Genomic DNA, 144,179 nt, shown 5'->3' with positions numbered 1-144,179 from the left:
TGGGGCTCTTGCTCCATGTATTTCTTTGATACTAAAGCTGAGAAAAAAGACCCCAGATGCCAGAAACATTTATAGACAGAAGGCTGTCCCTAGTTTTCATTTGCATCTCTTTGTTCTCATCATCAAAGGCACTTGTGTAACCATCAAGAAAAGAGATCCTTCTACTTGCTCATTATATGCTTCTTCCTGGGGGTAGCAGCAAAGCTGACATTTCCCTTGCTAAATTGCAAAAACTCTGATTAAGGCACTGCCCTGGGCAAGTTGCTCATCCAGCCTCAGGTGAAACATGAGTTTCCACTTCTTAGAACTTTGTGAGCCATGCATAAAGGAGCCCGGAAGAGTCTGCTCTGTGCAGACTCCAGCAAGGAAGGGCATATGGAATAATAATCTCTACTTAATCAAGACTGGTGGGGGCTTTGATCACACCCACTTTCCCCAAATAAAAAAGCACCTTAGCTATGTTTGTTTGAAAACTGAAAAAAAGAGGGGGGCTGTTTCTTATTAAAACAGGTGATTGGTAATTTCAAATCTAGCATTACACTCTTTTGAATTGGTAGAATTAGAAACCTGTGACAAATTCAGAGGGCAGAATGAAAGCCGGAAATCGGAAATCAACTAAAGGAAGAAAATTGTTTCTAAAGATTTTTTGATGTGAACAATTTTTTAAAAGGCTTCATTGAATTTGTTAAAATTTTGCTTCTGTTTTATGTTTTGGTTTTTTGGCTCCAAAGCATGTGGGATCTTAGCTCAACCAGGGATTGAACTAGCCTGCTGAGCCTTCTAACGCCTTCAGCCTGCTGGCCTGAACTAACCTTCTAAGCCCCTGCCTTAGAAGGCTAACTTTTTACCACTGTTTCACCAGAGAAGACCCAAGAAAGAGAATTTCAATAGTTAAAATGCACAGAATAAGCCACTTGGGTGAGGCAGTGAAGTTGTTTGGTAAAGTTGTTACAAAGAGAATTCATGTGTGAATCATATTTCTACCATTTCTGAAATGACTGGATTCTTTATGTCAAATTTCCAACAAAAATAAATTAAAGGCATAAAGGAGGTGTAACAGGATTCTACATAGATTCTACTGGACTTTTGCAAGTCTTCTTTTCGTAAATTTCAAAGTATGTATGAAGCAATGAAATTATTAGAGACTGCCTTTCTTTTTATTTCTTCACATAAGTTAGACCAAGTTACATTTCTGCTAGAGAATTGTGAGGTTTGTTTCCCTACACTCTGGCAAACACAGAGTGTGTAATCAAACTTTTTGACCTTTTCCAATCTGAGAGGTAAATATGAAGGCTAGGAGAGTTTTAGTTTACATTTTTTTTTGATGTGTGAGGTTGAACAGGCTTTTATATGTTTAAGAGCCATTTGGATTTCTTTTTCTGTGAGCTGCTTATTCATTTCCTTTGCTCATTAGTTATTGAACTTGTAGACTATTTCTTATAGATTTATAGAGCTCACAGCCATTTCTCTGTGATGTGATTAACAAATGCTTCCCAGAGTTTCACATTTTCCCGTATTGTGGTTTTCTAGTAAATTTTTCAATAACATTTAGCAGACTTTATTTTATCCCCTTCACTTTTGGACTTTGTATAATACTAAGAAATTAGTATTTAAATATTTTTAAAATTATTCTCCATTTATTTAATATTTTTAGCAGTTTATATTTCAGTTTTAAATCTGGAGTTAATTAAGGAATAAACTATGAATCCAATTCTATTGTTTTACAGGTGACTATTCCAACATTTATTGAATCAGTCCCTCATCAAGATGCAATGTCACATTAACCATATACTTAAAATTTCATATCTATTTGGTACTATTTCTGGAATTTCTGTGATACCACATTGACTCATCCATATGCATAACAGTACTACACTATTTTAATTATTCTAGTTTTCTAATGTTTAATAGCTATTAGGACCATCCCTTCCTTCAAGCATTTAAACAATGTCATGGACACTATTTTTTTCATATGAATTTTAGCCAGTTAAGAAAATAATGGATGGGATTTGCATATTTAATTTATAGAATGAATAAATAAATGAGTCATTAGCATGATTATGTGAGTCCTTCCAAGAATACAGTATTTCATTTCATTTTCTTTGTATTTTGGGTTCCCTGGTCGTATTTTAAGTTTTTTATGTAGATTTTGCATAGTATTTGTCAAATTTATTCTTTCATGTTCTTTCTTATTTCATGTTTTTTCTGTCTTGAAAATACTGTATTTTCAATGTGGGAAGGAGATTTTAATTTTTAAAGGAGGACAGAGCTGATATGTCTATACTTAAAGGTGCATATAAGGAGTGACTGAAATCAGTACTGGAGAAGAACATCAAAATCAGATTTAAAAGGGTTTTGAGTGCTATGAATTTTGAATCTTATAATTTAAATGACAATTAATGCCTAGTAATTTTTAAAAGGTCATGTACTATTTTTGGAAGATGGGAGTTCTGGAAGCAGCATGGAGAACGGACTAAATCAGATCAGCTAGGTACTAGGTATCTAACCCAGGAAAACGCTGTGCTCTCCCTCATTCAGTAAGAATGAAGGTAGAACGCCAGCATTTACTTAAAACCTAGTATATGCCCAGACATTGTGTAGTACTTGCAGATTTCCCCTCAAAGTAGAGACTCATATTATACTCCTACCTCTGGCTCTTTAAAACAGGGCAGCACAATAATTTACTATCAGTAGCTGGTCTAAGTAAAAACTGATTCATTCTTTGTAATTTATCAACATTCTTCCCATGATTGCCCCCTCCTTCCAAGACAATTGGTCTCTGCCTTCTTGCTATTCATCTTGTTTCCCTACATCAGATCCTCATCTCTGTGACCCCCTATCATGAATCCATGTCTTTCGCAGCTTCAGGTTAAACCTCATCCTCACTTATGATAACCTCTGGGCCTCTATTCTTGCTTACTAATTCTGGCTTGGCCCTGTATATGGACCAGAATTTCTCATAGTTTTAGGTAATAATTGGACTTCCCTGGTGGCTCAGATGGTAAAGAATCTGCCTGCAATGTGGGAGACCTGGGTTTGATCCCTGGGTTGGGAAGATCCCCTGGAGAAGGGAATGGCTACCACTCTAGTATTCTGGCCTGGAAAATTCTATGGACTGTAGAGTCCATGGGGTCACAAAGAATCGGACACGACTGAGCTACTTTCACTTTTAGATAATAATTGTATTAATCAGTTCTGACTACACCCTCAGTCCAGTCAGTGAACCAACTCTTTAGACTTGAGAAGAGGGAAGTTGAAGATGGATTAAATTATCCCAGATTTCATAAATCAGTATGGAAATGAGGTCACATTTCATGTTCCCTGGCCTTCATCATCTTGTTATCTTCTTTCAGCAAAATACTGGCTTTCTGGAACAACCCTGTCCCTCAAAGATGATCTCTTTGAGGTCATCTTTCTCCTTTAAAATCTTGGAAGGTTCCCATTAGTATCACACTATATTTACAAATCCTTCTGGTTTATGTGATCCATCGGTCCCTGTTTGCCCAGGGCTTTCCCATTTCAGTGTGGAAAGTCCCCCTTTCTAAAACATTTCTCAGTCCCTAGGCAAAACATGATAGCTGGTCACCCTTCCTCCAGTGCTCAGTCCAGGCTCCTTCCTGTGTCTTTTCCTGGAGCATTGCTGTGTGCCTTCTTCTGGAATGAGATCTCACATTACCATGGACCTCACTCATGCAGTTACCCATTTCCAGGACACTAACATACCCTTTGGCCGCTACTGGCACCACTGATTCTGACCCCTCTCCTGCTCACTTCTCTCCAGTCTACCTGAATGCTCTTCCTTTTTTCCTGGATCTCATGGTTCTGCTCATTTACAGGGTTTCATAGTCAACTGAATGGAACAGCTAGATGATAAAACTATTTTTAATATTTGTAGATATAATACTTCTTTTCCTAAAATAGACACTTTTCCTAAGAATAGACACTACTCAGGTGGATGATTCTGGCTGGTTTCAAGTACAAAAGCAAAGCACTTATTCCGAGAGCTGCTTATCCCATGTGATCCTCAGGCTCTATATGGAGTCTGGCTCACTGAGGTAAATCTTCCTTTCTCGAGTTGAATGAATACTCTCCTAAGACTTATGTATTTGTATCCTCCTTTCATGATCCCCGTAGACCTCCAAACGTGTTCATACACTGCTTAACCCCAAGTATGAATCGTTGAATTTCACAAGTCCATTGCCAGAAGGCTCCAGACTCCCATGCAAATCGCTGAATCATTAGATAGAGGACTAGAGATAGGGATGAATAATATATCTTCAGTGCAGCTTTGATCTGTAACGAGTTGATGTATCCAGTCTAGACGCAGCAAATTTCTACTGAACTGTCTTGTTAAATGTGGCTCCTTTTCTTCTGAATTTTCTCAACTGATGTTTTCACAACACTTTTTTCAGACTCTTTCTCTACTAGAGTCCATATGACATAGACCAATACAGGGTGTGACTATTGGGAGACGAGAATATCTGGGGACTACCCTGGAGTCTGTATATTATACTGTTCTATACCTGTTTCTCTTTCTTATCGAATGTCAAATGCTACCTTCAAAGAAAACAGCCTTGGCAGTTAGACAGATCTGCTTCTTATGGCCTTCATTTTTGTCCTGCAGTGGAACACAGCCTTGCATATGCCCTCGTGTCCTAATGTGTAAAATTAGGGTAAATTTCTATATATTTATCGGTGGTGGTAAAAATCAATGAGGTAAACCCCAAAGTAGTGCAGTAGCATATAAAGCGATCCATGTACAGTGGGTGACAGTCTTGCTTTTCTACTTTCCTGTGTTCTCTCTTGGTTCCATTTTTCCTAATCCTCTCTGCTAGAGCTTAACATATCCTGCCTTCTATTATAGTTGTTTATGTACCTTTATCATCTTACCTAATCAGTTATAGAAACATTTTAGAAGTAGAAATTGTAATCATCTTTACAATCTCTTTAATTTAGCATATTGCAGGTACTTAATAAGTAGTCATCAATGAAATATTCACAACTTACTCTTTGTACTACTCACCTGACACTCTTTATTCATTACCTTGTCTCCCAGCTTCTTAGTAGAAGTGACTATGCCTTATAACTCTCCATCCCCAGCCTCAGGCCTTGGGCTGTGTTCCCTAATTGAAATCTATGAAACAGATTGAAATAGCCACTGTTTTCTTCACATATTCCCTTATGCCTTCCATTAGACCCTTCCTATCTCCTGATAGGAAACAGCAGAGCAAAGTAGAAGAAATCAGTAGAATGGAGAGGTTAGGTAATCATCCTCAGGAAATCTGGCTTTGAACCAGATTCGGCTGGTTACTACTCATAAACATTAGAAATTATTTAATCTCTCTAAGCCTCCTTTGTCATTTGGAAAATGGGAAAAGCAATCTTTCCTCATAAGGTACTTGTGAGAATAAAATGGGATAATATATGTATAGGACTTAACACATTGCATACACAAAGCCAATGCATAGTAAATTCTGACTTTTGTTAAATGTTACCTCTTCTAGGAAACCTTCTTAAATTGCACAAGCTGAAACTCTGCCCAGACTGCCTATGTAATTTTGTTTGATTCTTCCTTATGGAAAATGTCTTACTCAACCCTTTGTAACAGTGAGCTATGTGGTTCATTTTATTATCAACCATATTATATTTCAAATTCTTAATCTATAGCATCTGGACAAGATTTTGCAAGAAATCCTGAATATAGCATATGTAAAGGAATATTTTTGTTATCTTTCCCCACAATTCTACCTCTGTGTGTCCTCTTTGTAGTCATTACATAGATTAGAAGAACTTGCTAATATTATTGATTAAAATCTGGTATGGTCCCTTTTTTATTAGGCAGCACTTCTGATTAAGTCTGCACACTACCTTTTTTTTTTTTTTTTTGATAAGCAAACTCAGGATTCCACTGTAATCAGCATGTCTCTCTTTCTCATTGCTGTTCTGTCTTTGAAGCCACACTCAAGTATATCCTCCTCCCAATTTTTATTCTCCTTTCTCCCTCTTCTTGAAGATGAAGAAATGAAGAGTTCAGTTTACAAAAAGTTCCACAAGAGAGCCTTGCTTTGGGCATTATTAAGCGCTAACTCAATATTCTTTAATCTTCTTTGGTTCTAAGTACATATTTGTCTTAGTCCAAAATTTGGCTGGGAAACAAGGTAAATGGAGGGCAGGGTCTGACTCTACTTTTGTTCTTGGAAGTCATACCATTAAAACCCTATCCCCTGAATGTCTAGTGGCAAAATAACAGCAATACTCATAATAAAGATAGTGACTAATATCCACTGAGTTCCTTGTAAGCCCTTCTAAATATTTTCTATCTGCCAACTCATAAAATCCTCAAAACAGTCCAGTGAACTAAATATCGATGCACAAACACATCAACCACCTCTTCAGTGTCAACTGGCCGACAAGTAACAAAGATGAGATGCAAACACAGAACATTTATCGTTAGCAACATACGACTCTTATCCTTTGTAATGTACTTCCTCTCACTGGGTACTTACAAATAAGGGGTGAATATAAAAACTGAACTGCTTCAATCTACTCCACTATTATTTCTGAATTAGTAAGTTAAGAAAACCCTCCTACAAGTTAGATATGAATTAAATAAAAATCAATGATAAATCTGTGTACAGGCAGAAATAGAGGAAACTTAAAAACCTTTGAGGATATAACAGAAGATTAGCAGGACAAGTATCTGACATTAACAGTAGGAAAGCAAGATTATAAAAGCTGAGGTTTAGCCAGTAGAAATAGCTTCTTTCCTCAAGTGGGCTTGCGATTCTTACCTTTTATCTTGGGATTCCATCCACATTTCCACTAACTAATTTTCATAATAACTGAGGTCCAATCTGTCACTGATAAGGAGTTACACTTGTCCATACTTAGAACCTGTCACTCTCGCATTTTTTTTTTCTCTCTAGTAGTTGTTGTTCAGTCTCCAAGTTGTGTCCAGTTCTTTGTGACCCAATGTGTAGCACACCAGACTTCCCTCACTATCTCTTGGATGGATCTAAAGCCAATGAGCCTTCATATTGACAACAAGCAGTATGGTGTTCGTGGGCTTATTCAACTAAGTATCTTGGTAATTTACCTGCAAAGTTGTAGAGCCAAGAAAGCCAGATTCCACTGCCTTTTAAGATTTGTAACCTTGAAAAACAGACTAATCAACAACAGCTACATGGATGGGGCTACAATGATCCTGACCACTGATCAATGTTTATTTACTTAAAACACATAAACAGGAAGAAATGCATCAGCAAACCGATACATATTGTTTAAGCACGTATTGGAACCAAAGTCTGTCCAGCAGAACAGTAATGAATCATGTATGGATCCTGCCTTCAAGTAGTCTAAGGGTCTGCTTAGGGAGCTAAGACTTAAATAAATAAGATGGGGGTCAACCCAAGAGAGTATCAAAAGTATCAAGGAGATCAAAGACTGTAAGAGAGTAGTGATAATAGGGGGCAAATGAGGATATTTCTCAGCCAGCAATGAAAAGGCATATAGTTATATATTAGCTCCTGAACAATAGCATTGAACATATACACCATAATGCACTTAGTACTAGCATCTTCAATAAAGCTGAAAAATGCAGTTTTTCATGTTTTTCACACGTAGTTGGTATAAAACAGTAACTCAAACAACAGAATCCTAGCATGTATGTATGCTGGGAGATAGGAAAATGTTACTAATAAATTGTGACAGCTAAAAACCTCGAACAAAAGAAGTAACCCACATTCTTCCTCTGTGATACATATGGCTATTATATTTATTAAATCATTGATTTGATTATTTGCTTGTCAGTCTATTTCTTTAAAGAAAGACTTTTTTTTTTTTTTCTGCTTATCCCCAGGGTCCATTACAGCACCTGAGGAAACGTAGGTGCTCAATAAATAATCATTGGAAAAAAAAATGAATGAATGAACATTGGATGAAAAGTAATGGAACAATTAAGCACATGAGTCAATCTCATTCAAGTTACATGAAATTGAGACCTGTAGATCGACAATAATCAAGTTATACACAAATTTTTTTTAAGGAAAAATTCTGTGTGAGCAAAGAATTTGGAATGCAAGTTCCAAAACACACATACATACTCAACTGTGATTTACCTAACAGGTTAGAGAATGACATTTTCCTGGACTCCAGAAATACACTGAGGGAACTTATTAAACGGTATCTTGTACAAATGCCAAACACCCCAAATAGTCAGTCTTCCCCAGCCATCTCATAAACAAACTTCAACAGTCAATTGGTTTAATTGAACTGTCAAAGTAGGTCAGACTGAAAGGGCAGAGAGTATATAAAAATAGTCCAGTGTCTCTCAGTCACAAGCAGCTAGTCATTAGGCTCCAATCTTATCATAATTAATATATTATTAAAATCTTCACAAAATAAATTGGCTTAATTCCAATCAGAGAGTTAAAGTCACAGAAAAAACTGAGGAGAGAGAATATTCAGGATAATTTCCTGGAATTTCAAATTTGGGCAAATCTATATGGGCTACATTATTTTTCTTCTTGGTTGAAATAAGAGATCTTTTATTTTAGTGGTAATGTACTCATATTTTCAAGCTTTGAAAACTTAGAACAAACATCTCTAAATTTGTCCATATTAGGTCAGAATCATAATTCTCTTAATCCAATATTTTGTCTCCAACAAAACGAACAAGTGGAATGGTTTGCCCACCTGCCTATCAGTTTTAAGGCTGAGATATATCCACAAAATATACCTAGCACAGTACACAGAGCAATGCAGAAAAACAGGCACATAACAGGCATTTGTTGGAATAACTGAAATTCTAATTTCCGAGTATAACTAATTCCTGCATTTTCCCCAACATTTTTCTAATTTTAATCTATATTTCCTTACTGAATCTACTTTGGAATTATTCTGTATTATGTTCTGTTCAGTTCAGTCGCTCAGCATGTCCAACTCTGTGACTGGAGTGCAGCACGCCAGGCCTCCTTGTCCATCACCAATTCTTGGAGTTTACTCAAACTTATGTCCATTGAGCCAGTGATGCCATCCAACCATCTCGTCCTCTGTCATCCCCTTCTCCTCCTGCCTTCAATCTTTTATAGCACCAGGGTCTTTTCAAATGAGTCAGTTCTTTGCATCAGATAGCCAAAGTATGGAAGTTTCAGCTTCAGCATCAGTCATTCCAATGAATATTCAAGACTCATTTCCTTTAGGAAATGAGTGGTTGGATCTCTTTGCAGTCCAAGGGACTCTCAAGAGTATTCTCCAATACCACAGTTCAAAAGCTTCAATTTTCGGCACTCAGCTTTCTTCACAGTACAACGCACATCCATAACATGACCACTGGAAAAACCATAGCCTTAACTAGACGGACCTTTGTTGACAAAGTAATGTCTCTGCTGTTTAATATGGTGTCTAGGTTGGTCATAGCTTTTCTTCCAAGGAACAAGCATCTTTAATTTCATGGCTGCAATCACCATCTGCAGTGATTTTGAAGCCCCCCAAAATAAAGTCTGTCACTGCTTCCCCATCTATTTGCCATGAAGTGATGGGACCAGATGCCATGATCTTAGTTTTTTGGTCTTAGTTTTCTGTATTATGTAGGAAGTACAATATTTGGAAGAAATTTTAAGAAAAAATTTATCAAATGCTTGCTATATGCCTAGTATCCACCTCATTTTAAGCTCTCTGCAACCTTATGAAGGAGATTCTGTTAGTGTGCTCATTTTATAGGTAAGGAAATTGACAATTTGAGAGATTGATGAGATTGTCCAAGTTTATGCACCCAAACCATGAAAGAGCCAGGATCTAAGCCAAAGCCTTATGTCTTCCAAGCATCAACTTCCCTTAACTTCTGATTTCAAGTTAAACACAGTGAAAGAAGCAGCACAGCCCTTCTGCCCTTGGCATAGTCTTTCTCCACCTATGTTTTGGGATCTCCTATGTCAGAATGTTTGGGGCTAGGGTAGGACTAACAGAGAGATCTTGTGGAAATGCAAATTCATCAGCTTCACCCAGATTTTGTGAAGGAACATATCCAGACGTAAGAAGAAAGATGGAACCTGAAAAAATAAACACCTGCCACATTGGAAAAAAGATGTGAGAAGTGAAATGAAATTTTGATTAAATATGACTGGTATTTTTCAGAACTGGCTAATGAGAAAGGCAAATCTATTGTGTGTCTAAGGCAGCGAAAACTAAGTTCAAAACAGAATTTCTCATAGAGACATGGGAGCAATAGGTTAACAGAGGAAATTCAGTATTGCTGAAAGGATGTGAAGAATTCTAAAATGGAAGGAGATGATCAACATCCATACTATACTGGGTAACCCTAAACATATTAGTTAAACCTCTCTATGCCTCGGTTCACTCATGTGTAAAATGGGGGAAATAATATCTATGAAGGAACATCAACAAAAATAAGTAAAAATGTGTAGCTGAGTGTCCAGCATATAATAGGCATTTAGCTAGAGGCAGCTTCTTTTTTTCTTAAAATAGCTAGCTTCTCCTGTGTGGATAGTCCTACATTCTCTGTAGATTTGTACTTCCCTCTGTTTAATTCTGGCTACATGCTAAACCAGAAGTCTGTATCTATAGTCCAATAGCCATACTGCAAAACCAGCCTCCAGGGCCAAAAATGAAAAGAGAAGAAACATGACATTGTCTTGTAACTCCCTGGAATAGCAATGCATTCACTTTCTTACAAACCAACTGCCCTTTCCAAACACTGACCAAGGCCAAGGTTGTTCTCCTCCAGATATTCTAAAAATGGCAGGAAGACATTTTTGAGTTAACTATATAGGGTTAGACTCATGATCTTGGAGCTAAGATAGCAGGAGTGATCTGAGAGAAATTCAGTGACCAGTTTAGAGTCAGGTCTGCTGGGCAGACTTACTAATAAGAACCAGGTCATGGGTTCAATCCCTGTGTGGACTTGTTATACACACCTTTTTCTAGGACCTCTGGTCAGTACAACTGGGGCCACCCGCACGGCAATGTCCACAGGAAAGATGGAGCAGAGGGCAAAGCTTTGGCAGAAAACATCCAGGCACTAACTGGATGTGGGGCCTTTCTGTTACACTCCCTTAGGAGAGACACTGACCCTAGTTTTGATTTTCAAAGCATGTGAATTGTGTGCTGAATCTGCTTTCATTTCAAGAGAAACTTTAAGACTCACTGATTGGAGAGGTGGGTAGAGGAAAGATATGTGTGCACAATTTAAAGCTCAAGGACATGTGGGTATTGCAGTATTTGTATTTTCAAAGAGATGAACTTTTGGTGTTAGAATAAAGGAACAGGGGAAGGGTAGAAAAAGGAGGGAAGAGAAGTATTCACAGTTTTTAAGGGCTGTGAGAGCTCTACATAAACCCTTTATGTATCCACCATTAACTATTTCCAGTGACAGGCACTGTGCTGGGGATTAGCACTGAGAAACAGAGGAACAAGGCAGACAGTGTTCCTTGTTTTTATAGAATTTACTCTCTGGTAAAGGAAATAAATGTTGAAAAATCAATTACAATTGTCACATGTGTTATAAAGACTGGAGTGAAGGGCATTATGGAGGCATCTGATAAGGGATAGATTTTGTTAAGATTTCTGAATGTCAAACACAGAAACTATTTCTGAAAACCTGAAGTGGGTTTCTGAAATGAGTATCATGATAGTTCACAGAATCCAAGAAAGGAGACAGTATTCAGGCTTCTTAAAGGACAGATTACATTGTAATCTTGGAATCTCATAAACAAGACATCAAGAATCTACCTGGGGATCCTACCAAGGCATGACTCTGCAACAACAATTGCCAGTTTCTATGCTTCTCCATATAATAGTAGTGGAAGAAAGAAATATCTGATTGGTTTTATTTTAGGCCTTGAGCCAATCTTTGGGCAAGACTGAAGAACCTTTTCCCAAAAAGAAGATGATATGGGATTGAAGCAGTTTTTTTTGTTTGTTTGTTTTTTTGCAGACAAAATATCCTCAAAGATCTCACTGGGATGGTAGAATCAGGAAGTGGCACTTCAGATGAAACTTGAACCATAACACAGACATTACAACCATTTTACAGATAAGGAAAGAAAAGTCCAGGAAGGTTTAGTGACTTATCTAGGGTCATAAAATCATTAAATTAAGGGGACGGGAATAGAAATTCAAGACTTCCTGGTTATAAAACTCAAGGGTTTTCCATTATATCACATTTTCCCAATTTGTAAGTAATTTATATAATTAAACTTGGGCTCTTTAAGATGCCATGGGCCAGATTTTAAATAATCAATTTGACTCCACTGGCAATCCTCAAGAAAAGAAAGGGAAAATTTTTACTTGTCATCCTGATACATTTTGCACAAAGTGTGTAAAAGCTGTAGCAAAATCAATCTTATAAGACAATGGTTGCATTAAATGCATATTTAATAAAACAGCAAGTAAAGCAGACTTACAGGAACTGTTCAAGATAAAACTAGACTTCTGCTAATTACTGCCAGCATGGCCAAAATCAAGGGTGGAAGTTGGAAACAGAGTTAACAGATTGCAGAGGGTGGGGGAGGGTGTCTTTTTTCAGCTAATCTGCTTCTCAAGGTCTCAAAGTGTTGGTGAATTAATACTTTTCCAAACTTAGTGCAGCTAAATTGAGTTAGCAAAAACTAGAATACCAATTATTTTAATTTTTCACCACCTTAACCATGGCAGACATAATAGTTGATGGAATATTCTATGGGAAAATATAATAAATAAGATACAATATTAGTTTTAAACTATTCCTAGCACTGGCTATAACTTTATCACTGTTCTATCCACTCGAAAAAACATTCCAGAATACTCATGAGAATGAGAGTGAGTTGGAAGTGACTCCACTGTATGTAAAATTTAAATAACCCCATTCTTCAACTTATACAACACAGTCATGAGGAATCATGATACAAAATATATTCTGATGATTGTTGAGAAAATGAAGAACTACTTTAACACCCAGATCTGAATTCACCTGTTTCATGGGTTATCACCTTCTACTTTGATCTAAACTTCCACTTTAAAAAGACCTACTTAGCACTCTGAATCACAGAATTTTCACTATAGTTATACACCATCCCTTCAGAATGGGCACCACTCACAATTTTCTATCTCATGTATATCTCATACTGGATAATAAGTGTATTGAAGACACTAATCAGTTCATAATACACAGGTGGGCACAGCTATTATAAACACAGAGGTCTCTTGTCTGTAGTCTTGGGTCTTAAAACTATGGTAATAACCTCATAAAGAATATATAGAACCTAGAGAAATTGTCAGAGAAGGCAATGGCACCCCACTCCAATACTCTTGCCTGGAAAATCCCGTGGACAGAGGAGCTTGGTAGGCTGCCGTCCATGGGGTTGTTAAGAGTCGGAAACGACAGAGCAACTTCACTTTCACTTTTCACTTTCATGCACTGAAGAAGGAAATGGCAACCCACTCCACTTTTCTTGCCTGGAGAATCCCAGGGAGGGGGGAGCCTGGTGGGCTGCTGTCAATGGGGTCGCACAGAGTCGGACACGACTGAAGCAACTTAGCAGCAGCAGCAGAGAAATTGTATTATCCCATTGAAGTTAACAAGTACCCACAGGAGCAAACTACAACTTGCCTTAAGCCTGTTCTCAGGGAATAGATTTTTGACTAAGACTTAAAGTTAAGACTTAAGATAAATTTAATTGGGTTATGATATATTTATTTACCACTAAATTTAATTTGCTAATATTGTGTTAGTGATGTCTATGTTTATGTTCACTAGGGCCATTGACTTCCAATGCTTTTTATTGGAAAGCCTTTGTCTGCTATTGGAATCAGGATAATTCTTGCCTCAGAAAATGAGATGGGAAGTGTTCCCCTACCTTTGTTTTTGAAGGATTGGTATTACTGAATGTGCAACAGGATTAACCTGTGAAACCACCTGTCCTGGAACTTCCTTTGTGTTAAGTTTTTGATCATGGATTTCTATTTCTTCTGAAGTCAGTTTTAACAGTTGTGTTGTTCAAATATTGAGTTGGCCAAGAAGTTTGCTCAGGTGTTTGGCCAACCCAATACTTTGTTCATTTCATGTAACTTGTTGACTATATTAACATTAAGGTGCTCAGAATATTCCTTATTCTCTTTTTGATGTCATTAGGATCTGTAATGATGCTCTTTCTCTTATTCTTAGTATTGATGGTTTGTATCTTTTGGCCTTAATCAGCCCAACTAGAAATTTAGCACCTTAATCCCAAAGGTTAAGAACAAGTCCTGGATGCTCACTCTAACTACTTCTATTCAACACTGAATTGGCGTTCTGGGCCAATATCATATCTGGGTCAGTCATAAAGAATATAAATTGTACACATAGATCCCCAGGTATTTGGTCAATAGATTTCCAAAAGGTGCCAAGATGATTAAATGAGACAGTCTTCTCAACAAGTGGTGATGGAACAAGTAAATACACCAATGCGGGGGGAAAAAATATCAACCTTTGCCTCACATAATAAATGCATAATTAATTTAAAGGAAAATCAACATAAATATAAAATCTAAAGCTAAAACTATAAAACTTTTAAAAGAAAATGTCGAAGAAAATCTTCACACTGTTACTATAGACAAAGATTCCATAGGATGTGAAAACCGCAAACCGTAAGAAGAAAAAAAAACAAAACTTTCAAATTGGACTTCATAAAAGTTCAGTACTTATGCTCACTGAAAGATATTGTTGAAACCAAAAAGGGAAGTTTTGGACTGGGAGAAAATATATCATGATACATATATTTGACAAAGCTCTTTTAGTCAAAGTACATAAAGAAATCTTCTAATTCCATAAGCTGGAAAATAACCCAATAATAAATGGGCAAAAATTTTGAAAGGGAACCTCACATGAGATGATATATGATGCACTGATAAGTCTATGAAAAGAATGGTCGAAATCACTACTTATCAGACAAATACAAACTAAAATTATAATGAGATACCACTACACATGATCTTCCAAGTGGCCATAGTGGTAAAGAATTCGCCTGTAAATACATGAGATGTAAGAGACGCTGTTCAATCCCTGGGTCGGGAAGATCCCCTGGAGGAGGGCGTGGCAAACCACTCTAGTATCTCGCCTAGATACTCCCATGGACAGAGGAGCCTGGTCGGCCCTGGTCCATGGGTTCCAAAGAGTTGGACAGGACTGAAACTTAACATGCACGCACCACTATATACACATTAGAAAGGGTAGAATGAAAAACATTGACAATGCCAAGTGTTGATGAGAATGTGAAGAAAATGAATTTTTTATATTGCTGATAGGAATGTAAAGTATTACAATCACTTTTTTAATTAATTTTTTTAATTGAAGGATAATTGCTTTACAGAATTTTGCTGTTTTCTGTCAAACCTCAACATGAATCAGCCATAGGTATACATATATCCCCTCCCTTTTGAAACTCCCTCCCATCTCCCTCCCCCTCTCACCCCTCTAGGTTGATACAGAGCCCCTGTTTGAGTTTCCTGAGCCATACAGCAAATTCCCATTAGCTATCTATTTTACACATGGTAAAGTAAGTTTCCATGTTACTCTTTCCATACATCTCACCCTTGCCTCTCCTCTCCTCATGTTCATAAGTCTATTCTCTACATCTGTTTCTCCATTGTTGCCCTGTAAATAAATTCTTCAGTATCATTTTTCTAGATTCTGTATATATGTATAATCATTTTTTAAAATGGTTTCAGTTTCTTACAAAGTCAAATGTACAATTAATATACCTCCCAGGAATTTCACTCCCATGAATCTACAAAAGAGAAATTAAAACATATATTCATATGAACACTTGTATGTGAATGTTCACAGGAACCTTTAACTCAAAATTGGAAAGAATTCAAATGTTCATCAACTGATGGATAGATAAACACATTATGATATATTATATAATGAAATATTATTCAGCAATAAAAAAGAATAAACCACTGATACACACAATAACATGGACAAATCTCCAAAGCATTATACCAAGTGAAAGAAGTCAGATGTAAAAATATATAGAGATATACTATATGATTTCATTTATATGCAAAATTAAAGACACATCTCAGTCTAAAATGACAGAAACAGGGCAATGATTACCAGAGCCAGGTTGGAGGATAAACTGTGTTAGGGCACAAATGCATATTTTGGAGTAAGGTCTATATATGGATAGTAGTGTGGTTACACATCCCTTAAAACTTGTCAATCTCATAGAAATATACAATTGCAACAGTTGCATTTCATTATAGTTAATCTATATTTCAATGAAATTGATTTAAAATTAATTCAACTCACATTACAACATTTTCCATGCTCTCCCAATTTTCATTTATTTCCATGTGCCATTACACATGCTAGAAGATGGTTACAGTGGAGAAAACACACTGTCAAGAGACATCAGTGCTGCCAGTCTATCACTGGGATCTTCACGGTCCTTCCAATGGTCTCTTTTTTCCTGCTTGTTCTCTATTAGAACTGTGTGACCTTCAAAACCTGACAACAAACACATAAGCCTCCCAGCTTTAGTGAGTCTTTAATACTAAAACCTTTACTTGAATTAACTTCAGTCCATGCCAGAGAAATAACCAAAGTTTATAGATTATCTCTTATCAACTAGAGAAGAGATGAAAAGCATTGTAAGAAAACAAGGAAATGCTGCTTATTTCCCGTGTTCCTGTTTAATTGATATAGATAAAGGATGACAAAAGATTGCAACATTACATAATCCAGGAGAGCAGGGATGAAGAAATCTAAGGCAGACACGATTGAGCTCCACTGGTTAAGAAAAAGAGTCCAGAAAATTCAACAATTTCAATAAATTATCCATATTTTCATGTTTACCAGACCCAATTAACACTAATATATTTAAGAAAAATGTATCCTCTTATTTCATAGACAGGAGAAAACTTTTTGAAATGATGAAAGAAAGCAAAAAATCTGAATAGAGGGAAGGAAGATGGGCAGGTGACAAGAAGAGCATGAAATAAAGTATATAATTAGTCTTGCTTGCTTGTTTAACCCTTGAATTTGAACATCATTTGTTTTACAGAACCTGATAATTATGAACAAGAAAAGAAAAAACAAAAAAGTCAGAAAATCTCAATGAACTTGCAAAAAAAAAAAAAAAAGATGAACTTCAGAAAAGATTAAGGAGAGAAACCAAGACATCAGGATCCAAAATTAGCATCAATTTGGGGAGAGAGGGTGGAGAATGGAGGTCAATATCATTAAAAAAAAAAAAGTACGGAACACTTGAGAACCACTGCAGTATGTGAGAGAGACAGCATGGCATTATTGGGAAGGAAGTTCTTAAAAGTTTTGCTTAAATATGAATTAAGATACCACTTGATATACTTTGAAATTCTAATAATATCTGGATTGAAGTTTTAATTATTATAGGTTATAGACTGGTATAACTGGAATGTGATTTCTTGCAGATAGTATTTTCAAGGAATTTTGTGGTTTATATAGATTACAGAAGAAATTTTAAAAATCTCCCTAAAGAAGCTGGGAGAGAAAAAGAAGGGAGGCAATAATATCTCTTGGGTGCCATGTTGGATACTGAAATACTTTCAGTGAAAAGTCCAGGATTTTATTTAAACCAATTTTGGATTTCCATCATCTTAATTTCCTTCCTGTATGAAGCCCTCAAGGCCATAGGAAGCTGGGAGCCCTTCTCAGGAACTCAGTCATGGCTAAAATCAGGTTGTTTCCCCTTCAGTTCTCTTTATTTTGCAATCTTCTCAGAGATTTTGTTGCAGGGGGGTGGGTGGCAGGATGGCACAATTACTTTTTCACATTTTTTGAGATCCTGAGGATAGCACACAAAGAAACGTATTCTGACCACCAGAATAGTGAGAGGGGATAAAAGATTATATATTATTTTATGTATCCAAATATGTTTTATTTGAGTGCAAGTAAGCCATCAAGCCATCAAGTGAGGGACAGGAAGGCCTGGCATGCTGCTGTCCATGGGATCACAAGAATCAGACAAGACCTGGCAGCTAAACAACAAAGTCATCAAGCTCACAAGTATAATACTTTAAGTATACAGGTGGCACTAATGGTAAAGAACCTGGCTGTCAATGCAGGAGACGCAGGTTCAATCCCTGGGTCAGGGAGATCCCCTGGAGAAGGAAATAGCAATCCACTCCAGTATTCTTGCCTGGAGAATCCCATGGACAGAGCTGGCAAGCTACAGTACATAGTGTTACACAGAATCGGACATAATCGAAGAGACTTAGCATGAATGCATACATGGTTTCAGGATATGATACAGGGATATAACGAACCCACAAGAAGAGATGACTCAGCAACCAGATGAGTTTTTTTTTTTTTTTAATTTTTTATTTTGTATTGGAGTATGGCTGATTAACAAACAATGTTGTGATAGCTTCAGGTGAATAGCAAAGGGACTTAGCCATAAGTATACATGTATCCATTCTCCCCAACCCCCCTCCCATTCAGGCTACCAAATACTGAGCAGAGTTCCATGTTCTATACAGTGGGACCTTACTGATTATCCATTTTAAATACAGCAATGGGTCATGCCCATCCCAAACTCCCTGACTTTTCCTTCCTCGCATCTTCCCTGCCAGCAATCATAAGTCCATTCTCCAAGTCTGTGAGGCTTCCCTGATAGCTCAGTTGGTAAAGAACCCACTTACAATGAAGGAGACCCGGTTCAATTTCTGGGTGGGGAAGATCCACTGGAGAAGGGACAAGCTACCCACTCCAATATTCTTGGGCTTCCCTGGTGGCTCAGTTGGTAAAGAATCTGCCTGCAGTGTAGGAGACCTGGGTTCAATCCCTGGGTTGGAAAGATCCCCTCATGAAGGGAAAGGCTACCCACTCCAGTATTCTGGCCTGGTGAATTCCATGGACTGTATAGTCCAAGGGGTTACAAAGAGTCAGACACAACTGAGTGGCTTTCATATTCCAAGTCTGTGAGCATGTTTCCGTTTTGTAAGTTCATTTGTACCATTTCTTTTTTGATTTCACATTTAAGGGATGTCATATGATATTTCTCCTTCTCAACCAGAGTTTTTAGAGGCTTCATTCCATCTCCTGTGGGTAACTGAGAAGTCCATGTTTAAGATATTTTATATTTGTAAACACATGTGAGAGACAGCCTGGGATCTTTAACTGGAGAAGACATTACAGAAGGTTGGCTATTTGGCATTAAAATTAACAAGAATTAACTAAATTTGAATGGTCAGTGTTAATATGATTCCACTTTTAAACCTGGACTTGGTGTTGGGTGGCTCAGACAGTAAAGAATCTGCCTTTGATGCAGAAGACCTAGGTTCGATTCCTGGGTCAGGAAGATCCCCTGGAGAAGGAAATGTCAATCCACTCCAGTATTTTTACCTGGAGAATCCCATGGACAGAGGAGCTTGGTGGACTACAGTCCATGGGGTCACAAAGAGTCAGACACGACTGAGCAACTAACACTTTCACGCTACACTTCACTTTTCAGTCTGTGAAAACTCAGCCTATGTAAGATTCTAAGTTACCTCTAACATTTTGGCAAGTAGAAACAATATGTAAAAAAGAGTAATGCATCCTAGGTAAAATTGAAATGTTTCCTCTGTTACACCCCCTTAATCCAGATGGTCTCTTTCAAAAATTATGTAAACGCTTATGTATATCCAGAAAGTCTGGATAACTCAAAAGTTAACTTCACTGCTTCTAAAGAGGATTTCCAAACTTAATTTTTATTCTCTCTATAAAAAATTTAAGCTGAAATTTTCTTGAAAAATGGCAGAATTGCTTTTCTATTAGATTATAGATGATACCTTTTCTCACTCACTCATGTAAATGAGAATATTCAAGATTAAAAGAAATGAGAGCTGACTAAATCAGCAAAAGTCATTCACAGAACAACTGGCCCTGTGCTAACTCCCTTAGAGATGGATCATAAATCACATCAGGCCCTCTTTTCTCCCAATTTGCACACAATATTAAATAATGGAATAGAATTTGAGTGTTCTCCATCAAAGAAGCTATCAAGGTCATCTATAGACTTCTGTCCTGTCTTTCTAGCCATCCCCCTTCCAAAAATATCCAGCATTAAGAGCTAGAATTTAGTGTATATTTTTAACCATAGCATAAAGGCTTTGAATCAGCTATAACAAAATTATGTTTCTTAGAAATGTTCATTACTTATCATTTAGAATTAGAAATCATAACATCTATCCAGAACTGGTATATTATCCAATAATTTTTATAACTATTTATGCTTCATTTAATGTGTGTGGTTCATTTATCCTTATGATAAATGTTAGTTGAGAATCTATTATGTACCAGGTGCTGATTTTGGTATAGGGGATATATTAGTGAATAAAACAGAGGAAATCTCTACCCTACTTGTTTATAATTTTAGTTGTTGAGGACTCTCCCTCAAAAAAATATTTATTGAATATTCAAAAATGTTTGTGTAAACTCACTGCTGTTGAGGATGCAGAGATGAAGCTGAGTGTACCCAGAAAAATAAGTGGACAAAAGAGGATGTTCTCTTTAGACCCTAGAGAGATCATGATGGAGACACTTGGCATTTTAAAGTAAAGATGTTCTCTTCTTCACATTCAAAAACATTTTTAAAAAAAATAAGTTATTCTGTACATGCATTATTATACTAAGTTTGGGTATACAACATAGTGAAGTAATCACAGTAAGTCTGGTTACCATCTGTCATCATGCAAAATTGTTTTAATATTATTGACTATATTCCCCATATGTATATTACAAGTCTATGACGTGTATTTTTTAGCTGGAAGTTTGTACTTCTTACTCTCTTTCACCTGTTTCTTCAGCCTTCCCACTCTCTTCCCTCTGGCAACCACTAGTTTGTTTTCTGTATCTTCGACTATGTTTATTTTGTTGTTCTTTTGTTTTGTTTCTTTAGATTCCACATATAAGTGGAATTCCACATAAAAGTGAAATAAGAGGCTTCCCTCATAGCTCAGTTGGTAAAGAATCTGCCTGCCATGCAGGAGACCCCGATTCAATCCCTGGGTTGGGAAGGTCCCCTAGAGAAGGGTTAGGCTACCCACTCCTGTATTATTGGGCTTCCCCTGTGGCTCAGTTGGTGAAGAATCCACCTGCAATGGGCCAGACCTGGATTCACAATCCCTGGGTTGGGAAGATCCCCTGGAGAAGGGAAAGGCTACACACTCCAGTATTCTGGCCTGGAGAATTCCAAGGACTTTCAAGTCCAGGGAAGTCCATGGACTGTACATCCCATGGACTGTATAGTCCATGGGGTCACAAAAAGTCAGAAATGACTGAGGAACTTTCACTTCACTCTAAGTGAAATTATATGATATTTGTCTTTCTCTGGTTTATTTCACTTAGCATAATTCTCTCAGTGGTTAAAATTACAACTTACTCCATAATTTATTATTAACAGAATATTAAGGGGCTTATCATGGAACTAGAGACAGAGTGGATGTAATAACATGTCAGCAAATTCTTACATGTTAGAGCTTATTTTATGCCAAACTGTTTTCTAAGTACTTTTATATATCATTATTATTATTATTTACGTTATTTATTTAGTCATTATCAGAGGATATGGGATAGGAACTTATAAATTAAAAAAAAAAAATGAGGCACAGAGAGGTTAGTATGTTCTTAGGGTCAGAAGGCAAGAATATCATGGAGCCAGAGTTTTTCTATGGTCCTCACTCTTAAGTTCAGTGCTAGTGCTATAAGAACCCTCATCAAATGTGGGATGGACTCCATATGGCCACTTAATTTTCCAAAGATACCTTGAATATCATTGGACCCATCAGGTCAAAGCAGTCATAGGAGAGGTGCTTGCACTACAGACTGGATTAGCTGCAACATGGTATTGAACTACCCCCTAATGAGACATCTGCTATAGATGTTACATTCTCCATCCTTTTAAGGGCTTCTAGGTAGCACTAGTGGTAGAGAACCCACTTCCCAATACAGGAGATGTAAGAGATGCGGGTTCGACCTCCAGGTTGGAAAGATCCCCTGGAGGAGGCATGGCAACCCACTCCAGTATTCTTGTCTGGAGAATCCCGTGGACAGAGGAGCCTGGATCCTCTTTGTGTTCAAAGGATCACAAGAGTTGGACATGACTGAAGTGATTTAGCATGGAAAATTTTTAAGGGGGGGTAAGAAGGCAATGGCACCCCACTCCAGTACTCTTGCCTGGAAAATCCCATGGATGGAGGAGGCTGGTGGGCTGCAGTCCATGGGGTCGCTAAGAGTCGGGCACGACTGAGCGACTTCACTTTCACTTTTCACTTTTCACTTTCATGCATTGGAGAAGGAAATGGCAACCCACTCCAGTGTTCTTGCCTGGAGAATCCCAGGGACGGGGGAGCCTGGTGGGCTGCCGTCTATGGGGTCGCACAGAGTCAGACATGACTGAAGCGACTTAGTAGCAGTAGCAGCAGCAATAAGCATTTTATTTTGATTATAGAATAATTGCATTATATCAGGCAGAAAATGGATTGTACTTCTTGTTTGAAATTTAAATATCATCTAAGTGTGTAAATTGATATTGGGGGGAAAAAAGTGAATTGTAGATTTTTTTCTTAATTTGGGTACATTAAATCTTTGAACAATCTTCAAAGAGTGTCAAAAATTTATGGAATTAGTACTTTATGAGCTCTTGAGTCCCTTTTTAGAAGCCAGATATAGAAATTTCTATTCAAAATATATATCCATATTAAATTATTTTGAATCAAAAGCTAGTAATCCATGAAAATGTTAATGGACTTAATGCCACAGAATGGTACATTTTAAATGGCAATTTTTTCAATAATCGTTTCTGTTATTGCACTATTCTTTTCAAAATTTTTAATTGGAGGGTAACTGCTTTACAATGTTGTATTGGTTTCTGCTGTACAGAATTAGCTATAATTATATATCCCTGAGGTCAGGGGCAGCGACCGAGAGTGCCAGGCTGTAACGGTGCAGGAACAGCCTAGAGGAGCTACCCAAGTCTGAGGTCAGGGGCGGCGGCCCAGAGGAGCTACCCCACACACGAGGCCAGGAACGGGGGCTGGGAGGACCAATCCCACCTCCAAGGAGCCATGGCTGTGCGGGCGCAGGAGGGCTTAGAGGAGCTATCCCATGCTGAAGGTCAGGAAGGGCGGCGGTGAGGAGATACCCCTCATCCAAGGTAAGGAGCAGCGGCTGCACTTTGCTGGAGAAGCCATGAAGAGATACCCCATGCCCAAGGTAAGAGAAACCCAAGTAAGATGGTAGGTGTTGCAAGAGGGCATCAGAGGGCAGACACACTGAAACCATACTCACAGGAAACTAGACAATCTAATCACACTAGGACCACAGCCTTGTCTAACTCAATGAAACTAAGCCATGCCTGTGGGGCAACCCAAGATGGGCGGGTCATGGTGGAGAGATCTGACAGAATGTGGTCCACTGGAGAAGGGAATGGCAAACCACTTCAGTATTCTTGCCTTGAGAACCCCATGAACAGTATGAAAAGGCAAAATGATAGGATACTGAAAGAGGAACTCCCCAGGTCAGTAGGTGCCCAATATGCTACTGGAGATCAGTGGAGAAATAACTCCAGAAAGAATGAAGGGATGGAGCCAAAGCAAAAACAATACCCAGCTGTGGATGTGACTGGTGATAGAAGCAAGGTCTGATGCTGTAAAGAGCAATATTGCATAGGAACCTGGAATGTCAGGTCCGTGAATCAAGGCAAATTGGAAGTGGTCAAACAAGAGATGGCAAGAGTGAATGTCGACATTCTAGGAATCAGCGAACTGAAATGGACTGGAATGGGTGAATTTCACTCAGATGACCATTATATCTACTATTGCGGGCAGGAATCCCTTAGAAGAAATGGAATAGCCATTATGGTCAACAAAAGAGTCCAAAATACAGTAATTGGATGCAATCTCAAACACGACAGAATGATCTCTGTTCGTTTCCAAGGCAAACCATTCAATATCACAGTAATCCAAGTCTATGCCCCAACCAGTAATGCTGAAGAAGCTGAAGTTGAACAGTTCTATGAAGACCTACAAGACCTTTTAGAACTAACACCGAAAAAAGATGTCCTTTTCATTATAGGGGACTGGAATGCAAAAGTAGGAAGTCAAGAAACACCTGGAGTAACAGACAAATTTGGCCTTGGAGTACAGAATGAAGCAGGGCAAAGACTAATAGAGTTTTGCCAAGAAAATGCACTGGTCATAGCAAACACCCTCTTCCAACAACACAAGAGAAGACTCTACACATGGACATCACCAGATGGTCAACACGGAAATCAGACTGATTATATTCTTTGCAGCCAAAGATGGAGAAGCTCTAGACAGTCAGCAAAAAAAAGACCGGGAGCTGACTGTGGCTCAGACCATGAACTCCTTATTGCCAAATTCAGACTTAAATTGAATAAAGTAGGGAAAACCACTAGACCATATAAGTATGACCTAAATTGAATCCCTTATGATTATACAGTGGAAGTGAGAAATAGATTTAAGGGCCTAGATCTGATAGATAGAGTGCTTGATGAACTATGGAATGAGGTTTGTGACACTGTACAGGAGACAGGGATCAAGACCATCTCCATGGAAAAGAAATGCAAAAAACCAAAATGGCTGTCTGGGAAGGCCTTACAAATAACTGTGAAAAGAAGAGAAGTGAAAAGCAAAGGAGCAAAGGAAAGATATAAGCATCTGAATGCAGAGTTCCAAAGAATAGCAAGAAGAGATAAGAAAGCCTTCTTCAGAGATCAATGCAAAGAAATAGAGGAAGACAACAGAATGGGAAAGACTAGAGATCTCTTCAAGAAAATTAGAGATAACAAGGAAACATTTCATGCAAAGATGGGCTCAATAAAGAACAGAAATGGTATGGACCTAACAGAAGCAGAAGATATCAAGAAGAGGTGGCAAGAATACACAGAAGAACTGTACAGAAAAGATCTTCACAACCCAGATAATCACGATCACTCACCTAGAGTGATCACCTAGGTGATCACTCACCTAGAGCCAGACATCATGGAATGTGAAGTCAAGTGGACCTTAGAAAGCAGCACTATGAACAAAGCTAGTGGAGGTGATGGAATTCCAGTGGAGCTGTTTCAAATACTGAAAGATGATGCTGTTAAAGTGCTGCACTGAGTACGCCAGCAAATTTGGAAAACTCATCAGTGGCCACAGGACTGGAAAAGGTCAGTTTTCATTCCAATCCCAAAGAAAGGCAATGCCAAAGAATGCTCAAACTACCACACAACTGCACTCATCTCACATGCTAGTAAAGTAATACTCAATTCTGCAAGCCAGGCTTCAGCAATATGTGAACTGTGAACTTCCTTATGTTCAAGCTGGTTTTAGAAAAGGCAGAGGAACCAGAGATCAAATTGCCAACATCTGCTGGATCATGGAAAAAGCAAGAGAGTTCCAGAAAAACATCTATTTCTGCTTTATTGACTATGCCAAAGCCTTTGACTGTGTGCATCACAATCAACTGTGGGAAATTCTGAAAGAGATGGGAATACCAGACCACCTGACCTGCCTCTTGAGAAATCTGTATGCAGGTCAGGAAGTCACAGTTAGAACTGGACATGGAACAACAGACTGGTTCCAAATAGGAAAAGGAGTACATCAAGGCTGTATATTGTCATCCTGCTTATTTAACTTATATGCAGAGTACATCATGAGAAACGCTGGACTGGAAGAAACACAAGCTGGAATCAAGATTGCCGGGAGAAATAACAATAACCTCAGATATGCAGATGACACCACCCTTATGGCAGAAAGTGAAGAGGTGAAAAGCCTCTTGATGAAGGTGAAAGAGGAGAGTGAAAAAGTTGGCTTAAAGCTCAACATTCAGATAATGAAGATCATGGCATCCGATCCCATCACTTCATGGGAAGTAGATGGGGAAACAGTGTCAGACTTTATTTTTCTGGGCTCCAAAATCACTGCAGATGGTGACTGCATGAAATTAAAAGATGCTTACTCCTTGGAAGGAAAGTTATGTCCAACCTAGATAGCATATTGAAAAGCAGAGACATTACTTTGCCAACAAAGGTCGTCTAGTCAAGGCTATGGTTTTTCCTGTGGTCATGTATGGATATGAGAGTTGAACTGTGAAGAAGGCTGAGCGCCAAAGAATTGATGCTTTTGAACTGTGGTGTTGGAGAAGACTCTTGAGAGTCCCTTGGACTGCAAGGAGATCCAACCAGTCCATTCTGAAGGAGATCAGCCCTGGGATTTCTTTGGAAGGAATGATGCTAAAGCTGAAACTCCAGTACTTTGGCCACCTCATGCAAAGAGTTGACTCATTGGAAAAGACTCTGATGCTGGGAGGGATTGGGGGCAGGAGGAGAAGGGGACGACAGAGGATGAGATGGCTGGATGGCATCACTGACTCGATGGACGTGAGTCTGTGTGAGTTGGTGATGGACAGGGAGGCCTGGCGTGCTGTGATTCGTGGGGTCGCAAAGAGTCAGACACGACTGAGCGACTGAACTGAACTGAACTAATACATATATCCCCTCCCTCTCAAGCCTCCCTCTCACTCCTTCGCACCCCTCTAGGTCATTGCCGAGCACCGGACTGAGCCCTCTGTTGTACAGCAGCTTCCCACCAGCCATCTATTTACACGTGGCAGTGTATATATGTCAGTGCTACTCTCTCAATCCACGCCACAATCTCCTTTCCCCACTGTGTCCACAAGTCCATTCTGTATGTCTACATCTCTATTCCGACCCTGCATATAGGTTCGTCAGTACCATTTTTCTAGATTCTGTATAAATGCGTTAATATATGACATTTGTTTTTCTCTTTCTGACTTACTTCACTCTGTATAACAGGCTCCAGGTTCAGCCACCTAAATTTGTCTTTAAAAGCTAGTGATATGAAAAAGCAGTCCCTATGCAGAAACAGCTTTGTTAAGGGTGGTGCACATACTTCTATATCCTAGAGGAAACCATGCGGATGCCCTAGAAGTCGCCTCCAGAGCCCAGCAACCACAGAGTTAGTTGTGCAAATTTCAAGGTCAATCTCCAATGGTCGAGTTACCACTGCATCAGTTCTGGCACCTGATTTTGGACATTATTCCTACTAAATAGCCTGAAAACTTTAGTCCTTCTTCTAAGATAGATTTCCTCTTTGGGGCTCTAAAATCACTGTGGATGGTGACTGCAGCCTTGAAATTAGAAGACGATTGTTTCTTGGCACGAAAGCTATGACAAACCTAGACAGTGTGTTAAAATGCAAAGGTCCATGTAGTCAAGACTATGGTCTTCCCAGTAGTCACGTACAGTTGTGAGAGCTGGACCATAAAGGAGGCAGATTGCTGAAGAACTGATGCTTTCTAACTGTGGTGCTGGAGAAGACTCTCAAGAGTCGCTTGGAGCAAGGAGATCAAACCAGTCAATCTTAAAGGAAATCAACACTAAACACTCATTGGAAGGACTAATGCTGAAGCTGAAGCTTAATACTTTGGTCACCTGATGTGAGCAGTTGACTTGTTGGAAAAGACCCTGATGCTGGGAAAAATTGAAGCAGAAGGAGAAGAGGGTGACAGAGGATGAGATGGCTGGATTGCATTAACGATGTTATAGACAGGAATTTGGGCTGTTCCGAGGGATAGTGAGGGACACAGAGGCCCGGCAAGCTGCAGTCCACGAGGTCGCAAAGAGTCAGAAATGACTACATGACTTAACAACATTCTTCTAGGAATTCTTCTTCTTCTAGGAATTCAGTGAACTATAGAATATCTCTTAGTGATTTTTTTTTTTTTTTTTTTTTTTGCCTAAACAAGTTTGGATAGCTTTCTGATATTTGCAACAATGGTCATTGGTTGAAATCAATAATTTTGGCACAATTTATTCGTATTTAGTTTGTGCTAGGCACTGTATTATTTATCTTTATTCTCTCATTTTACAGTCAGAAAAATAAAAACAGATGCTGACTGAGTATCCGCATTACAGTTGAAGAAAATTAAGTTGACTGGGGTTAAGTAATTTGTCCAAGGCCACATAGCTAACAAACGGCAGACTCTAGAGTGGAACCCAGGTTTGCTTGATCACCATGCCTACGCTTTTAATCATTGTCTGATGAAAGTTGCTGACTGATAGAGTTACAGTGATATAGTACAGTAGTCCTGTACTTTAAAGACTTGACAGAAGTACTATAAGATTATAAACTGATTATAAATTGACACCCCAAATTTAAATTCTGAAGAGCTAATTTGCAGATCTGGCTTCTCTCTATCACATGAACTTAAGCAAGTGACCCATCTTTCTGAGCCCAATATTTCTCCTCTGTAAAATGAGGAGTTGGATCAACTAAGAGTCCAGGTCCTCTGCAGCTATGCCATTCCACAGTTCCAGCTCTATAATTTCTAATTAGAGAAAAAGGCCTCTCCTCTCCTCTCTTCCTCCTTATTAAGAAGGAAATGTGTAAAAAAGCTATTAACTATCCACAGAGCTTTGAAGCTGTCTTCACATCCTTCTCTTCTCTGTGTCTGGATACAGTCATGTTCTGATTAAAAGTCCAAGGAACTTTTTTATGTGCAACCCAGATAATTTAAGGTCAGTCTTCAGATGCTGTTGTGCAACTGCCGGTTGAAAATCAATAGTACATGTCATGTATTCAGGGACATACACAAATAAGCACACATCACTTAGGATGGCATCTGGTCCTTTGACTTCATAATAGAAATGCCAAAGGGTTATATTTTTCTCAATGTCATCTCATGAAGGCAAGGTATTCCCTGGGGTAGGCTTTGGACCCAAGTCTAAGAAAGGTCATTTTTGTTGAGTTCCAGAACTCTCCCTGGGACTCTGGGTGTCACTGTAGAAGCCATGCTTTCTTTGGCCTTGAACAACCAATATATTCCCATATAATAGTTCTTTATTTATTATGACTGCTTTATCAACTCTAATATTACTGATACTTTTATCACTCAAATTAGTTTTCAGGACCTACTACCAAACTAGGAACTCCAAGTTAGAAACTGTGTCATCTCACTGTAGTATTTGGAGATAGCTGACTACTGATAACTAGCTGACTACTGATTACTATTTTTACTTTCCAGTAAAGATAGTAATGCCTATACTATTTATATAATCTGTGCCAGATATTAAGAGATTTATACATACAACCACTCTGTAAGCATGGCAACCTTATATGATAGGCACTATTATTATTAGCTTTATTTTATATATGGAGATACTGAAGTTTAAAGGTGCTTCCTCAGTTCAGTTCAGTTCAGTCACTCAGTCGTGTCTGACTCTTTGCGACCCCATGAATCACAGCACGCCAGGCCTTCCTGTCCATCACCAACTCCGGGAGTTCACTCAGACTCACGTCTGTTGAGTCAGTGATGATGATGCCATCCAGCCATCTCATCCTCTGTTGTCCCCTTCTCTTCCTGCCCCCAATCCCTCCCAGCATCAGAGTCTTTTCCAATGAGTCAACTAGTCAAGCACCTAGAGGTGCTTCCTAGGTAGTGGTAAAGAACCCACCTGCCAATGCAGGAGATGTAAGAGAGGAAGAGTGATTTCCCCAGAGTCATGCAGATAACAATATAGACCTGCCTGCATTTAAGGTCTACACTCGTAGTTTTCTCATTAGGGAGATAATAATACCTATTAAGAATCAGCCTGCCAAAAATATGCATGAAATAAAATCTTGTTTAGAAATTCTAACAAAGTTGCCATGCTCATTCTCTAACCATTCTGGAAAGGGTTTCTTTTAATCTGAGAAGGCCATTCTCTTAGACTGAATCTTAATAGCTGGAGACACATGTGGATGTATCAGACTTGAATGGGTAATGGGAATGAGGCAAAACAAAAGAGAATATGAAGATAAATGCAGTGATTTAATTTCAAGTCCGTTCCCTGAGGCAAAGGCTGGACTGAAGACCAAAGGCAACCTTATTAGGTATCCAACTGAAACACATCAAGTAAAGAAAGAGCTGATGAAAACATCCAGAAGCAACATGTAGCTAGAAATTCATCCTTAATGAGGAATTACAAAGTGATTTAACATAAAATCAAAAGATACCCTTGTGAGTTAGGGACTTTCTTTTAAACTTTTTATTTTATATTGGAGTATAGTTGATTAATAATGGTTAGTTTCAGGTGTAAAACAAAGTGATTCAGTTATACATATATGTGTATCTGTTCTTTTTCAAATTCTTTTTTCATTTGGGTTGTTATGTAATATTGAGCAGAGTTCCCTGTGCTATACTGTAGGTCCTCATTGGTTATCTATTTTAAATATAGTGGTGTGTACACGTCAAATGAACTTATTTACAAAACAGAACCAGATTCACGGACTTAGAGAAGGAACTTACAGTTACCAGGAGGGGATGGTGGGAAGGAGGGATAGTTGGGGAGTTTGCAGTTGACATGTACACAAGGACTGTTTGAAGAGCTTGGGTCCTGCATACTCACTGAGATATGATTCTGCATCTGAAAAGGTGCGCTGGATCAGGGGTGGTATTGAAGACATGGACAGACCTCACAGTCAGATGAGGAAACATCTGTAAAGACTGCTACAATGTATGATAAAGAAAAATGAGATTCGTAGCACAACATTGTAGATCAACCATACTTCAACAAAATAAATTTTAAAAAACATTGGGATTCTAAATTGGCCAAGCCCAGACCTGGGTTCAAATAACTAGAAAAGTACAAATAATCAGGCTTATAAAACTTCATAAATACCACTATTAAATCCCATTATGCAAGGAAGCAACTGTCTGCTGGGAACTTCTGAGAGCTCCCTGCTGAACAAGCCCACCCAGGTTGGAAGTGAGGGAGTTGGGGAGCAAGGTACCACTTGCAGACACCAGGGTCTGATCAATGCAGATGTACAAGCCTATTCAGTGGTAAATATTTTTCACGTATTTTTTGTATTCTGGAAACATAATGGTAAACATGATAGGGAGGGGTCCTACCCTCACTAAACTTAGAATCAACTGGAAGAAACAAGAAAATGAACAGTCAATGACAGACAAATGGAATAAGTGCAGGGTGCAAGGGGACATAACCAGAACTACAGGGTGGTGATAGCTTCTCAGAAAAAAGTATGCTTCTCAGGGTACCAAGGGGTGAGTAGGAGTGGTTCTGGGGAACAGAAGCAGGGAGAAGAGCACTCTAAGATGAAGGAATATCATCTGGAAAGACCCAGAGTCTACTGAAAGTATGATAAATTCTGTAAAATGTCAAAAGTTTAATATGCTTAGAAGATCATTTACAAATGGAAAGGAGAAAGAGACGAGGGAGGTAAGATTCATAGAATGTAGCACAAGAGGGCCTTTTAGGCTTATATTATGTCTGAGCCTTTTCCTGAAACCGATGGAGAGCCATTGATGGGTGCCAAGGAAGCAAATGACATGATCATATTTGCATTTTAGAAGAGAGCTTTGGTTGACCTCTATGCCATGTTAGTTTCCACATGTTATTTCCCTGAGATAAGCTGATGAAAACCTTTAGTCACCCCGGAGTGAGCTAATGATATTGACTTTCTTACCCTATAAAGCTGAGGCAATTCCCTCAAGATGATACTATCACACAAGCAGCTGGGTGTTCTCACCCTTTATTACCAAAATATAATACGTGATGACAGTGACCTGGGAGGCCCTAGTGCTCTACTTAAAAAGCCAAACTCTTCATCTAGTTAATTCTGACTCTAAACTGACCAGTAACTCACACAGTTGTTATACACAGACAAAAATGGAGTTCAAAATAGCAAATGTAAAAGACAAAGTTAGCTCTTCTTGAACAAAACTTTTATGGCTTTACTATTTTAATATAGAACCCGATATAATAATGTCTATTACTCATTTTTAAGGGTTTCAGGCACTATTGCCAATACTTCATGTGCATTTAACTTTGTGATAGTTCTCTGAGGTTGATACTAGTATTATTCCTATATTTTATATAAGAAAACATAGATTAATATGAGGTTAAATAGCTTCCCAAGGACACACAGTTAGCAAGAGGCAAAGCCTGTCTTCAAACCCCAGAACTGTTCTATTGCAAAACATGTGCTTTAAATCACAATTCAATTCTGCCTCCTTTTTCATGCTGCTGTGAGAGAGATGTCGCAGTGTTAACTATCATATCTGGATATGGAGGAAACAAGTTCTGCCAGTTTTAATGCCAATCCCATTTGAGCTCAAATGTGAATGTGTTCTAAAACTTAGTAGGACAACTTTATTGAAAATTAAAAATATATGCATTGTTAATCTCTTGAGAGTCCCTTGGACTGCAAGAAGATCCAACCAGTCCATCCTAAAGGAGATCAGTCCTGGGTGTTCTTTGGAAGGAATGATGCTAAAGCTGAAACTCCAGTACTTTGGCCACCTCATGCAAAGAGCTGACTCATTGGAAAAGACCCTGATGCTGGGAGGGATTGGGGGCAGGAGGAGAAAGAGACGACAGAGGATGAGATGGCTGGATGGCATCACTGACTCGATGGACGTGAGTTTGAGTGAACTCCCGGAGTTGGTGATGGACAGGAAGGCCTGGCGTGCTGCGATTGATTCATGGGGTCACAAAGAGTCGGACACGACTGAGCGACTGAACTGAACTGAATCTCTTCATTTCCCAGCTGAGCAGGCAAGGACTTGGAAACTCAGATGATTTGAGTCAGAATTAAGAGTGTATATATGTTCTATAAGAATGTGATATTTAGCTTGCATCTTCAGAACAAGATGTTAGAATAAAAAAGTCAAAATGAAACAGTATCTAATCAGAGAGACTAGACAAAGTGAGAAAATTTTAGTTTAAGTTAAAAGTGAAGCAATTGATATCAACAAGATACTCTGAGCAAGTTCTTATAGCTGGGAGAGTAAGGGAAGGCAGAGAGAGATTCTGCAGACAATCCCCAAAGCACATATCCAAACCCCCTATATAGAAAACATGAGTTGGCTGGGACTCACCCTTCATTCATATGCAGGTTTACATATGATGGATTGATAGAAAGTTTCTATATCACAGAAGCCCCTTCCTAGTAGATTAGAATCATGAGTATGCCAGGACATTTTCTAGAGTCTAGAAAGTCCCATAAAATACAAGAGGCGAATTAGCCTCCTATTAACATAAATTTTAAAAATAAATAAATAAAAACTAAAACACAAACTGGAAAACAAAACCAAAGCAGAATGCCAACTGGGGAATAAAGGAAAGAAAGCAAAACAAAGTAACAAACATGCTGAAAAAAAAGAAAAGAAAGGAAGAAAAGTAGAAAGTAGAAGAAAAAATAGAAAACAAAGTTAAACAGAAGTATATAAAAAAGATTTAGATATATTAAATAATAACTACAGCAGGAAAAGAACAATAAGGAAAACAATCAAGCAAACAAAACAAAAAAATCCCCACAGAACTGCAAGAGGCCAATGTAGAGGCAGAAATATATAAAGGAAATAAAAATTATGATTAAAAAAATCTTCAAAAACTTAAATAATAAAATAAAAAACCTCAGCAACAGATGAAAAAGAAGAGAAAAAAATAATCCAGAATGAGCTACAGAACAAATCAAAATATAAGAATAATAATAAATGTTTTTCTTGGATCCCCCCCACCCCCAAAAAAATACTAGAGGCAGTAGAGGAAGATGGTTGAGAGCAAAGTCTCTAGAAGCTGATGTCTTGTTGGACACACAACTTTAACACTGTGTGTCCTACAGTACTTAGCTCGTTCTCTTTTTGCTTCCGTTTCCTCATCTATAAATTAAAGATAACACTATTAATATCTATAACACTGATATAAAGAATAAATGAGGAAATCCATTGAAATACTTAATCACTTGTGAAAAGTCAAAACCAATAAATTTCATCATCATCACTGTCATCATTGCCACATATATCTGTATTTCATTCTTATCAAAGCAGATTTTCAGAGTACCCAATTTTGATAAAAAGAATAGAAATTCAAGACACAAAAAAATACTACATTTAAAAAGTTTAAGGATCTTGAGTAAGGTCAGTATAACCTAAGTAAGTAAGTGAGTAAGTGAAGTCGCTCAGTCGTATCCAACTCTTTGCGACCCTGTGGACTGTAGCCTACCAGGCTCCTCTGTCCATGGGATTTTCCAGGCAATAGTACTGGAGTGGATTGCCATTTCCTTCTCCAGCGGATCTTCCCGACCCAGGGATCGAACTCAGGTCTCCCTCATTGTAGACAGACGCTTTACCGTCTGAGCTACCAGGGAAATCAGTATGACCTAATGTACCGCCCAAATGAGAAAGTGCTGAGATAGGGGTGTGGATGTAGCAGGGATCTGATCAGGCAGGCCTTACATTTCCACTGAAACATTTAGTTTTACTTATTCCAAGGGCAGCACAAATATCAATAAATGATGTTCCTTTCCCAGTGGGGCAGGAAGGAAAGTAAATAGATATGTCAGTGCAGTGTAATGCTATGCCAGAAATTAGAACATAGCTCTTATAGCAAAGAGAAGGAACATGTCATTCAGCCTTCAAGGAACCTTCCACTCTTTGAATAAAGAGAGGGGACAGATACATAGGTGGAATATTCATAAAAGAAAGAAAAGAGGCCTTGCTTTTATCCATGTCTTATTAGGCAATTTTTTTTTACATTATTATTGCATATAAAACACTGATCATCTGTTTCACTACTGCAGTGAAAAATAACAGCAAATTTGAATTATTTACCCTCTCTAAAGAGTATGTCAGTATATATGTTGGTTCCTTCACTCTTCGCCGACACATCTTTTCACAGGAAGTCCCTGCTATTGAAAAGTTCAGAGCTTTATAACTTCTCATTTCATGACAGGTTGGAAGGAAACTCACATCCATTAATGGCCAGCTGAGCAGAAATAAGCAAGCAAGCAGATGTAGACTGCAATAATCTCAAAGGAGAAATTAGAGTTGGTTACTTGTTTCCACTGATGAGGAAATGGAGAAAATTGTTTGTGATAAGTGGAGAATTTCTGAGAGCCCTTGAGATGCTGAAGGACAGAAGGCACCATCTCTAGACTCTTTCTCCAGACTTCTTTTGTTTTGAAAGTACAGTTGGCCAAGTATGCTGGCAATATTGGCTGGAAAGTTTATCCCAGGGTCCCAGAGCCTAGAGGACTGACAGGGCTATCACACTAGATGACATCTGGCTCTTGCATTAATGAAGAGCATTTGAGCTTTGGACTCTTAGCCAAAGCTATGCACCAAAGGTATTAAAAGGCTTAATGGTTCTAATGTCAGGAGGCAGCTAGCTCAGCTCCATATCAGGATCAAGATTCCAAATAATGTAAAGATATCTCACATAATAATTCAGCAAACACTTTATTCTTCCACTGCTTCCAGTGAGTCTTTCATTCCAGTCATTTTAGTCTGAGCAGACCTCCACATATGACATGCATGGTCTTACCTTCTATCATTCACTCCTTCTGGTCACTCCTCCTCTCTAGTTGTCAAAAATCTTATCAATTCTTTCCAATCTAGTTCCAGAGATATCTCATCTATGGAAAAGACCTGGATTACTTCACCCCAGAGTGGAATAATTGCTTGATAGGCCTAGAAGGAAATCTTCTGAACAAGACCCCAGAAAATATAGCTAGTTCATAGAAAAAGGTAATCGTTATAGTATGTATTCACAAATAGCTTTTCAAATAAAGGTAGCCACATACAGCTTTTTCCATTAAACATAGTTACTGATTTTTTTTTGTAAGCAATTGCTAGCACATAGGAAGTATAGGTATTCATAGTTTTTAAAATGCATAGAAGAAAAGCTTTAGCTAATGAGAAGGTCTTTGTGACTTCTGATATTTTTTCTGGAAATGGGAGAAATGTTAACAGTGAGAGATTTAAAGTTTGGGATATCTCAGTATAGCTCATAGAATGAGCTCATAGAATTAACATTTGTTCTAAGCATATTGGGACCCAGTGACCCAGATTCTTTAATGGCCTGTGTTCAGCTCTGTCCAATGATATTTAGCATGCTTCATCCAGATAGGGACTGAACCTCCCACATCGGACAGAGAATGCTGAACTGCCTGCATTTTCTACCTGACTGATCAGCTGGCAGACAGACAGGATATTGGACTTAATGTTTGGCTGACTAACTGACATATCCCACTGGGAAAATATAAACCCAATAGATATACATATAAATTGTTGTTGCTGTTCAGTCACTAAGTCATATCTGACTTTTTGTGACCCCGTGAACCACAGTATGTCAAGCACTTCTGTCCTCCACTGTCTCCTGGAGTTTGATCAAATTCATATCCATTGAATCAGTGATGCTATCTAACCATCTCATCCTGTGCTGCTCTTTTCTCCTTTTGCCTTCAATCTTTCCTAGCATCAGGGTCTTTTCCAGTGAGTCAGCTCTTGGCATGTGATGGCCAAAGTATTGGAACTTCAGCTTCAGCATCAGTCCTTTCAATGAATATTCAGGGTTGATTTCCTTTAGGATTGACTGGTTTGCTTTCCTTCAGTCCAATGACCAAATATGGTATGATTAATAAGTCTTAGAAAGAATATGTAAAATTAGATAGCCAATGGAAATTTGCTGCATGATGCAGGGAGCTCAAATCTGGTGTACTGTGACAACCTGGAGGAGTGGAATGGGATGGGAGGTAAGAGGGAGGTTCAAGAGGGAGGGGACATACAAATACCTATGGCTGAATCATGTTGATATATGGTAGAAACTGATATAATATTGTACAGCAATTATCCTCTAATTTCAAATAAATAAATTTAAATTAAAAAAGAAAGACCAGTTCTCCTTAGGAGGGACTAGAGCAGAATGACTGGCTTTCTTAGAACCCACAACCAATGCTCATTCGCTTCTGGGACATGTAAGAGCTAGCGCATCACTATCATAACAATCAATGGTGATTGAACTCATGCATTTCACACTTTAATTCACAAAAGCATCTTCTCCGTTGACTACTGGTAGATACACATGAGAAAGAGTTGATTGTCTTGCTGTTGGATACAACAATGTAATCCCTGCAAACGAGTCTCAGATGCTTTTCAGATATCAGATGCTTTTCTCACCCCTTCTCCCACAAATCTAGCAAAACCTAGGAAAAGAGGATCTGATAGGAGGATATCAACAAAGACAAGAGATTTAAATTATCAGTTTGCACACACACACACACACACACACACATACTTCTATCCTGAGCTCTTTTCTCAAGAGAAAGTCAGTTAATTTTTTAAAGCATCCTCTTTAGACTAAACAAAAGAAATAGGATTAGATATTTGTATCTTTGTCTTTAAACAAATTTTCCTAAAATATACATTCTTTGAATGTGAGAGGGTCAACTAGGAGCATTTGTGCCCATGTCAGGAAACTGGAGACATAAAATGTATTCCATAAACCAATAGGAGGAACTGTTACTGCAATCCACAGCACTCCCTGCCTTAGGGCTAAAGGAAGAAGCTCGAACCTATTAGAAGCCTGCTACCAGTTTATCTTCTCAGAAGGTCAATTGAACAAGGAAGGCAGAATCTGTGTGTCTCCAACAGCTCTCTTGGCCAGAGCCTTGGCTTGGGACTGAGCACACAGTAGGAAGCCAAGGATTCAATAGAGACCAGTTGGCAAGCTGGCTGCACACTGCTTCTCATGAGTCTAATCCCAGCAGCATGGGAGGGTCCTTATCTCAACTTTTCAGATTTGAAAAAAAAGGCTAACAATTCCCAATGCATGTGGAAATTTTATTTTTTCTGCCTCTTAACTTTATGTTCTAACCCTGCATACACATAGCATGCATCACATTACTTTACTCATATGATAACCCATTGGTATAAGCATGAATGAAGTGAAGTCGCTCAGTCGTGTCCTAGTCTTTGCGACCCCATAGACTGTAGCCCACCAGGCTCATCTGTCCATGGGATTCTCCAGGCAAGAATACTGGAGTGGGTTGCCATTTCCTTCTCCAGGGGATCTTCCCGACCCAGGGTTCGAACCCAGGACTCCCACATTCCAGGCAGACGCTTTAACCTCTGAGCCACCAGGGAAGCCCTTGTTATTACTTAAGCATATTATTATATAAGCATGAATATATATATATATACATATATATATATATACACACACACGTATATTATGATGACAGCAATCTTTAGAGCAAAAACGCCTTTAACTTTCATTCAACATGGATGAATATATATATATATATATATATATATCTCCATGATAAATTATGACTATACATTTGTGTATAATATTAGAGTTGGAGGCAAGAAACTTGGCTGTATTAAATTTTATCTTGTAGAATCCTCAAGAAAATAATTTAATTTGTGTTGACTTCAATTTATCTATCTGCAATAATAAGACAATAATATCAGATACACTGCTATGGTATGATTCAATTGAATCATAAATAAGAACGTTTCTTTAATGCTAAGCATCAAATCAATGATACATTTACAAGAAAACCATAAGATGATAACAATTATTGAAATGTATGGTTAAGATTTTCAGCTCTGTAGGCTCTGTCATCAATAGCACTGAATTCAAGTCCCAGGTCCGCTGGTTTTAGTTGTGCAAACTTTGTCAGATTTGAACATTGGCTGCCTCAACTATGAAAAGTGAGCAATAATAATAAAATCTACCTCACAGATTTGTTTTCTCCTGATTAAATTATGTGATGAATATGAAGCTCAGCATCTGACAATGAATAAGTGCTTAATAAAATAATCAGCCAGACTCCAGTGAGAAATATATGGCTCACACAGGTTATAATAATTGGAGGAGAGTTCAATAAAGGGGCAATTTTCAAAGATCTGCAGAAGAAAATCACAAGAGATAATGCAGAGCTGTTGCCATTACTATTGATATATGGGAAGGGAAGAAAGTATGGAGTTATCTGACCCAGACGAGAGGGAGGAAGAAAGAGTAGCCTTGAGAAGAATTAAGAGCTTAGATAGACTAGACTTCTCTAGTCCAAGTATGTCTTGCATAGATAGAACTCACTCTTTTCCCACGCTCCGACCTCTGGCTCTGTGCTCTATTTACCAACCCAGTTAGAACTTAGAAGGCAAAGAAGCCCATCAACATAGCCTAGAATTCAACATTTTTTGTTTGTTTGTTTTTTTCCCCTAAGAGTCAGATAGTAATTATTTTAAACTTACAAGTAACAGGTTCTCTTGAAAACATAGATACTACGTAAGTGAGTGTAACCCCATTTCAATACAACTTTATATAATCAGGCTACATATTTTTGGACATTTGTTGCAGTCCATACAAATCAGATTCCTGATGCAGAGAGAAGGTGAAAAAATGGATCAGGAGGGGTAGATAGAGGATCTCCAGCTCAAAGCAATGCTAGCTGTTTTAGTTTTTTTTTATGCCTGCTCTTGGGCTTAAAGAACCTGCCTGCCAATGCAGGAGACATAAGAGATGCAGGTTTATTCCCTTGGTTCAGAAGATGCCCTGGAGGAGGGCATGGCAATCCACTCCAATATTCTTGCCTGGAAAATCCCATGGACAGAGGAGCCTGGGGGGGCTACAATCCATAGGGTCTCACAGAGTCAGACACAGCTAAAGCCACTTAGCATGTGTGCACATATGCCTTCTATTATGAATACCATGCTAACTATATGTGAATTGAACATATTGGAATACTTTCTTCAGCTGCATAATATATAGTGACTTTTGCTTAACTTTTGCTTATAAGACTGGTTAAGCAGTCTTATGCAGGTCTACCACAGAAAGCTACAAATAACCAAGGCTATATGCAAGCTCCATGAAAATAGAGACACTTTATTTGCAACTGTAAATCCTGAGCCAGGTTCAAATTGAACAGAAATGTCACCTTTGGAATAGTTCAAGTGACTGTATATATGTCAGCCTGTTCTAAAGCTTTCTATTCTTTTCCACTGGTCCATTTGATTAAGTTTGTTGTTGCTGAGTTTCTCAGTCATGTCAAACTCTTTGCAACCCCATGGACTGCAGTACACCAGGCTTCCCTGTCCTTCACCATCTCCCGGAGGTTGCTCAAATTCATGTCCATTGAGTCGATGATGTCATCCAACCATCTCATCCTCTGTCATCTCCTTCTCCTCCTGCCCTCAATCTTTCCCAGGATCAGGGTCTTTTCTAATGAGTCAGCTCTTGGCATCAGGTGGCCAAAGTATTAGAGCTTCAGCTTCAGCATCAGTCCTTCCAATGAATATTCAGAGTTGATTTCCTTTGGTACTGCCTGGTTTGATCTCCATGCAGACCAAGGAACTCTCAAGAGTCTTCACAAATACCATAGTTTGAAAGCATCAGTTCTTCAGCCTTCAGCCTTCTTTATGAGCCAACTCTCACATCCCTACATGACTACTGGAAAAACCATCGCTTTGACTATACAGACCTTTGTTGGAAAATCGGTTAGGTTACATGTTGTAATGCCTTTGTAAGAAGTATTGACTCACTCAAACTCTTCAAGATTGTTTTGACAAATGAGCTTTTGGCACTTTCAAATATATTTTAGAATAAGCTTTTAAATTTTCACCAAAATATGGCAAATATTTTTATTTAGATCCATTTGAGGACAGCTTTTATTTTTATGATATTGAGACTGGTACCTGACTATGGTAGATTTCTTATGTTTGGGACTTCTTTAGTATTTTGCAGTTTTTTAGCTTATACAACTTACATATCCTTATTCAGATATATCTCTAGGTATTTTTGTGTTTTAGGTTCTATTATAAACGGTGTCTTTAGTGTCAGCTGTTTGTTGTATATTGACCATTGTCATGAAATGTAATTACTACTTCTGTATCACCGTTTAGATTTTCCATGTTATTAGTCTGCTCAAACCACCATAAAGAATATCACAGACTGGGTTGTTTAAACAATATGTTTATTTTCTCATAGTTTTAGAGGCTAGATATCCAAGATGAAGGTGCTAGCAGGGTTGAAAAGATCCTCGTGGAGATAGCCATCTTCTCACTGCATCCTCACCTGGCCTTTCCTCCTCACAGAGTCTGTCCTCTGCCTTTGTCATGGAGAGGACAACCTCTGGTGTCTCCTCCTCATCTTATAGACGTTAATCATGTCAAATTAGAGTGTTTCTCTGATGACTTTATTTAACCTTCCTTACTTCCTTAAAGGTCCTATCTCCAAATATATTCACATGGAGGCAAAGACTTCAACATATGAATGTTAAGGGGATACGATTCAGTCCACAATGCATAAAAGGATATATGCTGTTGTGTAGTTGTTAAGTTGTGTACGACTCTTTGTGACCCCAAGGACTGTAGCCCACTAGGCTCCTCTGTCCATAGAATTTCCCAGGCAAGAATATTGGAGTGAATTGCCATTTCCTTCTCCAGGGGATCTTCCCGACCCAGAGATCAAACCCGTGTCTCCTGGTCTCCTGCATTGGCAGGCTGATTTCTTTACCACTGAACCACCAAGAAGTCAGAAAGATATAAAGTCATAGGTGAATTCATCAGTGTCAAACATGATGGCAGCCTTGAACTCCAATTTTTTATATCCATAGACCCATGAGACTGCAAAAAAAAAAAAATCTCTTGAATGTATTAACTTCTTAGCAGCAGCTTACATCTCAGCATCTCACCCTCTTGGCTTCTGATTCTTAGGAATCAGTGAATGTATCCAGAAAAAAAACAGGGTAGTATATCAAGTTCACTCAGTGCTTCCTTTCTATGAGAACTTAACCCCTCTGTGTAGATGTCTTGGTAGCTCTCTGATAACTTGAAATCAATTATTTTAATTTATCTAGCTTTTTCAGTTGTTTTTGCTGGGTTGGATGGTATCCTATAAGGTAGCCCATTATAGCTAAAAGCAGAAGTCCATACAAATTTTGATTGAGGAGATCTAAGAGGAGGTTAGGTTGAGTAGGAGTATAATAAGAAATACATAGCATAGAGGGAGGAATAAATATTCCAGAGGAAATGGCAACCCACTCCAGTATTCTTGCCTGGAGAATCCCAGGGACGGGGGAGCCTGGTGGGCTGCCGTCTCTGGGGTCGAGCAGAGTCAGACACAACTGAAGCGACTTAGCAGCAGCAGCAGAACAATATTAGGCAAGTTTCAGAAGTAAAAATGAGTCTGTGGTAGTAGCGACTCTGTGTCAGAAACAAGATCTGACAAGCAATCAATTATTGATAGAAGACCAACTACAGGCTTGTGAAAATAAAAGTTGCTCAGTTGTGCCTGAATCTTTGTTACCCCATGGACTGTATAGTCCATGGAATTCTCCAGGCCAGAATACTGGAGTGGGTAGTTGTCCCCTGTTACTGGGGATCTTCCCAACTCAGGGATCGAACCCAGGTCCTGCATTGCAGGGGGATTCTTTACCGACTGAGCCACAAAGGAAGCCCAATAATATTGGAGAGGGTAGCCTATCCCTTCTTCAGCAGATCTTCCCTACCCAGGAATTGAACCAGGATCTCCTGCATTGCAGGCAGATTCTTTACCATCTGAGCTATCAGGGACTTACATCCTGAATATAAGGACAGAGTGCCTGTCTTCTGGGAGGTTGTATTACTGAAGGGAAGACAATGCTGCTGCTGCTAAGTCACTTCAGTCGTGTCCGACTCTGTGTGACCCCATAGACGGCAGCCCACCAGGCTCCGCCGTCCCTGGGATTCTCCAGGCAAGAACACTGGAGTGGGTTGCCATTTCCTTCTCCAGTGCATGAAAGTGAAAGTGAAGTCGCTCAGTCATGTCCAACTCCTAGCGACCCCATGGACTGCAGCCTACCAGACTCCTCTGCCCATGGGATTTTCCAGGTAAGAGTACTGGAGTGGGTTGCCATTGCCTTCTCCGGAAGGGAAGATAAATAGATGCTGCCAATTAACTATAAAGCAAAGTTTAATAGGGATATGCCTTATAATGGCTTTTATAATTTTAATTCTAAGGGAATTCAAGGAAGGGAGAAATTAAGAAAAGCATTATAGATGAGGCAAGCAAAAATGGGCTTTCTGTTTTGTTTTGTTTTTATGTTTTTTTTTTTTTTAACAAGGCAAAAGGGAGGAAATATAGAACATATAGGGTAAAATACAGAGGGAAAGCAAAAGGTATGGTATAAGGTAGTGGTTCTCAAACTTCAGCATAAATTAGACTCATTTAAAGGGCTTAAAATGCAGATTTCTGAGCTTCACCTCCAGGGGTAGGACCAGATAATTTGCACATCTAACAAGTTCCTAGGTAAACCAGTGCAGCTGATGCTACTGGTCTGGGAACCACATTTTGATAACCAATTAGTAGAGAGCGATGGGCTTCCCAGGTGGTGTTAGAGATGAGGAACTGGCCTGCCAATGTAGGTGATGCAGGTTCAATCCCTGGATCAGGAAGATCCCTTGGAAGAGGGTATGGCAACCCACTCCAGTATTCTTGCCTGGAGAATTCCAAGGACAGAGGAGTCTGGCAGGCTACAGGCCATAAGGTCTCAAAGAGTTAGACATGACTGAAGTGACTTAGCGTGCATGCACAAAGCATAGAGTGACTACAAAAAGAACTGTAAAGAATGTGTTGATAACAGCTAATAGAGAGGTAGAGTTGAAAAATGATTTTTAAAATACTTTCTTCAAAGAATTGAAATATATTTCATTTGGCTGAAGCACAGAGCATAAACATCGAGTGCTGGCATGAAAGATCATAAGTAATTTGGACCCAGGATTGTGAAAAACTTTTCTAATTTACTAAGAAATGTGATGGCCATGCAGCTAGTAAGGATCATCATTACTTTGTAAGCCATTTTTCCTGAACCAGCATCCTGCTATCTCCATAACTTTGTAAATAGAGTAATTTCCCTATCCAATATGTCTACTAAAATTCAGCATGATTGGTTCAAGAGCTGTTAGTAGCACTCTATGATAATTGAATATATTAATAACTGCAAAGAACAAAGTGCTACCCAGCATTTTGCTTTAAATATATACCATGTGACTATCATTTTCCATCAGCTACATTTCTGGGATGGAGTTTAGTTGAACCATCACTTGCGTTGGAATGAATCTTGGTGAAACAAATTTTATTAATATCAGGGGAAATTATTTAATAAAAGTGTTAACTTATTGAAAGTCAAAATGGCATAGCTATGGTTCACAAATCAGAGGTAAAACTCGGTGGTCATTGTGGATGTGATTTCAAACACTCTCCTGCCAAGAACTCAAATTTCCCAAGCTGTGTCAGACTTGGACAGCACCAGCCATTCTCAAAGCAGTGTCTCTTGGTGAAACCAAGCAGGACCTTATAGGTTCCCATGTCAAGTTTAGGACTAACATCTCTATTCTTTTCTTGTCCAACACCTATTCTCCTCAGTATTGAGCAGTATCAAAGGAAAAGGGGGACTTTCAATTGAGCAGGACTCTATGGGGCCTGATTGGGACAGACGCCTCTTCCATATCCTCTGGTTTAGCTCCTCTCTGAAGTACCCAGATAATAGGATATCATGCATATTACTTGAGTTTTTTAGATGCTTAAAACCAAATGGAAGAAATTAGCTGCTTGATAATAGCTCCCACACCTACTGGCACCTAAGTACTGATAAAATTAACCACTGTGTTGCCTCAACATCAACCATTCAGAGAATTGTGCACAAGTTGATCACATACCCTTGTGACTCCTCTCCCTTTCCTGGCATTTACAAAGGGCTGGTGCTCTGGGATGACTCAGGGATGGTATGGGGAGGGAGGTGGGAGGGGGGTGCAGGATGGGGAACACATGTACACCAGTGGCGGATTCATGTTGATGTATGACAAAACCAATACAATACTGTAAAGTAATTGGCCTCCAATTAAAATGAATAAATTTATATTAAAAAAAAAAGCTTTATTGAAATCCTTTGAGAAATTCAGGTTTGGGTGTAGAGGTAGGCATAGGTCATCCATCTCCTTGCATGGCCCTGAAATAAATCTTTCTCTGCTCCAAAAAATGAAAACAACTCAACTTAGAAAAAGTCAAGTTGATATTTAAGACATTATATTTATATATTTCTGGAAAGTTTAAGGGGAGATGCTGTTCTGCATTGAAATTAAAATTGAGTTAAATTTACAAATAATTAACATACTATACTGTGAAGAAATATACTGGGAGGGATTGGGGACAGGAGGAGAAGCGGACAACAGAGGATGAGATGGCTGGATGGCATCACCGACTCAATGGACATGAGTCTGAGTGAACTCCAGGAGTTGGTGATGGACAGGGAGGCCTGGCATGCTGCAATTCATGGGGTCACAAAGAATTGGACATGACTGAGCAAGTGAACTGAACTGTGAAGAAAAGGTTATGTTCATTTTGAGTATTGAATAAAATTTCAGTTATTGAAAAAAGTTTCAACTTAATATTCTTAACTCTTTGCTTGGAAAAATTAGGTGTCTTTAATAATTATGTACACATTTTCTTTAAGTGAAATGCATGTGATTGTTTTAGGAAAACTAGACATGTTTTAACAGAGAAGGCAATGGCACCCCACTCCGGTACTTTTGCCTGGAAACTCTCATGGGCAGAGGAGCCTGGTGGGCTGCAGTCCATGGGGTCGCTGAGTCGGACACGACTGAGTGACTTCACTTTCACTTTTCACTTTCATGCATTGGAGAAGGAAATGGCAACCCACTCCAGTGTTCTTACCTGGAGAATCCCAGGGACGGGGGAGCCTGGTGGGCTGCCGTCTACGGGGTCGCACAGAGTTGGACACAACTGAAGCGACTTAAAAGTAGCAGTAGCAGCAGACATGTTTTTAAAAGGTGCAAATACTGACAAGTCACACTGACTGTCCTTCCAGGCTAGTTTAACAGCTGGTAATGGATTAATGCACAGCATGTCTGAAAATTCTTATATAGACAAAAATCACAGTGGAAATTGCCAGAACTCACTACATTAGTACATTAGCAATTTGAAAAAAAGGTAATGAATCTGGAGATAGAAGAAATGCAAGCCTGGGGAAATGTCAATTGTGATAGCATCAATAATGAAATTCATTCTATTCAGGTATAGATGAGACTTGGAGAGCCAAATCTCTCAGCTCTTTAAAATGATTCTAAAATGTCCAATAGTTTTCATCACCTTCAACCTAGGTCTGATCAACTAGCAATAAAGGAAAGGCAAATTGGATTTCTAAGCTTTAAGGAATGGGTCAGCAAATCCCCTATTGGTTCTTGGCTCTTTTAAATAATTGAATGTGTGATTTTATTAAGAAAATATTAAAGACAGAGGAAGTAAAAGACTTCATGAGATGCTGTGTAAAACAGCTCGATTTAATCGAAATAGAATGCTCTGCTTTTTATAGTAAAGCACCGAATTGTTTGTGGTTACCCAGAAAGAATTTGAAGAGCCCTAGAATTTATTACCTCCTTCAATATTGAGTAAGGTACAGTGTGTCCTCAGGAACATTTCAATCTTTGATGATCAAACAAACACAGTCTTTTGGGCCTCCTGGAGTTGATGGTATACTACTCCCTAGGAATAACAGTTGGACTAACACTCCAATTACCATTTTCCCACAGGGAAAGATAATTAGTCCATAAGATACAGTTCCCTCTTTGTCTTGTCTACCCAGAAATCATGGTAAGTTGAACCACATGTCTATTAATTGCAAGATTTATAAAATACCTTTACATTTCCACTCTCAATGTAAAAAGCAAATTAAAAAACAACAAATTTTTCTCTCTGCTTCAAACCCAATTTGGACTTTCCTTATACCTCAGTTGATAAAGAATCTGCCTGCAATGCAGGAAACCTGGGTTCGATTCTTGGGTTGGGACGATCCCCTGGAGAAGGAAATGGCAGCCCACTCCAGCATTCTTGCCTGGAGAATCCCATGGGCAGAGGAGCCTGGCAGGCTATAGTCCAAGGGGTCACCAGAGTTGGACATGACGTAGCAACTAAATCACCACCACCATGAAGTAAATTTATTTTACTAGTGTGAACCCATTCATGAATGCTTTTTACTAGTGTGAATCCTTTGATGAATGCTTTCAGTGGGCTTCCCTTGTGGCTCGGCTGGTAAAGAATCCGCCTGCAACATGGGAGATCTGGGCTTGACCCCTGGGTTGGGAAGATTCCCTGGAGAAGGGAAAGGCTACCCACTCCAGTATTCTGGCCTGGAGAATTCCAGGGGCTGTATAGTCCATGGGGTCGCAGAGAGTTGGACACAACTGAGCGACTTTCACTTCACTTCACTTCAGAGTTCTTCAATATGCAAAGATGTTATATTTTTATTTCCAAATAAAGATATGGCAAATTTTTTAAAGGGTGATATAGTAGATACATTAGGCTTTTTAGGGCATATGATTTATGTAATATCTATTCAATTCTGTAATTCTAATGATATTTAAATTGAAAGCAAACTGACCTAGTTTGATGGCTTGCTCTGCATTAGGTAATCTAGGGTAAGATATGCAATATCTCTAGGTCATAAATTCATTTTTAACATGAAATTTCTCATAGGTCATCTGGGAAGACGATTGAGTACTTAGTATGTTCCAGAGACAGTACCACATAATTTGACACAGTGCATCATCCTCCCAATAGCAGCCTGGAAGGTATTATTAGCTGCTTGGACAGTCATGGCAGGAGATTCAGTGAGATTAATTTTGGGTCACACAGCTAGTAATTCAGAGCTGGGACTCTGAACATAGTTTCTAAGACATCAAAGTCATTTGTTTCTTCTAATCTGTGATTTGGTTACTGAACCAAACTTGGATTTTCTCATCTAATATCCAGCAAAGCCAATCTGCTGACATCAGACTGTGATGAAATAAAGCATAGCATTTATTGCAAGGCACCAAGCAAGGAGTATGGTCAGTTAATGCTCCGAAGACACAAACTCCCTGATGGCTTTCAGGGAAGTGTTGTTTTAAAGACAGTAAGAGAGTGTGGGGGCGGGGAGGTCACAGAATGTGTTGTCCACTCATATACAGTTCTCTGTTTGGTTGATAGTGAGATAATAGGGCGAAGCTTCTAGAATCTCAATCATCAATCTTCTGGTTTCAACCAGTCTGGGGTCTACATGCTGGTGGTCAGCATGCAGTTAACTTCTTTCAGGTGTTGGGGGTTTTAGCATCTGGAAAATAACTCCAGGATAGGGCTCAGGATATTATCTAGAACCTGTGAGGAGGAACCAAAGGTCCTCGATTTTGTTTCATAGCTAAACTATCATTGTTTTGCCTTACTTGACTGTTTTCCTTCATTTCTGAATTTTTTCATATGCATGCACGCTCAGTCACTTCAGTCGTGACCAACTCTTTGCAACCCTATGGACTATAGCCTACCAGGGTCCCCTATCCATGGGATTCTCCAGGTGAGAATGGGTTGCCATGCCTTCCTCCAGGGGATCTTCCCAACCCAGGCAGGACCAAACTCGTGTCCCTTGTGTCTCCTGCACTGGCAGGTGAGTACTTTACCACCAGCACCACCTGGGAATTTTTTCACTTCTCTGAATAAATTTTTTTTTTTGGAGGGCTAAGGAGCTAAAGCTTTTTTTATAAACTAGAGGCATGGACACAGGAGTGGGGCTTGTTCCTGGGAAGACCCTGCAGGGTTCTGCTCAATTTCAATATCTGGCTCTTGCTATACTTCCTTTTGGGAATAGGAGAACATGCAAAACACATTTTGTGTATTGTGGTAGGTATTGAATAAGTGTTGGTTTTCTTTCCCTCCCAAGACAGGCAATCCAAGGCTTGTTAATGGCAGCTCCAGAAAGATTGCCTGATAAATCTTCCTGAGGAGAGGAGAGAAGGGGAAGACACATATTAGATTATATCAATAGCTCTGAGTAGAAAATTCAGTAGGTTCAGTAGCTACTGAAGTAGCTCTTATGCAACAGCAGTTTCTGATAGGCAAAAACCAGGGCTGGAGACTTGAAGCCCGGCTGTATCTGTGAAGGTTCCACAGAGAATACAGGTCTGTTAAATGTTCAATTCCAGATCCCATCTCAAGCATTCCAATTTCTTTCAAAAAGGCATCTGTTCACTATGCTGAGGAATTAACAATATGAAATTTCTCTTCTAAGATTGTATTTCATCCTAGCAGCCCAGAAATGAACCAGAGTATCTGACAAGGCCACTGCCAGAAAAGAAGACATCTGCGATCAGGACCCTGATTACTAAAAGTTCTACCTAGGCCCCCAGCGCAGGTACCCATATAGTATCCTCTTGTTCTTTTCTTTTTAAAAGAGGGCTTTTCAGGGTTCAACATTCAGGGTCTTATGGAGCCCCAAGAAACTCAACTACAATGACATAAGTCAAGGGGCCAATTTTATTAAGCACTGGGACAAAGATGTTGTACCAGTCATGGTAAGCTAGGCTATGTTGAGAAAAAAAGTTAGGCTTGAAATTTAAGTGGCATAATGCAATGAAGATTTCTCTTTGTGTACCTATAAACTCCTTTGCAAGTTGAGTGCCTGGAGAAGCTGTGCTCCAGCAGGGACTCACTCAGAACCCAGACAATACACTCTCAAGCTTTTGGATGCTTTGGTCCAGAAGAGACATGCATCATTTACACTTACAGCCCATTTCCCAGACCCAGTGAGTGGTAAATGTGTCTGCCTAAGATGTATCCATTGGCAAACAGGGCAGCGGATGTATACCTTTATCCAATGCCAAACCAGCGGATACTCTTTCACATTGTCTTTAAATTCCACTGGAGGACTACAGTGTACAAGGAAAAGCTCTTGAACACCTCATTATGGCAAACGTGAGTCACCTGAGGTTTGGATGAATTTGCCCTGCCTCTTGTCCTTTGCCAAATTAATACTTAAGGAATGGCATGTCTGCTGTTCCATGAAACAGACCTAAGACTAACAGATGTTACCAAGTGATGGGTTTGTCTTTGTATTAATGGAGAAAGTGTATATTGGGTCTAATCTGTGTTTTTATCCATAGTAGAGAAATAAGGAAGGGAAATCTGGGTTGCAGATTAGATTTCTTCTTTCCTAAGCAAAGGGCAAGAGGGCATCAGGATTCTCAAAGACAGAGCCAAGGAAAGAGAGCTTGTCTTCCATTCTGCTCCAATATAAAGTTAGATGAATCTCAGGCTCTTATCTGAGGACAGTGTTAGAGAAAAACACCAAATGATCTTCTAAATAAGAGAATTAGAGAGTTGAAGAGTCAGGAAGATATCAAGATCAGAATCGGGAAATCTGGACAAATTGCTCTGATGGGCTAACACTTACAATTAGGATATTTCTTTCTTCAAATCATAAGTACAGAGTAAGACCATTTGAAAGAGACAGCAATAGATGAATATCTTGAATAATTTTAATTAAAAGATCTTTGACTAAAGAAGAGGAGATGAATATTTGCTCGACTGCTTTATGAGCAAGTTGGGAAGCATTGAGAAGGCAAAGGTAGGCTACTCAAGGTTGGGAAATTAAGGACAACGTGCCTTGTCTTGATACATAATTTTGGAATAGGTCAAAGAAACTAATCATCCAGCCTAAGACATTACCTTCACCAGAAGACCTCTAGATCTCTCCTTGGGAACATGGTATAAGTTTCTACAGAGAGTTCTAAAGGAGAAAACACAAAAGTATTGCTTATGGGGTCAAGAATGATTATAGGGAAAATAAATCACCTTTAATTGGCACAGAAAGAACTGTAGTCCTCAGGAGAAGAGTAGTAATAAGGAAGGCAGCAGCAATATTAAGATGCAGCTATTTGTCTTGGACCAGCCCCTTAGCCTGTTCAGGGTCAATGGTGGTGATTTGGCAGCAATAAAGAAAAATAAGAAAGTTGAAGAAAGGTTTGCTGCTGGATCTGAGCACCCAAGATCTAAACTGAGCTAGAACTGTATGCCAATGATAAAGAGTTGACCTTTCCCATCACTGCTACACTTGTGGCTTACTGAAAAGCAAAAGCCCAGAGGGGTGGTTGAATGCTCCTTGAGCTACCAGCAATTGAATGAGTTGTCATAAGAAGTACTAAGATTACTGTTTATAGAAATGTTTAAGAAAGAAAAGAATGACCATCCACCTAGCTTACTGTAGAAAACTTCTTGATTTGACAAGAGAGAAGCATGACTTGAAGTCAAAAGGAAAGAAGGCCAAAGTCAATGCCTGCCTTTGCCTAGCTTTTCTCTCCACATATTCCCAGCCTCCCATGAGAAATTATGGGGGACGCCTAAAGTTCCTTCTAACATCTATTGAATTGTGAAGAGTCTGTTTCTTATGAGGTTTAGTTATCAGATTGTGTGTGTGTGTGGTGTGTGTGTGTGGTGTGTGTGCTTATGTGTGTGTGTGTGTCATCTTACTATTCTAGGCTCTCTGAATCCATGGTTGCTTTGAAAATCAAAGTGATAACATATAGGAGGATGAAACAGGAAAAGAGAAATACGATGAGCATGCAGCCTGATATGTTCAGTCACAGCTTTCTCCCTATTTCTATCCTTGTCATCAGGCACAGCCATCCTATCAAAAGGCTGTTCCCAATCCACAATGGCAGTGCTTCTTTTAATGACAGGCTGAACTCTGGAAATAGGCTCACTGGCTCAAAGTAGAAGGCACAGCCAAAGGCCTTTCCAGATCCAGCCTCTTGCCCTCCCACATCCCTCTAACCTGACCCAGCTTCCCCAGCCAGGCCCTCACTGTACTTCCTAAGGTTCACAGGCTCCCAAACTTGGATACAATATTTGACCAACTGCTTTTACTCGACAAAATAATAACTATTAGCTATTGACTGCTCCCTAGGATCCAGGCTCTGTTAAGTGATCTATGATATTGTTGCTTCTAGTTATCACTACATCCTGTAAATTACTATCAGTTCAGTTTTATGATGAAGAAACTGAGGTGAAATAACCTGTCTCAGGGTACTCCAACAGGTAAGAAATCATGATCAACCCCAGGCCATCTGAGGCTGGAACTCCTGCTCCAAGCTCCTTTTACTCAACACTGCCTCCCATGAGGGAAAAGAGGGTCATGACATATGCTTGGCTCAGACAATGAAAGCGGTCTTCTCCTCAAGCTACAATGAGACAAGCAGGACCTCTTCAGAATCAGTGAATACATCTGAGATGCCGTCTCTCTTCTCTCCCGCAAGGAGGTGCCCTGGAGCTAAGTGGAGTTGAGGTTTGTTAAAATCACAGAGCTTTAGACATGCGAGAAAATGCATCCAAACTCTTCATGTTGTAAATGAAACCCCCAATACCTTCAAACCTGAGTGAACTCAGAAGATTCTTTGCTGAGTATAACTAAGAACAAAGCTGCTAGATTAAAGTACCTGAGAACTAGAAAACATCTGATAACCCATCTAGTGTAAGCTGCTCATTTCTACCTACCTCTCTTGCATAGATATGAGCACTGAAAAGCTTAAATAACTGGTTTGCCTTTGAGTTACCGAATCTACTTTTCCACAAATGTGGAGGCAGCTGTTGTAGCCAACTTCAGAAGGATGCTAGAGTTAAGAGTTATTCAGATATTTACTACAAAGTAGATGGTGTCCAGAATGAGAAGACCAAGTGATGACCACAATATACAGTACCTGGATATAGAAGATATTCAATAAAAAGATGTTGGATGAATGAAGGGATGCATGAATGAATAAATAACATTTTAAAATTAGAAGCAGAAACACTTGAAGACTTTTCATGTAATGCCAAATATGTCATGTTAAAACATTCCCTGATGACAAAAGAACTCTGTAAGAAAAATCCTAACATCTTCCAGATTTCACTGGGAAAAAAATGAATGGGACACTTTTGACACTAGGATAAAAGTATGAGCTGGATCAGAAGTTTTTATCTGATATACAACCTCATCAGCCTTCATTGGCATGGAAAATTACAACAGGATACAGGCTTCAGTTATCCTAGTGATCTTGAGACAAGTTTCCAGTGCCTTAGGCTACCATGCTGAATAGAACCTCCTCAGAGATGCCCTCAGTGTTTGCAGATTGTTCTGCTTTTTCACACTCATCCCACATCTCTGGAATTCTTAGCTATCATTTTATGTATGCCTCCACTCGTTTAAGGAACACAGTGGAGTGGAGTGTTTGGCTAGAAGCTTGAACTTTAGCATTGTGTAAGTCAGACCGTTCTTCTACAAATTGTGTCTCTATCACTTAACAACTGTAAGACCCCCAACACATTACTTAATCACCTTGAACTCCATTCAGAGCTCATCTATAAAATGAACAGGGGTCATAATAGTCATAAACTTAGAGGTTCTTGGTGCAGAGAATTTAATATGATAGTATTTTGCAGAGATTCCATTTTGACCCACCTAGAATTTACCCATGTACTCCAGCTCAGATCTCAGTCGCTCCTCTCCTGACCACTACTAGACAATGATATAATAACCTCATCTCCTTTCCTAGTTGCATTTTTACAAACATACTTCCCTTCTGGTGAATCATTAAGATATTTAATCCCCCAAGCACTAGCTATTGAGTTGGAGTCTAAATTAAGGCTGTTCTCCAGCTTTAAAAGACAATTTCAGGCTAGAGTGAAGACAAATTGCTTGAGAAAAGAGGTTTGATTCTATTTATGCATATATTTACTGTCCCCATGGTCAGTGAATGGTGTCTCATTCCAAATTCAATTTGGGGAATTATAGTGCTTCTGAATGAGAGAAAGAGAAGCAGGCATGAAATCAGAGCAAAGTGACATTTGCCTGTTTCTTACAGGTTGGACAGGTCACTGCAAATACAAGACAGCTCTTGTGGTAGGAATCCTAGAAGGAGAACAAAAATTGGAAAAGCAGAAAAGTACAATCTCTTTGAGAATTCTGACTGGCATTGGTAAGCCCCCCTCTGGCAGCTTCCAGAAAAGAGGGGGAGAAAGTAGTGCTGGGGCTTAAGCCAGGGGCACTGTTTGTTCCCAATCTAAAATGAGTAAAACAGGAATCTAAATAATGCAGTTGCTCTTAGAGATGATGCATTTGACCAGGAACCAAAAGATGTCCTGGGTCACAGAGAGTTCTCCTTTCTCTGCATGCATAAGAATTTAATATCTAGCTTCAGCTCCTTGGATTTGAATGTGCTCCTAAAATTCAGTCCTGGCATCCGATCCCTCTCAGGAGGGTCAATTAAAGATTACTAATGTTATTTTTCTTTCCTTATTTTTCATGGTACAAAAAGGCAATGAACCTGCTCTGTGAAATAATAATTGATGAGCCAACTCACTTCTGCCAGAAGCTGGGAAAGATGGAAACAAGGTCAGAAAAGAGGATTCAGACAGGAGACAAGAAAGGAACATCGAACCATCTCCTTTGTAGCTGGCTTTCTGTACATTATTTCATTTAGAGCACACCACACACCCCTGATGTGGCCTTAGTATATTCATTTTAAATGTGGGACAATTGAGGCTCAAATAGGTTTAATACTTGCCCAAGGCCACACAACTACTTAGTAATGAAGTCAGATTAGGATTTCTAGCCAGTTTTTTTTTCTTTTTTTTCCACACTACGACATGAAAGAACTTTTATTTTTTAAATTGAAGTATAGTTGATTTACAATGTCATGTTAGTTTCAGGTGTATAGCATAGTGATTCAGTTATACTCATACGTATATTCTTTTCAGATTCTTTTCCATTATAGGCTATTACAAAATATTGAATATAGTTCCTTGTGCTATATAGTAGGCCATTGTTGGTTAATCTATTTTATATATAGTAGTGTGTATCTGTTAGTCCCAAACTCCTTAATTTATCCCTCCCCTCAATTTCCCCTTTGATAGCCATAAGGTTGTTTTCCATGTCTATGAGTCTATTTGTTTTGTATATAAGTTCATTTGTATCATTTTATCAAGATTTCACATTCAAGTGATATGCTTTTTGGCTTTCTCTGTCCAGCTAACTTTATTTAATATGATAATCTCTAGGTCTGTCTGTGTTCTAGCCAGTCTTAATCCAGGACTCCAACTCCACAGTTAGTGCCTCGGGATAAAATACCCTAAGAGTCAGCTAGAGCCCAAGAAGAAATGTTTGTTTCAAAAAAATAAAACTTGGGAAAGAAGATGAAGTCATTAGATCACTGTTCACATGTGTTCCTTGCTCTTGCCCAATTGTTCTCTTTCCTGAGCAGAAGTGATTGTCAGTCAAACAAACCAAGAGAGAATTTTTTTATTCACATGGTCTTTAGCTTGTTGCTAAGTGACTGTAGTTGGAGAGGAAGTACTCTTTTCATATATGCACGCAGATGCATGTACACATATACAGACACATCAAAGAGTTTGAGAAGGGTGATCAAAATGAATTTTATACACCTTCACCACCACCATCACCACCATCATCATCGTCATCATCATCCCAGGATAAAGCTTAACTAAATAGATAAGAACTTTCCTTAACTGTCAATTTTGGTAAATGTTTTCATTTTCTCTGAAACAGGACCCTCAGGCACTTCTAAGAACCAGAAGGGAATCAAAATCTTCCAAACACTTTTTAAGTATCACCAGGCAGAGAAGACTTTTAAGTCCTCTGATCAATGTTTACCCCCTTTCTTCCTTCCTTCCTTCCCTTCTCCCTTCTCCCATCTTGCTTCTTCCAGAAAATGTTTACTGAGGGCCTAAGAGGTGATATGTACTAGATAAGACCTTAGGGATAAAACTCTCATCAAAGTCAGATGTGCCTGTTGAATGGAACTTTGCAACTAGTGGGGGAGATAGGCATTAATTAATCAATCAATCCCACAAACCATTGTGAGGTTACAACTGTGGCAGGTATAGTGAAGAAGAGATGCACAGGGCTTTGAGAGAGGCATGGTCAGAGAGACCAAGGACAGATTCCTGAAGAAGGGATACTTGAGTTGCAACACTTAAGTTGCTACTAAAAGATAAGTAAGGATCAAATTTTCAAAGGAGAAACATGGTTCAGGAAAGTGGAGCAACATGTGCAATGGTCCTGGGGTGAAGGGGATCATGGCAAGTTGGAAGGAATGAACCAATGCTTCGTATTTATTACTATAACAAATATGGAGACAAAGCTTGCTGCAAGATGAGGCTAAAGAGACAAATAGGATCTTAAAGTGACATGCAAATTATTTTAAGAAGTCCCCCCCCCACCCCAGGAAAGCTCCAAAAGGTTCCTTCATAGCAAATGACATAATGAGGTTCATGTTTTTAAAACCTTGCTTTTGCTTAGAAGTGAAGAATTGATTCTCTGTGCAGGATGTGCATCTGTGGTAGGGAGTTCAAATATGTTCTGCCTACCGTGTGCCACAAATTTCTGTTCTCATTGAATTTCTATCACCTCACATACTGGCATTGGAGAAGGAAATGACAACCTATTCCAGTATTCTTGCCTGGAGAATTCCATGAACAGAGGAGCCTGGCAGGCTACAGTCCATGGGGTCACAAAGAGTCAGACACAACTGAACGACTTACCACTCATCACTCACTCACGTATTGGCATGCATCCTGTAGTTATAATTCTCTCTCTGATCCCTTGTTCCCCACATGGGTCCTTGACCCTTTTGCTTTAGTCCTCAAATACTGCTAACACAAGGCAGTGTGGAGTATGTTTTTGAATAATGTTTAGTGATTACAGAAGGCATTTTGGTAGAATGCAGAGGAGGCAAAACTGAATATTGAACATGAGACTTTATTCTCTTAAAGCTCCCTGGAAAATTTCTAACCAGGATCATCTTACTGGTTTCCCTGTACCTTCAGCCCCACCTCACTGCTGACTGGATTTGGCTTTTTTTTTTTTTTTTTCCTACTGTAGTATTTCTCCTCCATCTTCTCCAAGTCACAGGATCCCCTGCCCAAAGTTCCTGTCCACCCCTGACCAGCAATCAGAGTCATACTTAAAATTCCTGCTTCTACTTTTCTAAGTCTCTCAGCATAGCAATGAGGAATAGGACAAAAGATGGAAGACTTTGCTTTTCATAACCAGATAAACCCAGAGAGAGTTTTTTTTTCCTCTAAAAAAAGGACAGGTGCCTTCCTATAAGGAATTCTTCTTCTATATAGTCAAACAGTTTAAAGCACAGTTGCCTTTTAAAGTAACAATTATTTTCTGTCCTTTGTTTGTGCAGGAGTTATTTGCTTCTATTTTCCTCATTGAACTCTATTTGATTATGCCATATCAATACCAGAATGGAAGAAGGATGAGGGATATTTAATAAAAAATGACTGTATCAAATGGAATCCAGAAAATAAGGAATCAAATGGTCATCATCAAAATGTAGAAGAGGAAAGGGCAAATATGTCCTTATAAGTAAGGAGACAAAATAGATTTGTGCATGAATTTAGAGATTAAAAAAAAAAAAAAATTTGCTGTAGGAAACATCAGCTCCCCAAAGACACTGAGAAGTGACAGCATAAACAGCAAATAGAGGCAGAAAGGAAGGTAAAAAAAAGGAGATGAGAAAATATGAAGGCTGCCAAGGGGAATAGAACAATTTGCCAACATGTGTGTCATCCCTCTCATAAATTAACTTCATTGATGGGCTTAATTGTTTGAACAAATGGGATGGAGCTATTTTCAGAGCAATTTATTCTAATCACCAATTCCCTTATAGTGAAGGGAACAGGGAGAAATCATGCTTTTCTAGGCTTCGCCAATTCAGTTAAATGTTTACACATTCAAACTGACACAAAAAGTAGTTGCTGCCTTTCCGACCTCTAAAAGATATGGATTCAAGGCAGTAGAATTTAGGTGGCTGCAGGTGGGTCCCTCAAAGAAGAAACCCATCTCTCTGTGCACTGCCTGCTGGCAAAGAGCCGCTTCCTTCTATTCAGACTCCTGCTGCAAGGCATCTATCCACGCGCATGAATCAATTCAATTTCTAGAAGATTAATAACCAGGCTGTAGCATTAGCTTCCCTGGTAAAGCATCTGCCTGCAATGCGGGAGACCTGGGTTCAATCCCTTGGTCCGGGAGAAGGAAATGGCAATCCACTCCAGTACTCTTGCCTGGAAAATTCCATGGATGGAGGAGCCTGGTAGGCTACAGTCCATGGGGTCGCAAAGAGCTGGACACGACTGAACAACTTCACTTTCTTTCTTTTCTTTCTAGCATTAGAAAATCTAGGGTCAACTGCTGGCTCCATCACTGCCAAGCCCAGAGACCTTTACTAATTTCCTTACCGTTTCCAAGCATCAGTGTTCTATTTTGCAAAATGAGAACAATAATAATTATTACCTCATAGGCCCAATGTGGGCTTCCCTGGTGGCTCAGCGGGTAAAGAATCTGCCTGCAATGCAGGAGACCTGGGCTTGATCCCTAGGTTGGGAAGATCTCCTGGAGAAGGGAACGGCTATACACTCCAGTATTCTGGCCTGGAGAATTCCATGCACTCGGACTATATAGTCTATGGGATTGCAAAGAGTCGGACATGACTGAGTGACTTTCACTTTCACTTTTAGGTCCTATGTGGTAAGTAAGGAAAAACATTAAAATGTTTGGAAACATAGCTGTCCTCTAATAAGTGTCAAAGTATCAGTTATTGTTATATTTCAAATTTGTTCTGTGAGTGAACACATGAAGTGATGTAGTTAAAGCATAGTAATTCCTCCAGGTATGTTTGTTTTCATGAGTTTCTCCAAAAGGAGATTAAGGAAAGGATTTGAGTGCAGAAGGTCCATGTGGAAGGTACAGGGATGACCTATAGGAAACAAAACAGTGTCCAAGGTGAGAAGACTATCAATTTGAGTTGAGTTAAGCCAGTCAGCACACTGGACAACTGAAGCTTAATCCTTCAGGGAGTCCCGGGGAAACGCTTGCATATCACTTGAAGGTCGAGAGAGCTGGCGTATTTATACATTCACTTGCATCAGTAATTGGTTGAGGGTGCTAATTCCCCAGCGCTTCTAGCTAGCTGTTAATGAGCAGAACAGCTTCCTATAAAGAGCCCTCAGGGAAAGCGATGCATGCACTGGATAATGTCCAGAGTACCGAATGGACATCTGAAATTAATAATAACTCAGGGACTGAAGACAATAGCTTTTAAAATACAGCTCTGAATTATGGCAGTTGATTTCCTTGTAACCCTAAAATATACGTGGCCTTTGAAATGATCATACTCGGTGCATTCCAGTCAAGCTCTCACTTTGTAGATACATGGACCCCAAAGAGAATTATATCATTTTATTTCAAAAGCAAAAGTATTGAATATTTGTCATTATAATAAAATGAAATAATCTGGGGTGCAGAATACATGAAATTGAGTCTTAGCTGTGTTGTTTACTAGTTTATGACTTTTTGACCAAGTTATGACTTGGAGGCCTATCCTCTCACTCTTTAAATTGGAAATAATAATATTTATCATCCATGGATCTTATAATGTCATTTAAAGATGTCAAAATATTTTACAGCTGTAAGGAATTCTTACAATCATCATGTCCAGATTACTGAAGCTGACTCCTGCCAATAATGAACTTTACTTTGGGAACAATTCTTGGTGGAAATGTTTGCAAAATACAAATCCCCTAAAAATTGTATTTGATAAAATAATTGAATTATTTCTCAGAGCACTTATCCACAACAATTCATACGATATATCACACTATTTGCTTTCGTGCTTCCTTCTCCCTCGTGATATGCTTATCCTTCCTTATTGCTGTTAGTTTCTATGGCAACTAAATAACTAAGCTCATTAGTACAGTAAAGTTAATGCCTAACACTGCAAAAGCTCCAGCTAGCCTGCACCGCGTAAGTAAACTTTGCCATAGTCATCTTCGCTACTGCTCAGGGGAATTTCTCATTTCGTTCCAGATTTTTTGCTGTATTTGGATAGTTGATGATTTCAGTAATTCGATCATTTCATAAAAAGTAGCATTGTGTTATACACTGACTGGAGCGAGATTCTTCTACAAATACCTCAGTCATTCATTCAATGAATATTGCCCACTCCCTGCAGTGCATACTGCAAATATAATAAGGAATCAGACTCTTACCTCACTGTAAAGAAAAATGTAATTTAGAAATGAAAATAAAGCTAATAAAAATTTTAAAAGAACAATTGATTATATATTTTTTACATTCTGTATTATTTATTATGGCATAATACAGTTGCAAATAAAGCACTTTGGAATTCAGAGTTCAAGGAGAGAAAAATACTTCTAGTTTGAATAATCAGCAATAATCTAATGAAGTAGTTGAAATATGAACTGACTCTTAAAAAAATAGGTATAGTATGAATTTGGGAGATAGAGGGAAAGGCTACCAGAGGCTTAGAAGAAAAGCACAAACAAGGGCACAGAGGCAGTTCCTTGGAAAAGTGCAATCTGGACTGGTAACTGGCCAGTTGACTTGAGATACATATATCAAGAAATTTATGGGAAATAATTTTCCTAAAGTAAGTATGGCCTGAAAGTAGAAGGTATTGAATGCCAGACTAATTGGTGTAGACAGTGACAGACACTGAATCATTGTGAACGGATATGGGCAGGACTCATGGCTATACTTAGGGTATTATTGTATTTTGTAGAGCAGGGAAAGGATGAAGTAGGAGAGCCCAGTAAGTGTTAGGAAGGTGGGGAGCGGGGTGGGGTAGAGGGGAGCCATGAGAGAAGAGTGGGAAGAAATGAATATTCATTTTCTTCCCTTCTGGGAAGAAAAAATGTAAATGATGTTCCTTAAGGAAAAGATGGAAGAGGAATGAGGAAGCATTTTAGGACCTTGACAAAGGCAAAGGGAGAATGTGAATCCCTCAGCTTCACAAATCATGTCCTTCACTTTGGAATGAGGTTATCTTTTATCTGTTTCCCCTTGTCTGTCATCAAAACATTTATCTCAAAATAATTGCTCCTTAGTCATCTCTCACCCCAAAGAACAAGTACATGAATCATAATTTCTATTTTATAGCAAGAAATAAGGAGACATGATGTTTACTTATCGCTTAAAGTTCAAGTAGGAGCTAAAATAATAACCTAGGGTATTAACAAAGAAATGATCTTATCTGAGGTCTAGTAAGGTATATGGTAAATAATAGGCACCCAATGAATGCAATATAGATGAATTAATAAATAACTGAATGAAGGGCAAATAAATGAATGAAAAGGGTATGCATCCCTGAATCAACAAATGAGCTGTTGGAACAAGGTTCTGGATGTGACAGCAATGTTTCCTCAATCTTTTATATTCATATATTTTCCAAAAACTTAGATGCATAACAAGCCTCAAATTGGCAAGAGGAGAAGGGGGCAACAAAGGATGAGATGGTTGGATGACATCACTAACTCAATGGACATGAGTTTGGGCATACTCCAGGAGACAGTGAAGGACAAGGAAGCCTGGTGTGCTGCCGTCCATGGAGTCACAAAGAGTCGGACACGGATTAGTGACTGAACAACAATGAGCCTCAATTCATTGAAGTCAAATCCAACCTAATTCAATGAAGTCATGGTTATCCATATAATATGATGAGATATTCACTAAATATATATTTGAGCAACAACAACGTGTCAATCAGTGTATTAGATGTCTTGGATACAAAGACATATAGAGGGACTTTATTCTTGAGAAGCTTACAATCAGGACAGACAACTATTGAATAATAATTATAAACCATAGTAGGAGTTAAAAGTGGACTTTTATTCAGGCTACAAATAGACTTCTGTAAACTTTAAAAATGAGCTCATCTATACTCAGTCTTCAGAGAAGGCAATGGCACCCCACTCCAGTACTCTTGCCTGGAAAATCCCAGGGACGGAGGAGCCTGGTGGGCTGCAGTCCATGGGGTCGCTAAGAGTTGGACACGACTGATCGACTTCACTTTCACTTTTCACTTTTCACTTTCATGCATTGGAGAAGGAAATGGCAACCCACTCTAGTGTTCTTGCCTGGAGAATCCCAGGGATGGGGGAGCCTGGTGGGCTGCCGTCTATGGAGTCGCACAAAGTCGGACACGACTGAAGCGACTTAGCATTAGCATACTCACTCTTTAATTTATAACTATTTTTTTAAATCAGAGGATGGTAATAATAATGTTTGACCATTCCATAGATTGTAAGATTGTTGTAAAACTTCAGATGTTCCAGTATGAGATGCATTTATTATTATTACTATTCCAGATACATAATACAGTTGTATTATGTATACATAATATATTACAGTTGTATTATGTATACATAATATATTACAGTTGTATTATGTATACATAACGGAGAAGGCAATGGCACCCAACTCCAGTACTCTTGCCTGGAAAATCCCATGGATGGAAGAGCCTGGTAGGCTGCAGTCCATGGGGTCCTGAAGAGTCGGACACGACTGAGCGACTTCACTTTCACTTTTCACTTTCATACATTGGAAAAGGAAATGGCAACCCACTCCAGTGTTCTTGCCTGGAGAATCCCAGGGATGGGGGAGCCTGTTTGGCTGCTGTCTATGGGGTCGCACAGAGTCGGACATGACTGAAGCGACTTGGCAGCAACAGCAGCATGTATACATAATACAGTTGTATTGGTGTATTATGTTACATAATACATATGTATACAATACATAATACATACAATTTATGTTATATTTATGGCATCATAAATTTATGGCATAATTGCATCAACATTTATGGCATCATTGCATCAATGTTTCCAATGGGTTACTTAAAAATCCTTTCAGATCTAGGAATTAATGAAAGCAGGACTCACTGACCAAAATTTCAGGAAGTTTTCTCCATTATAGAAGTTGAATGCTTAGATTATAAGGAGAAAATTATTTCACTAGAATTTAAATCTGCCCCCAAACTTTGCAGACAGATAATTTTCTCTGAATAATGATAGATAAGCAGCCCTTCAAAATATGTCAGGCAATGTAGAGAATAAAAAGAAAAAAATCAACCACTTACCACCTATTTATTTAAAATGGTAGATAATAGAATGGTCTTGCTCCAGATGAGGACACTTCAATTCTGATTATATTCAAGGGAAGGAGATTTGCATTCCTGTTGCAGCTGGTATGGAAAACTTCTCAGTTTATGTACAAAAACTCATTACCAAGAAATGAAATGCTTTTTAAACAAGATAGTTTATCAAAAGACGGAAACTCAGCTCCTACCACTGACAAAAGACATAGTGTGGGTACACTTGGGAGAAGCAGGAGGAAGTGGATTTAGTCTCCAGATTTCTCACAGATTAAACTAGGAAACTGGATTACATTTAGATTGGATTTATCATTCATGGTATTAAATTATATTCAGGATGGGGAACACGTGTATACCTGTGGCGGATTCATGTTGATATATGGCAAAACCAATACAATATTGTAAAGTTAAAAAATAAAATAAATAAATAAATAAATAAAAATAAATAAATAAATTATCACAGTAAAGTGAAAATTAAACAGAAAAAGCAACTTCTTCCTCTCTAATTGTTAAACATCCATCACAAACACATTGCATGTTGGAGCCGTACCTGGCTGCTCTCGCCATCCTGTTTTCCACCTCATGAGTGAAGAAAATGACAAGAAAAGTGAAGTCACTATCCCAAGGAATCAAGAAGAAAATGCAGTTCACCAAGCTCTGCCAAGCACAAGAGACACTATCTACAGGTGCTTTATGTCCCAAATCAGCTTTATTAGGCTGATTCCCTGAGGTCAAGACTTTTCTGAATTTTTGATTTTCATTTATACTCCTTATGTAACATAGCACCTGACATTTATCAGCTATGCAATAAAGATGTATGACATGGATGAATAACTGCTATTAAAGACAAAGTTACAGAGCAAGGTAGTGGCAGCATGTGGTCTGAGAGTCTGGTTTTTCTGCCACCCAGACTTAGATGTTTTTCATGGCATTACAAAGCCATCTTCAAGTATTGGCTTGCAAACTCTGGAGCATCCGAGGTGAAAATGGCCCCCAAAATGAAGGGCGTGGAGAGACTGAAGAAAGAGGCAGGCCACTCCAGGTTGGTGGGTGGGATATTTAATAGCCTCTGACTGCAGGATCCAGCATTACTGGTTGGGGCATAGACTTGGATTAATGTGATATTGAATGGTTTGCCTTGGAAACGAACAGAGATCATTCTGCCGTTTTTGAGATTGCATCCAAGTACTGCATTTTGGACTCTTTTGTTGACCATGATGGCTACTCCATTTCTTCTGAGGGATTCCTGCCCGCAGTAGTAGATATAATGGTCATCTGAGTTAAATTCACCCATTACAGTCCATTTCAGTTCGCTGATTCCTAGAATGTCAACATTCACTCTTGCCATCTCTTGTTTGACCACTTCCAATTTGCCTTGATTCATGGACCTGACATTCCAGGTTCCTATGCAATATTGCTCTTTACAGCATTGGACCTTGCTTCTATCACCAGTCACATCCACAGCTGGGTATTGTTTTTGCTTTGGCTCCATCCCTTCATTCTTTCTGGAGTTATTTCTCCACTGATCTCCAATAGCATATTGGGCACCTACTGACCGGGGGAGTTCCTCTTTCAGTTTCCTATCATTTTGCCTTTTCATACTGTTTAATGGGATTCTCAAGGCAAGAATACTGAAGTGGTTTGCCATTCCCTTCTCCAGTGGACCACATTATGTCAGATCTCTCCACCATGATCCGCCCATCTGGGTTGCCCCACGGGCATGGTTTAGTTTCATTGAGTTAGACAAGTCTGTGGTCCTAGTGTGATTAGATTGACTAGTTTTCTGTGAGTATGGTTTCAGTGTGTTTGCCCTCTGATGCCCTCTTGCAACACCTACCATCTTACTTAGGTTTCTCTTACCTTGGGGGTGGGGTATCTCTTCACGGCTGCTCCAGCAAAGTGCAGCCATTGCTCCTTACCTTGGACGAGGGGTGTCTCCTCACTGCCGCCCTTCCTGACCTTCAACGTGGGATAGCTCCTCTAGGCCCTCCTGTGCCTGCGCAGCCATGGCTCCTTGGACATGGGGACCAGTAACACTGAAGAAGCTGAAGTTGAATGGTTCTATGAAGACCTACAAGACCTTTTAGAACTAACACCCAAAAAAGATGTCCTTTTCATTACAGGGGACTGGAACGCAAAAGTAGGAAGTCAAGAAACACCTGGAGTAACAGGCAAATTTGGCCTTGGAATACGGAATGAAGCAGGGCAAAGACTAATAGAGTTTTGCCAAGAAAATGCACTGGTGATAACAAACACCTTCTTCCAACAACACAAGAGAAGACTCTATACATGGACATCACCAGATGGTCGACACCGAAATCAGATTGATTATATTCTTTGCAGCCAAAGATGGAGAAGCTCTAGACAGTCAGCAAAAACAAGACCAGGAGCTGACTGTGGCTCAGATCATGAACTCCTTATTGCCAAATTCAGACTTAAATTGAAGAAAGTAGGGAAAACCACTAGACCATTCAGGTATACCTAAATCAAATCCCTTATGATTATACAGTGGAAGTGAGAAATAGATTTAAGGGCCTAGATCTCATAGATAGAGTGCCTGATGAACTATGGACTGAGGTTTGTGACATTGTACAGGAGACAGGGATCAAGACCATCCCCCTGGAAAAGAAATGCAAAAAAGCAAAATGGTTGTCTGGGGAGGCCTTACAAATAGCTGTGAAAAGAAGAGAAGCGAAAAGCAAAGGAGAAAAGGAAAGATATAAACATCTGAATGCAGAGTTCCAAAGAATAGCAAGAAGAGATAAGAAAGCCTTACTCAGTGATCAATGCAAAGAAATAGAGGAAAACAACAGAATGGGAAAGACTGGAGATCTCTTCAAGAAAATCAGAGATACCAAAGGAACATTTCATGCAAAGATGGGCTCGATAAAGGACAGAAATGGTATGGACCTAACAGAAGCAGAAGATATTAAGAAGAGATGGCAAGAATACACAGAAGAACTGTACAAAAAAGATCTTCACGACCCAGATAATCACGATGGTGTGATCACTGACCTAGAGCCAGACATCCTGGAATGTGAAGTCAAGTGGGCCTTAGAAAGCATCACTACGAACAAAGCTAGTGGAGGTGATGGAATTCCAGTTGAGCTATTCCAAATCCTGAAAGATGATGCTGTGAAAGTGCTGCACTCAATATGCTAGCAAATTTGGAAAACTCAGGAGTGGCCACAGGACTGGAAAAGGTCAGTTTTCATTCCAATCCCAAAGAAAGGCAATGCCAAAGAATGCTCAAACTACCACACAATTGCACTCATCTCACATGCTAGTAAAGTAATGCTCAAAATTCTCCAAGCCAGGCTTCAGCAATATGTGAGCCGTGAACTTCCTGATGTTCAAGCTGGTTTTAGAAAAGGCAGAGGAACCAGAGATCAAATTGCCAACATCCGCTGGATCATGGAAAAAGCAAGAGTTCCAGAAAAGCATCTATTTCTGCTTTATTGATTATGCCAAAGCTTTTGACTGTGTGGATCACAATAAACTGTGGAAAAGTCTGAAAGAGATCGGAATACCAGACCACCTGACCTGCCTCTTGAGAAATCTGTATGCAGGTCAGGAAGCAACAGTTAGAACTGGACATGGAACGACAGACTGGTTCCAAATAGGAAAAGGAGTATGTCAAGGCTGTATATTGTCACCCTGTTTATTTAACTTATATGCAGAGTACATCATGAGAAATGCTGGACTGGAAGAAACACAAGCTGGCATCAAGATTGCCGCGAGAAATATCAATAACCTCGGATATGCAGATGACACCACCCTTATGGCAGAAAGTGAAGAGGAACTCAAAAGCCTCTTGATGAAAGTGAAAGTGGAGAGTGAAACAGTTGGCTTAAAGCTCAACATTCAGATAACGAAGATCATGGCATCCGGTCCAAACACTTCATGGGAAATAGATGGGGAAACAATGAAAACAGTGTCAGACTTTATTTTTGGGGGCTCCAAAATCACTGCAGATGGTGACTGCAGCCATGAAATTAAAAGACGCTTACTCCTTGGAAGGAAAGTTATGACCAACCTAGATAGCATATTCAAAAGCAGAGACATTACTTTGCCAACAAAGGTTTGTCTAGTCAAGGCTATGGTTTTTCCTGTGGTCATGTATGGATGTGAGAGTTGGACTGTGAAGAAGGCTGAGCGCCAAAGAATTGATGCTTTTGAACTGTGGTGTTGGAGAAGACTCTTGAGAGTCCCTTGGACTGCAAGGAAATCCAACCAGTCCATTGTGAAGGAGATCAGCCCTGGGATTTCTTTGGAAGGAATGATGTTAAAGCTGAAACTCCAGTACTTTGGCCACCTCATGCAAAGAGTTGACTCATTGGAAAAGACTCTGATGCTGACAGGGATTGGGGGCAAGAGGAGAAGGGGACAACTGAGGATGAGATGGCTGGATGGCGTCACTGACTCGATGGATGTGAGTCTGAGTGAACCCCGGGAGTTAGTGATGGACAGGGAGGCCTGGCGTGCTGTGATTCATGGGGTCGCAAAGAGTTAGACACGACTGAGCAACTGATCTGATCTGATCTGACAGGATCCAGCTCTTGGGTCAACTGGTGGTTATGTCCTCTCAATGACCTCCTCCAACATTAAGTTTTATAACTGGGTGTCTGTTACCAAGGATGAGCCTTTTGAGAGGTATGAGTTCTCATAAATTTACTCAGGCAAATATGTACCAAAAAGATGCCTGTCTTATTCCAACTTAAAACATTTTAGATCTTTGATGATATATGGTAATTGTCTGCTCAACATTTCTTTTGAAGTTACAGTTTCCAAAGAGTTTGAGTAAGGTAAAGTCCGGAATCACAAACAACCCAGTCCAAGTACAATGCCCCCAGTGGTTTAGCAAATTAAGTTCTAAAAAGAAGATCAGTAAGATTAAATAACTCCTAATATTGACTCAATGGACATAAGTTTGAGCAAACTCTGGGAGATGGTAAAGATAAGGAAGTCTGGCATGCTGCAGTCATTGGGGTCACATTGAGTTAGACATAACTTAGCAACTGAACAACAACAATATCTCATTCAGCCTTAACATTCTATAACATTATTTACATTAAAATTTTCAAAAAAAAAAAAGGAAATAGAATCAGGAAAATAATGCATAAGGATTTATTCATTATTCATGATAGCAATAATAATAAAAAGCTGTAATTACACAGCGTATAACATTTACACAGCAAACTAACATAATTAAGATTATTGTAATGATTAAATAATATATATAACCTACTTAGAACAAGACCTAGCACATAAGGAGAATCAAAAAGTTTGCTAATCCCATTATTATTATGTATCACAATAATAATTACATTTGTAAGTTAAAGTTAGTAAATAAGGTAAAAGAATCAGATGAATTGGATTTGAAATTTGGTTCCTCCACCTTCTAGCTGTGTGATCAGGAGAAACCTACATAGCAATTCTGACTTGAGCTTTATAGGTTGAAGAGAAGTTCATAAGGCAGAAAAGTAACCATTAAAATTGGTATTATTGATCAAACCCTTAAAATATGCAAGATATGTGGAGTATTATAAATCTAAATGGAAACCAGGGACTAGAGTGGAGTAACCATCTCAACTATCTTGATAATCATATTCTGGAAGGTGAATGGCTGATTCATCCCTAAGTGTCCCTCAGAAGAGCACTGACATCACCATGCCCTTGGTTTTGACAATTTATTATTCTCATTTTGATCTTGTTTGAATTCTATCCCAATCTCTACTTTGACCGAGGTTTTAAAAAACAGAGCCATATTTCATCCGAGGAAGAGGATAACTATGAAAACAGGATAAGTTCTTCTCTGTGCATTTTCTAATTCCTTGTCTCCATTAACACACCTTTTTGAATTACAGTTGTCTTTTACATAATATTTTAGATCATTATTCTACATTTTACTATTTTTAATTTTTAAATTAAAAACTACATTCTCACTTTAAATTATGCTGAATACATAGTTCATATGTTGTTGACCTTTTTGTTGTTGTCTTTGGCTTTCAAGAGAGAATACCTTCTTTGTGTGAGGTATGTGTAATACTAATTTTAGCTCATGTCTTCCACTTCATTAAGACTTCCACTTCAGTAAGCCAAATTACACTGGCTTCCTTGGAGCGTTCCTTGAAGGGAATTAAAACTTCTAGGGAATTCACATTCTAAAATTCCCTTTTGGTTGTGATTTCTTGAGTCTGCTGTATGTAGGTTCTCTGCTCTGAGTTTTACCTCTGCTGCTACTGCTAAGTCACTTCAGTCATGTCCGACTCTGTGCGACCCCATAGACAGAAGCCCACCAGGCACCCCATCCCTGGGATTCTCCAGACAAGAACACTGGAGTGGGTTGCCATTTCCTCTCCAATGCATGAAAGTGAAAAGTGAAAGTGAAGTCTCTCAGTCGTGTCCAACTCTTAGCGACCCCATGGACTGCAGCCCACCAGGCTCCTCCATCCATGGGATTTTCCAGGCAAGAGTACTGGAGTGGGGTGCCATCGCCTTCTCCGGAGTTTTACCTCTGCACTCATCTAACTCTCCACATTTCCTCTTCCTTCTAGGAAGGTTTGAGGGTCACGGTGAAGAGTGCACATAACAAATAACAAACAGCTTAGCCAGGTATCAAGGTACTGACTCACCTGAACAAAGAGTCTTTTAAATAATATATCTTTCTGCTTTTAAGACAACTGCCCATAATTCTTTCCCCTTTCAATTTTCCCTTTGTTTTGTAATATGAGGATCTGAAGACAATTTCTTATTTTCCAACTTATTCATGAATTCTCTTAATACATGTTGACTGAGGACCTACTATGTGCCAGGTGTATTTCTTGGCTCTGGTGATACTTCAGGAACAAAGCAAACTACTGAGCTGGCCTAAAAGTTCATTTGGATTTTTTGCATAAGATGCTATGAAAAACCCAAACTAACATTTTGGCCAACACCATACCTACTCTGAGCCATAGCTGTTTTTTGTTTGTTTGTTTCTTTCTTTTTTTTCTTTTTTTCACTTATAAAGAAGTTAAGGTGTCCTGCCCATTTTAAAATCAGCTTGTTTGCACTCTCCGACATAAATCACAGCAGGATCCTCTATGACCCACCTCCCAGAATGTTGGAAATAAAAGCAAAAATAAACAAATGGGACCTAATTAAAATTAAAAGCTTCTGCACAACAAAGGAAACTATAAGCAAGGTGAAAAGACAGCCTTCGGAATGGGAGAAAATAATAGCAAATTAAGCAATTGACAAACAACTAATCTCAAAAATATACAAGCAACTCCTACAGCTCAATTCCAGAAAAATAAATGACCCAATCACAAAATGGGCCAAAGAACTAAACAGACATTTCTCCAAAGAAGACATACAGATGTCTAACAAACACATGAAAAGATGCTCAACATCACCCATTATCAGAGAAATGCAAATCAAAACCACAATGAGGTACCATTTCATGCCAGTCAGAATGGCTGTGATCCAAAAGTCTACAAGCAATAAATGCTGGAGAAGGTGTGGAGAAAAGGGAACCCTCTTACACTGTTGGTGGGAATGCAAACTAGTATAGCCACTATGGAGAACAGTGTAGAAATTCCTTAAAAAACTGGAAATAGAACTGCCTTATGACCCAGCAATCCCACTACTGGGCATACACACTGAGGAAACCAGAATTGAAAGAAACACGTGTACCCCAATGTTCATTGCAGCACTGTTTATAATAGCCAGGACATGGAAGCAACCTAGATGTCCATCAGCAGACAAATGGATAAGAAAGCTGTGGTACATATACACAATGGAGTATTACTCAGCCATTAAAAAGAATACATTTGAATCAGTTCTAATGAGGTGGATGAAACTGGAGCCTATTATTCAGAGTGAAGTAAGCCAGAAAGAAAAACACCAATACAGTATACTAATTCGCATATATATGGAATTTAGAAAGATGGTAATGATAACCCTGTATGCGAGACAGCAAAAGAGACACAGATGTATAGAACAGTCTTTTGGACTCTGTGGTAGAGGGTGAGGGTGGGATGATTTGGAAGAATGGCATTGAAACAGGTATAATATCATATAAGAAATGAATTGCCAGTCCAGGTTGGATGCAGGATACAGGGTATTTGGGGCTGGTGCACTGGGATGACCCAGAGGGATGGTGGGAGGGGGGTTTAGGATGAGGAACACATGCACACCCGTGGCGGATTCATGTTGATGTATGACAAAACCAATACAATATTGTAAAGTAATAGCCTCCAATTAAAATAAATAAATTTATATTTAAAAAAATAAAATAAAATCAGCTTGTTTGTCTTTTTGGAATTTAGTTACATGACTTGTTTATGTATTTCGGATACAGGACAGAAGACCTGAATAAACATTTTTCCAAAGAAGACATACAGATGGCTAACAGACATATGAAAAAAAAAGTTCAACTTCGCTAATCATCAGAGAAATACAAATCAAAACACAACAAGATATCACCTCACAGCTGTCAGATGGCTGTCATGAAAAGACCACAAATAACAAATGATGATGAGAATGTAGAGAAAAGGGAACCCCGGTACATTGTTATTGGGAATATAAATGGGTGCAGCCATTATGGAAAACAGTAGGGACATCCCTCAAAAAACTAAAAGAGAACTTCCATATGACTCAGCAATTCCATTCCTCAGTATATATCTGAAAAAAACCCAGCAATTTGAAAATATTAACCCCACTGTTCATAGCAGCATTATTTACAATAGCTAAGCTATGAAGGAAATCTAAGCGTCCATCAACAGATGAATGGGTAAAAAAGCTAATATATATATATAAATGAAATTAGATATTACTCAGCTACTAAAAATGAAATTTTGTCATTTGCAAAAACATGAATGGACTCGGAGGGTATTACGCTTAGTGAAATAAGTCAGACCAAGATATAAGACACTGTATCTTATCACTCATATGTGGAATCTAAAAAAATTTTAAAAATGAATATAACAAAACAGAAATAGACTCATAGATACTGAGGACAAACTGGTGGCTACGAGTGGAGAGAGGGAAATGGGGAGAATTAGGATACGGATAGTGGATTAATAGATACAAACTGAAATGTGCACAATAAAAAAACTACAAAGATATATGTACAGCACAGGAAATATAGCCAAAATTTCAAGACATGTTTAAATGGAGTTCAGTTCAGTTCAGTCACTCAGTTGTGTCCAACTCTTTGTGACCGCATGGACTGCAGCACCCCAGGCCTCCCTATCCATCAACAACTCCTGGAGTTTACTCTAACTCATATCCATCAAGTCAGTGATGCCATCCAACCATCTTATCCTCTATCATCCCTTTCTCCTCCCACCTTCAATCTTTCACAGCATCAGGGTCTTTTCAAATGAATCAGTTCTTTGTATCAGGTAGCCAAAGTACTGGAGTTTCAGCTTCAGCATCAGTCCTTCCAATGAATATTCAGGACTGATTTCCTGTAGGATGGACTGGGTGGATCTTTTTGCAGTCCAAGGGACTCTCAAGAGTCTTCTCCAACAGCACTAATACATTTGAACTGTGGTGTTAGAGAAATGGAGTATCCGTTCAGTTCAGTCGAGCAGTGGTGTCCGACTCTTTGCAACCCTATGAATCGCAGCACACCAGGCCTCACTGTCCATCACCAACTCCTGGAGTTCACTGAGACTCACGTCCATTGAGTCAGTGATGCCATCCAGCCATCTCATCCTCAGTTGTCCCCTTCTCCTCTTGCCCCCAATCCCTGTCAGCATCAGAGTCTTTTCCAATGAGCCAACTCTTCCCATGAGGTGGCCAAAGTACTGGAGTTTCAGCTTTACCATCATTTCTTCCAAAGAAATCCCAGGGCTGATCTCCTTCAGAATTGACTGGTTGGATCTCCTTGCAGTCCAAGGGACTCTCAAGAGTCTTCTCCAACACCACAGTTCAAAAGCATCAATTCCTCAGCGCTCAGCCTTCTTCACAGTCCAACTCTCACATCCATACATGACCACAGGAAAAACCATAGCCTTGACTGGACGGACCTTTGTTGGCAAAGTAATGTCTCTGCTTTTGAATATGCTATCTAGGTTGGTCATAACTTTCCTTCCAAGGAGTAAGCATCTTTTAATTTCATGGCTACAGTCACCATCTGCAGTGATTTTGGAGCCCAGAAAAATAAAGTCTGACACTGTTTCCACTGTTTCCCCATCTATTTCCCATGAAGTGATGGGACCGGATGCCATGATCTTCATTTTCTGAATGTTGAGCTTTAAGCCAACTTTTTCACTCTCCACTTTCATTTTCATCAAGAGGCTTTTCAGTTCCTCTTCACTTTCTGCCATAAGGGTGGTGTCATCTGCATATCTGAGGTTATTGATATTTCTCCCAGCAATCTTGATTCCAGTTTGTGTTTCTTCCAGTCCAGTGTTTCAAATGATGTACTCTGTATACAAGTTAAATAAACAGGGTGACAATATACAGCCTTGACAAACTCCTTTTCCTATTTGGAACCAGTCTGTTGTTCCATGTCCAGTTCTAACTCTTACTTCCTGATCTGCATACAGATTTCTCAAGAGGCAGATAAGGCGGTCTGGTATTCCCATCTCTTTCAGAATTTTCCACAGTTTATTGTGATCCACAGAGTCAAAGGCTTTGGCATAGTCAATAAAGCAGAAATAGATGTTTTTCTGGAACTATCTTGCTTTTTCCATGATCCAGAGGATGTTGGCAATTTGATCTCTGGTTCCTCAGCCTTTTCTAAAACCAGCTTGAACATCAGGAAGTTCACAGTTCACATATTGCTGAAGCCTGGCTTGGAGAATTTTGAGCATTACTTTACTAGCATGTGAGATGAGTGCAACTGTGTGGTAGTTTGAGCATTCTTTGGCATTGCCTTTCTTTGGGATTGGAATGAAAACTGACATTTTCCAGTCCTGTGGCCACTCCTGAGTTTTCCAAATTTGCTGGCATATAGATTGCAGCACTTTCACAGCATCATCTTTCAGGATTTGGAATAGCTCAACTGGAATTCCATCACCTCCACTAGCTTTGTTTGTAGTAATGTTTTCTAAGGCCCACTTGACTTCACCTTCCAGGATGTCTGGCTCTAGGTCAGTGATCACACCATCGTGATTATCTGGGTTGTGAAGATCTTTTTTGTACAGTTCTTCTGTGTATTCTTGCCATCTCTTCTTAATATCTTCTGCTTCTGTTAGGTCCATACCATTTCTGTCCTTTATTGAGCCCATCTTTGCATGAAATGTCCCCTTGGTATCTCTAATTTTCTTGAAGAGATCTCTAGTCTTTCCCATTCTGTTGTTTTCCTCTATTTCTTTGCATTGATCACTGAGTAAGGCTTTCTTATCTCTTCTTGCTATTCTTTGGAAGTCTGCATTCAGATGCTTATGTTTTTCCTTTTCTCCTTTGCTTTTCGCTTCTCTTCTTTTCACAGCTATTTGTAAGGCCTCCCCAGACAGCCATTTTGCTTTTTTGCATTTCTTTTCCAGGGGGATGGTCTTGATCCCTGTCTCCTGTACAATGTCATGAACCTCAGTCCATAGTTTATCAGGCACTCTGTCTATCAGATCTAGTCCCTTAAATCTGTTTCTCACTTCCACTGTATAATCATAAGGGATTTGATTTAGGTATACCTGAATGGTCTAGTGGTTTTCCCTACTTTCTTCAATTTAAGTCTGAATTTGGCAATAAGGAGTTCATGATCTGAGCCACAGTCAGCTCCTGGTCTTGTTTTTGCTGACTGTCTAGAGCTTCTCCATCTTTGGCTGCAAAGAATATAATCAATCTGATTTCAGTGTTGACCATCTGGTGATGTCCATGTATAGAGTCTTCTCTTGTGGAAGAGGGTGTTTGCTATGACCAGTGAATTTTCTTGGCAAAACTCTATTAGTCTTTGCCCTGCTTCATTCTGTATTCCAAGGCCAAATTTGCGTGTTACTTCAGGTGTTTCTTGACTTCCTACTTTTGCATTCCAATCCCGTATAATGAAAAGGACATCTTTTTTGGGTGTTAGTTCTAAAAGGTCTTGTAGGTTTTCATAGAAACCTTCAACTTCAGTTTCTTCAGCATTACTGGTTGGGGCATAGACTTGGATTACTGTGATATTGAATGGTTTGCCTTGGAAATGAACAGAGATCATTCTGTCGTTTTTGAGATAGTCCAATAAAATATTGAATCTGTGTTGTATACATGAAATTAATATAATATTATAATTCAATCATACTTCAATAAAGAAAAATTAACATTTCCCAGTTGACTTCTATTGTAACTTAAGTGCTATGGTAATAACACAGAGTTTGTATCCAGCACATAATAAAAATCAATCTTGAGAATTCCTTGGTGGTCTAGTAGCTAAGAAATCTGCACTCTCAATACAGGGGGCCAGGGTTCAATCCCTGGTGAGGAACTAGATCCCACATGTTGCAACTAAAGATCTTGCATGCCCCCAGCACAACTGACGATCCCGTGTGTCTCAACTACTAGGCACAGTCAAATAAATAAATAAACACATGACCTTAATCTAAAAAAAAAATAAGTGAATGTAGAAATACCTACTTTTAATTTTTGCTGTAAGGATTAAATGATATCTGTGAGTAAAGCTCAGGGTATAAAGTGCCTGACACGGTTATCATCATCATCATGAAAGTGAAAGTCGATCAGTCATGTCCAACTCTTTGCCATCCCATGGACTATAGAGTCCATGGAATTCTCCAGGCCAGAATACTGGAGTGGGTAGCCTATCCCTTCTTCAGGGGATCATCCCAACCCAGGAATTGAACCAGGGTCTCCTGCATTGCAGGCAGATTTTTTACCAACTGAGCTACGAGGGAAGCCCTCATCGTCATCATCATGACTCCCAAACTCAACAATAATGTTAAGGGGAAGTTTAGACTCAGGAAGAAACATGGGGAAAATATTGCTTACATTCTACCAGTGGTGGGAAGGTGATCACAATTAAAAGACAGATAATAAACAAAGAAAGAAGTAAAAGTGTCAGTTGCTCAGTCATGTCTGACTCTTTGCCCTGCCAAGCTCCTTTGTCCATGGAATTCTCCAGGCAAGAATACTGGAGTGGGTCGCTATTTCCTGTTCCAGGGGATCTTCCTGACTCAGGGATCAAACCCATGTCTCTTGCACTGCAGGATTATTTACTGTCTTAGCCACTGTTGCTGCTGCTGCTGCTAAGTCGCTTCAGTCGTGTCCGACTCTGTGCGACCCCATAGATGACAGCCACCAGGCTTCCCCGTCCCTGGCATTCTCCAGGCAAGAACACTGGAGTGGGTTGCCATTTCTTTCTCCAAAGCATGAAAGTGAAAAGTGAAAGTGAAGTTGCTCAGTCATGTCCGACCCCTAGCGACCCCATGGACTGCAGCCTACGATGGTCCTCCATCCATGGCATTTTCCAGGCAAGAGTACTGGAGTGGGGTGCCATTGCCTTCTCCATCTGAGCCACTAGGGAAGCCCAAAACAAAGAACCATGATAATATTACAGAGTATGTAAATACCAACACAAAGCATGGAGAAATTAATAGGACATGGAGACCTGCATGAGAATAAATTGTACAATGAAACATTTATGACATGCCCAGGAAGAGCTTCAGAACACACAAATCTACAGTTGTAAAAATCAGGAGGACAGGATACTTATAGGAACAATCTTTAGGGCTTGATAGAGACTTATATCAAAGAGTAGCTATAGGATCTTTTTTTCTTTGGGGACAATTTCTTTTTACTTGATATGAAAAGGATAACTCACTCTGAAAATAATGCAATTATCACGGAGTATACATAACACTGATAGGCTCCAAGACATATGCCAAATTTGAAGCAAGAAACCTGCTATGCAATTGCACTCTTGCAATCTCAGATATGAGGTGTTAGAAATCTACATAGTGATGAATCCAAAATGGCACCCTACCAAAGAAAGGCATGGCCCCTCCCTTTCAACAGCTCTTGGTGCCAATAGGAACAACAATAACAACAACCAACCCTCTGTTTCTTCCTGGAAGCGACTGTCTCTGGTCCATTTGCACTTCCTATAGAACTTGTACAGTTAGAGAGAATTGACAGACAGGGTCCCTGGGCCTGGGTGTGCTTTTAGAAGGAAATCTCTGCCCACAAGTGGGAGTTAGGAACAGAGAAGAGAGGTTGGTAGGTTGTTTATCTAGATGAGAGATTCCTATTGATATTCCCAGCCAGAGTATCTTCTCCTCAGCTTAAGAAATAGAGATGAGGAGGGGGGTTAGAAGGATCTGCTCTTTTACTACATAAGTGAGCCAGCTATAAAAATGCCCCAGCAGGCCTGTGAAGAGAGCTCTAGCTCACAAGCAAGGCAGATCAACAGGAGGCTTTCTCCTGAGTGTGAGGTTTGACTGGTCCCCTAACAGTTCTTCTCTCCTTGCTTTCTTCCATCACTTGGCTTCTTTCTCTTGATTTCTTCCTCCCACTCCTCACCTCCAGGCTCCCTTGAAAACTTGCTGAAGTCTCAGGCAAGGGAATATAGGAGCCAAATTCAGTAACTTCAATGATTTATCAGTAACTCACTTTTATTTTCCTTCCACTGTGACCCAGAATCCCAGCCCTAGGAAATAAATGCTTTTGGCTACAGTTTCCTTCTTAGACAACATTTTGAGCAATCTTTTCCCATCTTTCTCCTCAAGCTTGAGCTTCTCTGTTGTGGCTGTTGTGATTAGTAGGAGGAGTAGAAATATTGATGTGTCAGGCATTCATTATGTGCATTATACATATACTCTTCATGTAATCCTCACAAGAGAGAGTCCAGATCGTTATTTTTTTACTCCCAATTATTTTTCACATATGATAACTAAGGAGCAGAAGCTAAACAACCTACCACAGTTGAAGAGTTAATAAATTGAGTAGCTGAGATTTACATACAGGTCTGTGCAAACTAAGGCCAATTTTTTAAACAGACTGTCTTGATAAACATAGTTATATTGACCTATTCTATTCTTCTACATTATTATGTCCAGGTCCTCTTAACTTACGGGGGTCATGCTACATGCTCTCTGACCCGACTCCCACCATATTCCCTTCTGCTTGCATTACTACACACTCGCTCCTGTTGAGAAACCTTACTGGGGTAACCTGCTCCTCTGTAGACCTTGGGTGTGCCTTGCTGACACCTACCAAGGGCCAAACCACATGTTCTTACTCCTGTAAAGAGCACATATTCTGCCCTGTGGATTCTTTCTAACTGTGCAGCTCTGGCACCTTCACAACAGTATCTATTTCCCAATCTAGTCCCTGCCTGCCCATCCTATTCCACTGCTGCCGTGTTTAGTCATCAGCCATTGCATGGCACAGACTGAACTGATGGCCACATTCAACAAGAGGGAAAAGTCATTTTTCCCTAAGCAAGGCCAGAGATAAGAAATACCAAGTAATCTGGACATATATATGTTAAAAAGATTAACAAACTTATTTGTACCTAAGAATAATTTTAATTGTCTGTTTAATCAAACTTGCCCTTTCATTCTCTTCATCAAAGTCGTTTTTAAACATAATCTTTCAGGGAAGGACTAGCCAGTATTCCTGTAAATTCCAGGTGTCTAAATGCTTTTAGGCCATATCTGTTGGTCAGAGTTATCCGTATGCACTATAACTAAAGTGCTTCCTTCTATTAATTTCTCATTAATTAAATTTAGAAATGTGCCTACTGCAACTCAAAACTGGTTTATAGTTCCTAGAATATTCATCTATGCACAAAATCTGTTGTTTTCTTACAATATTTCAGAGTTTCAAATGTCATCTCACAAATTTAAAAAGTATCCTATCATTGTAATTGCTTTAATCTCATTGCTGAATTTCTATCATTCACGCCACCTTTCAATGTGAAGGTGTAACCCTGCTGGCTCAGCTGGTAAAGAAATCACCTGCAATGTGGGAGACTTGGGTCTGATCCCTAGGTTGGGAAGATCCCCTCGAGAAGGGAATGGCTACCCACTCCAGTATTCTGGCCTGGAGAATTCCATGGACTGTATATAGTCCATGGGGTCACAAAGAGTCGGACAAAACTGAACAACTCACTCACTTGCAATATGAAAAATCTATATAATATTGAAGATTGTTAACTCACTGGTTTTTAAGTTATTTTACATGTAGAGAAAATTAGCATATTCTTGGCAAAATGAGTACTTTTTGAAGTATACAGAGGAAGCAAAAAGTGGTAAGAAATAACATTTAATAAGATTCCTTACATAGTAGACACATTATTAAGCACCTTTAAATGTTACTGTTTATATTGGAAATTGGTATATCTGGGTTCTGTTTGAAGCTACCAATGACCTGTGTGTGGTAGGTGGACAATATGGCCACAGTTCCTCCCTCTCTATATACATCCCCTTCTGCACTGTGATGTCACCACTCCTCCCACAGAGGATGGGAATCCATTTTTAATCCTTTGAATTTTTACTGATCTGTAACTTTCTTTGACTACTATTTGTAGCAGGAGTGATGTGATGTGAGTTTCAAGCTGAGGCTTAAAAAGGCCTTGATACTTCTACATTTGTTCTCTTGAAATCTTGGGACCATTATGGCATGAAGAAGCATGGGTTGAAAAATATGATAAAGAGAAAAAGGTCTAGATATTCTGGCCTCTTTAGCTGATCTACCAGCATATTAAAATTACATGAGTGAGATTAAGAAAAACCAGAAGAACTGCCCAATCATCACACAGAATCATGAGAAATAATAAATTTGTTGTTTAAAGCTACTAAGTTTTATACATCTGTGTCTCTTTTGCTGTCTTGTATACAGGGTTATCGTTACCATCTTTCTAAATTCCATATATATGCGTTAGTATACTGTATTGGTGTTTTTCTTTCTGGCTTACTTCACTCTGTATAATAGGCTCCAGTTTCTTCCACCTCATTAGAACTGATTCAAATGTATTCTTTTTAATGGCTGAGTAATACTCCATTGTGTATATATACCACAGCTTTCTTATCCATTCATCTGCTGATGGACATCTAGGTTGCTTCCATGTCCTGGCTATTATAAACAGTGCTGTGATGAACATTGGGGTACACGCGTCTCTTTCAATTCTCGTTTCCTCGGTATGTATGCCTGGGAGAGGGCGAGGGTGGAATGATTTGGGAGAATTGCATTGAAACATGTATAATATCATATAGAAACGAATCGCCAGTCCAGGTTCGATGCAGGATACAGGATGCCCGGGGCTGGTGCACTGGGATGACCCAGAGGGATAGTAGGGGGAGGGAGGTGGGAGGGGGTTCAGGATGGGGAACACGTGTACACCCGTGGCGGATTCATACTGATGTATGGCAAAACCAATACAATATTTAAAGTAATTAGCCTCTAATTAAAATAAATAAATTTAAATTTTAAAAAAGCTACTAAGTTTTAGTGTTTTTTAATGGCACAATAATAACTAAGAACGAAACTGGTATCCCATAACTCCCATAACTAAAACTTAAAGTACATGGCATTGGTTCTCAGACCAGGCAACAGGCTGAGACAGGACTAGAAAAAAAAGGAGATGTTTAATGGAGGCTGAAATATAGCTGTTACACCCAAAGAAACTTCTCTCAGAGACTCCAACAAGGGAAACATATTTTTTTTTGGTAGGAGATTTGGAAAATCTGTCTTCTGTGATATCTTGGAAGTCACAAAATGCAACTAAGGAATTTGTGGATTTGGTTAAAGTCTAGGGCAGTATATGAAGTATGTCAATTGGTTTTTATTTTTAAGATGACCATTTAAAATGATGATACTAAAATGATGAACTAAGAAAGAAACTCTTCCCTATGCAAAGAGGATTTATGTCTTATCTCTTTATTAGTTTTGTGTTGTTCCGTTTTGGCCTCCCTGCGTGGCATGCATGCAGGATCTTAGTTCCCTAGCAAGGGATACAACCTGTACCACTTTCAATGGAAGCACCAGAGTCCTCCTGACTGGACTGCCAGGAAATTTCCACAAAGAGAATTTAAAAGAAATATAAAGGAACTGGGACTTTCTGGGCTGAAACATAAAACTATTTTATATTGCTGGTCTCTCCAGGTTACACAATCTTCTGAAAGTAAGAAATGACCTAAAGGTAGAAATTAAAACAAGGATATGATTCTAAGAAACTTCATTGAGATCTCAGAAAGATTTAAGGTGGTGGTGACCAGACACTCCTGGAATCTTAAAAATGTGGTTCCACAGCAGCATGTCTACAGCTCAAGGTACAGAAATATCTGTCACACAAGGGACTGTGGACATGACTTTTGGGACATAGAGTTGAGCTCAATCAGATTTCTAAAAAATCCACAAAATTTGTGTGTGTCATTTACCAGCTTGGACTAAAAGAGATAATTCAAAATTTAAAAAAAGGTCCATAGTCCCCAAAATTCTATAAGTAGGGTGGTTACACCATCCAACTCTAAATATGGAATATTAATTATATCTCAGTGGGCATAGCCAGGAGGCCAGAGGTCAGAGTCAAGAGCAGAAGAGAATAGAGAATCAAGGAAACAGAATCCAATCTTAAACTAACGTAAGAATACGCTCTTTCTACAAATAGTAGAGTCTGATTAGACAAGCCCCTCAAGTCTGATACTGCAGTTGAGGTGGGACATTTCTGGACACTGCAATGGAATTAAGTATGTTTTGCATGGTACAAATTTACTAGTAAATTGTAATGATTTATAAAAAATGAGCATCTTCTTCTATTTCTACCACACAAGCCTCTTTGCAATACAACTTTCCTCAGAGTACATGTCCCCACTCCATCCACCATTCATAAGTCCAGTTTCCGATGCTGGCCTCTTGTTGGTCCAGTTCTTCCACTGGCATGGAATATTATCACATTCTAAAGTGGCTGCTTTTATTCATTTCCAGTTTGTGAACTAGAGAGTAAAATGCCTTGCAAATAATGAAAGGCTAGGGGATCGTTTTTCTAATTTGATTTGAGAGCTGACAGTTTAAACTAATTATATCCCATTTTACCTTTCCAATTGTGCTTGGAATTTCAAGTCAACCAGAAATGGACTTGAAACAAGCTCTGCTATTCACATGCAAAATGGTACTCCTCTGAGTAGCAATTTCACCTGTAAAATGGGAACAATACTAGTGTCTCCTCAATGGATTGTTGTCAGAATTCATGGGGATAATGTGTTTTGCACAGTTCCAGATACACAGTAAATGCTTGATCAATGGTGGTATTATTAGGACTGTCAGTAGAGCTCCTTTCCAGAGATCATTATCTTATATATGGCAACAGGGTGTTAGGAAAGTATGGGCATTTTTCAGTATCCTGTAAGATAAGAATGTGTCTGGATTGTCTCTGGTGCATAACTCCTCTTGCCTAAAAATAGAACACCTTCTGCTTTATGTCAGAAACTATCATTATTCCATTAGCAGCTTCGCTGAAAGCCACAAACAGCTCAGCAGAACCACTGTGTCTGCAGCTCGCTCTTTGACCTCCTAAAGGACCACAGGGGCTGAAATTTCATTCCACTTCCTAGTACGTCAGACCACACATCCCTCACGGCTCTTTTTGTCCTTTATATCTCCTACCCCATTAGAAAAAAAAAAAAAAAATATATATATATATATATATATATATATACACACACACTGGATAGGAGGAAATCACAGAAGCTGACATGGTCATGCTTATAATAATCCATTAATGAACTCATTCATTTCAAGGAAATGACTTACTATAAGAAGTTGATAAAGAAACATACTGAAAAACAATTTATACTGATTGGAAAATGTTGGGTTTCTCCATGTAAGTGGAGAGACAGGCAATAGACCAGGCAACTGTGAATAGCTTGCATGATACTGAGTAAATACAAATATTTGATACCGATACAAAGTCTAATTCAACGAATAGCTGCTTCCATTCTTCCCCCAACATTAAGGATCATGAATTTGACTACGTAAAGAAATAACTTAAAGCTTAATAATGGTAAAATACAAATAATGATGATAAAAAATAACTGTAGCTTACATTTACTAAGTACTCACAATGAATCACCCAAATATTAAGAGATTAACATGCACTAGTACACTTAATTTGGAAAACTTTAAGAGGTAAATATCATCCCACTTTACAAAAGGAGGAACCTGTCATGCTGAAAGGTTGAGCACCATGTCCAATGTCCCACAGCTACTCGGTGACACAGCCAGGATCTCAACACTGAAACTCGCTCCAGAGCCATGGAATACGCCTCCATAGTTCTCAAGAAGAAGGGTCAACAAGTTTTTTCTGTAAAGGGCCACATAAGAAATATTCTAGGCCATGATGGCTTTGTACAAACCAGTCACCTTCACTGGTGTAGGGAAAAATCCATCACAGACAAAACATAAATGAATGAGCTTCACTATAAATAAGACTTTATTTACAGAAACAGGTGCATAGCCAGCCCCTGGTCAACACAAAGAGTACATTGAATTTCAGTGCTGGTCACTGAATCTTCAAAGTAACTGGCAATCTCTTATAAATTTGACACTAAATGGGCTTCATTCATGCTTCCCAGGTAGCTCAGCAGTAAAGAATCTGCCTGCAGTGCAGAAGCTACAGGAGATATGGGTTTGATTATTTGATCCCTGGATCGGGAAGATCCCCTGGAGGACGTGACAACCCACTCCAGTATTCTTGCCTGAAGAATCTCATGGACAAAGTAGCCTGGCAGGCTATGGTCTATAGGGTCTCAAACAGTTGGACACGACTAAGGTGACTTAGCACATGCAAACACGGGCTACATTCATAAACAGAAGTTCTGCCTCCCCCACTCTCCTGCCAGACTTTTCCTTTGGCCTGAGGATATGGAGGCAACTCTTCCTAAAGGAAGAAGCTGTAAAGTTTACTCGTGTTCCACATGGAACCCACAGAATATCAACCGGTGCCCAGCAGCTTTTGAGTGTGGACAAAGCTGGGTCAGTGAATATATTCATCTGTTTATTCTTTCACATTTTTTGTGAACAGAAGGAAAATGAGTGAACAAATGTTCTTTCAAACTGAAAACCTTTATATAACCATCCCAACAGGAGGGTAAAAACAATTCTGACAAACTCTTTCAACTCACTACCAGTTACTGCACCAGAACTACTAAATAACGAATAGATCACTATTTATTAGAGTTACCACCTCCTTATAAGTACTTAGTTTTACTAAGAAGAGAAACTCTATCATTCAGCGAATGTACATCTGAACAAGACCACCTAGTTTCAAATTCTGCCTCTGGCACCTGCTGACTAAATGACCTTGGGCAGATTAATTCAGACATGTGTTTCAGTTTACACAGATGTCTATAACATGAGGACAATTATAAAACTCATAATTTGGTAAGGAATAGGTGGGTCTTTCTTAAGTGCTATTGTGAATAAGACAGTCTCAGTTTTCAAGGAGCTTAGAGTCTTCTGCTGCTGCTGCTAAGTCGCGTCAGACATGTCTGATTCTGTGCGACCCCATAGATGGCAGCCCAACAGGCTCCCCCATCCCTGGGATCCTCCAGGCAAGAACCCTGGAGTGGGTTGCCATTTCTTTCTCCAATGCATGAAAGTGAAAAGTGAAAGTGAAGTCACTTCAGTCACGTCCGACTCCTAGCGACTCCACGGACTGCTATGTCCAAAACAGAAGCAGACTTAGGATTACCAAAGGGAAAGGGTCAGAGAGGGATAAAATAGGAGTATGCGATTAACAGATACAGACTACTATGCATAAAATAAACAAGTGTTTACTGTCATAACACAGGGAACCATATTCAATATCTTATAATAACTATAATAAAAATAATCTGAAATATATATACGTATATGACTGAATCATTTTGCTGTATACCTGAAACTAACACACTTTGTAAATCTACTATCCTTTAATAAAATAATACACTTCTAAACACTTAAAAAATAATTATGTCATTTATAACATATGCAACCTTGAGTAAACCATAATGTCAATAAGTTGACTTTCTCATATGTAAAACAAGTATCAATATAATAATGGCCACCTCACTGCATTCTTACACAATGTCACTGAGATAATACATGTAAACTGCCCAGCATGGGGCTAGCTCATAGGATAAGCTCAAACATGGAACTTATCACTACCCTATCCTCTTCAAGTGCTCGGACAAATCTACTATCCAGAGTCTTAATTACAGAGGGGTATGTTCTATATTATTCAACCTATTTGAAGTACTAAAGGAGGCCTCTTGGGGTCCATTGGATACTGTGACAGCCTTGATAGTGTGCAGCTCAGATCTCCTACCATGGGGAGTAAAATTGATTTGACAGCCCCCGAAGCTACCCTTATGGATTTATCCCCACATTCATGCCAAGGCCCCACTTCCTGTGAGCTGCTCCCAATCACTGAGCATCATGGGAATACTGATGCAGGTCCATCCTCAAGGCCCAGAATGATTTTAGCACATGTCTCTGGCTCAAGGATTCCCCACAAATCTGGCCAAAATTTTCTTACAACTTCCTCCAAACTGAGACTCTTCCTTCCTTGTCCTCCTTCCTTGCTCTCTCCCTCTCAAGTGTAGACTTACATAGTAGGGTGAGCCTCTTTCCTCCTTTGCCTTCCCCTCCCCTTTTCTCCTTCACAGACTTTCCCCCAATAAATGTTCTTCAATTTAATCCCCTCTTGACAGCTGCTTCTTGGAGGATCATACTGACACAGACACCCAGAATTTATTTTTATAGATTCTGACCCCGTTAGGATTTACCTGCCTTACCTTCACTACTGGCTCAATTTTTCAACCTTGTTCTATTGATTATTCAGTATAAACTCAATCAATTGGACAAATGATATAGATGTTTTCAGGCCACTCAATTCTATTCTAATTCCCAGCAGTGATATGATCTCCTTTCCTCAAGTCTGTGCTTCTACAACTTTTGTCAGCAATACCATTTTCCCTTCACCCAGGCCCAACAGTCTACCATCATCACTGATGCTTCGCCTTCGGCCAATTGCCCAGTGACTGCCAAGGCTCTCTAGGAAGTCTCTCTAGACCTCATGGTGACTTTTGAAAACGGTTTGGATAAATTAGGTAACAGTCAGGATCTACCTGATTTCTTTTTGTTGTTGTTGTTGTTAATTTTATTTAACTTTACAATATTGTATTGGTTTTGCCATATATCAAAATGAATCTGCCACAGGTATACATGTGTTCCCCATCCTGAACCCTCCTCCCTCGTCCCTCCCCATACCATGCCTCTGGGTCATCCCAGTGCACCTGATTTCTTAACGGTACTTATTAAAACAGAGACCTAGAGAGATCAATCTTTTCTTGCTAGATCTAGAAGGATCTTAGAAATTTCCTTTTCCCAGATAAAGACTCTAAGGACAAAGATACCAAGTGACTTTTCTGAGGTCATACAAGGAATAGAACTTGTATAAGATGAAAAGAGAGTCCCTTGGACTGCAAGGAGATCCAACCAGTCCATTCTAAAGGAGATCAATCCTGGGTGTTCTTTGGAAGAAATGATGCTAAAGCTGAAACTCCAGTACTTTGGCCACCTCATGCGAAGAGTTGACTCACTGGAAAAGATTGATGCTGGGAGGGATTGGGGGCAGGAGGAGAAGGGGACAACAGAGGGTGAGATGGCTGGATGGCATCACCGACTTGATGGACATGATTTTGAGTGAACTCCTGGAGTTGGTGATGGACAGGGAGGCCTGGCGTGCTGCGATTCATGGGGTCAAAAAGAGTCAGACACGACTGAGCAACCGAACTGAACTGAACTGAACTGAAGATGAAAAGGAGTACTGTGTTCCCAAAAAAATAAGGAACATTTGCAGCACACTCAGAAACTTTGTGAAGACCTCCAGCACCCACAACTGAAAGACATGGAAAGAAATTTGAGGATAACATGTGGGGCTGAGAGTTCTAAAAGAGGAAAGCATGCAGGGTTTTAAGGAGTTTGATGTAGAGGGAAAAAAAAATGGCTGCTAATAAAACTATGATTCAGAATAATGTCCTAGATAATCAAGTACCTAATAAATCAATTTTTGTAAATCAAGGGTTATTGTTTGTACTTTTAGTTACAGGCTGAAATACAATGATGTGTGTTCTGATAATCACTACATGCAAATTTAACCACATTGGTCTTCCAGATAAGAATAGAATTTAAATTAATGGACACTATTTTTTCCTAACAATGAAACTGGATCATTTGTTCTCAAAATATTTTTTTTCCCTATAAACAGTAATAGACAAAATGTCTTGCTTTTTTCTGAAGCAAGGGAGAGGCTATCTCTTGTGTGTGTTAGTCACTCAATCATGTCCTCTTTGCCATATACAGTTCTATACTTCAATATGAACTACACACAAGTACCAGGAAATTTTTCACCACAAGTGGACAATATGTTTAACTATTCGATGTTACATTGGTTATTTTGATTTCTTAGGTCAATAATCTACAGATCTTAACAACCTTATCACACATAGTGATCAGGAAAAATTTTTGAACACCATTTCACAATAGTATACATTGGTTAATTTATAAATTATGTGCAGATACTATACTGGTTGTACATATTAGGCTTATAATACATAAGCCAAAATAGTACTTTAAGGAAGAATAAATAATAAATATTAATGTCTAATATTTTTTGTTCTCTCCCTCATGGATCATTTTGAATACTCTACTTTTTAGACCACTGGTCTACTTCATGAATGGAAAATAATATCTTACTATCTTATCAAAACAAAATTCCATTTCATTTTCTTTATAATCCTAAAAAATGTATTCAAACCTTTTTTTCTGCTGTTCTACTGCTACTGCTAAGTCACTTCAGTCATGTCCAACTCTGTGCGACCCCATAGATGGCAGCTCACCAGGCTCCCCAGTCCCTGGGATTCTCCAGGCAAGAACACTGGAGTGGGTTGCCATTTCCTTCTCCAATGTATAAAAGTGAAAAGTGAAAGGGAAGTCACTCAGTCGTGTCCGACTCTTCTCTACCCCATGGACTGCAGCCCACCAGGCTCCTCCGTCCATGGGATTCTCCAGGCAAGAGCACTGGAGTGGGGTGCCATTGCCTTCTAGCTCTTGACAATTTCTGTATTACCTGTATAGTCTATATATCCCAACATTTTCCAATTTCAAGGTTTATAGACAAGTGGGCAATAGTGAAAAATAAAACCCCTAAATATATTCTGTATGAAGTAAATAGTGCTTCTTAAATATCTGAAATCTAAAGTGCATAGGAGGGGACAGATTCTATCTGAGCAGCATGTTCCCTAGCACTCTTTTTTAAAATGTCATACCTGTCCTGCTTCACTCGTTAAAAATGCCACAAATTCTTTGATATGCCCACTAACCAGAGATAAGTCTATTTTCTCCCCACTTGAATCTGGGTTAGCTCTGTGATTTGCTCTGGCTGATATAATGCAATGGAAAAAGGATGCTGTATAAACTTATGATATATGCAGCTTCTATTTTCACACATTTTCCATCAGATTTCAGAAGTCACTCTGTAGGAAACCCAGGACATATGGAGAGGCCATGTGCAGGAGAACCAACCCCCTCCAGCTGAAACCCCAACCATAGCCTAGCTGGCAGTCACCACTGTCTGTGAGCTACATTGGTAAGTATCCTACATTCCAACTGATTCTAGCTTCTGGACTACCACAGCTGCAACTGATACCATATGGAGCAGAGAAACAACCCTACTGAGCCCAGGCTATCTACAGAATTTTTAGTGGCAAAAAATGTATGCTATTATTCTAAAGCCACAAAGTTTGGGGTGATTTATTACACAGCAAAATATAACCCAAGTGTACATTATCTTTAGATGGTATGTACATTTATAATACCTTCCTAATGTAAACTTTTCATTCCAGTAGGATTGGTCTATTAATGGGCTTTTGATATGACTTCATATGTGCATTCTCCATATTTTTGCTCATGATACAAGTTTTGTGCATATCAGTTCAGTTCAGTTCAGTCGCTCAGTCGTGTCCGACTCTTTGCAACCCCATGAATCACAGCACGCCAGGCCTCCCTGTCCATCACCAACTCCCAGAGTTCACTCAAACTCACGTCCATCGAGTTGATGATGCCATCCAGCCATCTCATCCTCTGTCATCTCCTTCTCCTCCTGCCCCCAATCCCTCCCAGCATCAGAGTCTTTTCCAATGAATCAACTCTTCGAATGAGGTGGCCAAAGTACTGGAGTTTCAGCTTCAGCATCATTCCTTCCAAAGAAATCCCAGGACTGATCTCTTTAGAATGGACTGGTTGGATCTCCTTGCAGTCAAAGGGACTCTCAAGAGTCTTCTTCAACATCACAGTTCAAAAGCATCAATTCTTCAGCACTCAGCTTTCTTCACAATCCAACTCTCACATCCATACATGACTACTGGAAAAACCATAGCCTTGACTAGACAGACCTTTGTTGGCAAAGTAATGTCTCTGCTTTTGAATATGCTATCTAGGTTGGTCATAACTTTTATTTGAAGGAGTAAGGGTCTTTTAATTTCATGGCTGCAATCACCATCTGCAGTGATTTTGGAGCCCCCCAAAATAAAGTCTGATGCTGTTTCCACTGTTTCCCCATCTATTTCCCATGAAGTGATGGGACCAGATGCCATGATCTTCGTTTTCTGAATGTTGAGCTTTAAGCCAACTTTTTCACTCTCCTCTTTCACTTTCATCAATGCACCTGTGCAAAATCTATTCATCTTTCAAGGCACACACAAGTGGTTACCCATTCTAGCTACCGTGTCCTAATTAAGCAATCATGGATAAATTGCTTCATTTTCCTACCTCCTCCTTGTCTTCAGAATATGTAACTATCTCACAGGGTTATTAGAAAGAGTAAAAGTAATATTGCATTTTGGCTCATGATAAGTATTTATTGAAGGTTAATTATTACTGAAACCTGCTTCAAGTATTTATATAGACTTTATCTTCATTAAGTCCAGAGTTGTTTACATGAGCAATTGCTCATTTTCTTAAGTTTGTTCCCAAAGATGAGAGTGAATTCCTTTCCACGTCTTCAAACCTCAGCTCTACTAGATCACTGAAGACAGTCCCCTTAGTCCACACTCATCTTATGTTACACTTTTCAAAATATTTATCATGACTTTGATATTCTACTAGTTGTTTTTGTAGTATAAGTAAAGGCTTTTTCTAAATATCATTCACTTGAAGAGTTATACTGAACTCTGGGGACAGAAATTAAAAAGTTCAGATGCAAGCACAAGCTGAAAATGTTGCAGTTGAGTTTTGTAAGCTCCATGAAGTTTGAATATTAAAAAAATTAGGGACCTTATTCCATCAGGAAATATTAACTAAGGAGACATTCTACAGGGTATACTTGTACAATACAGTTTAGAATTATAAGGAGATAATGTCTGTACTGAAAAACATGTATACTAATGTTAACTTCTCCTGGGCGCTGCCCCTGGTCGCTGGGGAACACTGAAAACCTGAGGCTTGAGAGTTCCCAGGCAGGAGAAGGTCACATCCTGCCCCTAGGCGGTCCCCAGGTTAAGCCTGAGGTGACGAAGCCTTTTCCAGTAGTCAGGTATGGATGTGACGGACTGTGAAGAAAGCTGAGCGCTGAAGAATTGATGCTTTTGAACTGTGGTGTTGAAGAAGACTCTTGAGAGTTCCTTGGACTGCAAGAAGATCCAGCCAGTCCATTCTAAAGGAGATCAGTCCTGGGTGTTCTTTGGAAGGAATGATGCTAAAGCTGAAACTCCAGTAATTTGGCCACCTCATGGGAAGAGTTGACTCATTGGAAAAGACTCTGATGCTGGGAGGGATTGGGGGCAGGAGGAGAAGGGGACGGCAGAGGATGAGATGGCTGGATGGCATCACTGACTTGATGGACATTTGAGTGAACTCCGGGAGTTGGTGATGGACAGGGAGGCCTGGCATAATGGTATATTCATGGTGTCGCAAAGAGTCGGACATGACTGAGTGACTGAACTGAACTGAATGTTAACTTTTTTGCTTCCTAGCATCAATTCACCCTTATTTAATGATAGCAACCCTATTTCATTTTGAGGAACCACTCTTCACTGATTATTAGTTTGTGTGATTTGTCTGTGGGACTGACTCTGCCTTTTGGCCTGTGGACGGGCCAATTATAACACATTAATCTCTGGACATGGTTCATGTTCATGGATAGTGATATAAATACATGAGCCAAGCCAGTACAATGCTATTCAATTCCAGATGTGTTTCTTTGTTTAAGAGTGAGAGGATATTGGAATTTTAGAAGCCTCCCCCCACCCCACTCTTTTTTTTTTTTTTTACTGGATTGCTAAACTATGAGTACGAAAGGAGCTACTTTGGGGAGAGAGACTGCTGCTGCTAAGTCACTTCAGTCGTGTCCGACTCTGTGCGACCCCAGAGACAGCAGCCCACGAGGCTCCCCGGTCCCTGGGATTCTCCAGGCAAGAACACTGGAGTGGGTTGCCATTTCCTTCTCCAATGCATGAAAGTGAAAAGTGAAAGTGAAGTCGCCCAGTCGTGTCCGACTCTTAGTGACCCCATGGACTGTGAGAGACTGTCTAGGAATAGAGAAATGTAAAACAAAGATGAGGTATCATCTAAGTCCAGCTATTTCTAAAGTCAGTTACCTCTGGAGTTTTAAGACATGTATTCATTTTTTTTCTCCACAATCCACCCTGATTTAGTATATCAGACAGGATATATAAGCAAGACTATTGTAACAAGTAAATGCAGTGACCCAACAGAAGAAAGATTTGTTTTCTCATTCATACAAACTCTTGATTTAGAGCAGGCAATTCTCAAAAGAAATCTTCCCCATGCAGAGACTTAAGGATCCAAGCTGATCCAACATGTGGACTGTACAATTACTGCAAAAGGTAAGAGACAGCAATACATTCTTAAGTACTTTGGTCTAGATGTTACACTGGTGTCTGTTCATGCTTCATTGGCTAAAACTAGTCATGTGGCTTTTGTAAAGACACATGTGAGAATCAACTATTGTGAGCAGTATTATTGTTTAGTCATTAAGTTGTGTCCAACTTTTTGTGACCCCATAGCCTGTAGCCCACCAGGCTCCTCTGTCCCTGGGATTCTCTAGGCAAGAATACTGGAGTGGGTTGCCATTTCCTTCTCCAGGGGATCTTCCTGACCTAGGGATCAAACCCACGTCTCCTGTGTCTCCTGAATTGGCACTACAGAGTAATATTAGTTTTCCACAAAATTGTTTTTGGATATTTTTAACCGAGTGTTGAAAGGTTGTTGTTGAATCACGCGAATAAATCGGGATTCTTGGCCCCCGGAGGAGAAGAATTCAATCCGGGGCCAGAGACAAGGCTTGATCGCTCAGAGCTTTTGTGTAATAAAGTTTTATTAAAGTATAAAGGAGATAGAGAAAGCTTCTGACATAGGCATCAGAAGGGGGCAGAAAGAGTACCCGCTTGCTAGTGTTAACAGTGAAGTTATATACTCCAAAGAATGTCTGGAGGTTGTAAAGACCTCCCATAATTTACATTTTAAGATAACAGAATTAGCCAGAAGGTTTAATCCAAAGACTGTCCTTAGGCAGGATACATTATTGTTATATAATCCTAAAGAATGTGGAGAAAGAAAAAAGTTTGTCCTTTCTTCCTCCTTGAGAATTCCAGACCCCTCTCTCCTTGGGGACCCCTAGACTTCCTATCAACCTGCCTAGGAAATGACTCTCTCAGTGTCCTGAATTATAACTATTTTCTTTTCCATAATGTCCTACTGGAAAGAGGATTGACAAAGAAAGGTGTTAGAGTGAAAAGTGGTTCATAAGGTGAAACTGAGTCTCTGGAGAGTATGCACTGTACAAAACGCTGGATAACACCTAAAATGACTCATTTGATAGATACACACTAGCACCATACATCTTGTCATTTTCCAGAAATGATATTATTTGCTCAAACAACACAGCATTATGTACCTCTCCCTGACATCCAGTAATCATCCTCTTTTAGTTCTGCATCCTAACATCAATCACACTTTGTAGTTGAGAAATGACAGTGACAACTTGGGCTCAGGTATGAGGTACCAGGCTTAGAGCTTTCATTCATCCTGATCAGCTCTTCCATCAACTTTGCTACCACTGTCAGCAGCATTATGAGCTTCTCAGCCTCCCAGTTAAGGTATTATACATTTTAACCTTTTCAGCTCCATTTATTCAACAAACCTTAGCAATATTTCTCTTCTATTCTAACTGATAGTACTCAAACTCAGGCCCTCATCCTTTAGCTCCTGGTTCAGTTCATTGTCATTCTTTTTAGATCGCTTGATATTAGGTTTGCTTCTCTCTGACCCATCTGGTTCACTTTCACCAGTCCAATTTTAAACAAACACCCACAATGTATTCCTTCATATATTTTGTTGATTTCCCAAATGGATCTCTATTTTCTACCAAAACCAATTTAAACTTCAGTTTCTAATGTTATTAGCATGGCCGCATCCATTCTACCAAGCTAATGGTGCATTCATTGCAATATTTATCTATTATTCTAATAAGGTGATCAACAAACAATCTCATGTGAAATATTCTCAGTGAAGTTGACTGTCAGGCCTGGTAGTTCTTCAGAAGAAAGCTGGTTTAGAAGGAAAAAAACCTGTGACCAGAGATTATGAGTCCAAGGAAATATTCCCAGCAGTAGACTTGGACTCAAAGGTGAGTAATCAGCAGTCTAAATGCTCAGAGATATTATAAACTCGTCCATTAGATTTAAAATGGCGTATACCACTGGATTCACCAAAAAGTTCATTTCAGTTTTGATGTACTATCTTAGGGGAAAAACCCAAACAAGCCTTTTGGCCAACCCAACATATATAAAGATACTCTAGCAGAAGTCTCCAGGATAATGAATCACTCAAAAAAACCCTCAAGATCACATCTTGAATATAATTAGGCCACTGAATTAAACCCTTTAAAAGGGTACACTTTATGGTGAGTGAATTATACCTCAATAAAGCTGTTTTTAAAATCAATCTTGATTTGGATACAACCCTCAATGCCAGATGCTAGCCATAGTAATATTTCTCAAGTTTTAGTGCAGACTTCTTCAAACTTTTCCCCAAAGTTTACTGAGATATAAATGACATACTGAGATATAAATGATATAAATGCCATTTATACTTAAACTGTGTAAGTTTAAGGTATACAGTATAATGATTTGATTTACATTATGAAATGATTATTACAATAGTTAATATCCTTCATTTCATATGATAACATAAAAAGGAAAAGAATATTTTTCATTTGTCAAACTTTTGCAAACTGTGAAAGCTTGTTTACTTACAAAGTCTAGGGTCCTGCATATAGAGATTATGATTTCATGAGTCTACATCAGCATTGATGTGTGCACTTGTATTAATCAGCCTAAAAGATTCTGTATGCACCCTATGGGCTATACTTAAAAATAATAATAAAAACAACACTGGTCTACAAGACAATCATTCCTAGGAAGAAGCTGACCTGGACTAGCTGCTGCTGCTGCTGCTAAGTTGCTTCAGTTGTGTCCGACTCTCTGTGACCCCATACACGGCAGCCCACCAGGCTCCCCCGTCCCTGGGATTCTCCAGGTAAGAACACTGGAGTGGGTTGCCATTTCCTTCTCCAAAGCATGAAAGTGAAAATTGAAAGTGAAGTTGCTCAGTCGTGTCCGACGCCTAGCGATCCCATGGATTGCAGCCTACCAGGCTCCTCTGTCCATGGGATTTTCCAGGCAAGAGTACTGGAGTGGGGTGCCATTGCCTTCTCCGGAGAGATGTCAAAGAGCAAGTCAAACATATTTTTCAGAGGAAAAAAATCAAGATTTTAGGAACCGGAACATAATCAGAAAAACAAGAAAGATACATTCCATTCAGACCATCCAGGTACAGCAGATGCAGTGGTTAGCAGGAGGTTGCAGTTCATTAACTACAAAAGCACTCCCAAGCTGACTTGAGGGATTCAAATGATCAGGCTTCATAATAGGTTTAATTCAGCAAGACTAGCTTAGGGCTCCTTATTCATAGGGATGATAAGATGATAATACACCATCTACTTTAGATTGAATCACTTATCAACTGGGAAAGGCATCTTCAGGTCAAAGACAAGAGGGCTTGCACTCAGAAAAGGCAGGAAATACAGGGACTAACTAACAATACAGACACCCATGCTTATTGCTGCCTGCCTACACAAGGATCCTTTACAGGCTCGCATACCATCTTCTGACTGTGTAGTGTGCCCAGAGTGACAGAGGAATTAGAGAAAGGATATGCCTGCAAGGTTGATTCTGGGTATTTACAAGCTGCTGACCACCATAATTTGTGACTTCAAAGGCAGGTTTGAGAGCAGACGGGTTCTCAGGGGTCATAAAGGGATTCTTAGAACTTACCTAACTTTCTTTTCTAGAAATGACACTTGAGGAGTAGTCTCAGAAACTAGGAAACACTGTATGTAATATGGGGTCAGTGAAAGGGAAGAAGCAGGAAATTTGTTATACCAAGGCTGTATGTTTGAAGCCATGGTTTTAATCAGAGTCCTCTTAAAAGTTGTTATTCCTTGTATTACAGAAGGTCTCATGCCTTCTAGTATTCTTTATTCCTTTTTACTCAGGCTTTACGGCAAGAATCATCTATTCTGCATAATTTAAGCATAAGTTGTTTCCTTTCTCTCATGTATTCATTCAGTAAACACTAATGAAACTCTTTATCGGGCTAAATTGGCGAGGAAAGACTCTTACTCTCAAAGGGCTTAGAGTCCAGTATATCTTAATTTTTTATAGCTTAATATTTTCATCAATGATTCATCCATATGTCATAGCTGTGTCCACTTCAACATTTATTAAACCAAACAATTTTGTTTTTGGATATATTTTTGCTGATTATCGAAAACATTCATTAAACACTTTCTTATGAAGTAATTCTAATTCAGGCACCCTGAATTAGATTATGCCTCAGGATGACTAGGGTTTATAATCTATAACACTGGGGATGCAAATATCAACAATTAGTTTAAATCTTTTCCCTGCAATGAAAACTTGGTTCCATTTTTTAAAAGTTATTTAATATTATACTTTAGTTTCTAATATCAAACAGACTGACTAGGGTGGCTCCCAGAGAAAGGAAATTTGTATAGAAAACAGACAGACTGTAGAGATCCAGGCTGAAGGAATATCTAAATGTCACCATGTCTACACAAAAATGAGATTCAATTAAGTAGGGAAAAGGTTAAAATGGAAGAGAAACCAGCAGTGAATTAGTTGTTTGACATGAGTGTTCTAAACAAGACAGCTGGGAGATGGAATCTTTAACTTTTCAATCAACTTCAGAAAAACAAGGTGCTAAATTGGCTGCCTTGATTCGTTACAAACATTGACAGGAACTTAGGAGTTGAAGTCATATTTACATAAGTTATTTATTCACCACCCTTGTATTTGTTACTATCAACCAATTTCAGCATGTTTCATGACCATCTGGCTAATGCCATTTATGGAGCAAATAGTGGAGTTTGAGACATAGTGACAGGCACTTTAAAAAAAAAAAATTAGTGTTGTTCTCTCTCATTTTTATAGTTATCATTATATTTGAACCTGGAATTTCCTAGTAAAGAAAGAGATTTAACTCCCTATACTTTCTATGAGCCCTGGGCTTATAGATGGAGACACATTTGAAAAGTCTTTGTTAGGTCATCTGGCTACAGCACTGTAGGCTTTATTTCCCAAGATCATTAAATCTATCAGATTAAGAAGACCCAGAGAATCAAATAAGATCATTATTTAGTCAAATTTCTACTTAACAATTATTAAGATAATGGGATATTACATCAAAAATAATACATGAAATGAGACAAATTTAACAAAATAGTGTCTTTTAAAATCATTGGTGGATTTCCTGGGTTAATATGAGAGGAATATTTTAAATGAGGTCCCATAGTTATGTTTCATTGAGGAGACTAAAAATTGACTCTTTGTGGAGATTAATCACAGTTCATCTCAAAATTATGAAGGACTACAAATACCAAATACTATACATTATCTACAATTGAAATAATGTTATGGTACTACCTTGTGTAAAATAAATAGCTGGTGAGAAGTTGCTATATAACACAGGGAGTTCAGTGTGGGACTACGTGATGACCTAGAGGGATGGGCTGGGGTAGGGAGAGGCTCAGGAAGGAGATGATATATATATAATTATGGCTGATTCTCCTTGTAAGGCAGAAACCAACATAAACAATGTAAAGCAATTTTCCTCCAATTAAAAAAATACTTTTTTTGGATAATTTTTATTTTTGAGAAGCATATTTTTGCTGATACAGTTGTTACTACAGATGGAGTAACTTTCCAATAATTATTTCATTTTTTTATTTTTTTAATTTATTTATTTTAATTAGAGGCTAATTACTTTACAATATTGTATTGGTTTTGCCATACATCAACATGCATCCGTCACGGGTGTACACGTGTTCCCCATCCTGAACCCCCCTCCCACCTCCCTCCCCGTACCATCCCTCTGGGTCATCCCAGTGCACCGGCCCCAAGCATCCTGTATCCTGCATCGAACCTGGACTGGCGATTCATTTCTTATATGATATTATACATGTTTCAATGCCATTCTCCCAAATCATCCCCCGCTCCCTCTCCCACAGAGTCCAAAAGACTGTTCTATACATCTGTGTCTCTTTTGCTGTCTCATACTTAGATTTGTTTTACTGAAGTCATAACATTTATCCATAAATGACTTCAGTAAAACAAATCTAAGTTCATGCTAAAACCTCAGTTAAAGGATTGCTATGGGACAGGATGAAAGGCATCCTTGAGTAGTTTCTCACGACCAGAACTTGCCTGGAAGGAAGAGAAATAGAATAGAGTTTGGCGAGAGCTTATGCATGAAAATGGGTCAGCTGAAAGTGAACCATAGTGACTGAAGGAAAGTGGAAGAAAAAAGCTGATACATGAGAAATGTGTGATGTCATATGAAAATGGAACTGTCCAGCTGCAAAGTGAGGATCAGCAAAAGTGAGGATCCCAAAACAGACTGGGATTGAGTCAAATGTCTATGTTGTCAGGAGTGGAGGGAAGTGCAAATTCTTAATGCAGATAACTCCTCTGGTTCTGATGTACTAAGAGCCAAAAAGCTATCATGAGCAGCCAGTAAAGCAAAAGCACTGCAGACATCACACCTATCAGCAGCACAGTGCCCTTGTTACCTTGCCACTCCATTCCTTGGTTTTTCCTACTCCAGCTTCTTAAGTAAATAGATGTCATCTCAACAAAAAAGGTCTATAGGTGGGAGGAGGAGAGGGGAGAATGAAATAGAACCTTATGACAGTTCAAGAAGAAATTGCCATCGCAGGATTAGAAGTACAAGGTATTTAGTGGGAAAAGCCTGGTCAAAAATAGAGGGGAGAAGGAAGAGGAGTAGGCAGGGACTGCCTTTGGACTGGTTCAGCTCTGACACCCGGGAAGGAAGAGAGGGAAGGAAGGAGAATGCAGTAGAAAGAGCTTCACGCTGCACTAGAACTCTGAGAATGTCTCAGTGAATGGGGGAAAAAATGCCCTAAATAGTCCTGCACTGACGGGACTTCCCTGGTGGTCCAGTGGCTAAGACTTTGTCTCTGTGCTCCCAATACAGGGGTCTGGTTTCAATCCCTGATCAGGGAATTAGATCCCACATGCCACAACTAAGAGTCTGCATGCCACAATTAAAGTGCGACTAAAGATTCCTCATCCTGCAACTGTAAGATTCCCATAGATCCCACATGCTGCTGCCAAGATCCAGGGTAGCCAAATAAACAAATTAAAAAAAAAAATTAAAAAGGAGTTCTGCTTTGAGCCTAAGTGGCTAGAGTCTAGTATCCCTGCTGTGTTCAGTCACTGAATGGAGGGATCCTGGGGCTCCGTGTGAACAAGGCATCAGAGTCCAGTAACAATATAGCTGGAGGCTATCAGGTACCGACTTCTCATGGGAGCTTCTCTCTTAATATACCTGAGCAACAGAACTCTGTTGCCACCATAGTCCACCCCTCACTCTGCACAGATCCATTTCTCCACACAGTTTAACGCAGTTTCTCCATTTTTTCTTTGACCTTGTCTTTACAAAAAGAATAGAAATGTTAGTGGGATGAACTACATCTTCCATTGTTGCAGCTGTCTTGAAACTGCCACTGGTAATGGTCTCAGACCTCTATTATCCATTCTAAATTCCTTTCACCTTCACTTATCACCTTTGCAAGTCTTGATAGCTCACCCAGTATCACCAAAACCTTCACATCTAAGTCCCTGGTAATGAAACACATCTCAAGTGAGGACCTTTTCACATGATAATCCAGTCTTGATTGTATGCTGCTGCTGCTGCTGCTGCTGCTGCTAAGTTGCTTCAGTCGTGTCCGACTCTGTGTGACCCCATAGATGGCCTCCCACCAGGCTCCCCCGTCCCTGGGATTCTCCAGGCAAGAACACTGGAGTGGGTTGCCATTTCCCTCTCCAATGCATGAAAGTGAAAAGTGAAAGTGAAGTCGCTCAGTCATGTCCAACTCTTAGCAACCTCATGGGCTGGAGCCTACTTCCATCCATTGGATTTTCCAGGCAAGAGTACTGGAGTGGGGTGCCATTGCCTTCTCCGAGTCTTGATTGTATAAGGGAATACTAAAAGGAACCAAGGAGATCACCTGAGATCCATATATGTTCTTCTCTGTCCCAGTGTGGAAAGGTACCTATTTCCTCCTGCTGATCAGGATCAGCTGTCTTAGCCACAATAGTAACTTTTCTCATCTATTGGCTGAAGTTCACAAGGAGTCCAGAGCTCTTGGGCAGAAGCCATTGTTTATAGTTGAATGAGATCTGCTCTGTCCCCTGACAAAACTGTTTTTCCTTTGGGGACCAAGAACTCTAACCCTACATATCCCAGAGTTTCAGGGATAAGAAATAGTGACATAATGTCCTCAGTAATTTAAGAACCTGATGACCAAAAAAAAATTTTTTGAAATATATAGACATAAAGAAAAGGTCTAAGGATACTTTAGTTAGTTAGTGTTAGTTAGTCATACCCGACTCTTTGTGAACCCATGGAGTTAGCCTGCAAGTCTCCTGTGTCCATAGAATTCTCCAGGCAATAATACTGGAGTGGGTTGCCATTCCCTTCTCCAGGAGATCTTCCTGACCCAGGGATCGAACCCGGGTCTGCTGCATTACAGGCAGATTCTTTACCATCTGAGCTACCACTGTATCCTACCAGACCACATTTCCTCCTTGCACAAGTCTATTTCTACTTTGTGACATAGATCTCAAAGATGGACCTGAAATAGCAGTTTTATATATCAAAATAATAAATTGTCAAAAACCATTATTAGGTCGCCTTCTTCTCTGAGGCCATTTCAAATATATATTACAAAATAAATTGTATGATGTATTTTTGAAGTCTCTATTTTCAAGGGCTTCCTGTGATACCATCTCTCCTCCATCAATGCTCAAAAGGGATGATACACAAGGGAACAATATATGTTCTTTGCTTCATTATTATTTGTCTGCCTACATCCTCATTTTCCCAGAGGAAATCTTATACTTTCCCAGTTTACTGGTCAGCATCTTCCACTTTAAACTTATGAAGGACTTTAATTCTCGGAGCAGCTGTACACTCTTCTTCCCCCAACATGTACCTCGCTCCATTGTTTCAACCCTTTCTGAGAGTTCCCCTCCTGGTACTGACGTATTAAGTATAGAATTCTTTGTTCTGAGCCTTTTAGGAAGAAACAGGAAAATGTTTAACAGTACAAGCCTAAGGTATCTTCACACTCATAAATCTGTGCATGCAAAATGTTTTTAGTACTTCCTCCATGTCTGGAGTAGAAAAAGCAGTAGAAAAAATAGAAATCTGAATTTGAAGTGAGATTATATCATTTTGAGCTCTGGGTTCAACAAGTCAAATCAGAATGAAATTTAGACAATTACCTGGTCTTTCTGATGAACTTTTTAATTTGTAAAATGGAGATAGTATAGACCAACTAGAGGAATATTTTCTGAAAACAAAATGAGATAAAAGTTGTGAAAGTCCATGGTAAGTTCTGAAATGGATTACACATGAAACGAGATAGTTGCTAATAATAATATTATTATATACAGTCCAAGAAGTGTATCACCATTAAGTGAATTTTCATTTTGCCGAAACAAAATAGAGGGAAGAAAGTGGAAGGAGGTGTACTATTTGGAATCTTTTAAGTTGTTCAAAGGACTCCCCACTCTTCATAGTCTAAGAATTTCATCCTTCTCTTTTATTGTATGATCCTGCCCAACCATCTACAATTTAGTCACATTTTTTTTTCATCTATCAGTAGGACTAGTAACTCATCTTATTTCTGAAGGTAATTGTGAAACCTCACAAAATAACAAAATTTAAGCATTTTGTACACTGTAATGTGACAAGAAAATTACAGGTTTTGCCTTTTTCACCTTCTTGTTGTTTTAGATATTGCTTTTAGAAATCTGTCTTAGCTTGATCTTCTACTTCAAAATTCTCAAAGATAATACCTAATGTCATTTGTACTTCACATTTGGTATTAGGAACACTTAAACACATTTGATTTCAAGTCTCTCTTTGTCGCTCTGTGTTATGTCAATCATAAGTCCCAGATTAGAACTGGCCAAAAGAACTGGTAGATGACTTAGAAGACAGGGCTGAAGTCAAGTCAATTCTCCCTAAAAGTCATTGCAGTCAGACATGGGAAAGACCAATATGATAAGGACAGTCGATGAGGCACCAAGCAAATCCATCCTTGCCCATGTTCTCTGCTGTTAAATATCCAGCTAGTGCCTGAATACAGGCTCTGGTCACCGATAGTGATCCCAGGCCAAACACTAGAAACGTGGCTATAGATCCAAGAAAGGGGTAACTTCACCTCCATAGAGGCAAAAGCTTCTTCCATGGCAGCGATTTCCCCAGACCTCTTACAAGCCCCCCCGTTGTGGCCCACATGGTCTCTGACCTGTCCACCAGCACAGTATTTCAGACAGACTGCTTTATGACTCTTATTTTGACTTTTTTCAGAGTTCTACTTGCTCATCTCCTCCTACCTTTGTGTAAGTTTTAATTTTTATAGTAAATTTCCAGTTTCCACAAAACTTACAAAATGTATAATGCCTCTGTTTGCTTTCTGACACAAAGATGCTGTAATTCTTGTTTCTGCTGCAAACTTCTGACAGATTTCATAATTAGCCAATGCTAAATATGTTAAAACTATAAAAAGTGTAAAATAGTTTAAAAAGTATATAAATTTATGTTTAAAAGTATAAAAGACCATTAATTCAAATCCATTAAGAGCTTAGCTAATTTTTCTCTTGCTTTATGTATTTTATTTTTGATAACACTTAGTAGTTAAAGGGAGAAGGCAATAGCATCCCATTCCAGTACTCTTGCCTGGAAAATCCAATGGATGGAGGAGCCTGGAAGACTGCAGTCCATGGGGTCGCCTAGGAGTTGGACATGACTGAGCAACTTCACTTTCACTTTTCCCTTTCATGCATTGGAGAAGGAAATGGCAACCCACTCCAGTGTTCTTGCCTGGAGAATCCCAGGGATGGGGGAGCCTGGTGGGCTGCCGTCTCTGGGGTCGCACAGAGTCGGACACAACTGAAGCGACTTAGCTGTAGCAGCAGCAGTAGTTAAAGGGGGGCTTTCCAGATGGCGCTGGTGATAAAGAAACCGCTTGCCAATGCAGGAGACATTAGAGACAAGGGTTCAGTTCCTGGGTTGGGAAAATACCCTGGAGGAGGGCATGGCCACCCATTCCAATATGCTTGCCTGGAGAATCCCATGGACAGAGGAGCTAAGCCTGGCAGGCTACAATCCATGGGGTCACAAAGAGTCAGACACTGGAAGTGTCTGACTGAAGTGACACTGAGCATGCAGGAGCTGTAGCCAAAGGAAGTTTTTTTGCCTTTGAGTGCTCTAAAAAACCTGAGACTCATGAATAACAAAAGGACCTTAGAAACTACTTTCCCTATGCCCTTGGGTGGTAGATGAGGAAACTAATTTCCAGAGATATCAAGTTATTTGCCTAATATCACTCAGAGTCAGTGACCGGCCTTTCTATTAAATGCAGATTTCTTAGGCAGTTGCCTTAACTGATCATAGGAATGCAAAACCATCTTACTCAGTAGATCCATTTTAATTTAAAATGTCAGTGTTTATGTTCAGACAACTTCCTTTTCTTATCTTAATGGATAAAGAGGATATGGAACATATGTACAACAGGATATTTGTTGTTCAGTCACCAAATCGTGTTCAACTCCTTGCGACCCCATGGACTGCAGCATTCCACTGCCCATGGAGATTTCCAGGCAAGAATACTAGAGTGTGCTGCCTTTTTCTTCTCCAGATGATCTTCCCAGATCAGGGATCAAACCCATGCCTCCTCATTGGCAGGCAGATTCTTTACCACTGAGCCCTCAAGGAAGCCCATAATGGAATAATACTCAGCCATTAAAAAGAATGAAATAATGCCATTTGCAGCAACATGAATGGACATAAGATTGTCACGCTGAATGAAGTACTCAGACAGAGAAGGAGAAATATTGTGTGACATTCCTTACATGCAGAATTGAAAAACAAATGATACTAATGAACTTATTTACAAAACAGAATCAGACTCACAAATTTAGAGGGCAAACTTATGGTTGCCAGGGGGAAAGAATGGTTGGGGAGGGATAGTTAGGGAGCTTGAGATGACATGTACACATGGCTATATTTAAAATGGATAACCAAAAAAGACCTACTGTATAGCAAAGAGAATGCTGCTCAATGTCACGTGGCAGCCTGGATGGGAGAGGAGTTTAGGGGAGATTGGATACATGTACATATGTATGTATGTATTGTATAGTTTCAGTATATATACTGAAACTATACAAGACCTTTTAGAACTAACACCCAAAAAAGATGTCCTTTTCATTATAGGGGACTGGAATGCAAAAGTAGGAAGTCAAGAAACATCTGGAGTAACAGACAAATTTGGCCTTGGAATACAGAATGAAGCAGGGCAAAGACTAATAGAGTTTTGCCAAGAAAATGCACTGGTCATAACACCCTCTTCCAACAACACAAGAGAAGATTCCATACATGGACATCACCAGATGGTCAACACATAAATCAGATTGATTATATTCTTTGCAGCCAAAGATGGAGAAGCTCTAGACAGTCAGCAAAAACAAGACCAGGAGCTGACTGTGGCTCAGACCATGAACTCCTTATTGCCAAATTCAGACTTAAATTAAAGAAAGTAGGGAAAACCACTAAGCCATTCAGGTATGACCTATATCAAATCCCTTATGATTATACAGTGGAAGAGAGAAATAGATTTAAGGGACTAGATCTGATAGATAGAGTGCCTGATGAACTATGGAATGAGGTTTGTGACATTGTACAGGAGACAGGGATCAAGACCATTCCCATGGAAAAGAAATGCAAAAAAGCAAAATGGCTGTCTGGGGAGGCCTTACAAATAGCTGTGAAAAGAAGAGAAGCGAAAAGCAAAGGAGAAAAGGAAAGATATAAACATCTGAATGCAGACTTCCAAAGAATAGCAAGAAGAGATAAGAAAGCCTTCTTCAGTGATCAATGCAAAGAAACAGAGGAAAACAACAGAATGGGAAAGACTAGGTATCTCTTCAAGAAAATCAGAGATACCAAAGGAACATTTCATGCAGAGATAGGCTCGATAAAGGACAGAAATGGTATGGACCTAACAGAAGCAGAAGATATTAAGAAGAGATGGCAAGAATACACAGAAGAACTGTACAAAAAAGATCTTCACGACCCAGATAATCACAATGGTGTGATCACTGACCTAGAGCCAGACATCCTGGGATGTGAAGTCAAGTGGGCCTTAGAAAGCATCACTATGAACAAAGCTAGTGGAGGTGATGGAATTCCAGTTGAGCTAATCCAAATCCTGAAAGATGATGCTGTGAAAGTGGTGCACTCAATATGCCAGCAAATTTGGAAAACTCAGCAGTGGCCACAGGACTGGAAAACGTCAATTTTCATTCCAATCCCAAAGAAAGGCAATGCCAAAGAATGCTCAAACTACCACACACTTGCACTCATTTCACACGTTAGTAAAGTAATGCTCAAAATTCTTCAAGCCAGGCTTCAGCAATATGTGAGCCGTGAACTTCCTGATGTTCAAGCTGGTTTTAGAAAAGGCAGAGGAACCAGAGATCAAATTGCCAACATCCGCTGGATCATGGAAAAAGCAAAAGAGTTCCAGAAAGGCATCTATTTCTGCTTTATTGACTATGCCAAAGCCTTTGACTGTGTGAATCACAATTAACTGCGGGAAATTCTGAAAGAGATGGGAATACCAGACCACCTGATCTGCCTCTTGAGAAATTTGTATGCAGGTCAGGAAGCAACAGTTAGAACTGGACATGGAACAACAGATTGGTTCCAAATAGGAAAAGGAGTTTGTCAAAGCTGTATATTGTCACCCTGTTTATTTAACTTATATGCAGAGTACATCATGAGAAACTCTGGACTGGAAGAAACACAAGCTGGAATCAAGATTTCCAGGAGAAATATCAATAACCTCAGATATGCAGATGACACCACCCTTATGGCAGAAAGTGAAGAGGACTAAAAAGCCTCTTGATGAAAGTGAAAGTGGAGAGTGAAAAAGTTGGCTTAAAGCTCAACATTCAGAAAATGAAGATCATGGCATCCGGTCCCATCACTTCATGGGAAATAGATGGAGAAACAGTGGAAACAGTGTCAGACTTTATTTTTTTGGGCTCCAAAATCACTGCAGATGGTGACTGCAGCCATGAAATTAAAAGACGCTTACTCCTTGGAAGGAAAGTTATGACCAACTTAGACAGCATATTCAAAAGCAGAGACATTACTTTGCCAACAAAGATTCGTCTAGTCAAGGCTATGGTTTTTCCTGTGGTCATGTATGGATGTGAGAGTTGGACTGTGAAGAAGGCTGAGCACCAAAGAATTGATGCTTTTGAACTGTGGTGTTGGAGAAGACTCTTGAGAGTCCCTTGGACTGCAAGGAGATCCAACCAGTCCATTCTGAAGGAGATCAGCCCTGGGATTTCTTTGGAAGGAATGATGCTAAAGCTGAAACTCCAGTACTTTGGCCACTTCATGTGAAGAGCTGACTCATTGGAAAAGACTCTGATGCTGGGAGGGATTGGAGGCAAGAGGAGAAGGGGACAACAGAGGATGAGATGGCTGGATGGCATCACTGACTCGATGGACATGAGTCTGAATGAACTCCAGGAGTTGGTGATGGACAGGGAGGCCTGGTGTGCTGCGATTCATGGGGTTGCAGAGAGTCGGACACGACTGAGCGCCTGATCTGATCTGATCTGATCCATCTGAAGCTGTCTACCTGAAACTATCAAAACATTGTTAATCTGCTGTATTGCAATATAAAAGAAAAAGTTAAAAGGGAAAAGAAAAGAATGTCTGTGTCTACATTTTAAACAGTTTCCCTTTCTTATCCATGATCCTATTCCTTACTCTTTGCTCCACTTTCCTTTTCTCTCCCCAGCTACCAGTTTCTGTGCTATGCCATGTGAATTGCATGACTCTTGCCTCATTTAAATATATACTAAGATTTCTTCTCCTCTCCTCATTTCCACCCTAATAAAATAAACAATCTCCTTGCCATACCAGACATTTGGTTCACCCAGTATACAATGTCCTGTTAGTAATATCCAATCTGTGTTATCTTTGCTTACAGGTTGTTATTTCAAAGATAATGAAACAGGAGAGAGTTGGTGCAGATTGGATTTTTTTGTGAATCAGACTATCAAATGAATGGAGCACTGAAATCTATTCAGGCAGAGGAAATGCATTCCATTACAGCAAGATGTCACTGCATGTTGATGAGCACCCATCTGAATACAATCATTAGAAATGAAAGTTTCAGAGGCCTGAAATACCTGCAGGCAGCTTTTTCTTAGGTCAGCCCTGGAAAGCTTTAGAAATGATATACTGCTCCCTCAAAATTCATCGGTAATGCAATGGCTTTTTCCAAAATTAAATCTTGTCTGGCCTGAGAAAGAAGATACGTTTCTCAAAACACCACCTGCATTCTACTTTAGAATATTCTCAGGAGAGTTTCTATTTATTATAACTAGATATTGGTAAATTCAGTCATTTATTTAACAGGTTTATAAACCAAAATTTTAGTTTTATGTTATTTATTCTGACAACTCTTCCTGAGTATTTCCTATATACCAACTTTGTAGAAAATGTTGGGGGCTTCCCTGATAACTCAGCTGGTAAAGAATCCACCTGCAATGCAGGAGACCCTGATTCTATCCCTGGGTCAGGAAGATCTGCTGGAGAAGGGAAAGGCTACTCACTCCAGTATTCTGGCCTGGAGATTTCCATGGACCATATAGTCCATCAGTTCAGTTCCATTCAGTCACTCAGTCGTGTCTGACTTTGCAACCCCCCGGCCTGCAGCATGAAGAGTCCACAGGGTCACAAAAAGTCGGACACGACTGAGTGACTTTCACTTTCATAGAACGAAAGTTCTAAATCTTGTGAGAGCAGGAACCTTGTACTTATTCACTCGTAATATACTCTATGCCTTGTATTACCTGATACAGGACAAGTGCTCAGTAAACATGATTTTTTTTTTTTTTACAAATTGGTTGATTGAGTGAATGAAAAGTTTCTTTCAAACAGTTCTGTCTGGTGAAGATAATGACACTATTTGTAGTAAGTGTGATAACAGTGATATAAATACAGAATTGAAGAAGCTGATAGGAGAAGATGTCAGGTTGATATACTGATTCAGGGGTCCCACTACAGAAAATGATTTAGATGTCTTTTTGGACAACGGAAGAAAGAAACTCACCTACAGTGAAGCAATGATGAAGAAGGCCATGCCTGATCTCAGCCTAGAAGGGCAAGAAGGAAGGAAGAATGTTCAGATGGGAAAGGACCCCAGACAGTTTGTACAACATGTTACATTTAGCACTTACCATTACTCACAGAAATTCCAAAAAGCCAGAAAAGAAGCTGAGATTCCTGAGAAGTGAGTGACTTTGCTAAAAACTTATAGGGAATTTTACAGAATTATAAGGAGTCTTTGTAATCTGACTAACCAGCCTTGTTTGAAATAAAATATATTTACAATGTCTTCCAAGCAGATAGAATAAAAACAAAAACCGGCAAGAAAAAGCCAACTAAACAAAATCAGCACCACTTCACTTCATAACCTTATCTCTATTGGCTTTGTCAATGAACAAGAGGTTGAATATAAAAGGAACTGGTAAAGCAACTACAGATTTGTGTCCTGGCAAAACAGACAGAAAGCAAATCAGCCAGTTAACACTAATGGGCTGCTGCTGTGTTTTGTATATTTACAATAAGGTCTAAAACTACAGAATCTGCTGGTAAATTATAAACATCTCAAATCCAGTTAGAAAATCAAGAATATCTAGAGTAGTAGGAAAAATATGAAGCTTAAATCTAAAATTAAACCCATGAGTATAAACAATTCAAGCAAGAGCCAGGTGTTGAATGCAAAATCAACTAAAATTTTAGCGACTTCAGTGTTATTTTAGCAAGCAGAATCATTTCAGGAGGATGGAAGGCACAGCTTGCCATACCCAAGAGATTGAGCTTACATCCCAAACTTAGAATAGTGCCTTTCCTGGTTATGCTGTTGGTATTTTAAGTAACATGACAGCCCCATCTGCCATCCATATGAGAAGTCACTCTTTCCAAGATGTCATGAATTTATGCCTGTAACCCCAAACTAACAGGAAAAGGAAATATCATTCTCCCCCATCTCCTTCCAAGAAAGGTTTAATGTGCAATAGTCTAACACTCTTTCTAAGAAGATAGCCAAAGGTTTTTTCCTACAATATATATCAAAGTATGTCAATATCCAGAGTATAAAAGGTAAAAAAAAAGGGGGGGGGGTAGCAATACTCACAATGATCATTTTTACTTTAAAAATTCCTTGCCAACCCTCACTACTCACTTGACATGCATTATCTCTTTTTATATCTAATCCTTACAATGACTCTTAGAGTTTAGTTTAAAAAAAAAATCCTTAAACAGTTAAGATACCAGTTCAGTCAATCCACAATGATAGCAGAGCTACAGAACTAGAATTCAAGTCCACATTTTTCTGATGCCAAATTTTATGGTCTTAACTATAGTGTTTCTAAAATCTTATCATTCCCTTGATTACAATCTTTTGACAGATTCCCATCATCTGTAGCAAGGTTCCTCATGCTGCTATAAGTTGGCTGTAGATACAATTCTGTGTGTCTATAAATATGGATCAGAAAAAAAATGACATCTTTATTTTTAACAAGCCCTTTGCTTTGGCACATCCTTTATGTATGAATGTAGGCAAAACACTATAGCATTAGCAATACCTCCAACTTTGTCACTAATAGAAAGTACAGATATTTTCATATCACTTCACAGTTGCAAAACATCTCAAAATATTATTTATTGCCATCACCGTTTTGTAATTATGTTAGCTGTTAGGCCTGCCACTAAATGTTATCATTTACTGCACTAGTAAAGAAGCAATATGGCTTCCCTGGTGATTCAGCAGTAAAGATTCCATCTGCCAAGGCGGGACATGCTGGTTCAATCCTTGGGTTGGGAAGATCCGCTGGAGGAGGAAATGGTAACCCACTCCAATATTCTTGCCTGGGAAATCCCACAGACAGAGGAGTCTGATGGGCTACAGTCCATGGGATCTCAGAGAGTTGAACACATCTTAGGGACTACAAAAACAGCAACAAAGAAGCAATGTATATTATAATACCACAGTTTTGGTTCAATCTAAGTGACTTCTTTGAAATCCTAATTTTATGTCACTTTTAAAATATCATTCTGAGAAGTAATCTGTAGGCTTCAATTGACTACCAAATAGCTGCATGGCACACAAAATCTAAGAAATCCTATTCCACAGGCTATAATTCAAACATTCTTATATATGGCCTTCAAAACTTTCACAGAGTTTATTGGGCAAAGAACACTTTCTGGCCCAAGATGAGCCCATAAGAAACTTTTGCAATAATTTCTGAGCTGAAATTGAGGGCTGAGTCAGCTTCTTTCTGGGAACATACTTTTGAAGTTAAGCTGTGAAGTATTTAGTGTTTCCCTCACTGTGGCCAAAGAGGCCTCTATGTGTTAGGGGAAAATAAAGCTAAATAAATACATCTACAAATAAAAATAAATCAGTTGCATCTAGTCACCTCTACTGTCTTACTGTTTTCCCTTAGGCCCAATTGAAAAATCTTCTAAAGTGATTAACTTCACGCTTTCTGTCTTCTTCCAAGATTGGCTCCATTTATCATTACCCAGGTTAACCTTAAACAGTGGCTGTATTCACTTCACTTCACTCCTTGAAAAACTTCCATGACTCCCATTTCTGACAAACCAAAGTTCAGACTCCTTCCATGGATTCACTTTCAAGAGTTTCTATATTAATGGATCCACCTTCCTTTCCAATTTAGTCTGAACTTCTTCTTCTCCATCATTATGTATTATAACCAAACTGAATCAATCACTATTTCCTGTCTGTGGCTCTGGACTTTCCTCCCTCTGTGATTTTAGTTAAACTCTTCCCTTACCTGCCTTGCTTCTTTCATCTTCACAGGTGTAAATCATACTTATGTTTCAGGTCTAGCATAAATGTAAACATCCTCATTTCTAATTTTAATTAGAAGTCCTCATTTCTAATTATTCCTAGTGAAAATATTTTATTTTCTGAGTTTTATTTATAATGCATCTGTCCATTTATAATCCACTAACCATTTGTCCTATTTTATCTAATTATATAATTATTTCATATATAACTTTTCTCCCATAACAGTAATACCAATTGAGTATTTATCCTATGTCAAGAGTGCTGACAAACACACTGGATAAGCACTTTAATTAAATTGTCTTATTTAACTCTCACAATAACTCTGTGAGTTAGAAACTATTATTGTACCATTTTACAGATGAAGAAACTGAGGAATAACAATTAGAATATCTTGCAAAAGGGTGGCGGTAGAAGCCTTAAAACCCAGGCAGCCTAAATCTAGAACTCACCATCAGCCATGCTCCAATATTCTGCCTTCTCTCTTAGACTGGAAGCTCACTGAAGACAGTGCTGAGTTAAGATCCAACTTAATAGCCTACACAGTGACCAGTCATGCTCTGGGTATAGTCTGTGCTCAATAAAGATTTGGGTAAATCATTGTTGGGCTTCCCGGGTGGCTCATTGGTGAAGAATCCACTAGCCAATGCGGGAGACACAGGAGAGGCAGGTTCAGCCACTGGGTTGGGAAGATCTCCTAGAGAAGGAAATGGCAACCCTCTCCAGTATTCTTGCCTGCAGAATCCTGCGGACAGAGGAGTCTGGCAGGCTACATTCTGTGGGGTCACAAAGATTCAGCCATGCCTGAGAACCTACGCACATTAACAAATCAAAATATTTACTTAAGGATAATAGTATCTGAAACAAAACAAACAAACAAAACAGAAAAGAGAGTTTCTCTTTCTAAAAAAAAATTTTTTTTTACTTCTTTTTAGTAGCATTATCAGCCATGAACTTAACTTTTTTGTATTTACTATGCTAAGAAAAGTATGTAACATGATGGCTACACTTAAGGATTGTTCAATAAATGTTAGTGGTAGTTACTGGGGATTTTTTCCCACTGTTGTTATTTCTTGTGTTGCCACAGTGAGTTAGGAAGGAAGGGTTGGGCACTGCACATCAGAGAACACTGAGTCTTTAGCAGGCTGAACAAAATGGTGAAGATTATGGTCTAGTCGGTTTCAAAGCCAGAACCGAAACCAGTGGCTTTTCATTTTCAGCCTAGGGCTCAAACCAACAGAGACCATAGTTCTCACCTAATCTCAAGAATCACATCTTCTTCTTTAACAAAGACTAGAAATGAAATCCATTCATTACTGGCCTGTGACATATTTAGTAGCATTCAGAAACTCAATTTCTATGATCACCTTTATTCACTTATTTAAAACAGAAATTGTAATGGGAAAAAAAAATGAAGATGATTTATTATGTGCTTAACTAGCACCAGAAAATGCAAGATGTTATGCAACTTCAATTTTTTAAATAGCATTTTCTTCCACCTCAGAACCACAAGCTTAAGAAAAATAACCAACCTTTGTTTTGAAGTCCCTGGCTTTTGTCATTTCATGGCAAATTTTAAAATGCTTTAAGATAACATCTTTGATTCATTCTGGCTGGAAAGATGAAACCAGTCTAGTAAGAAATGCTGGTGTTTCAACTTCAAAAGATATACACTGCTAAGTCATTCCCTACTTATCATCTATCGTCTGAGTAATAAAGTAAAAAAAAAAAAAAATGTAGTATAGGCTATATGGACAGAAGGGGAAAAATTAAATTTAACAGCTTTCTGCAATGGACATGCCTTTCTCTAGAGACAACTCCAATTATCTTAACTGTAATAAGAAGTTAATTGCAAGTAGCCTTCCCTCTGCCAGGTTTCTTCAAGTTCAGTCCCCAAACAAGCAGACTGCCTTCAAAGTAAATAGAGATTCATTGCAGGAATGGGGGAATGTGAACACTCAAGCTGGAAGCAATGACCCAAGTGCTTCATATTCTGTTCAATCTCTGACTTTCCTTGTGACTCTAAACAGATGACAAATTACCCCTCATTTGCACTCAACAGCTGTCTACTCTCTCCACCTCAGCCCTACTGCCCTCCCCTCACCTTTCCTAATATGGTCCTCCTCCACTGAACCTCTGTTAATAACACCATGATCTGTCCAGCCACTGTGTTCCTCTGTGATCCCTATACAGATGTATATTCAACTGTGTTGGTCCTTCTAATACCTGCCCAGATGCCAAAGAATTTTGTCTTCTTCATGCTATTTTTTGCAATAGGAAATGGCAAGCCACTCCAGTATTTTTGCCTGGAAAATTCCATGGATGGAGAAGCCTGGCAGGCTACAGGCCATGGGGTCCCAAAGAGTCGGACACGACTGAGCGTACACACATCCTATTTTTTTCTGCTTCCCGTCCAGATGTTGTGAGTTGTTTATCAAAACTGAACTCAAAAATAATGATCCCAGTCACTGTGTCATGCAAACTAGAGGAGATCTATGCCTTCAAACTAAAAGGGAACATATTGCAACAGGAATATCATATTCATCAGCAACAATATGGTCTCAGCTTGTGAAGGGCTTGGCAAACTGTCGGACCTCAAATGAGCCTGCCCTCTTCTGCTAAGCCTTGATTTTCAACCAGCAGCTTTCCAGCCTTTCAAGCACAATTGTGAAAGGGAACTCAGAACAGGAGTTCTGACAGTAGCATGTCATAGAATTATATTGGTCGTGTCAAAAACAACTGCCACCACTTTTGTTATTTGGGTCAGTTTTATAGTTTCCCAAGTACTAGAAGAATGCTGGTTAAAACGGCCCAGCTACTTTGACCTCCCATATAAGGAATCTTCAAGTAGAAAGAAAGAGAGAGAGAGAGAGAATGTGGTGTAAACCTAGTTTCTGGCTAGACTCAAACAGCAAAGAAACTCTAGATTCACTGTGAAAAGTAACGGTGTATCTGAATCTTTGCAAACCCATGGACTGTATCCTGGCAGACTCCTCTGTCCATGGGATTCTCCAGGCAAGAATACTGAAGTGGGTAGCAATTTCCTTCTCCAGGGGCTCTTCTCAACCCAGGGATCAAACCCAGGTCTCCTGCATTGTAGGCAGATATTTTTTTTTACCAACTAAGCCACCAGGGAAACACCAGAATCACTGTGGATGATGTCATATCAATGTGAGCAGGTCGTATAGATTAAGGCAGCACTCTCCAAAGTGAAGACAAAACAATCCATTACAGTATGGAAGAAAGACTGGAACTGCTTTTTCTACCTTTTTAAAATGTCAGTGTTTCAAAATTTTATCTTACATACATGCTTTGTATTTTACATAGAATATTAATAATAACTATAAAATCATTTTTAAAAATTAGTGTACAATATTTGTGGAAGTTCAGATATATGTTATCTATGTTGGTGTGTTATCAAGGTATTTAGAAACTATTATATTATTCAGCTCAGATCAGTTTAGTCTCTCAGTTTGTGTCCGACTCTTTGCCAGCCCATGGACTGAAGCACGCCAGGCCTCCCTGTCCATCTTCAACTCCCGGAGTTTACTCAAACTCATGTCCATTGAGTTGGTGATGCCATCCAACCATCTCATCCTCTGCTATCCCCTTCTCCTCCTGCCTTCAACATTTCTCAGAATCAGGGTCTTTTCAAATGAGTCAGCTCTTCACATAAGGTGGCCAAAGTATTGGAGTTTCAGCTTCAGCATCAGTCCTTCCAATGAATATTCAGGACTTATTTCCTTTAGGATTGACTGGTTGGATCTCCTTGCAGTCCAAGGGACTCTGAAAAGTATTCTCCAACACCACAGTTCAAAAGCATCAATTCTTTGCACTCAGTTTTCTTTATAGTCTAACTCTCACATCCATACATGACTACTGGAAAAACCATAGCTTTGACTACATAGACCTTTGTTGGCAAAGTAATGTCTCTGCTTTTGAATATGCTGTCTAGGTTGGTCATAACTTTTCTTCCAAGGAGCAAACGTCTTTTAATTTCATGGCTGCAGTCACCATATGCAGTGATTCTGGAGCCCCCAAAATAAAGTCTGTCATTGTTTCCATTGTTTCCCCATCTATTTGCCATGAAGTGATGGGATCAGATGCCATGATCTTTGTTTTCTGAATGTTGAGTTGTAAGCCAACTTTTTCACTCTCCTCTTTCACTTTCATCAAGAGGCTCTTTAGTTCTTCTTTGCTTTATGCCATAAGGGTGGTGACATCTGCATATCTGAGGTTATTGATATTTCTCCCGGCAATCTTGATTCCAGCTTGTGCTTCTTCCAGCCCCACGTTTCTCATGATGTATTCTGCATATAAGTTAAATAAGCAGGGTGACAATATACAGCCTTGACATACTCCTTTCCCTATTTGGAACCAGTCTGTTGTTCCATGTCCAGTTCTAACTGTTGCTTCCTGACCTGCATAGAGATTTCTCAGGAGGCAGGTCAGGTGGTCTGGTATTCCCATCTCTTTAGGAATTTTCCAGTTTGTTGTGATCTGTATCAAAGGCTTTGGCATAGTCAATAAAGCAGAAGTAGATGTTTTTCTGAAACTCTCTTGCTTTTTCAATGATCCAGCAGACATTGGCAATTTGATCTCTGGTTCCTCTACCTTTTCTTACATTATCCAAATAACAGAAACATGTTTAGAAGTGCAACAACATACCAATTATTCACTTTTGTTGAGTCATTTCACTGTATTTCATGGACTCTTGGTCAAAGCCACGTTTTTGCTCTTATATATAGTCCAGTTTACAAGAGTAGAAGGCAGAGTGGTTGTCATTTTCTTCCATGAGAATACTTTGAAATATAATCTTTAGATTTTTGCATTCTTGCAAAGTGCAACCCACTGCAATATTCTTGCCTGGAGAATCCCAGGGACAGGGGAGCCTGGTGGGCTGCCGTCTATGGGGTCGCACAGAGTCAGACACGACTGAAGCAACTTAGCAGCAGCAGTAGCATGTCAGAAACCTTGTGAAAGTGAAAATGTTATTCATTCATTCATGTCCGACTCTTTTGATCCCATGGACCGTAGCCCACCAGGTTCCTGTCCATGGAATTCCCCAGGCAAGAATACTGGAGTGGGTTGCCATTTCTTTCTCCAGGGGATCTTCCTGGCCCAGAGATTGAACTTAGGGCTCCCGCACTCCAGGCAGAGTCTTTACTATCTGACCCCCTAGGGGAGCCCCCAGAAGCCTCATAGTCTCCCTAAAATTCTCCCTCCTTGCACAAATATCAAGGACTGCTGACTTTTACCCCAAATACTGCCTCAATCTATCTTTTCACTCCAACTGTCCTGCAACTGTGTCACCATCCACATTGTAAACAGTGGTTCTCCTAGAATCACATAGCGTAGCATCTTCACTTGTATTTAGTGAGTGTGCTTACGTTTACTTCCCTAAGTTGAGTACTTATCACTTCTCATCTTAATGATTGTCATTGTCCTTGCCTTATATTGCTTCCCTTCAATCCATCTTTATCTAAAGGGCATATATGATCAGGACCCGCATACATATTCTTAAAAGTCATTTTCAGTTTACCTTTGCCTTCAAGATAAAGTTTGAGCTCCTTCACATGAGATAGTATAGTTGCACACACAAAAAAAGTGAAAATTGCTCAGTTGTATATGACTCTTTGTGACCTCATGGACTATAGCCTGCCAGGCTCCTCTGCCCATGGAATTCTCCAGGCATGAACACTGGACTGGGTAGCCATTCCCTTCTCCATGGGATCTATCTCACCCAGGGATCAAACCTTGATCTCTTTTGTTGCAGGCAGATTCCTAACCATCTGAGCCACCAGGGAAGCCCATATACCTGTATTCCATCATCTAAATCCAAGTTTATCTCCTAGCATTCTCCTTACACTTGCAATCCTAAAATTCTGAATTTGTGGTAGTGTCTACATATATCTCAGGTTTCATCAGATCCCCATGTTTTTGTGAATTAACTTCCAACTGCCTAGGATGCCCTTCATGCCCCACTCTCAACCTCCATTTGCTTAGGTAACTCTTTTTGCTTCAAGCTCTGTTCTGTATTCATAGATGGAAACTTACTTTAAACTTCAAACTGGCTCATATATCACACTATTAGACCTCCATCACTTCATGTAATTTATTAAATTTATTCTCACTGTATTATATTAATACAATCTGTTTATGTCAGTCTCTTTCCTAGACTGGGAGTTCTTTGAAGTCAAGGATATTCTCTTACATTTTTGCATTTCCAGGGCCTAATACATCCCTTGGTACTGAGCTAATCTGCAGCTTATACAAGTTGGTAAGCCTACAAGTAAAATAGAAAAAAAGCCTTTTTATCTTACCAAGTATTTCTTAAAGAACATAGATTCTAGTAACTCAAAGTTGCCTTGTTCTGCTGCACTTTTATGGGTTTAGGTTTGCAAGTTTTACTCAGAAGCTGAGAATAGCTGACTTTCTACACATAAGACAGGGGAAAAGTTAGAGCTAGAGAGGATAATCTGGGAAGGAGGAGATGAGGATAAGAGAGTGAGAGATGTAAGCAAGCTGGCAAGATGGTAGCTAACTGAGTGTTGCTTGAGGAGGTGCCTCCCATTCCTCACCCCACCCCTGCATCTTCAGTTCACATTACTAATTCACAAAATCTGTAGCATGACTATACATCTTGTGGAAACTGGAGAAAAGGATAAGGGATAAGCATATGTGTATGTAAAGATGAGAGGTAGAGAAGAGATGAGAGAAAATGTCCATAAAAAGGAGTAGCAATCCTGAGAAAATCAGATTTCTCAGGCATGGCATTAGCCAGGATTGAAATTGATCATGTTTAGATCTCTGGGTTTCCCTGGCAGCTCAGTCGGTAAGGAATCTGCCTGCAACGAAGGAGACGTAAGAGACCTGAGTTCAATTTCTGGGTCAGGAAGAACCCCTGGAGAAGGAAATGGCAACTCAGTCCAGTATCCTTGCCTGGAAAATTCCAAGGACAGAGGAGTCTGGTGGGCAACAGTTCATGGGGTCACAAGAGTCAGAGACAACTGAGCGACTAAACCACCAACCACCACCGCCAGATCTGTGAAAAACAAAGGAGCCCTAGATAACTAACATTTGGACACTCACAGAAGATGTAATGCACAGTCACAGAACTCTGTGCATTTGAAAAGACATGCCAGGAATCCATTGCAAGGATCTCTAAGCAATATAATACCTGTGCAAAGCAAAATAAATAGAGCATTTTTAGATTCTGCAGAGGACAGAGATCATGCTGGACCAGGTTAATCAGGAAAAGCCCTTTTGGAAAAAGCAGGAATGAAACTGGGGTCTGTGTGATCTGGAGAAATGAGTTCAACTGGACATGATTTAGAAAGGGAATAACCATAGGTGCAGAACAGTAATTAAAAAAGAAAAAAAAGAATCAGTCTGACTAGGGCCAGGGATATATTTGAGATAAATAATATATTTTCATCCAGAAATGTAGCATCTCACCTCTTCTAACTGGTATCAAATAGCTAAGCACTCTGACCAAATGCTTTCATTCAGCTATCAATCATCTCATTACCAATTTTTATGCTCTAAAAATCAAGCCATTCTATTAAGAATTTTCAGGAATAAGAGTACTGTGAGCATCTATGACAAATAATTTCGTATTTCCCCTATGGCCCTTTACAAACCACAGCATTTGAATTATTTTGACAAAAACAATTCTTTCTCTTATTATCATATTGTCAGGACCAGCCCTAGCACTTTGCACAGCATTAAAGTCTTTCCAAGTCTTCAGCATCACTGAGGCTGTTTCTCTCACTGGCATCTAGAAGATGAAGTAACTAGATGATGCTTTGTAAAGTTCCATTAAAATTATGAAGTATTGTACCTGCCACTTCATATTTATTCATATGGTAGATGCTCACTGCTTTTATCAGATAGATTAAGTCAAGTTTTCTTGTTTGTTTTCATAAAGAGCTGCAGGTAAGAAGCTCTAGAAAAGGTTTGTCTGGGCTCAAATCCTGACTTAGCTCTGTGCTGAGATATCTGACTTTAGGCAGGTTACTTCATTTGTCTCTGCAACTCTTTACTCATTTGTAAAATGCTGATGTTAATAATAGTACCTCCTTGTTTGTATGGATTAAATAGACTAATGCAAATGCATGTGTACTAATTACAGTATATTCAGCTCTGAGAAACAAAGACCCAGTGAAATAAGTCCACGGGTGATATGGTGGCTCAATTGTATCAGGGAGCTCTTTCTCGTTCATTACTCTATAGCAGCAGTCCCCAACCTTTTTGGCACCAAGGAATGGTTTCCTGAAAGACAGTTCTTCTAGGGACTGGGAAACGGGGTGGTTTCAGGATGATTCAAGTGCATTACACTTACTGTGCACTTTATTTCTATTATTATTACATCAGCTCCACTTCAAATCATCAAGCATTAGATCCTGGAGGTTGGGGACCCTGCTCTACAGTATTTAGTTCTGATTCTCCTGGCTATTTCATTTTTCTAGAAAGCTGTGAGGCCTGGGGATTTCAATTTCAGGCAGCAGGAGGAAGGGACAAAGGACAGACAAAGTGTCTACTACCTGTAAGGACACCTCTTGGACACCCCACACAGCAGTCTCACTATCATCTCATCACACGATCTACATGTGAAAGACCCTGGAGAAGAGGCAGAGGCAGTTACTATAATCATTTCAGAGTTTTCATTAGTTTCTTTTAAGAAACTTACAATCAAAAGATTTTCTTATCCACAACCTCATTGTCATAAAACTAGTTACATACAAAATTCATGTAGAATCACAATTAGTCACATGGTAGTCAAAGATTTCATACATCACTGAAATTTCTGGAATCATATATCCATTTTCTGGGTCCAATGAATGCCTGCCTCATCTTCATTATGTCAATACCATTTACCATTAATATGAGGCTAAAATACATATGTGCCTCAGAATGACCCACTTCAAACATTGCTTTGGGAAAATATAAAGAATGTTTACTTGGGGAACCAGATGCATTTATTGTCCAATTTATCCAGTTTCCTATATGGTGTTTATTCAGAGGTCTAAACTAGAATATCATAGGTTCTTAGTGTGGAAAGCAGCCAAAGAAAACAGGCATGCTTGTAAATGATTAGCCTGCAAGATGTCATCTGTTAACACTCTTTCTGATCAAACACAAAAATCTATGCTTCCAGTTTGTTTCTCTGCCCAACAAACTCATTACTTGGGATGTGATTAATGTACCATTACTTCAACATCACTGACGCATGTACTTAGTCACACGGACACGTAGAATAAAATTTTGCCAGAAGAGAATTGTTGGAAAACTTGAGGCCTCAGAACAGCAAAATCACTTGTAATTGAATCAATAACACCTTCAGGAATAAAGACATCTATTCCAGTAGAGAATAGCGCTGCTCTGAAAATTACATGGTTAACTCTGGTACTTCTTTCTCAGGAATAAAATGACTTTTAAGCAGTATATTGGACAAGAATTTAGGTTCATGTTCAAAATGGCTGGAAATATCCCAAAACAGATTTTTAGAACCATATGCTCCAAAAATAGTTACTTCATCAGAAAACTAACTACAGTGAGGGTTTCTGATGTTTCAAGGGCTTACTATAGATCTTTTAGTGTCTGATAGAAATAATTTTTGAAAATTGGGGGTAAGGTACTAAGAACTATAAATAGAACTAAAATGGGTGGTAAACTACAGATAAATTTGCAAGACAGTTTAGGAAAGCCAAAAGAAAGCAAAGCAAACTGTATTCAAGCCAGTACTTGCAATCCTGAACTGGTTTCTGAGAAGAAAATGATATGCACGTTAAAGGGAGGTAAAGAGGATTGACAAAATCAGGCTTTATGATATTTTCTTATGCTGTGCTTTTATTTACTCTGTTATGAAATACCTTAATCCTGTAAATTGGAAAAAAAATATTTTGAAAAAAACAAACTTTAATGTGTATGGTTATTTCTCCCTAACTATTTTGGCTGAAAATATGGGGGAAAAAAGAATTGCATAATTTTTGTCCATTTAAAGAAGATAATCTATAAATATAGCAGGGCCTAGGAGACAAGAATCAATTGATTTCTTTACAGAAGAATGTAAATAATGGCACATACGATCAATTTTTTTTTTTTCCAATGAGTCCGGGCTCTGTGTTTAAGATACCTATCAAAACACAGTGTATGGGAAGGATGGATTTTCTTGCCTGTGGCCATATCTAGTGGTGGTCTGGAACTGCTTGTATTGACCAGCAAGAGCCCAAAACTAAATGCTCAGGAATTTTGTCAACTAGTTTTGAAACACAGCCACTATAAAAAAGTTACGTTACATAAACTCACAATTAAAAATATTAGAAACAAAGATCATAAATACTCAAAACTCATCATTTCCTGATTATTTTTGCCATACTTTACTGGTAATTATGCTCTTGAGGCTATTTACATCTATTCTAACTCTATAAAGACATACTATATAATAGTAGATTCTGTGCATCTTTTCCCAGTTCCATGACATTACATTGGTAGCTTGAAATTGGCTGTTCTGGGAGAATTAAAACCACAGAAACCATCAAACGCTATGAAGTAAAGGTTGATGTATTTTTTCTTTGTTGTCTAGACACAAAGTGATGAAAAATGTTAATAAATGAAGATTAAATTTAAAGTGGATCATGTTTCTAGCTGTTATGTTATGAATTTCCCCCAAAAAACAAGAAAATATTCTTCTGGTATTCAAAAACTTTTATTCATTTAGCAAAGAAATCACTTGCGTGATTGAAGAATGAATAGACTTGCAATCAGCATTTTCATTGTTTCACTTTCATCTTATTCCTTAAAGTAAATGAAAACATCAATCAATATTCATATTGGGTCTACAGTCATTTATCAATGTCATTAGTGACTTCTTTGTCAAATCTGATAATAATCAAATATTTATTTGCAGTCTGATTCTGTCAGATTATTGTTGAATTTCAATAATAGGTAGGCTGCAAATAGAAAAAACTAACAAAATCAATTAAATAATTTATTGAGAATTAACTGATTATGTGAAATACACAGTATAGAATATTGTTTATTTCATTATTATTTGTAAATGTTGTGCTATGAAGCATTAATATCTTAAATTTTATTATCAACTTAAGTATCAGTATATAAGCACGCTTTTTATCCAAGAACATGGTGTTAAACATCCCCAGTTTAAGGACAGGTTATATAACATTATAAGATCTAAGCTATATAGTGTTCCTTTAAAAATATGCTTCCCAATAACATTATGACTTTGTGCTGTAAGAATTAAATCTATCCATTCTTGAATCTATCTATATTTTAATTTGCATTTCCTATGCTCTAAATGTTGTCAATTATTATGGTGTAAATTATTCTCTTAGGTTGGTTGAAAACTTCAAGTATAGTATTTAAGAACTGGATGAATTTATGTTCATCCCGCTCCTATTTTGCCCGTTTGTGAGTCCATCTATTTCAATCACATTTCCTCTAGGCTTCCATTATTTCAAAATGGAGATACCTAACTGATCGGGGCTCTCTGCCTTTGCTTGTTCCCATTATTCATAAATCTCCTATAAATCAAAGACTATGATAAGCATTCATTCATCTGATAAAAATACTCTCTCAGATTATCCACTAATACTTTACAACTCAGAATTTTGAAAGCCCAGAAAAATAGATGCCAGCATCAGAGTCATCAGTAACAAGGGGTGAGTTCCATTCTCAATCCTGTGCCAGAGACTGTGAATGGCAGGCGAATAAAAGGATCAAGAATGAAGCAGAAATGAGACAACACTGGGAACAGGAAAACAATGAGGAGACTGGATTATGGTCAGGAGAGCATCACTTTGCCTACAGGCTAGTAGTAATAGCTTCCCAAACTGAGGCGCAATCTATAAGAAACTGGCTGTAAGTAGAGGTACCTTTCATTTTAAAAATCTTAATGACACATAATACCATGCACTTTACTAGGTGCTAGTAAAGAGGATACATGGTGAGCAAGACACATTCAGCACTTGCCTCCAGGGACCTGTACTCCCTGCTTTGGGAGGCATAACTGTATCATTTGGCTTCTCAGAGAATCACATTTATTCCCTATTTCCGCTGCAGCATTTTGTCTTTCCTTGGCCTTCAGAGCTGTAACATCCAAGACTTGGTAAATATTTATATTACTATATCCTACAAATTTAGTGTTATATTCTTTGACTCTGTAGTTATTCTTCTTTCATTTCATATTCCTCTTCATTAGAATAGTCTACAAGGCCTTACATCAGTCACCTCTTTATCTTTATTCTTTGACTATATACTTTGTTATGCTCCCACTATTTCACTCCACTCCAGCCACACTGGTCCCCTTGATGATCCTCAGACATGCCAGTCACACTCCACAGTTAAGGGCTTTGCACTGAATATTCCCTATCCTGAAAAGTTCTTCCTTGTAGATATTCATGTGAGTAACTCCTCCATATCCTTCAAATATTGGTTTAACATCACTTTTTTCGTAAGACCTGACATGACTACTTTGATGATTATTATAAATGTCAACTTGACTAGGCTATAGTGCCCAGTCTAGATGTTTCTGTGAAGACATGTTGTAAATGTAATTAACATTTATAATCAGTTGTTAAGAGGTTACTTTTAACAATAAGAATAGGATCATAGCTGATGGCCATAAGAGCAAAAACTGAGGTTCCCATGAGAAGAAAGAGTTCTGGCTCAAGATTTATAAGAGATCCTACCTAAGCTTCTCGCCTGCTGATCTGCCCTACAGATTTTATTACTTGTCAGCTCCCACAAACAAATGAGCCAATTTCTTAATATATGTGTATATATATATATATATATATATATATATATATATTTTGTTTCTCTGGCTCTCTCTCTGGCTCTCTCTCTCCCTCTGTTACTTTATCTCTCTGTCTCTGTCTCTCTATATTTACACACACCCCCCCCCACACACATACACACACACATATATATATATAAACACATATGCCATATTTATGTCTTTCTTTGTCTCTCTCTCTTCAGATAAAGATTTAAGACATTAAGGAATTTTTAAGGAGTGTGTGTGTGTGTGTGTGTGTGTGCGCATGCAGAATTACACCCCAAATGATACATGACTCTACTTAGAATTGCACTCCCGAGAATTTTCAATTCCTCTTGTTTTCTCTATATTCATTTTTCCCCATAGAATTCTTCACACTAAAACAACTCCTCAGTGTACTTCTTTTATTAGTGTGTTATTTATTGACCATCTCCACCCACACTAGAAAAAAATACTATAAAGGCAGAGAACATTGTCAGTTTTGTTCACTGATCTGTCTCAGTGAATTAAAACCAGTGGAAACAATGCCTAACTCATGGTGGATGCTGAACAACTATTTCTTGAGGCTTTGTTCTTCAAAGATAATGTGCAGAACAAAAATTATGATCATTATTTCTATGACTAAAAACTGCCACCATTATCTGCATGTTTAATAATATTAATTCTTATAATTTATAGAGGAGTTACTATACACAAGGCATACTATAATCTCATCTTTTATGTGCCCATCAATTAAAATTATAAGAACCCTATGAGGTAGTGCTATGATTTTTCTTGGTTTTCCAAGGAGGATCCTGATTTACAGACAGATCACACAACTCAAGCTCACACAACTCATAAATGGCAGGATTCAGTAAGTGGACTAAACTCATGTAATGTTCCTCAGGACTTTATGCTCTTCATTACTCTGATTCTGGGTACAATTTGAAGTATTTCTCCAAGTTACTCCACATGACTGGCAAGACTAACAAAGTTAAATGTGGCCAAGTTATTTGTAAAAACGGCAGTTTTGCCCTAATGTGAGCCATCTCAAATGTATACTCATCTAGTAATTTGTCTTGTTTTCATTCTGATCTAAAGAAACACTAGCATTTTATTTTAGCAAGACTTTTATCTTTCCACTCAGAATCTTTCACTGTTATAAATAGTTCATCTGTATTTTAAAACGATCAACCATAAATCTTCCTAGTAGCTGTACATATCTCCTTGGAAGACCCTTCATACTGCCTGTGTTTTATTACTACAATTTGTCAGATTGGTTGGCAATTGAGAGACTGGTTCTTATCTATGAGTTACAACAGGTTTTAAAATAATAAAGCAATTTAAGCACATATTCATTGATCATTTTCCCCAATTCTTAACTGTAGTGAAACTCATGTGACTTTGAAGTTAAATTGCTTTACAAGCTCTCTTGAAATAAGCAGAGAATGGATGTGAAGAGAAGTGGCTTCCAAAAAGGTCTAATTCAAGGATATGCCCATAAAATGAGGCCTTAAGAAATGTCTGTGTCTGAAATAAAGTGATCAGCATATACAAGAGAGTTCACGATGGCTGCTGGGTTGTCTATTGAGCACACTTGAAAATTCTCAATGTGGGAAGCAATCCAGATGTCCATCAACAGATGGATGGGCAAAGAAGTGTGGTACACACACACAATGGAATATTACTCAGCCAGGTGTGCGAGTGTGCTAAGTTGCTTCAGTCATGTCGACTCTGTGACCTTCTGAACCGTAGCCCACCAAGCTCCTCTGTCCAAGGGATTCTCCAGGCAAGAATACTGGAGTGGGTTGCCATGCCCAGGGTTGTCATGCCTCATCCAGGGGATCTCTCTGACCCAGGGATCGAACCTGCATCTCTCATGTCTCCTGCATTGATAGGCGGGTTGTTTACCAATAGCGCCATCTGGGAAGCTCATTTCTCAGCCATAAAAAAGAAACAAATGTGAGTCAGTTTTAGTGAGGTGGATGAACCTAGAGCCTGTTATACAGAGTGCAGTTTTAAGTCAGAAAGAGAAAAACAAATATAGTATATTAATGCACATACATGGAATCTAGAAAAAGGGTATTGATGAAGCCGTTTGCAGGGAAGGAATGCAGATGTAGAGAATGGACTTGTGGGCACAGTGGGGGAAGGAGAGAGTGGGGTGAGCAATGAAAGTAGCACTGATATATACACACTGCGTGTGTGCAGGCCAAGCTGCTTCAGTTGTGTCCGACTCTTCAAGACCCTATGGACTATAGCCCACCAGGCTCCTCTGTCCATGGGATTCTCCAGGTAAGAACACTGGAGTGGGCTGCCATGCCCTCCTTCAGGGGTTTCCTGACCCAGGGATTGAACCCACAACTCCTGTGATTCCTGTATTGCAGGCAGATTCTTTACTGCTGAGCCACCCGGCAAGCCCCATATATACACTACCATGTGTAGGATAGCTGGTGAGAAGCTATTGTATAACACAGGAAGCCCAGTCTGGCATTCTGACCTAGAGGCTTGGGGTGGGGAGACAGAAGGAAGGCTCAAAAGGGAGATGATACATGTATAATTTTGGCTGATTTGTGTTGTACGGCCGAAACCAACATCATATTTTAAAGCAATTTTACTCCAGTTAAAGAAATAAGTATTTAAAAACAATGACAAAAATTGTGAATGTGATTCAATTTTATCCCCAGGATATGTATAACTCAAAGGATATTCAACTTATGTCTGATAATGGCATTATCTTTTTCTTCTATTATATCAAGATCAGACATTTTTCTAGTAACTGGTTCAGGCTCTCAGTCACTCAGTTCAGTCACCCAGTCATGTTTGACTCTGCGACCCCATGGACTGCAGCACGCCAGGCTTCCCTATCCATCACCAACTCCCGGAGCTTTCTCAAACTCATGTCTGTTGAGTTGGTGATGCCACCCAACCATCTCATCCTCTGCTGTCCTCTTCTCCTCCTGCCTTCAATCTTTCCCAGCATCAAGGTCTTTTCAAATAAGTCAGTTCTTTGCATCAGGTGGCCAAAGTATCAGAGTTTCAGCTTCAACATCAGTCCTTCCAATGAATATTCAGGACTGATCTCCTTTAGGATGGACGGGTTGTATCTCCTTGCAGTCCAGGGGACTCTCAAGAGTTTTCTAGTGTAGCCTTGACTACATAGACCTTTCTTGCAAAGTTATATCTCTGCTTTTTAGTATGCTGTCTAGGTTGGTCATAACTTTTCTTCCAAGGAGAAAACGTCTTTTCATTTCATGGCTGCAGTCACTATCTGCAGTGATTTTGGAGCCCCCAAAAATAAAGTCTGTCACCGTTTCCACTGTTTCCCCATCTATTTGACATGAAGTTATGGGACTGGATGCCATGATCTTAGTTTTCTGAATGTTGAGTTTTAAGCCAGCTTTTTTATTCTCTTCTTTTACTTTCATCAAGAGGCTCTTTAGTTCTTTGCTTTCTGCCATAAGAGTGGTGTCATCTGCATATCTGAGGTTATTGATATATACCTGGTAATCTTGATTCCAGTAATATTTATTATATCAAATAATTTCTAATAATTATTTGATATAAAACTTGATTTCTAATAAAAACTTGATTTCTAATAATAGTGTACTTCTTTATCCCTTATATAGGGAATCAGTCTCAAGGAAGGTACACATTCTAAATGATATTCAAGTCTCAAATTCCAGGAAACCACTGTATTATTTTGTTTGTGAATGACAAAAGAGTAAACTAGCTTAGGCAAAAAAATTTAAATAGTGATTTCACAGAACTAAAAGTTCAGGAATAGATGAACATCAGCAACATCCGAACCTAGGTGCTCTTCATTTTCAACATTACTTTCTTCTCTGTCAACTTTAACCCCAGAAGATTATTTATACTGTAGTAGGAAGTTGGTCAGCTTTGCCTCTTTCAGTTCAGTTCAGTTCAGTCGCTCAGTCATGTCCGACTCTGTGACCCCATGGACTGCAGCACGCCAGGCCTCCCTGTAAATCATCAACTCCTGGAGTGTACTCAAACTCAGGTCCGTTGAGTCAGTGATGCCATCCAACCATCTCGTCCTCTGTTGTCCCCTTCTCCTCCCACCTTCAATCTTTTGCCTCTTCATGGTTTATCAACTCCACTTGGCATGAGTGAAAACAGTGTTTTAATATTTTCTTTTCAACATTTTTGGATATGACTTTTGGTTCTGTGTCCCACTGACCTGGTTGATTTTGCTTGCCCATCACTCAATCTTATCAGTGAAGCCAGTGAGATAGGACATTCTCACTGACCGAGCCCATGTCACATGCCCACCCTCAAAACAGGATTGGGGAAGATCAACTCCCCCCAAAAACACAGACCGAGAGTTGACAAGGGGTGTATCCTTACTCACTGTTCACTAAAATAGCTGATTATTCGCCCTACTTTCTTTAAAAATCAGGATCTCAAACACAACAGAAAATCATTATCTATTAAAATGGAGAAAAAAAAAATCCTGCTACTTTTACTTCAGAATACTTCTTTTCTCAAAGGCAGTCAGGCAAAGAATGAAAGTCAGTGACCTGGGACTCATGCAGCTCAGGTACCAATTCTAGCTCAGCTAACATCTAAATAGATGAATTTCTAGTAAGTCTTACTGCTTAAGAATTCAAGTTCTAGAAACAGAATTCCTGGGATCAAATCTGTAACACTTTCTAGATAGTTGGTTTTGTGTGATGTTATAGAGTAAATTGTGTTCCCAAAATGATTTGTTGGGGCACCAGTGAATGTAACCTCATTTGGAAATAGGATCTTTGCAGATGTAATCAAGTTATGATGAGATCATTAGAGTAGATTTTAATCTAACATGACTGATGCCCTTAAAAGAAGGGAAGGCAGAGACATAGAAACATAGAGAACTTCATGTGATGACAGAGACAGAGATTAGAGTGATATGTCTGCAAATCAAGGAATTTCAAAGATTGATGCCACCAGAACCCAGCTAGAGGAAAAGAACAAATCTCTCCTACAGGTTTCAGAGGGAGCATGACCATGTCAACATCTTAATTTTGAATTTTTAGCTTTTGAATAATGTTGAGAAAGTAAGTTTCTGCTGTTTTAAACCACCTGGTTTATGATACTTTTGTTTCAACATCCCTAGAAAACTAACATAGGAAATATTCCTACATTGTTTAAACCTCAGTTTCCTCTAATGCAAAATGTACCAGCCTTGGGAGATTACAGGGACAAATGTATATTAACAGTGTAATACTGGGCCTAGCACACAACAGATACTGAATAATGGAAGATGTAGCTTACTCTAACTGAATGCTGTCAATACTAACAAGAACTCACCACTCACAACTTCACATGTTTCAGGGGGTCCTCATAAAAACTCTGTCATTATGGATAGACAGAATGGGGATTCTTACCCCTATTTTATGTATGAGGTATCTGAGACTAAAATAAGTTAAAAAAAAAAAAAAAAACTTATCCAGGTTCACACAGCTACTTCATAATGAAGACAGGGTTCAATCTGAGGCATTCTGAATATTAGTAGAAATTTCTTCATTTGTAGAAAGATCTCTCAGAGTACCCTAGAGCTCTTTATGCAACAGAGTTGAAGGTGTAATATTACTGACTACTTTTCATGTGCTTCACTTTTTCTAGATTAATTTTTATCACTAATACATTGATCTCTATAATAACCACCCAGGAAGTTGTATGCCCATTTTTAGGGATAGGAAACTGAGGTTCAGAAAAGACAGCTATTTACTCAGCCATACAACTTGTAAAAGTAGAAGCAAGATTCAAAAACCTGTATTCCTTATACTTCTCATTCCTTTCCTCCTGAACCCCTCAACACACAAAGGGTCAGTCCCTCAACACACAAAGGATTGTGAGTATGCTTTTGGCTGTGCATAAAGGTAGCATCATTCACCACAAGCCATTTGGACGATATGATTCAGTTTTTCCAATGCTCATTTGGATATATGAAAGTAACCTGCACTTCTTTTTAAAAGACTTGCTTCTTGCCTGCTCAGCACTGTAAAGAGACTGACAACTTGTCACAGCATTTATCAGTACAAAGTGATATAAATGGTGGGTCTTCTTTAAGAGACAACTTCTAGATGCTGCACTTGTAATTCCAGTTTTCAAGCCCTGCATCTTTTGTGACTCTTGATTCCACCCAGAAACTTTCATCAGGAAAATAAATAAAGTGTGATCATGGAGTCATGAAAATATCATGAGGAAAATAGGAAAAGGAGAGCAAACACAGACAGCCAAAGAGTTCTGGTTCACAGAACCAGACATTCAGATTGGAAACTGGATAAGCTTTCACTTCTAAAAGTGTTGAGGGAAATGTCACCATCCTCTAATGCCCTGCCGATGCTTTCCTTTTGGCCTCAATGAATGAATGAAAATCTAACAATCATGATAACCATGCAGTACAGGTAGCATATGCTATGAAATGTCATTTATCTAAAAGACATGTTACCAGAGATTGTCATCTCCTGACAAGCTTAGCCAAAAGGGAGTCAGGATGACAGAAATAAAGAAGGAAAGAAAAATGCCCTGAATCCATGCTCAGTAAATATTAATTGAGCACCTACTTTTGCAAGCTACCATTCGAGGCATTTCAGATGCAGCAATGAATAAAGCAAAGTGTGTTCCCTCATGGAGCTTTCACTCCAGGATAGCTATGTGCCAGGCATTTAATCTCACAAGGCAGTGTTGTGGTAGATGTAGTAGAGATGTTTTTTCTTTGATTCATTTTTTGAGTGACTAGCACTTTTTCTTCTAGTTTTCTGAATGTTGAGTTTTAAGCCAACTTTTTCACTCTTCTCTTTCACTTTCCTCAAGAGGCTCTTTAGTTCTTCTTCACTTTCTGCAATAAGGGTGGTGTCATCTGAATATCTGAGGTTATTGATATTTCTCCCGGCAATCTTGATTCCAGCTTGTGCCTGATCCAGCCTGGTATTTCGCATGATGTATTTTGTATATCAGTTAAGCAAGCAGGGTGACAAGATACAGCCTTGACGTACTCCTTTCCCTATTTGGAACCAGTCTGTTGTTCCACGTCCAGTTCTAATTGTTGCTTCTTGACCTGAATACAGATTTCTCAGAAGGCAGGTCAGGTGGCCTGGTATTCCCATTTCTTGAAGAACTTTCCAATTTATTGTGATCCACACAAAGGATTCGGCGTTGTCAATAAAGCAGAAGTAGATGTTTTTCTGGAACTCTTTTGCTTTTTTGATGATCCAACAGATGTTGACAATTTGATCTCTGGTTCCTCTGCCTTTTTTAAATCCGGCTTGAACATCTGAAAGTACATGGTTCACGTAATGTTGAAGTCTGGCTTGGAGAATTTTGAGCATTACTTGCTAGCATGTGAGATGAGTGCAATTGTGTGGTAGTTTGAACATTCTTTGGCATTGCCTTTCTTTGGGACTGGAATGAAATCTGACATTTTCCCGTCCTGTGGCCACTGCTGAGTTTTCCAAATTTGCTGACGTATTGAGTGCAGCACTTTGATAGCATCATCTTTTAGGATTTGAAATAGCTCAACTGGAATTCTCACTGAAAACAGTGAGAGAGTTTATTTTGGGGGGGCTCCAAAATCACTGCAGATGGTGACTGCAGCCATGAAATTAAAAAATCTCTTGCTCCTTGGAAGAAAAGCTATGAGCAATCTAGACAGCATACTAAAAAGCAGAGACATTACTTTGCCAACAAAAGTCCATCTAGTCAAAGCCATGGTTTTTCCAGCAGTCATGTATGAATGTGAGAGTTGGACTATAAAGATAGCTGAGCACCAGATAATAGATGCTTTTGAACTGCGGTGTTGGAGAAGACTTTTTAAAAGTGACTTGGACTGCAAAGAGATCCAACCAGTCAATCCTAAAGGAAATCAGTCCTGAATATTCATTGGAAGGACTGATGCTGAAGCTGAAACTCCAATACTTTGGCCACCTGATTTAGAAGAACTGGCTCATTTGAAAAGACCATGGTGCTGGGAAAGACTGAAAGCAGGAGGAAAAGGGGATGACAGAAGATGAGATGGTTGGATGGCATCACCGACTTGATGGACATGAGTTTGAGTAAGCTCTGGGAATTTGTGATGGCGTGCTCAGGTGGTAAAGAATCTGCCTTCAATGCAAGAGACCCGAATTCAATCCCTGGGTGGGGAAGATCTCCTGAAGAACGGAATGGCTACCCATTCCAATATCCTTGCTTGGAGACTTCCAGGGACAGAGGATCCTAGCGTGCTCCAGTCCATGGGGTCGCAAAGTCAGACACAACTGAACTGAACTGAGCACTTATTTCCCCTTCTTGGGGCTGACATCCTTTGGGGAATTATGTATCATCTTCTGTATGTAATCTTTCTAAGTCTAATCTTTCCTGTGCTCTCCTAGTCAAACCATCATGTTAGGCCAACAGACTCTCTTTCCAGGAATCACGAAACTTGACCAGAGTAATTCAAGGAAAAGCACTGGAGGGCATTCATTACAGTAGTAGTTTCTGAGGAGATAACAGTGTTTCTGCACACCCACCTATAATCTCATTTTACTGTCTTCCCATATATTCTGCAAATTTCTGCAACATCCTTCCAATAAATTCCACACTCATGAAGTTTACATTAAGTTTACCAATCACTATTTGTTGCTAACAATGAATGAACCCTGTCTATCACAACTGGTATCATCAGCGTAATATTATAGATTAGGAAATTAAAGCTCAGAGAGGTTAAAAGCATGTTCAAATTCATAAAGCTACTATCCAGTGTGTTATGGTGTATTGATCTCAAAGGTCAAGCTCTTTACACCATATTATCTTGCATGCCTCTTGATGAGGGAGTTAAATGAGAACATCCCTCTCATAGCCAGAGATGCACCTATTGCTTCTTTCAAAGAGAATTTGTTAAAAGATGGAAATGACATCCATGGAAGCATGCGAGAGGACTTATCTCATCTTTACAGAAAATTCAAGGACCCATAAAATGCAAAGGCAAACTTCCTGAAGGTTCCAAATTCTAACTATTGTCTGAAATACACAATATGAGAAGAAATGCTGCAGAGGATTTTTAAAGGGATTTATTAAACTGTTTTCCTTTAATCCTTTGTTTGCAAGTTTTTTAATACCTAACATGATTATGTTCCCTGAATCCTCTGGCAGTTAAAAACAGGCATGACATAGTTCACAATACTAAGTAACTAAATTCCACAGAAAAACAAAACAAAAACTGTACATAATTAGCAATGGTTTTGTGTAGGGCCTTGCATCCTTCATATTTGCCTTTTGCCCATGATGTTTCTTTTATTATTTTGCATTGGTCACAATAAATTTAGCTCCTAGTGAAGATGGTATCAGAAACACCATCTGAATTTGTATTGTCTTATTTACTCTGAAGCTATTGCTAGCTATAACTTGTTTATACACATTAAAAAACAACAACAACAACAACTTAGAACCAGATCTGCTTGTGCTCCTCCTAAACTGGTGATTTTCCACTATGATTTATGTAGCTGATTATATTTCTGTCTTTCCTTTGACTGTTAAACACTTTGATGCAAGAATGTGTAAGGAACTCACAGCTGGCTTCAAATTGTATCCCCATCTTTTTAAGCTATTTATCTGACTTACTGATTCTTCTTTCCCACTATTGACTCAGATTGTCTCATTTTACATGTGTGTGTTTCTGTGTTCTGTTTTCAACTTTATTGAAATAAAAACAATTTTGAATAGATAACCAACCAACCAAAAGCAATGTAATATTTAAGTCAATTTAATTCACCTGCAACTCGTTAAACACCTGTAAGTGCTATGTGCTCAGCTGCTCGGGTGTATCTGACTCTTTGCAACCCTACGGACTATAGCCCACCAGGCTCCTCTGTCCATGAAATTCTCAGGCAAGAGTATTGGAGTGTCACGTGCCTCCTTTATGCCAGATCTTAACCTGTGTCAGTCCATGCCTATACTATATATAATATAAAATATGTAGACTATTCTGATCTAATCCTTTGAGGAATCAAAATGATTTGGGAACTAAAGGATAATATCTAAGTAATTGTGGAAGTTCTTAATATCCCATTGCCAAAGAAGCCAGCTTCATGCTGGTAAATACTGCAAAATAGGTTTTCCTTTTTTCTCTAGTTTTAATGAGAAATAATCAACAAACATCATTATATGACTTTATAGTTTGATTTCCATGTATTGTAAAATGATTATCACAATAGGCTCAGCTAATACCCATCATCCCATATAGACATAATAAAAATAAAGTTATCCTTCTGATGAGAACTGTTAGAATTTACTCTAACAACCTTCCCATATACAATGTTGTTTATATACATCTGACTCTTTTATGACCCCATGGACTGTAGCCTGCCAGGTTCCTCTGTCCATGGAATTCTCCAGGAAAGAACACTGGAGTGGGTGGCCATTCCCTTCTCCAGAGGATCTTCTTGCCCCGGGGATAAAACACAGGCCTCCAGAATTGCAGGCACATTCTTTACCATCTGAACCACCAGGGAAGCCTCAATCTCTCTAAGCCTCTGTTATTTTTTCCTCCCTAAAGTATGAATATCCATACTAACTTTTCAGTATTGCTCAGAAATTTATATATGATAATGAACATGAATTTCTTTTTCTAGTGCTCAGCAAATAGTAAGTGCATGCTAAAAGGCAGTTAGGCGGTTCCCAGTGGGGCTTCCCTCATGGCTCAGGTGGTAAAGAATCTGCCTTCAATGCAAGAGACCCGAATTCAATCCCTGGGTGGGGAAGATCTCCTGAAGAAGGGAATGGCTACCCATTCCAGTATCCTTGCTTGGAGACTTCCAGGGACAGAGGATCCTAGCGGGCTACGGTCCCTGGGGTCGCAAAGAGTAGCCCATGAATGAGCATGCATATACACACATAAAAAGGACAGTTATGGAGAAGGCAATGGCAACTCACCCCGGTACTCTTGCCTGGAAAATCCCATGGGTGGAGGAGCCTGGTAGGCTGCAGTCCATGGGGTCACAAAGAGTCAGACACGACTGAGCGACTTATGACTGAGGGGCTGAGGTGGTAGGTAGAATGAGGACTAATAGGTATGGGATTTCTTTTTGGGGTGGACTGCAGCCTTGTCTAATTCAATGAAACTATGAGTCATACCATGTAGGACCACCCAAGACAGATGGGTCATGTTGGAGAGTTCTAACAAAATGTGGTCCACTGGAGAAGGAAATGGCAAACCACATAAGTATTCTTACCTTGAGAACTCTATGAACAGTGTGAAAAGGTGAAAAGAGATGACACTGAAAGATGAACTCCCCAGGTAGGTAGGTGCCCAATATGCTATTGGAGAACAATGGAAAAATAACTCCAGAAATAATGAAGAGATGGAGCCAAGCAAAAACAACACCCAGTTGGGAATGTGACTTGTAATGGGGTAAAGTCCAATGCTATAAAGAACAATATTGCATAGGAACCTGGAATGTTAGGTCCACGAATCAAGGTAAATTGGTTCAATGCAGGATACAGGGTGCTTGGGGCTGGTGCACTGGGATGACCCAGAGGGATGGTATGGGGAGGGAGGTAGGAGGGGGGTTCAGGATGGGGAACACGTGTATACCCATGGCAGATCCATGTTGATAATATGGCAAAACCAATACAATATTGTAAAGTAATTAGCCTCCAATTAAAATAAATAAATTTAAATAAAAAAAAAAGAAAGTGGTCAAACAGGAGATAGCAAGAGTCAACATTGACATTTTAGGAATGATTGAACTAAAATGGACTGGAATGGGTGAATTTAACTTAGATGACCATTCTATCTACTACTGTGGGCAAGAATCCCTTAGAAGAAATGGAATAGCACTCATGGTCAACAAAAGAGTCTGAAATACAGTATTTGGATGCAATCTCAAAAACATCAGAATGATCTGTTCATTTGCAAGGCAAACCATTCAATATCACAATAATCCAAGTCTATGCCCTATTCAGTAATGCTGAAGAAGCTGACATTAAACAGTTCTATGAAGACCTACAAGACCTTCTAGAACTAACACCCAAAAAAGATGTCCTTTTTATTATAGGGGACTGAAATGCAAAAGTAAGAAGTCAAGAGATACCTGGAGTAACAGGCAAATTTGGCCTTGGAGTACAAAATGAAACAAGGCAAAGATAACAGAGTTTTGCCAAGAGAACGCACTGGTCATAGCAAATACCCTCTTCCAACAATAAAAGAGGAGACTACATATGGACATCACCAGATGGTCAATACCAAAATAAGATTGAGTATATTCTTTGCAGCAGAAGTTGGAGAAGCTCAATACAGTCAGCAAAAACAAGACCAGGAGCTGACTGTGGCTCAGATCATGAACTCCTTATTGCCAAATTCAGACTGATATTGAAGAAAGTAGGAAAAACCACTAGACCATACAGGTATGACCTAAATCAAATCCCTTATGATTATACAGTAGAAGTGACAAATAGATTCAAGTGATTAGATCTGATAGATAGAGTGCCTGAAGAACTATGGATGGAGGTTCATGACATTGTACAGGAGGCAGTGATCGAGACCATCCCCAAGAAAAAGAAGTGCAAAAAGACAAAATGGTTGTCTGAGGAGGCCTTACAAATAGCTACTAAAAGAAGATAAGTGAAAGGCAAAGGAGAAAAGGAAAGATATACCCTAGTGAATGCAAAGTCCAAAGAATAGCAAGAAGAGATAAGAAAGTCTTCCTCAGTAATCAATGCAAAGAAATAGAGGAAAACAATAGAATGGGAAAGACTGGAGCTCTTTTCAAGAAAATTAGAGATACCAATGGAACATTTCATGCAAAGACGGGCACAATAAAGGACAGAAATGTATGTACCTAACAGAAACAGAAGATATTAAGAAGAGGTGGTAAGAATACACAGAAGAACTATACAAAAAATGACCCAGATATACATGACCCAGATAACCACGATGGTGAGATCACTCACCTAGAGTTAGACATCCTGGAATGCAAAATCAAATGGGCTTTAAGAAGCATTACTATGAACAAAGCCAGTAGAGGTGATGTAATTCCAGTTGAGCTGTTTCAAATACTAAAAGATGATGCTGTGAAAGTGCTGCACTCAACATGCCAGCAAATTTGGAAAACTCAGCAGCAGCCACAAGACTGGAAAAAGTCAGTTTTCATTCCAATCACAAAGAAAGGCAATGCCAAAGAATGTTAAAACTACCACACAATTGCACTCATCTCACATGCTAGCAAACTAATGCTCAAAATTCTCCAAGCCCAGCTTCAACACTACATAAACCGTTAACTTCCAGAAGTTCAAGCTGGATTTAGAGAAGGCAGAGGAACCAGATATCAAATTGCCAACATCCACTTGATCATCGAAAAAGCAAGAGAGTTCCAGAAAAACATCTACTTCTGCATTATTGACTATACCAAAGCCTATGACTGTGTGGGTCACAACAAACTATGGAAAATTCTTAAAGAGATGGAATACAAAACCACCTGACCTGCCTCCTGAGAAATCTGTAAGCAAGTCAAGAAGCAACAGTTAGAACTGGACATGGAACAACAGACTGGTTCCAAATTGGGAAAGGAGTACATCAGGCTGTATATTGTCACCCTTCTTATTTAATTTATATGCAGAATACATCATGGGAAATGCTGGGCTGGATGAAGCACAAGCTGGAATCAAGATTGCCAGGAGAAATATCAGTAACCTCAGATGTGCAGATGACACCACCCTAATGGCAGAAAGTGAAGAGGAACTAAAGAGCCTCTTGATGAAAGTGAAAGAGGAGAGTGAAAAAGATGGCTTGAAGCTCAACATTAAGAAAACTAAGATCATAGCATCTGGTCCCATCACTTCATGGGAAATAGATGGGAAAACAATGGAAACAATGAGAGACTTTATTTTGGTGGGGCTCCAAACTCACTGCCTGGAAAACCCCATGGACGGAGGAGCCTGGAAGGCTACAGTCCATGGGGCCGCTAAGAGTCAGACACGACCTAGCGACTTCCCTTTCACTTTTCACTTTCATGCACTGGAGAAGGAAATGGCAACCCACTCCAGATGTTCTTGCTTGGAGAATCCCGGGGATGGGGGAGCCTGGTGGGCTGCCATCTATGGGGTCACACAGAGTCAGACAAGACTGAAGCAACTTAGCAGCAGCAGCAGCAAACTCACTGCAGATGGGGACTGCAGCCATGAAATTAAAACACTTGCTCCTTGGAAGAAAAACTATGACTAACCTAGACAGAATACTAAAAAGCAGAGATATAACTTTGCTAACAGTCCATCTAGTCAAAGCTATGGTTTTTCCAGTAGTAGTGTACAGATGAGTGATTTGGGCTATAAAGGAAGATGAGTGCTGAATAATTGATGCTTTTGAACTGTGGTGTTGGAGAAGACTCTTGAGAGTCCCTTGGACTGCAAGGAGATCCAACCAGACCATCCTAAAGGAAATCAGTCCTGAATATTCATTGGAAGGACTGATGCTTAAGCTGAAGCTCTAATACTTTGGCCACCTGATGTGAAGAACCGACTCATTGGAAAAGACCCTGATGCTGGGAAAGATTGAGGTGGGAGGAAAAGGAGACAACAGAGGATGAGATGCTTGGATGGCATCACTGACTTGAGACATGAATTTGAGTAAGCGCTGGGAGTTGTTGCCACACAGGGAAGCCTGGCATGCTGCAGTCTATGGGGGCGCAAAGAATGGACACGACTGAGTGACTGAATTGAGTGCACCACGTATTATGCTAAACACTTTGCATACATTAGTATATTTAATCCTTGCAACAATATTGGAAAATAGGTAGGCTCATCCCATTTTCACAAGTGAGAAAACAAGAAAACTGAACCTCAGAAAAAGTGACAGAATTTTAAACGTGGTCATCCTGAACTCAAAGTTCATGTTTTTAACCAATGTTCATGACCTTCTAGCAATAATTTTAAAAGACACTTAAAGCTAAAAATTAAAAGATGCTTGCTCCTTGGATGAAAAGCTATGACAAACCTCAATATCATATTAAAAATCAGAAACATTACTTTGCCAACAAAGGTCCATATAGTCAAAGCTGTGGTTTTTCCAGTAGTCATGTATGGATGTGAGTGTTGGACATAAAGAAGAATGAGAACCAAAGAATTGATGCTTTTGAACTGTGGTGTTGGAGAAGACTCTTGAGAGTCACTTGGACTTCAAGGAGAGCAAACCAGTCCATCCTAAAGGAGATCAGTCCTGAATATTCATTGGAAGAACTGATGCTGAAGCTGAAGCTCCTATACTGTGGCCACCTGATATGAAGAGCCGACTCGTTAGAAAAGACCTGATGCTGGGAAAGATTGAAGGCAGCAAGAGAAGGGGATGACAGAGGATGAGATGGTTGGATGGCATCGCTGACTCGATGGACATGAGTTTGAGCAAGTTCCGGGCGATGGTGAAGGACAGGGAAAGCTGGCATGCTGCAGTCCATGGGGTTGCAAAGAGTCGGACACGACTGAGCAACTGAACAGCAAGCAATAGTTTTACTCCAAATAATTAATGGGATTTCTGTAAAACCGCTCTTTCAGTCAGCTGGAGATACTGGACAAAAGCTGTTTTAACCAAACACGCATCCTCACCTTGATCCCTCTGAAGCAAATTCCCCGAACTGACTCAATTCTCATTCTTCTCCTCCATTTGAGTTCAGGTTAAACCATTTATTTAAAAGAACGGGAATAATTTTCTTGCACTTTTTGTGACAATCAGAGTTATGCTCAGTAAGGGACTGTCAATCAAACTTTTTTTTTATTTTTTCAAGTTCATTCTTCTCACTCTTGAGTGATCTCAGTATATGTCTTAAGGCTGATTCAAGAGATAAAAATCAGAACTTAGAATAAATTCTGAGAATACAAAATAATAAATAAAGGAAATAAGAAGGCATGTCATTTAATAAATAGAATATAATAAACCTATATGGGTATAACCTTGCATGGCATATACTTAAACCAAGAGAACCATTTCTCTTTTCTGAGAAAGGTGGACCCTCAAATTGTCTGTAGCTGATTTTCTTTTTGCTACATCCAAAATCTGACTCTCCTGCATCTAAAACGTGGCTGGCAAAATATTTGTAAAGCAGTAGGGTTGGGGAAGCAGGCTAGAAAGAGCGAGTTTGTGCATTTAACTGTGCTTTCTCATGGTTTTAGAAAATGTATTATGCCTTTCTTAGTGGAAAAATAGGTGGGTGGAGAGGACTAGATCCAAGATTAGCTGTGTGGAGTCTTGGTAATATAGTAGCAGCAGAGTAATTTCCACTGGGCAGAGTTCAGATCTGTCACTTGCAAGCAACTTACAGGAAGCTTTGGTTGAGACTTAGTTTTTTATTTCTCCTTGAGAGATAAAAGTTGTGCTTTATTCTCTTCTATTTTAAATTATTATTTATAATAAATGGTTAAATTGCCTCATTTATTTAAACTTTTCTCCTCATGCTTAATAAGAAAGTTTTCCTTGAGCAGAACTATTCTTTCATAGAAAAATCTGAAGAATCTTTATTAACTTCCAAATGCTATGCAAATGTGTGCAATTATTATTATTGCAGCCATCATCATTAGAATTTTTGATGACCCTGAATATTGGCATCTTCTTTTAAAAAGATATTGACACCTCTTCACATAAATAATATTCTCTACAGATTCACAAGGGTGACAACCTTAAATGCCATGAATAGAGAAGAAATGCAAAGAGATGCATTTCACAGCTCATGGATGTCATGATTTTAACTTTATATCAAGACAAAAATTAATTGTTATTCTTTTTCTAAGGTAGGTTGATGATTTTATCTCCCATTTTTATTTTTGGTTAGGAAAATGTAGTGTATCCACTGGAGACAACATACAAAATTCAGGAAAAAATAGAAGAAGAAAATAAGACTGTCAGTTATGTATCTACACTGTTAATACTTTAGAATATACCTGGCTAGATTTTTTTTTTCACATGAGTACACATTTAAAATCCTCCCTTCTCCAAATATAAATCACATTAGACATGCTGTTTCATGACAGCCTACTTTATTTAACATGGTCATGAAGACACTTAATGTTATTAAATATTATGCTACAACTTGAGTTTTTAATATCTGTAGACAACTTTTAATATATGCATGACACTGTTTAAAAATTAGCTAAACAATTTTTCTAATTTTTACAACTAAAAATAATTCGATAATGAATATCCTTATATGTAAAAAACTTTCTATATTTCTGTCATCAAAGGACATGCATCCCACAGCAATCACAATTTTCTTGGGTTTCCTGGGATAAAATAAAGATGGAAAGAATCAATCTGGTTTACTGAAATTCACCAGGAACATTTTCAAGATGTCTGTCCTATCCCTGGATCAAGTATGTTACCTTAGGATCAACTCAGGAGTAAAGTTTCCAAATTCCCTATGTCCAATTACAGTATTTCTCTAGTCCCCCTCTTAATTCAGTTTCCTACCCTTGGAATACAAACCGTCACAACAGAAAGAAAATTCTAGCCATAAGGTTCCAATGAGAGAACTCGGTATATTTTTCAGAGGTCCATTTGGGCTTCATTCCTTGCCTTGAAAGTTCCAGGCCAATGCCTAGATGTCACTGACCATTTATCTCTTTCTCATTCCTCCCCTCCTGACCAAGGGTAGGTGAAGTTAAACTGCAGGACATTCATCCATAATACCCACATTTCTACCATAGTCAAGATTTTGCTGAGCAGAAAGCTGCTTAGAGAATGTAGTCTGTAGTTGAACTAGGGTGAGTCTCCTGCTCCTTCTATTGCAGGATGAATGGTTGAATCCTCTGACGTGGCAATGGCTGTGCAGGATACATCAGCCAAGTGCAATACAAGTCAGTCATCAGAAATAAGCCTTGAGCCCAGGGGCCGAGATTATAAAGCTCAAGCAAAGAGCTGTGTCTCTTTTTAGAGAGCTACATGACTCTCTTTTTCTCAGTTTAATCACAAGTCTGTTTATTTGCCTTGTAGTTTATAAGTACAGTAAGAAGTGCCTGTTATAGCATAAATATTCTCTTGGTTAGGCAAAAGCATATCAAAGAATATGTGGTTGTCCATTAACACTTCTTAGTAATGCATTTAGACTTATTTGTGAGCTCTCAGAGGAGCAGTCATATACAAGAGAAATTTTGAAAGAAAGCAAAGGTGATAATGGTAATATTAACAATAACTCTGTATGTATGTAATCGAATCCTCAAGGAAATTCTCCGCTGTATTATTTATCTCCATTGCACAATTATAGAAAGTCAAGCATGAAAAAGAAAACTTCTCCAAGTTCATATCAGTAAAAAAGTAAAAGAGGACTTGACTTAGAGGTCTGTTTGATTCTATAACCTGTACCCTTAGCAATTAATTACTCTCTGTTGTCACCAGACTTCTGGAATCAACTCCAGTGATAGATTCCTTGAGTCATGTACGTGGGAAACTTCCTTGATAAGCCAGTCTTCTACCCGCCACTCTCTGTACCTGCCTGTCTGTAGTGCCACTGCTTTGAGGGTTCATAGGGAAAAATAAAATCAGAAGCACCATGTAACTGGGCTGAGGGGAAGGCTGGATGACTAATTGAGAGATGCCCTGTGGTTTCCCTCATTCCATAGCTGTCATCTTGCTTCTCCATAGACTGATATAATACATATCCATTTTGGAGTGATTGTATGTGCTAGGCAATAATTCAGAATGTAGATATTTGTCCTGTTTCTCCAATAAGTATGGCTGTGGAGGTTCTGAGTGGTTTTTCATTTCATCCACCATTTAAAATGCTATTTTTCAAAACTTTGTTTTGTTAAAATGTCTCCACTGAAAAGTAATAGAGTAACCTGTCAAACTCCCAGCACTGTACCATATCATTTAACTTAGCAAATTGGGCTGATGGATGCCCCCAACTAATTAGAAAGATGACTCGAAGACCATATCCCAGTGACTCAGAAAATCTGCCTCAACTATTTTTTCCAAGTTAATTATTGGTTTGGGGAATGCACATCCTATTTTGAGGACTAAATTTCCCTTTCCTGGAATAAAAACCACAGAAATCTATATTGGTGTTAGAATTTTGTGTCCATGGTTCTGATTAAACTTTTCCACTTATACATATTGCATCCTTACTCACGTATGTCACATTTGAAACATCGAGTTGCATAAAAACTCGTGTCTACCTATTTTTTTACCTTGAAGTCTGGAACACCACATAATTACGTTTAAATTTAAAGTAGAAAGCTGCTCTATGGATACGTGTTCTTCATTTCACATGATAGGTGGGAAACTGAAAAGTTGAATGTCAAAAAATAATGTCTAGGAATTGAATCCTACTATGAATATCTCATCGCATTCAAAATTGTTCCATTATAGAGTTGCTTTGAAGCCAAACATTGTTTTAAAACTTTCTAGTTTATCTGTACCTCAAGTTCATATGCTCCTGTCTCAAGTTTTCCCAAAGTAGGCAGGCCCATGCTGTTGAGCACATGAAAATTCTGGAGGGCAGGGGGAGTGTATTCTCAATACTGCTTACATAAATACCAAGTATGGTGCTGTGTCACCTAGAGAAAATGTTATGCAGTATATTCACACAAGCATATCAAAATGCAAGGGTTATTTTTATTCTCTGGAACTTTTGAAGAAATTGATGACATTAAGTATTAGTTGACAGAAACATGTGGCCTATTTAGCTGAACATAAAATTCTAACCAAATCCAGCCTGGAGATAATCTTTGGCCAAAATATTGTGGGCTCTATGAAACGGTATGTTTATTCTAACTTTAACGTCATGTTCATATCTTAGGGAATGAGATCCAGAAATTAGATCTTGACCCGTTCCATATTAATTGTGGCAAAAAGCTTTTTTTCTTTCGCATATGATTTCATGGCCGAGATGCATTTAGAAGAAGAGACAGAGAATAAGAAGAGAAGGTAGAAGGTGAAAGAAAAATAAAAGGAGGGGAAAGAGGTCCAAGCGAAGACAAGGTCAGCTCACACTGATTTAACAGAGAGTGGAATAAAAGACCAAAGAGGAATCAAAACTTGTTCTACATCCAGCAGTTCATGTGATTTCTAAATTTGGCAAACCTGGAATCGTGTCTTCTCTCTATAGTGAAATCTCTTCACACTCTGAGGCTCCTCACAGAAAACCTTCTGGAAGGTAGGACTATTCATATTTCACTCTCAGATGTTCCTGCAAAACATTCTGCAAATTTAATTAGAGCTTCCTATTCATGAGGATAGGTATGAAGGACTTTTTAAATGCCATTTGAGAAAATGCTCGGGAGATCACCTTAGTATTTTGTCTGATGTCACAATTCAAGGGCAGTGCCCATTTTCAAAAGCCTGCTTCAAATCCCATCCTCTCCAGTAAGCATCTCTGATCACCTCAGTCTGAAAACACCCATATTTCTATGTTCCCATAAGCAACCTGTTTTTATTTATTCCAATAAAGTCCTTATTGATTCCTATAAAATACAAGCCCTATTTATTTCTGGTTCACTTAAGGATTCAGGTCCTGAAGTCTTATTATTGAAGTTGAAAATCTGGACCTACTTCCCACTAGCCATATGGTTTTAACCTATCAGTTATCTGAGATATCATCAGTTATCCCAACTACAAAATGAAGACAATTCTTATCCTCATGTTATTGTATTAATAAAGGTGCTAAAGCATTTAATACTCTTAGAAGAGTGTTTAGCAAATGGTAAGAGCAAATGAGTGTTAGTTACTGTTGTTTCTACTACTATTATTATTAAATATTACCTGTGTGATGGAACATATCATATACTGCCTTTCAAAATATTTTGGCTAATTTTAATTAGGGCTATAAGTCCCACAAGTGACAAGGATATGACCCTATCCTTTGCAGCCACCCCTTGCCACAGTTCTTTGTGATTTATAAACATTCATCAAATGTGTGATACAACTGAAAAGGGACTTTACTGTTGAGAACACTAACTCTGTGGATTATGTTTCTCTTCCATGAATAAGTTATAAGCTCCTGAAGGTCAGGAATTTCATTTCCTTTTTCTCACCTAGCACAGGGCCTAGCAATACATACAGTAGACAACACATATTATTGGGTGAGTTAAATTAACAAATAGTAGAACATATGCACCATAAGTGGAAGTAGTCTGTTTTCTTTGCCATCATTCCCTTATCGATTCACACAGACCTGGGGCAAGAAGGCATTCAAGAAATCTAGATAAAGAATATATCTACTAATACTTCAGCACTTTAA

The sequence above is a fragment of the Bos indicus x Bos taurus genome, chromosome 15 (genome assembly GCF_003369695.1).
Source record: "Bos indicus x Bos taurus breed Angus x Brahman F1 hybrid chromosome 15, Bos_hybrid_MaternalHap_v2.0, whole genome shotgun sequence".
NCBI classification, from domain to species: Eukaryota; Metazoa; Chordata; class Mammalia; order Artiodactyla; family Bovidae; genus Bos; species Bos indicus x Bos taurus.
The sequence above is the reverse complement of the archived record's forward strand: the minus strand, read 5'-3'. Positions refer to the sequence as shown.